The following is a 144,179-nucleotide window of genomic DNA, read 5'->3' as shown; positions in this document are numbered from 1 at the left end:
CAGAGCTCTGGAGACGGTGAGCTTCTGGGGGGAAAGTGAGGAAAGGAAGAATACCTCTGAGGAGTTGCAGCTGATAGTTTGACTTCTTAGAGATGTCAAAGATGTGAGGCGAGGGTAGAGTCAAAAATGACCAAGGTTCTTCACAGATAGGAGCAGGAAGAGAGCCCAGAGTGGGCGGCCAGAGAGAGAGGAAAGGAGGGAGATGGTGTTCTGATGAGCAGGATCTCAGTCTTATTGGCATTAAGGCAGAAATCATTGTCGGCACATCATTCCTGAATTGCAGCCAGACAGTCTGGAAGGAGAAGAGGCAGCCGAGGGGAGCCGGAAAGAGAGCTGGGTGTCATCCGCATAACACTGAAAGTTGGAGCAGAGAGCAGCGATGCGGTGGGCTCGTGCCTGGTGCCGGGTATTGGTTGAACAGCCAGGGAGAGAGGTTAGACCCCTGGAGAACACCACAGGTAGAGAACGAGATATAAAAGAGAGGAAAGACCCCAGTTGGACCAGTAAGAAAGGAGGTCAGCCAGGCCAGGGCCTGATCAATGATACCAAGGTTATCACTAAGGCAATTGAGCAGTTTGGCATGGTTGAATGTATCAAAAGCAGAAGCAAGATCAAGGAGAATGAGGACAGAAGGAAGGTTAGAATTAAGGTTAGAGAGCAGATCTTGATGAATGCTCAGGAGAGCAATTTCCGTGCTTCTGGCTGCTCTGAAGCCAGACTGGTTTTCGTGGAGACAACCAACAGATTCAGTGTACAGTGGAGATGGACAGCTTTTCCAAGAGTTTGCCCAGGAAAGGAGTGATGCAGAACGGATGATAGTTAGCCAGAGAGAAAGGATCGGCAGAGGGCCTCTTTAGGAGGAGGTGCACAAGGGAGTGCTTAAGTGGGAGGAGAAGGTTCCAGTGGCAAAAGTGCAGAAATCGGCCAAGGCTGGAGCAAAGGTGTCAAGGTCCTTGATGGTTCGGGCTGAACAGGGAAGAACCTGTTTTGACAAGACTTTCATAGATCTGACTGGTCTAGAAACATCATCTGGGGTGAACAAGGGAAAGGAAGAGAAGGGGGAGGAGAGGCGGCCACAGGCAGGCCAGGAGTAGAGGAGGAGGAAGAGAGGGTGGACAGGATGTCCTGCATTTTAGTGATGAAATTAGAAGCCAAAGCCGTACAGAGGGACCGGGAGGGAACAGGAGAGGTAGCGACTGCAGCAAGATTGGCCAGCTCCTTGCAGATTTTGAGGAGTTCGGCTGAGTTGTTAGATGCTGCAGAGATGCAGGCTTGGATGTGGGCTCTCTTCTTGGTGAAGACAGAGTCTGTATTGCCTTTGGAGCAGGCGGCAGGCCCGTTTGTCAGAGGGTGCACCTGATGCCCTGCACTTCCTCTTAGCCACACTGCACTTGCGTTTGTGGGTGACTAGGTTGGAGTCGTACCAAGAGTTGCATTTGGATTTGGGCTTCAAGCAGATTCCAATGAAAGGGGCAAGTACATCAAGAGTGTTTGAGATTGAAAGGGTCCGAGTCAGGATGTGAGTCAGCCAAATGTGCAGAAGGAGGAGAGAAAGTAGCGGCGAAAGCCTCAACTGACACACGCTTCATGGATCAGATGACTGAGAAGGTAGGTGGCAGTGCTAGAGTGCTGTGCTGTGCTGTTGCATCAGCAGCGAGAGAACGTCCTCCCAGCAAAGGATTCTTTGTGTTCCAATGTCAGTCTGCAGTTTTGGCGCCTTTTCACAGACTCCAAGAGCAAGCGTTTACAGCTTGGATAAATCTGCATCAATTATTCGGTACTGCACTATGGTGAGGGGACTTTGAGGAGAGGAATCTTGCCTCTGGTGGTCCGGCAGAAGTCCACCAAAGTTCTGGGAGCATTTGTTCACGGGAAGGCTATGCACTGCAATAGGGTCGGAGGTCCCAGGGTACGAGTGTATGCCTACAAATCTTAGATGGGCGGATGCAAGACCAGAAAGGGAGTATTTTCTTTTTATAGTCTGAGGGATTCCCTCCTATTAGAAAAACATTTTGATGCCAGTTTTCCAGAACTGAGAACACCTGGTGACTCGGAAACCTGACCCCAAGAAACTAGCACTAGTTGCTGACTTGGGGGAAGCAAGTATGGCTTCCCACAATGACTCTGGGGCTCCTCATACTGAGGAGGTGAGAAAGCATGTAATGTTGAAAGAAAACTTAGCTGAACTCCACTACACCAATGTCCACAAAGGTTTAGAGGGTAAAACTCCTGGGAACAAAGATAAGCCAAATGACTCCCATCTCCACGTCCCCTGTCAGGTCTGTTACCAGTAAGTATAGCAGTCCAGCTGTTGTCTTCAACTCAGCTGAGCGCCATTGTAAAAAGGACAGGGCTCCTAAACTAGAAGCCAGGGGGGCCTCCTTAGGGGACCGCTCCTCAAACTAAAGGCATAAACTGCCACTCTGAGCGGCACCTGGGTGTCAAACACATAGCTTCTAATAGGGACCAAGCACCTAGGCCCACAAAGCTAGAGATCACTCCTGTGACCCCACCATCAGCTGCTTCTGAGGTGACTAAACCCTCTGAAAATCCACATACTGTGAAGGTGGTTCAACCAGTTGACAAAAACCTAAGTATTCCTGTCAACCCCCTAATATGGTGTAATGCCATTGTTCAGGTCACTTCTGTGACCCCCACCTTCAGCTGAGGCGGAGGTGACTGAATCCCTGCAAAACCCACATACTGTGGAGGTGGTTCATAAAAACCTAAAAACAGGAACCTCCTGAAAACCCATACTGTGGCGGTGATCCAGATGGTTGACCAAAACTTCAGTGTTCTGGTTAAAACACCAGAAGGGTGAAATTCCCTTACCACAATATGATGCAAGAGCATTAACACAAGGGCAGAAATGAACTACTCTTTTAATGGTTCAGAGTGCTCAGAGGGGAACCTACAGGCCTCGAAAGCTGACCAAACGTAAAAGGAAGGTTATCCATAGCTCTCTAACTAGGCATTCTGTTAAAAAGCCTCAGACTCCACACCTGCTCCTACAGAGAGGTGGATAGTATTACTGCAAGAGCTAGAGTTTCTATATCTAGAGAGTACTCTGAAAACTGGCTTTATCTACAGAGGACCCGTTAGGAAGAATTCTCAGAAATGTGCCAATTCCCCAGCAACTTTGTTGGATTTTGAGCACTTGAATTTCTAACCTGGAGACAGCGAGACCCTTTTTCCCCTCTTTCTCTCTCTCTCTCTCTCATGTGTTTTAATGTGATTTTGAACTCTGTGTTTCTATTGGTTGTGGAGTCAAACTCCATAGGCATCATCGTTTTACATTGTCACACAGCACCTTCAGTGCAATGGCCCAGGGAAGTCTTTTAGATTTCCCAAGGTTTGAATACCTTCTCTTGGATAAACTACTGATTCCAAGAGCAGTGAAGTGAAATTGACTTTACTTACACGTGTAACTTTCTAGACCCAGGACACACGATCTTACAATAGGGTGGTGGAGGGGTTACTTAGAATCTATCCCCTTTGTCTAACTTCTCAAGTAACAATTTTATGTTACCCTTTCCTCGATGAATGGCTGGTGGCAGTGGTTTACTTTTAACTACTGTGTTGTGAATTTACCACGGGCTGCATTCGCAGCTGCAGTAAAGCACCCAAGGGTGCCATTTTGGTCCAAATGGCCCTGGTCTTTTTTTTGCCATTTCTTTGTGGAAAGGTCCTTCTTGAGATTTACTCTGCGCGCCAAAACAGGTTTGGTCCCTTTGTTCATTTTGCCATTGGCGGGATTCACGAGTGAAGCCCGCCTCTGGCTCCAGGGTGTCTGGCGGGGGCAGGAAGCGAGGGAGGTGCCCGAACCTCCCTATGCTTACTCTCCTAGGAGACAGGAATGCACTCTTTAGGTGATTGGCCGGCTGGCTGTCCGGCAAGGACAGCCACCCTGCTGGGGGACTGACACCTAGGTTGAAATTAATGGGAGAAACCTGCATAAAAGGCGAGGCTTTCTGGCTTGGAAGGCAGTCGACCACTGGACAAAGGAATCCGAAGAAGCACTTGGAAGAGGACGCCTGCTGAAACTCCTGGACCGTTGGTTTGCCCGGTGAAGCCTTGTTGGTGTGCTGAAGCCCCGAATTCGTATCGACAGAGAAGCCTCTGCAAGGATGAATTCTCCTTTTGAGTTGGTGGGACCAATCAACTCCAAAGTAAGCCACCTGGATATCCTCTTGGAGCTGGTTGAAATTCCACTGCAGTTGCTGTTGGAACTGAATGGCCAGGGAGAGGACCACCAGATCATGTGCGTTGCTTTTAAGCTGGCCAAGAGCTCCAGGAAGATCCTCTGGACTCCCAGGAAGCAGGACTGACTAAGCCTAAGCCACCTCAACAGAGTGCTGGACCCCAGATGCAAGGAAAGCCCATCTTGACAGCCAGAAACCACTGGTTTGCTATTTGCGGTAGACGCGAGGAGCTGAAACACCGACGTGCCACTTGTTAGAAGATTGCCGGTTGCTGTCGGTGACCGTTTGATTGCAGGGCAGGAGTCCCCAGAAGTCCTCCCTCTTGTCCCCACGAATGAGGCCCAGGATCTGCAGAGCTACACAGGAACAGAAGCCATCTGCTGCACTTTTCTTCAACCTAAAGGTACTGTACAGTCAGAGAACTCACCACTTGTTGTGTAACCTCACCTGTCCTCGTTGGAGACTTGTCTTAGTTGCTTCTGTAGAGTTGCCAACAGCTTCTTTACCTCACAAGACTATTCAGCTTGTGGGCCTACGTTGAATTCTTCTTATTCTACAAAGACTCCTAAAACATTGCGCAAGAATGACTTACTTGCAGGAAGTGCTTCAGTTCACCTTGACTTTTGCCAAGTTAATATTGGCTGGCCTGGCTCTCTGAATGGCTTTCTCTCCTCTGCTTAATTGTTGCGTCTTCCTTCCAGGAAGGGGTTAACTAACTTTGCATTGGGGTTTACAAAACGTATTTACCTGCTTCAGACTATTTGTGTGATCTCTTGTTTTGCTCTAATAACCTTTTCCTTTGACCAACTCCAAAAACGTTTCTAAATACAACAGTGATATATTAATTCCCCCTGCCACCTAACTATTGAAGTCACCTGAGGGAGTAGGTTGTGTCTGTGGGCCATCCCAAAAGGGTACTTACTAATTTAGAAACTTGAGTGAGTATTTTGAAGTATATTTGTGTGTTGTTTTATATTGCTCCCTTCTGAAGAAGGCTTACTCTAACTGATAAATACATTAATAATGGTTTAATCAAGAAACCTTGTATGCAAGAGTTTATTTGAATACTTGTCACTGTTAATCTCTGTGTAACTCCCCTACAGCTCACACTGACCTCTTCAGATAAGCCTGGCTACTCAACACGCTACCACCTGTGTAGTACAGACTTATACCAAAGGTTGGGTTCCTATTGCCAGGAGGTCAGGGTTGTTGTTGTGCACCCAAAGGGTACTGCATACAATCTTGCCTAACAGGACCCTACAAAACAGCCTAATGTTAGACGGACAACCTCTAACAAAGGCAAATCTAAAACTAGATCTATGAGGAAATGGGAGCCTAAACCACTACCATTACAACTCCAGAAATGAAGACTTGACCCAAACTGCTCCTACAGGAGAGGTGGATAGGAATCATGGAGACCCCTCTAGGTCACTGGGGCCTATTAGTTCCCCAATCTAGCGCAAGTCAAGGTTTGATTATTACTTTCGGATCCTATACAGGGGACCCAATTAAAATTCTTAATGTTAGGAGGGCAACCTCTAACAAAGGTAACACCAGATCTAGGAGGAAGTGGGAACATCCACCATGCTCTTCCACCGAAATAACAATGAGACCCGACACCGAGCCTGCTCCCGGTGGAGTGTTGGAAAGGAATCCTAAGAAACCCCTCTAGGTCCTTGGGAACTTTTAACCAAAGATACTATTAAAAACCCTATTTTAGGTTAATGAGCTGAAACACCTCCTGAGGGACTGTTCGGACAGACCCCTTCTTGTACATTTTAGTATTGCAACACACAGCACTTTCTTTGCTTTGTTGCTAGGGAGCCCCTTAGGCTTCCCTTTTCATTTTCTCTTGGGATTCTTGTGCTAACTACTGCTCCCAAGGGTAGAAGGATACTTTGTCATTTCTACAATCCCCATTGTGAGATCAGCACACCCCACCTTATGTGGAGTACTGAGGGGTTACATGGTATCCCCCTTCTCACTGTTCCTGTAATATTACTGTTACAGTGACAAGCATACCTTTATGGCTGGTCAAGTTAAATAAGAACTCCCAATGGCAGGATTTAAATGCTAAATCCTCTACCCTTGCCTCTGCGCTGTCCATTTTACTGATTGTAAAGACTGGTAGGGGTTGTCTGTACTTCCGCTCTCTATATGGTAGAGGAGAGGCACAGAGGACCCCAGCCAAGATTCTCTATTATTGGTACGTGGTCGAGCAATCGAGGCCTAGCTTCTCAGGAGGTGATGCAGGTTGGTTCTTAAGTACAGTGTAGTACCCGAACCCCCACAAAGGAATGTCCACGCACTTTATTACTGAAAACACAGTCTTTATATAATTAATATTCAAAGGTATTTACACGATCACAATAATGCACTTTGTACTCGGAAGTCAATAATGATAAATATATACAATTCTAAAGTGGTACCACTAATGTTATCGAATCACATTAAAGTGCATCAACTGTACGGTTAAAATGTCGCACAGATTAATAACGAGGAAACCAGCAATAGAGATAGGCAGGAACGTAAGATGGTTGAAACAATAGGCAGTATGCTGACCCCTATCCCCTAGGCACAGTTCTGTGTGGAGATCCCCCCCGCCCCCCCACCTGGGCAACCTGTAAAATAAAGATATATCGCACAAGCCCAGTCCATATGTTCAATAGTCTCACTTCTTCCTATTAAGGTTCTAACCCCCCCCCCCCCCACCCCCCCAATGTACCTGGTGGAGTAGAGTTCTCAGACGATGCGCCGACCGATCCTTCTTGAGTGCCTCCCTTTCAGGTGGGAGCTACGGATCGTCGAGAGGTGTCGGGGAACTTGGCGTTCGGTGTCAGGGAATCGACGGCCCTTCTCGAGTACCCTCCCTTTAAGGGGGGGGAGTCACGGGTCGAACGTCCGACGGTGAACAGGGTGAACTACGGCAGGGAAGTGACAGCTTCGGTCCTAGCGGTGCTCGTCGACGACAGAGCGTTGGCGTCCTGCAAGGAGGAGGCGTGCGGGGCACCTCAGTGACGATAGTTCTGGACCGCAAAGAGATGATGGACTGTGGCCCAGCAAGGGCGTCAAGTCGTCGGCGTCTCTGTGGTCTTTAGGTGGCGGGAAACCCACCGGTGGATGCTCCTCGGCGCGTCGACGGTCAGGCCTTCTCCAGCAGGAGACAAGCGGATGACGATGCAGGCGAGAGCGTCCGATGATCAATTGAAGTTCTCAGGCAAACGGGAGCACGGCGACGGCGGTCGTCGACAGTGGCGGACAACAGTCCGAGTGCTTCTCCTTGGAATTCCGCAGCAGTCCCCGTATAGGGTCGGAAGCCTGTCGAAGGTCTGTCTACCAAAGAGCGTTGGCAAAGGTCAGCTGTGCACGATGGTCCCTCATAGCTCGGGAAGAGGGCGCCTTACCAGGTCCTCTCTGGGTCAGTCCTTGAAAACACAGCAGCTTTCAGATTGTGAAGGAAAGCCACGGCACTTCTTCTCGTCGAGCAGGGTTTCAAGGTCGAGCGTCAGTTACTCCAGTTACTCGTCGTAGTGGACTTCAGCTTCTGTACACGATTCCTAGCAGTGAAAGATCCCCAGATATACTGTTGATCTCCCATTCATTCCGCTGGGTCACACTCAAGCATCCAATCAAGACTATGGGCATTCATGCAGGCAGGCAGCCAATCAGGCACACAAGGTATTCAGGCCATTCACTTGTCCCAATACACCTAACTTGTTGTGAGTGTCTGGAGAGAAGTACCGAGCCATTCAACACTCCGAGCTGCATTCATACCGGTTTCGGGCAGGGTTGTCTCAGTCATTGTGTCAACAACCAGATACTAGACACCCACAACACAGAATGCATATTCGTCACACACTCTTCACCCAGGTCCCACCCACAGGAGGTACCCACAACATACATCACTGGGAAGGTTCCAGCTAGTCTGGCCGGGCCTTCACAACAACACCATATATGGCATTTCCACCCAACAGTCAGTCAGGGGGAAGGGACAGAGCCAGGGCTTCCCAGGACTTTGGGAAAACAAGGTAATGGGTAATAGAAAGCAAGAGGCCACAGGGGCCATCTTGTTTTCCATCAGGAATCAACTGATCCCAATGGCAAGGCCGGGGTATCCCAAAATGGAGGATACTCCGCGCACCTGTCAACTTGAGCATGGAGCTGCCACCAGCCCATACCCTGCTCTGCGGGCCACCCACAGGTGCCCAAAAACATACACTAGGGGCACATGGTTGTACCCCCACCCATGGGTGCCATAAGGGTATCCCACGGGTCCGTTCACCAAACCAAAAGAAAGAGCTGCACTGCCAGGAGTCCCACATGAACTCCTGCACGGAAAACACGACAGAACACATGATAAAAAGCCGTAAAGGACAAGGATCCGGAGGCCCTGTCCCTCCGATGCATTTCCAGCATCACACTGATACTAGCTGTTGCCGGATGTGCCTTGTCCGGCGGACCATGGGGTAGCTCCAGTGCCATACTGAACATGGGGAGATCGGGAAAACAACTGACTTTGAAAGGAACGAGTGTTGGAACCTCCCTGCTCTTGAAGGCTTGGCTGTAATTTGGTTGAGCGATTTCAATTCTCATGTTCCTTTTAAGCCGTCTCTAAGGCATCGTCGACAGCTTTACCAAATAAATCCGACTCTTCTATGGGCTTATTTATCAGGGAGGCCTGAGACTCTGGCTTGAAGCCTGAACTTTTTAGTCAGGCGCGTCTCTTGAGGAGAATCCCTTGTGCCAGAGTGTGCCCCGCTGTTTCAGTAGTGTAATGTGTTTTTTTAAATGTTATGAGTCACATGTCTTCCCTCAGTGTTGACCGCCAGCAGGCATGATCTTGCAGGTTCAGGGACTTCTTGAAGGCCTTCTTGGTGCAGACTCCATTGTACATCGCTAACTAGCGAGAAGGGTTGTGTTATTCAGGATTCTGCTGGAATAGGCCGCGGATGTGGTAATTCGTTTGCCGAGGGCATAGAGTTGTATGCAGTCTTTATCCGGGGGAGCCTCCGTCGTGGACAGTGGTACCCCTGCCTTTTTCTGGTGGTTGCAACAACCAGAGAGTCTGGTGTGACATGACCTTGAATATACACGGGGTCTGATGGAGGAGCAAAACAGTTTCTCAACTCGCGGGTTGACAGCCCTTGTGAGCTAAGGAGACAATAAAGAAGGAGCAAGTCGTTTCTTTATGGAATTAAGCAGAGGAATAGCCCGACTAGTGGGAGGTTTTTCTTTTAGAAAGTCCTCAACAAAATCAGAGTCCTGGACAGCTTCTTGTGTAACAATCTGAAAGTGGTCTGCGGCCCTCTTGAGGATGGCATTGAATACCATCTGGTCATCTATTGGTGATGACTGGCTCTGTTGAGGTGAAGAAGGCAGGTCTAGACAAATAATGTCTGGGTCTGGGATATGAGTGGGTGAGAACCAAGGCCCCTGATCTGCTGCCTGATCTTGTTCCCAGTATGGGTCCTGGTCAGCAGTGTCCTGACCAAAGTGATTGTCCTCATATGTCTCCTCTGGTTCTGAATACGAAAAGCCTCTTCCTGATGGATTTGGGATTGAATAGGAAGTTTCTGCAGCTTTGGTGCAATGGGCCTCTTGTGAGTAATGGACTTCTCTGAAAAGTCTATGAATTGAGACATCTTATCCATATAATTCTCAAATCTGCCTAGTACACAGGGATGAAGCAGAGGGGTCTGGAGGAGGGAAAAGGCTCTTCAGGAGGGGGAGATTTACCTGATAATGCCCTAGAGAGGGGCTGGAGGCCTTCAGAGTACTCCTCTCGATGAGATGGGGTGCTCCTGGGCCGTTGTGCTGCCGAAACAATAGCTGCAAGACTCTCGCAAATTTCAGACTCGTCACAGTCGCAGACTCCGAAGCCTTAGGTGCGAGCACGCCCTTGGTCGGCGTGTCCGAAGCAGTGTGCTTTTTTATATGGACTCCCTTGTGAGAGGGAAGCCCAGTCACATGGCGAGAGAACGGTTGCGGGGAGGGTGTCGGACCACATGTTTCAGCAGACACCGTCAATGTTTTCGGTGGGTCTGTTGGCGTCTGCCGTTTCTTTGATGTGTCAGTTGAAGAGGCCTTAGGGGTTGTGTGTTTTTCCTTGGGTGCTGCGTGTGTGCCCCTGTCGCTGGGGTGTAAACTCCCCATAACACAACCGGTGGTGTGTCTGTCAGGGCCAGGCATCTGTGAACCGGAGGGTTCCGGCAAAAGTTCTATGGCCTCCAGGTAGGAGCCATGGCTGACGCTAGAATGCTCATCATGCGAGGCGATGGCGCCAACGGGGAACAACTTTCAGCCTGCATCACGTAGGCCGCCCACCGCTTTTTCTGCCTGTCTAATGTCTTGGGACAAAAGAGTTTGCAGGATTTACAGGAACGCTAGTCGTGGTCACGTGGTAAGCACCTATTGTATTTGCGATGGGTGTCTTGCGATGGGAATTTTCCAATGCACGACGGACACAATTTAAATGGTGTCATCTCCATAGCAGAGGTAGAAGGCGGCAGCCAGACCAAAGGGGGAAAGAGACGGGAAAAGGAAATGCATTCTCAAAAGGAATCAACACAGTAACTACTGCAAGGGCCTGGCCGGAGGGCTAAGGCCGCGCGGGCAACATCAATGTACCAGTCGCTGAACAGCAGTGTATGTCTTCGGCGTAGGAGTTCACAAAGTAGTCATCGAGAAGAAGTAGGAAGACTAGACTACCATCGGTCGTGACTGAAAGAAGTAGTAATGAGCAATATAAACTCTTCCGAGCTCCGCATAAGGCAACCAACTAGTTGGGCGGAAAAAAAAACAATATGAGGGACCTCAACGCGCGAGGGATTTTGAGTACACTACACGTCACGTTAGGGATAGTGTTAGTCATGCCCATGTCAACGTCCCCTTTAGATCTTCAAAAGAAAAGATTCTATACTCCACGATTACTAGATGTTGGACTATATGCACATCATGTGATTCTAAGCAGATTAACAAGCATCAGAAAGTTACTTAAAGGGAGGAAAATGGTCAGCTAGTGTATCATTAGCCTGGTTAAGGTTCTAGAGAGGGTTCCTTTGCACAGCATGTCTTTTAAGTCCAAAAACGCAACCCTAGCTAAAGGCAGTTTGCAAAAGGCACAAAGTCTTGACAAGCAGCAGAATACGAAGAGCTCCTGAGGATTTCTTCCAGAGTCTCTAGTGTTATAGAAGCAGCAAGATAGCGACTAACAAGGAAGACCTGTAAAAGGACTTCAAGGGACACAAGCAGCGGCTTGAGTCGGAGGTAAGACGGTGTGACCCTAGACATCTCTAGCTGCACTCCAATGCTCCAGAGCGACTTCTTGGAATCAGTTCCTTTTTTCCTCACAGTACCTTAGGTTAGAAGAAAATGTTTGTGCTGGATGCTCCGCGATGTTGCAGCTCTAGACCCGAACTCCGGATTTCTTGGTCTGATGACTGAAGCATGGACAATGGACAGGGTCTCTTCTCATCAGCAGTCTTGAGGGAGGACCTGGGGCACGACTTTCAGCAACTTCGAGGTTCACTCTGCTTTTGGCCCCTTTTTTACATCACCAACAAAGGACACTGATCGCCTAGTCAATCTTCTTCACTTCCTGCAGTCCCACACTCTGATGAGGGGGTCTTGAGTTGCATCGGATCTCTGGAGTGTCCTTACAGGTTCAGCAAAGATATGGACCCTGCACTCGAAATGGGCAGCAAGTTTCCTGCTATTGGGGTTTTGCAGCTCTGGAAACTCACAGGACCTCAGGAGATGGCTCAATTCAAAGTGTGTCTTGGGACTGGTCATTCCCACCAGCCAAAGGGAAGGAGTCATCCTCCTCGGTCACATAGAAAACGGGGTCAGGACAGCTGTGGTCGCTTCACGGTGTTGCAAAGGGTCTGCAGGCATCTCAAATAGTCTTCTTCGGTTACTTCAGCTTCCAGTGGTCGACTTACTTTTCACTGAAGAAGCCTTTTAATTTTATATAGTTCCAGCACACACGCCGCTGCAATATCTCTCAGCATTTTACAGAAAGGGGCGTTTGGCTGTCCAATCAGGACTGCCAGACTCCCTGTGGGAGCTGGTCCTATTCAGGCACTCTGGCAGACAAAGGACAGGGGGGTGAAAGACTCTGCCCCCACTACCTGCCTGCCCAGGAGACAGACAGACAGACAGACAGACAGACACACACACCCCCCCCCCGCTCTGCCAAAATGGTAGAACGGCTAACAAAGACCAACCACACTAGTAATGGCGAGAAAAGGAATGGAGGCTCAATGTTGGTACACAATAAAAACTACACAGTGTCACGTAGAACATGCCCACTCCCACCAGCCATAACTAGGAGATGGTCTTTGTGACTAAAAAGTCACAGGAGAGACAGGGGGGATACTAGGTATCCCTAGTTACTAGAGGATATACGAAAATAACCTTAAAGGAGGACCCAAAGGTCTACACTGCCCAAAAGGAGCTGTGGAGCAGGCGGATGCCATAGTACAGGTAAAATACAAAGAATAGAGTTCCAAAAGACAGAGCCCACAAGAATGAATGAGTGGAAAAAGGCTCCTCTCATTCAGGGTTGAAAGAAAAAGGTCCAGCAGTCCAGCACAAAGTGCTGGCGGTCTCACTAGGAGAGGGGATAAACAGGTGACTGCTTTGCCTACCTGGTGTCCTCCCCCCCCCACCAGTACCAGAAAAGCATAAAGAGATCACCAAGTTACCAAAAAAGCCAGCAGATAGATTAAATAAGAATTTCCCAGACAGGCAACTATACAGCAGTCCCATAGTGCTTCTACGGGCACCTGGCATCTGGATCCTTAACCAAGCTCACAAGGCCCAGGAATATTGCAGCCCTCAAGCCACAGAGCACCCTCTACCTCCCATATCATCGTGCATCAGAATCCAGACCCACAAAAAACCATCTACCTCCCGTCTCAGTGCGCCTCAGGGAGCAGGACACCCTCAGTCTCTTTTTTTCCTCGCATCTTAGAAAGAGATGGGAACGAAGCCGCAGGACGCCATCCATCTTATCTCCACACACCTCGGAGAGCATCACGGCTGAAACACTAAAGGGAAGCACCCTGCACAGTCAAGCCACGCTGCAGCCGCTTCCAACGGGAGTAATGGTAGTGCTAGGAAAGCTGGACACCAGTTCCGATCCAATGTCAGACCTAGAGGTTAAGAAAGTGGATGCACAAGGATACTGAATGGAATTCTTCTCCCCTCTGAAACCAAGAACGGCAAAGATTCCATGGCTAAGGGAACACCGAAACATCTAGGAGAGCAACGTCATCGGCATAGCCTAACGATTGCAATCGGGCCGTCCCAAGTTTGGGAGGATCTCTATTTTCAGAAGTGAGACTCACTTGTAGATCCGATAGATGGAAGTCAAACAAGAGGTGAAAGTATAGATTCTAGTTTTGACGAGGCATATGATCGAATGGGAGCAGTAAGCTGGCCAGAATGGGTAACCCTTCCTTTAATTGAAGTGTTCAAATATAGGGCTATGATAATTTTGGGCAATCCCCCAGCCAGCCAGTTTCTGCCACAAGAGGTCTCTTTTTACCGTATCAAACACAGAGCAATCTATAAACAGGATGCATATGGTCAGTGTCAGGTAGATCTTCATATTTTATGCACAATCTCCCCTCTACATGTGAGCCCCCCAGCACTTTCTTGCTGGACATAGGGATGTTTGGTCTGCTCCCCTGAGTGAGGTAGAACTTTTTTAAACACTCATTTATTTACCCTATTTTGGGGGATAGTTTGTAACTCTTTTTGTAACACTTTCTCTGAGAAATGCTTTCCTCCAAGTTTCAAGGCATCCGTCATTGACCTTTGATACACACAGCACGTTCTGGGCAGTGTGGCTGGGAGCCACTTGGCCTTCCGTTTGTATTTTCTGTTATTTCCCTTGTGAGAACTAATGTTCCCATGGTCAGGGGGGATATCTAGTATCCTTCCTAACTTATTTTGTGAGATCAGCACATCCCACCTTTTGTGGAGTGCTGAGGGGCTACATAGTAACCCCTTTCTCACTGCTCCTGTAACTTTTTGGTTACAGTGGCAAGCTAACCTGAACTGCTGGTGGCAGTGGTGTTAACCTACCTACTTATGTGCAGTTTTTACTTCCAGGCTGTACTCACAGCCACGGGTGTGCACAGAAGGATCCCCATTGACCCAAAATGGTGACTATTCTTTTTTCATTGCTTGTGTGCTTGTGCCATCTGCTGTGCTGGGTGAGGGAGGTCCTGGTTTGACTGTCTTCAGTTGGAATCCTTTGGGGAGCCTGCCAAGGTTCCAGTGTGTCATTGAGGACAGGAAACAGGGAGAGGATCCTAAAACTCTGCAGTTCTTTGTCTTCAAGTGTGCCTGCCCGGAACCAGTTCTAACTAGGGAGCTGCAGGGGTGGGGGGGCTGGCTGTTTTGAAAGGACAGCCACCACCCAGAGTGTGAAGGGTGCACGAGTGCTCATTGGCTGGGTTTCTGCATGTGCCTTTTCCCACAACACTTTCGATCAAGCAACCCAAATTATGGCTGCGGAATCTTAAACGTATCATGGCTGACAACACTGACCCACTGTCAAATAAACTTTTAAACTTTCAAACAGAAATGTCCTCCCAGGACATGGCTGTAATCTTGATAAACAACTTAACCTGCATATCAGATAAGCTGGCGTCGCTAAAGTTAAAAAAAAGATAAAAGATATTGAACATAAAAGCAAGGCATGGTTCTCTGCGGATCTCAGAACCAAAAAAAACATAGGTCAGCAAAGCTTTCTTTGCGTGGAAAAAGGAATGCAACCTAGTTCTCTTAGCAAGGTATAAAAATTTAGTATGTTAGTACAAAAAGCCCATTTTCGCAGAAAAAAAGAGACTTTCATAATGATCGCAGCAATACGGCAAAATCAAATACAAGGGAAATATTTAAGATACTTAAGGAACAGGAGACTACTCCCGCACCATTAGATTCCCAAGTTAAAAAGGATGAGAATTGGTGTCAACTTATACAAGAAGGCTTACACAATAAGCTACATAAAATTCAGACAACAATGTTGGAAAAAAAGTATTCCACTATTCCTTCTAGTAAGGACTCAAATAAAGGGTTCAGTTATGACCCTTCAGTTCCTCAGTTCAACTTTCATCCTATAACGGAACTGAACTAAAAGAAATCATTGAACAAATGAAACCCTCACAGTGTAGAGGAGATGCTTTCTCCTCTATGAAAGTACACACAGCTTCAATGAGACACGGAGGACATGTTTCAATGATCATAAACACCTCTCTGAAGGAAAGCAACATACCAGATGAGCTAAAATCTACGATGGTTACCCCAATTCTTAAGAAGACGGGTCTGGCAATGGATAACACTCAACTTTCGCCCCATTTCCAACACGCCCTTTTTACTTTTCGGATAGGGTGGCCTATAGTCAGTTGGCTGAGCATTTGGAGCTACGTCCTATTCCCCATCCTAACAAGTCAGGTTTCAGAAAAAAATATGGGACAGAAACCGCCCTTCTGGAGCTGAAAGCTAAACTTTTGGGAGAAATGGATAGAAGTGGTCTGTCCCGGATTATTTCATTAGATCAATCAGCGGCATTTGATTTAATTGAACACTCCATCCTTATTCCTAGATTACAGGAGGTAGCTAACCTCTCGGACTCGGATGCCCAGTGGGTTGCCTCATTTCTGGAGCACAGAAGTAGCAGAGTCTGCTCAGCCTCTGCTGAAGCCACTCCGTGATCAGTGCTGTACATGGTTCCACAAGGGGTAAGCATGTCACCCTGCCTCTATAATTTGTTTATGGCCCCTTTCTTCTTCATGTTAGAGGAAGAGGGGGTCATGTTCTCAAACTATGCAGATGACACCCAATGTGTCATCTCATTAACTGGACATCATGAGACAGATGAGCTGGAGGTTAATAGAATCTGCTCACTGATCGAAAGGTGGATGCTGGATAATTTCCTAGCCCTGAATCGAAGCAAGACAGAGCTGTTGATTGTAGGTAGTTCCAAGGCTTTAAATAATTTAAATCATAGCTCTTTCAAATTGGGAGATGACATCCTCTTTCCTCTACCGAAAACAAAAATTCTGGGGGTAACTCTGCATCCGACTGAGTATGAAGGCACATGTCTCAACAGTAGTGGCGGGTGTAGTAGATATTAAACTATTGGCTCACTTGAGGCCCATGATTTCTCAAGAAAGTGCTGAGACAATTGCCAGGGCAATAAATCTATTATTGCTGCAGTCCTTTGCTGGGCATTAGTCAGCAAGAATTGCATAGGCTGCAAGTAGCTCAGACCTGGGGGTTCAGAGTAGTTCTCAGACTTCCCAGGCACAGCCATGTAACAGAGGCCAGGCGATCTCTTCACTGGCTTCCCATTGAATCCCAGATCTCTTTTAGAGTGTTGGTTATTACATTCAAATGCAGGCTACAAGTAATGGCCGCTTATCTACAAAACCATAAAATGTAATCAAAGAACTCTCAGATCAGGAAATCAAAATCTGATAATACAGCCTACGTAAGACCTCTAAGGAAGAAAATGGGGAGTTTAATGTGAAGGCACCTTTCCTTTGGAATAAACTGCCTGTCAGACTAAGGAGCCACAACTCTTCAAGTTTTCAAGAAAGAATTGAAAACTCCTTTTTTTTCCTGAGGTCTTTTCGATCTGGTCTTACCAGGACTCAGGAATTACACCACTGTGACTCCTAGTTAGCCAGTTCTGATGCGATGTCCTGTTTTGCTCTCTTGCAGGGGACTCAGTGAATACCTCTTTGGGGGCTCTTTTTTTTTTGTCCTTCTGTGCTTTGTCTCCTATAGTATTGTCTTTTTTCTTTCTAGTCTGCACCTTTATGCATGAGTGCCAATGGTGCACTTAACAAATGCAATGTAATGTAATAAAAGGCATGAATCCTGAGGCTGAAGACAAGCGGACCTCTGGAACAGAAGAATCGACGAGGAAGGAGAGATGTTTGCCACTGCTTCCAAATGACAGATGTCTGCGGTGCAATCGCTGTCGCTCAACACCCTCCAAGCATCATGAGAACTGTGGAGAGGACGACTCTCTGCGACTGGTGGGACCTATCAATCTTGAGACAGCTTACATTTTGAGCCATCCCACGACGAGCTGCGACCTTCCTGGGCTGCAGACCGCCAATACCATGGGGCCTGTGACCGTCATGCAGTGCATAGTCTTCTGAAGATTGGATCTTCCCGAAACTTTGGTGGACTCCTTCCAGACCTCCAGAGGCAAGATTCAACTCCTTAAAGTCCTCTCATAGTGCTGGACCGAGAAAACTAGACAAATCAACCGGTTGACAAACGTTTATCTGGTATCCTGAAAAGTACATGAAAAACAGAGCCGCAAGAAGAATCATCCTTTGCTGGCAGCTGGCTCCGCGGCTTCAGCAAGATCCATTCCAGTGTCCCTTTTTTCATCTGCCTGACCAAGAATCCGGTGACCGTGTGGCTGCTGCTGCATCATTGTGCTGCAACTACTTCTTCACTCCTAAGGTACTGTTGAGACTCTTGGTAGAACTCACCTAGAGCTGAATTGCTGCTCCTTGCTGGTGTGCCGATTTGTGCGTTTGGGAGTTAGCCCATATATGTTCACCCAGGCCCAACGTCTGTGTGCCTTTAGGGAGGCAACTCTGAAGTCCCTGAAACCCTTCTCCAACAAAAGCTTGACTTACGTGCAACTGGACACTTCCCCTGGAGCTTCTGAACTTTCTACAGCTGTGCATTACCTGTTTTGTCCTCAAAACCGACTATGAGGCACTCATAACTAGTTCGGTATGGACTTGTAAAGTGTTAAGCCTCTGTTGGTTTTGTTTCATTTAGCTTACCTGAAACAGTCATTACAAACATATTTACTTACCTTTACTGTGAATAATGCATTGTTGTTTCTAAATTTACTTAATGAATGCTATACTACTTACCTTTTACCTTGGTGTATATATAACAAACCATTATTTTTATGTAACTTTTAGTCTGTCTGTGTTTCTTTGGCCTATATGTATTCTCTAATTTCCTTGTACCACATACAGCCCTGTTCTTTCTAAGATAAACCTGGCTGCTCAGCCATTGCTACCAACATACTTGTGTGGTTTAGGCCGATACTAAGAGTTGGAGCCTGTGTCACAAGTGAGTCTTCTAAAATATTACCTATGGTGGACTTTAGTAATACTCCCAACCCGTCTGTTTGGTCCGCCAAGCATTTTCAATGCAATGGGTAAAGGGAAGTATGTTATCGATGGTAGAGTACCCTTTATGAAAATCCGTTTGGTTGAATGGAATAATATGATTTTGCTCGGCCGAGGTGTTAAGTTCTGCCAGCAGAACCCAGGCAAAGAACTTGGCTGGTGTGTCCAGCATGGCAAGGATACGATCATTCTGGGGTGGGGGTCAGAATGAGGATCTTCCTTATATACTGGGACCGATGTACTCTGTCTAGCTCCTGGGTATACAGCCTGAAAAAATGATACCAGCAAAAAGCTATGTGAAGATGAAGGCCTCTAACGTCTTGTTCATTTTTAGAAGAGCATTACATATTCCATCCGACCTTAGGGCCACAGAGCTTTTTGTGGATTGTATAATTTTAATGGTGTCCATTACTCTTTGTGTACATGTCGGTGGTAATTTACAGGGTTATCCCCAATTGTGTTACAGTAAAGGTTTTCCAGTCACCCTGAAAAGCACCTTCTACAACACAGTTTTGTTTGTACCATAGATTTTTTACAAAATGCTTGTGCACCTTAGACCAGTAGCGTTATAAAGATTTCCTTTTTCTGATCGCAGCTGCCAATGATCTAGAATTAGTGATATGCGAGCGCAGTTTTCTGAGATCTCTCAGTGCCCTTTTAGTTGTTTGTACTTTGTGGTCGTACCCGTTCTCCCCAGACGAGGTTTCTAGACAAGTCCGATCTATGAAAGTCTCGTCAAAACAGGTCCACCCGTGTTCCTCCAAAACCATCAAGGACCACATTGACACCCTGGCTGACTTCTGCAATCACTCCTTCGCCACTGGAGTCTTCCCTTCCCCCCTGAAGCACTCCCTTGTGCACCCTCTTAAGAAACCCTCTGCCGACCCTCCCTGACCGGCTAACTTCCACCCAATCTCCATCACTCATTTCCTGGGCAATCCCTTGAAAAGCAGGCCATCTCCCAGCTTAATCTTCATACTGAATCTGTTGGTTGTCTCCATGACCATCAATCTGGCTTCAGAGCTGCCAGAAGCACAGAAACTGCTCTCCTGAAAATCCACAAAGACCTGCTCTCCAACCTCGATCCCAATACACCCTGTGTCCTCATCTTACATCTTACTCAAGCTCTCTTCTGCCTTTGACACGGTCAACCATGCCATCTTGCTCATCTTTCTCTGGTGATACCAAGGTTATCACAATCAGGCCCTGGCTTGGCTGACGACCCTCCCAGGTCCAACTGGGGTCCTTTCTCTCTTCCATTTCTACCTGTGGTGTTCCCCAGGGGTCTAACCTCTCTACCTGGCTGTTCAACCAATACCTTGCACTTCTTGCCCACTGCATTGCCGCTCTCTGCCCCAACTTTCAGTGCTATGTGGATGACAACTAATTTTCAGGCTCCCTTCCGTCACCTCACTCTCTGGTCGGCCTCTCTTGGCCCTCTTCCTGCTCCCAACTGTCAGGCCAAAAACCTCTGGGTCATCTTCGACTCCACATTCTCCTTCTATCCTCATATCTCCAATGTCTCTAAGCAGTCACACTACCAGCTGCACCTCCTCAGAGGTATTCTTCCTTTCCTCTCCTTCTCCAAGAAGCTCACTGTCTCTAGAGCTCCGGATCGCTCTAGGCTGGACTACTGCAACAGCCTCTTTATAAATCTGCCTGTCTCTACTCTCCGCCCTCTGCAACTCATCCAGAACAGGACTGCAAGACTTGTCCTCGGCCTCAAGCCCAGGGATTGCATCTCTCCAGGACTGAAATCTCTGCACTGACTCCCAGTGGCTGCAAGGATTAAGTTCAAAACCGTCTGCATTGTCCACAAGGCCTTCTGGGGCCTAAATACCTTCAACTCTCTCTTTGTAAATATCTTCCTTCTCTTCGCTCAACCGCCTCCAACTCCCTCAGGGTCAGCCACTTCTCCAAGCAACAAATTGGTGGTAGATCTTTCTTCGGCTGGGGCCTCCCTCTGGAACAGCCTCCCTGCCTCTCTGAAACTTGGAGAACCATCTCTGGTTCCGGAAGCACCTCAAGACCTTCCTCTTTGCTTCTCTCCTCCTCTCCCTTGCCTAGTTTGAAACTGAATCTGCACAGATTACCTGGCTACCCTCTGATATTGGGCCCAGGCCCCCCCCTGCCAGTTGCACAACTGCACTGCCCCCTTGGCAACCCTTGCACTCAGGGGCTGTTTCTGTATCCCTACAGCCCCCTGCCAGCACTTGACACCCGATGTCTGCACTTACCCTGGAACTTGCCACCAGCAGGCCGCACTTATTTATTCTTTACTGTTATCCTATGTACTGCACTGCCACCTTCTCCTTATCCCCGCCATTTCCCTTCCCACTCCCATGCACTTGTGCAATGTCACCTGGCCTAATAAGATCATTGTCTATCCTCCCTCTGTTCCCCCTCCCTTGCCTCATCACACCTTGAAACACTTGTGTATAGGCACGTTATAAATGCCATATCATATCACTGATATCTGTAGTGCAGTGTTTTTTTTTTTATTTCATACGTATGAACACACTAGTTTTTCCATAAGCAAAGATGACCTGAAATGTCTCTTTCAAGGCTGTGTGACCGTGCAAAGTTATAATTCAAATGAATTTTGTGGTGAAAAGTGATTGTGTGAGGGTAATGAGACAAGGTGTATCCAGTGTGAGTGTACAATGACGTGATGATATTTACATGGCATTTTTGCACAATTGTATAGCGACTGTTCGGCAAGATTGTATGCAGTACCCTTTGGGTGCACAACAATAACCTTGACCTCCTGGCAATAAGGACCCAACATTTGGTTTAAGTCTGAACTACACAGGTTGGTAGTGAGACTGAGCAGCCAGGCCTATCTCAAGAGGGGTCAATGTGAGCAGTAATGTGGTGACACATTTTCACAGTAGCAGTTATTCAAATTAACACTCAAGGTTTCTTGATAAAACAATTATTAATTTATTTTAGTCCGTTGTATACGCCTTCTTCAGAAGGAAGCAATATATATAACACTTGTAATACACTTCAAAACACACACCGTTTCTGTAAATCAGACGATACCTATTAGGGATGGCACACACTTCCTACACCCTCAGGTGACTTAAATAGCTAGCACACCGTGGACATTGATTCAGGGGTCTCCAACCTTTATGTTGGCGTGAGCTACTTTCAGTGAAGGGCCAACAGCGAGACCTACTTGCAGGCGATATCAGGGGTTGGTGATGTTCATAAACAGTGGAACTTGTACTCATTTCTTTAGCTGTAATGTTCCCTTTATAAATATAGGGACTAACATATCCCTTCTCGATTATGTTAAGTTCAAAAACCTTTTTATTGCATTCTTTTTTAGAGAAGCTGTCTCATAAAAAGACTTTCACAATGTAGGAAAATGATGGGACATTCAGTGTGAAGGTTGACACTGCATACCATCCACCAGTGCTCTGTAGTCTGGTGTATAACCGGATACAGCAACTCGAATGGAGTCACTCAGATGACCTGGGTCAAAGCTGGGGTGTCAGTGTTGACGATGTCATGGGCATTTTTTATGAGAAATGTCAAAGTGGTATGCACGTTTTCTGTGAGCGGTGTGAATGAGGCACATTATTTCTTTTAGGGGGGGGGGGGGGAGCATGGAAAGTGCCCATCAGTGGCAGAGCCAGAATGACACCAATGAACGTGGGTAGTTTTAAACCGGCTTCGCAAAGTGGAACATGGAATGGCACCGTTTAAAATAAAAATCAGGAGTACGGAGATGTGCCCTGGCATATTGCAATGAGCCATAGTGTGTTTAAGGAGCACATCGACAAGTTGGTACACTAAGCTTCCCATTACTGACAAAACCCTGATGCGCACACACATGATTTCTTGCAGAAGCATGTTTCTGTTTGCTATTTGCTACCTGGCACCCGAATTATTGTAATAGCTTCCTGTGATGGAGTCCATCTCACCTATTTTGTGCACGCATCCCCTCCCCAACTATGGGAAAGATCCATAGCCTAACCAAAGTGCCTGATCCTGGGCAAATCATTTCGTCTCACTGATTCAGTGCATAGTTTGTTATATTATTATGTTATTATAATAAGCCATTATAAAAAAAGAATTCCTACTCACTATTTAATGAGTATAGAATTACTTCATATCTAGTAATAGTGTAATTCATGTTTTTCACACCCCAAAGTTATTTGCCACTTAACGCAATAATTCCAACTTATTCCAAAGCCACTTCCCACGGTGCCTCGAAGTATCAAAGACTGATGCTGCTTCTTGCAGTGCCCTTTCTCTGACGTCACTTAAGTTGGTGTCAACACGTATGCAAGTTGGGATGTTTTATATTTTAGCCCACAAGGCCTAGACACAGCTCAGTTGAGGGTCCTGCATCTATAAATGGACCCAGTGTTTTTGTGCTGTGTGTGTGTTAAAATGCCATCTGCCACTAATTTACCCCAAAGTGGATGGGAGGGGTTGGAATGACACTATGGAACCACGCACACTGCAGGCCGCTTTCAATGGCTACCACTTCCAAAGTGTCCTGCAAAACCATTTAGTAAAGTTGGCCACCCTACAGGTAATGGCAGATAATTAGATAGGGGAGAGAACGAGCCCACTTGGGAAAGGAGCAGGCATGCTCAGACTGGCCTATAGGGCAATACCAAAAACACAAAATGCTGGTGTTCCGGAGAATTCTCAAAAATGTGCTAATTCCCTTCACCTTACAGACACCCAGCAACTTTGCTGGATTTTGAGAACTTGATTTTTTCCCCACTCTTATGTATTTTGATGTGCGTTTTACTCTTGTGTTCTTGAATTATGGAGTTTTAGACAACTCCATAGGCATCATCTTTTCATGTGTGTCGTCCCACAGCACCCTCACAGTGCAGTGGCACAGGGAATCATTTCAGGCTTTACCAAGGTTTAAATACTACTGTTTCCCAGAGAAAGTGAAGTGAAATTTACTTTACTAGTCTTTTGAAATTCCTAGACCCAGCACACCCGATCTTACAATAGAGTGCTGGAGGGGTTACCTAGTATCCCCCGTGTATAGATACTCATGTAGCAGTCAAATGCTACCGTTTCCTATCGAAATGGCTGGTGGCAGTGGTTTTCCAACGAAGTACCATTATTTTTCCCGACCGCGAACACCGGTAGCGTTAAATCGCGAGAGTCATTTTGGGAGCCATTTTTTTCAAGATGGCGTCTGAGCCCCCTTTGTTTAAATAGGTCCCAGTCTTTTCTTTTTTCCACCATGTGGAAAGGTCCTTCTAGAGTTTTGCTCTGCGTGCCAAACCAGGTTTGGTCTCTTCATTCGCCTTTGGCGGGCTTCAGGAATGAAGACCACCTCTGGCGCTCGAGTGTCTGGGGTGGGCAGGAAGTGAGGGAGGTGCCCGAAATTCCCTGTGCTTAGTCTCCTAGGAGACCCAAATGCACTCTGGCGTGATTTGCTGGCTGACTGTCCGGTAAGGACAGCCACCCTGCTGGGTGAGTGGGAGCTAGGCTGGAATGAATGGGAGGAAACTGGATAAAAGGCGAGTCTCTTGGCTTGGAAGGCAGAGTCGACCACTGGAACGAAAGAACCAAAGATTAGCTTGAAGAGGGCGGCTGCTGCAACTCCTGGATCGTTGGTTTGCTTGGTGAAGCCCTGCTGCCGGTCCGAATCGCCAAGTTCATCTCGACAGAGAAGCCCTGCAAGGATGACTTCTGCCTTTCAGTTGGTGGGACCAATCAACTTGTAAGCCACCTGGATACCATTCTCCGAGCTGGTTGTATTTTCCTCAGAGTGCTGCAGGAAACCGAATAACCAGGGAGCGGGACACCAGTTTGTGTGCTTGTCTACAGCTACCGGAATTGAAGATTTGCCAAGTGCCAGCTTTGACCAGTCCCAGTGCAGGAGTCCCCCCGACATCCTCCCTCTTGTCCCCACGACTGAGGCTCAGGAACAGCGAGATCTCCAGGAACTACAAGGAACAGAAGTCTTCAGCTGCATCTTTTTCTTCATTGTAAAGGTACTGTGAAAACTCGACCGAGATAACTTACCTCTCACTGCGAAAGTGGTTGAAACTTACTGCTTAAGTGCTTGAAACTTGGCAACTTGCAGGCCTAGTCAGCTTGGGATCTCCACCCAAGATGGCCGCCATTTAAAAAGCTATGGGGACCTAGCAACAGCGTTACCAATGCTTTTGCAGCCAGGCCCCCGCCAACTCCTCAGTGACTCAGCAATTTGAGGATAACCCGCTCACTCTAGCGGCAGACGGCGTGCAAGCACTGCAGCCGTACAGGTTTCTCCTGCGGGTGTTACGCTCACCTGGCTCCCACAGGGGCGTCGGTCGGACCCGGACGGCTGCGGTCTCCACCAACGTGATGCGTAGTGAAGAGATGACTGACTGGACTGGCCTTCCTAATCTTGTCTGCTTGACCCATAGAAGTATTCTCCTGCAAGTGGAGAGATGGATTTAGCCACCCGTGGATTCAAGTGATGGCACCCCCCACAGTCCTCCCACTAATCACCTCCGAAGTGCCCTCTCAGCAATCTCACCTTATACTTTTGAAAGATGAGTTCTCCATCCTGCATGGATTGCAGGGACGCGTTGATGCCAGTTACTTCACTGGTTTGAAGGCGTGGGAGAGTTCCGGAGAGTATTGACTCAGGTTCCTGGCGAGAACCAGTAAGTATCAAGTTCATAGAGTTCAATATGTCCGATGTTCACTCTTGTTCCCCCCCTTCCTTCCTTATCTTGCAGCTGAGTTCGTGAGAAGATGCTTGCGTGGTAGCTGGTGGCACTCAGGTAAGAGTCTATTACCCGAAGCTGTCCGGTAAATGTTGCACGTGTTTAACATGTTTTTCTCTCTCTTTGCAGGTGCAGCGCATGACGATGTGGAGAGTTATAGAATAATGCCTCCGGTGGTAAATCAGGTAAGTCTATGGTGATAAGAGTTATATTTGTTGGTTTTCTCGGCTCACCTTGTTGTTTTCTTTTGTCCCCCAGGTGCCGGAGTTCGGCGAAGAAATGATGGAGGCAGTGCCGAATCGAAAGATGCTGCGAGGACTGGTGAGTATGGCGCGGCAGCTGGAGATGCGACGCGTACAGAAATTATATTCTTTCCAGGTCCAGAGGCGAGATGGATCCGGAATCAGATGAGGAATTTGAAAATAGTTTGTTTTCTAACCTTGTCCTTTTCTTTACTCTTCGTTTTAGGAGCTCCAGATTCGAGGCGGGCGTGGCAGAAGACTGGATGATGACTGCAGGCATGGGGAGCGTTACGCTGCTGGATGCAGAAAGCGAAGCGTGTGCTGCTGTTCAGGCATGGTTTAAATAGCCTCCAAAGTAGTTCCAGGTAAGAAGTGCCCCAGAACACCCCCCCCCACCCCGAGGAAAAAAATAGTCCCTGTAATAAAATAGTCCCATCCAGGCCTCACGTTGGCTTGGACTCACTTGCAGCATGGTCTGCATCAGGTAAGTAAAGTCTATGAGCCTGGCTCCTATGGCGCCAGGACTGATTTCTATGATGAGCCCAAACAGCCCCCAGCCAGGGCTGTTGGGGTTTTAATACATATCTGGATGCCTGCTTCCGGAGCTGATGGGCTTGGTCCTGAAGCCCGGGGGTAGGCATCATGACAGTGTTCTAGGACCTACTCAACTGTAAATTTTGTTTCCTAGTCAGCTTGTGACACAACATGGGAATCTTTCTTATACAAATTACTTCTGAGAACTTTGGCAAAGACTTTTCCGTTTAACTACCAGAACTGCATTATCCTATACAAGACTTTAGCCCATTGACTTTGGCCTAATCTATTGCATTGAATCAGCTCATCTGGTGAACTCAAACTATTTGCACTGTCTAAGAGTAACTATCTTTTTATTAACTTATGCCTTTTTGCTCCTACTTCAAAGTACTCTGAATGCCATTTTGCTCCAAAGTAGTTTAAATGCCTCAGAAAATGTACACTGTAAAGTACTGAAGTATATTTGTGTGATATAGGTTGCCTCCTTCTATTGAATGTTTGATAACCGACTGTTGAATAAATTAAGTATTTAACCAAGAAATCTTGAGTAGAAGACTTAATTTGAATAATTGTGTGATTGTAGACCTCTATGTAACACCCTTACAGCTCACATTCCCGCGAGATAAGCCTGGCTGCTCAGCTCTGCTACAATAAAACTGTAGTACAGACTTATACCAAAGGTTGGTTTTGCTTACACCTGTGGTCATAATTGTGTGTAGTGGTCCCAAAGGGTACTGCATAAAAACTCTGCCTAACACTGGTGGCAAGCGGTGAGGATCAATTGTATAGTTGTTACATTGAGAGTTCTGCTTTACTTTTGTTCAAATAATAACTTTCACAGGGCTAAGCACCACTAGAAAAGCAATTTTATAATGCCTGATATGGATAACTTCAGACAGGAAGCCCTGATCATTCTAACATTAGATCAACTGAAAGATGTGCAAGGTCAGGAATCTCCCCGTTAAAGGAAAGAAAAATGAATTGGTTGAAAGATTGTTCAATTGTCAAAGTCTGAGAAGTGGGTCTGTTACACCTACTCCTTCAGCACATGTGGAAAATGATGAGGATTATAATGATTCAGAGTCTAACTCTAATGTTATTGATGAGCAGGAAGAGTTGGAAGTCTCTCAGGATGTGAGCCCCTTGCACCTCAACAATCTCTTGGGCCTCAACCTTTAGCAACAGGGACCCTACCAGGTCCAGTCCTGAGTCCAGAATGGGTCTCTTGAAAAAATTGAGTCTTGAGCTACAGTTCAAAAGGCTCCAAATGCAAACAAAGTAAACATCAAGAACTCAAACCAAGGGAAATGGAAATCAACATGCTCTTGAAATGAAGAGGTTGTCTCTTGAAAATGTTTCTATCCCAGAGTCTTCTAGGTCTTCCAGTCTTAAGAGACCTTGCATGCCTAAGGAAGCTGTGAGTATGTATGAGGTGAAACTTGATATTTTGGATTGGTTGGGTGCTTTTGAGTATAACTATGGGATTCAGGGTTTCACAGGGAATCAGTTGATTCCTTGGTTTTTGTCTAGGCTCCCCCAGGTTGCAACTTATGCTGTAATGGAGGTGGCAGAACTTGAAAGATTGGAGTATGACATTGGGAAGCCAGCTTTGATAGCTAGATTTGAGGAAACCCCTTATCAGTATCTTAAGAGGTTTAGGACCTTCAAAAAGAATGATGGTACCCCTTGGGCTACCTGGGTATGTGCCTGTTTGAGAAACTTCAATGGTTAGTTAAAGGGATACAGATTTAACACTTTTGAAGGAATGAGAAATCGGTTTATGTTATCTATTTTTGATGCCTGCACTCCTGATTTGAGACAGCACTTGGCTGACTCTAAAGAGCTTGATCCCAAGAAGCTAGCAGAGGCAACTGACTTATGGGTTGCCAACAGGGCTACTGACAAGGATTCTGGGGCAACTTAGAAACAGGGTGAAGGGAAGCAGAAAAAGAAGGATGGTAAAGAGAACTCTAATACCTCCAATCCAAAAGAAGCAGAAGCGCCCATTTGTCAAAACATTTGGAAAATGTTATGCTTGTGGGTCAACTGACCATGTGAAAGGGGATCCCAGATGCAAGGGTAAAACTGCAGGGATCCACACTGCCTCCTTAACCTTCTCCCAGAGGAAGTAGTACATATGGCTAGTGGAAACTTTCACTTATTGGCTGGAGACCCTATTGGAGTCTCTGCCAGGGTTTCTTTAGTGTCCCTGGGTCTGTGGGAATTTAGATATTCAATTCCAGACAACACAAAATAATATTACAAGGACAGTGTACTTGTAAATGGTCAGGAGACCCCTGCCTTTAGAGACACTGGGCCCAGCATTACAGTGGTGGATGAAAACTGTTTTCAAACCTGGAGGATGTTGCTAAGGCACCCAAAGGCCTCACTAAGCTTGCTGGAGGCCCTGTCCAAATGCTTCCTAGACTACCAGCTCTCATCGAGTGCAACAACATGACTGCCAGAATATCAGTTAGTGTACAAAGTGAGATGCCTGGGAGAGTCCTGTTAGGGAATGACTTAAAAACTCTTGGAGTTGTACAAGCACCTCCAGGCCTCCCAGTAAAAGGAAACAGGAGCAGAGAGATCACCCGAAATGGCTCAAGAGGTTGTTACAGGAGAACCTATAACACTCAGTCCACAGGTGCTACTAACTGCCATATCCAAGAAGAAAGAGACAAGGGGGAAACCCAAGGTCTCAGGAAAAAAAACACGATAGCACTCCTGTGCATCCAACTAGGACATCCGAGAGGACTGTCCAAAGTCACACCTGTGACTGCTCCACGAGCTGAGGCTGAGAGTGAGAAACAACCAGGAGAGGTTGAATCATCTGCTGAAGATTCAGAGCTGGAAGAAGACCTTCCCCCTGTTGGAGATCTGGATCCTAAAGACCATCCTGAGCTGCAGTCTTGAGCTGGCAGAAGGTGGCCCCTGTAGAGCAGACTTCAGCAGAGGTCAAAGTGAGTGTCCTACTCTTTAAGGACTTTGACAACAGTCAGCTTCCCAGCGGGACGGGCAAGAGCCAGGTAAGCACAGGTTGTACTGGGAAGATGGCCTCTTCTACAGTGAAACTACTGGGTCTATCCCAGGGGACTACAGAAGACTTGTAGTGCCGCAGGAGATAAGACATCAGTTCCTACAGTTAGCCCATGAGATTCCTTTGGCTGGTCACTTAAGCTTTAAGACGACCAAGGAAAGGCTTTCTCTGTATTTTTACTTGCCTAAGTTGGGGTCTGATGTAGATGAATTCTGTAGGAGCGGTCACACTTGTCAGACATCTGGCAAGAGTGGAGGAAAGAACGTGACACCTTTGGTGCCTCTCCCAGTGGTGGAAGGTCCTTTTAAGAGGGTAGGAATCAACATTGTTGGTCCCTTAGATCCTCCAACCTCTTCAGGCAATCGATTTATATTGGTTGTAGTAGACCATGCTCCTGAAGCTATACATATGAGGACTGTTACGGCTCAGGCTGTTGCTAAGGCCCTACTTGGTATTTTCTACCAGGGTAGGTTTTCCTAAGGAGGTTATGTCTGACAGGGGATCTTATTTTATGTCCCACTACATCCAGGCCATGTGGAAAAACTGTGGAGTAACTTACAAGTTCTCAACTGCCTACCATCCCCAGACAAATGAGTTGGTAGAGAGGTTTAACTGTACTATGAAGAGCATGATAGGTGTTTTAGAAGAACCCCTTAGATGTGGGACCTTCAACCAGGAGGGAGTTGGATTTAGTCCCTTTGAGCTTCTCTATGGTCATCCAGTTAGAGGTCCATTGGCACTATTTTTGTTTGCGTTTTATCAACATGTATTGATTTTTACAAAATGTGTTCTCTTCGTTGTCGTTGCTTTCCTGTTTATTTAGTGTTGAGTTTTCTTCCTTCAAGCGATCAGCCAAGGCCGCTTCCAAGATCTTTACAGCTGCTATAATCCAGTGAGTTTTCCTTCCACTTAGCAGACGGGGCCACCAGGAGTCTTCTTCTCTCAGTGCGAAAGGTTCGAAGAGAGGCTTTAGGTATGCTTTTCTTAGGGTGGCGGTTTCTGGCCACGTCATCAGGAGGTGTCTTACTGATCGATTTCGGAGGTGTTCTTGCATAGACAGCTGTTGGATGTGGATAGGCCTCCGAGAGCTCTGATTTCGTTGGTGTGCAGAAGGTTTAGCTTGGCCCTTAGGAAAGTTTGTCTCCTGCATTTGTCAGGGAAGCATATGAACACTTGGTCAAATTCCTTGAGTTTTTTTAATTGACTTGGGAGGTGGGCCAAGAGTTTGAGGCGGCCTTGTCTTGCGTTTCTATCCAGTCTAGTTCACTTAGCTTTTTCTTGACTCGCATTGGATTTTGGAGGAGGCCCTCCTCATTACAGCCAGATTGCTCCAGTTGGAATGTCTTCTCGAGTGCCCAGGTTGAGAGCATATTGCACTTTGCGGCGACTATTTCTTGTTTTATCAGTTTGTACTGCGGAGCTTTATCTGGCTTTATCACTTTTCTGTAAACTGCCATTTCGTTTCAGTCGACTGTTGCTTTTAACGAGAGCAGGCCTAGTTCCCTCCTTATTGATGGTAATGATGTTGACTTTGGCAGACGTAGCACTTCTAACCAAAAGTGGGCTTCGAGTTTGGCCCAAAGTGATGAGGGAATTGTCAGCATGCCTTCTCCATCAGTCAGGGACGGAATTACTTTTCCTTCGTAGTATTTTATCACCAGCATGAGAGAGAAGCGGCCAAATTTCCTATCCATTGCCTTTGCCTGGGAGTTGAGAATTCTGGGAGGTGAGTTTCTGAGTTTTTTCCCCAGAGGTTAGCCTGCATGCTTGACTCATTGCAAGAACTGTCGATCAGGACCCCGAGATACTTGAATTCTTTTACTTGTTCAATTTTGTAAGTTTTTGTAAGTTTTTCAAGCACCAAGATTTAGTTTTTTTCTTTGTTGATCTACAGGTTATTTTTCATTATGTAGGTTGCCGAGTTGGCGTTGTGAAGTCCAATCGGCATCTGGTAGATCAAGATGATGTCATCAGCGTATAGGAGCCTAGGGACTCCGGTCCCCCCTATTTTAGGTGGAAATTTTCGAAGGGCTTCGCAGGTCTCTTTACAGCATTTCTTTAAGACTACAAAGAGTGCGGGCGCCAAAGGGCAGCCCTGCTTCACTCCTCTGTTGGTCGGAATCTCTTCGGAGAGGGCGACTTTTTGGTTGAGCTTTACTCTTTGTTTTTGAATGTAAAGCGATGATGGGGTCCAAGATCTGGTCAGGGCAGTTCCATGCATCCAGTTTGGACCATAGAAGGTCGCGATCGATTTTGTCAAAGGCCTGAGTTAAATCGACAAAGGCCAGATCCCTTTTTCCCTTGTGCAATTGACATGCTTTTTATTATGCTCAGTAGCATGATATTTACTGTGGTCCCTACGTTCTTGGTGAAGCCCGCTTGAAAGGGATCATTGCACAGAGTGTTTAGCCCAGTGTTGAAAGCTTTCTAGGAGACATGAACCGTAGATTTTTCCTATTGTGTCTAGCAAGGCTATAGGGCGGTAGTTGGACGGGTCAGATCTGTCGCCCTTTTTGAAGATGGCGACAACTGTTGCCGAAGACCAAGAACTGGGGATTGTCTTTGAGAGACTCTCTTTGAAGACAATACTGATGAAGGATGCCCAGGTGCCTTGGTGGTTTTTCAGGTCAATGTTCGTTATCCTGTCGGGCCTGGAGCTCTCAATGGTTTTAGCTTCTGAATTGCTCTTGCAATGTCCGCTTTATTGGAGAAGTCTTCCCAGGGTGTTGTGCCCCGTGGGTGGTTAGACTGAGGCTGGTGGGATGGCCTCTGGAACAGGCTGTTGAAGTGGTTAGTCCATCTTTCCTCACTCACAGCGTTAGTTGTTGAGGGACTTGTTTCTACCTGTCCCTTTTTACGAGGTCCCAGAATTAAGAGAGTTTTTGCCGTCGACCTTCCTTAGCATCATCTCCGAGTCTTGTTGGTATAGAGTCGCTCAATAGAATTTGAGCCATCCTGTGTATCTCTTTGCCTCCTCTTGGAAGTGTTTCTTGATTTTTGGCGAGTTTGACTTGCTTGCTTGACCGTTTGAGTTTGCGGAGAGCGCAACGTTTATCAACCAAGAGTTTATCGTAATGATGCGTGCCTTGCTGTGATGTTCCATGTTTTTTTGAATGTCATCTTTGATGTCCTGGGTGTTAGGCTTAACAGTGCACGGTGGTGGCGCAAGTTATGGCTGCTTAGCTTACCATAACTGGTGAATTTCAGGGGGTTTTCGGTTTTACTTGGAACCATAACGTCCCTTTAACAAAGATTTTTTACTGAATTTCATAGGTTTTTAGTAGCGCAAGTTAACCATGAACTCCCTTTAACAAACTTTCATTAGCACGCAGACAATATACAAAGTTGGAGTGTAAAAAGCAATTTCTCAGGGATGGCTTTACATGTTGCAAAGTAAGAATTTATGCTCGTTCACAGTGAAGGTCAGCTGCTTCCATTTTTTGCTCGCGGGCCGGAGTGGCCCACGACTCGCACTATAAGGTTCTATTGTTTTTTTACCTTGACAGACAGGGATCGTGCCAAAAGACTTCTTTTGAAGGAGGGGTGCAAAAACGTAAGGGACGATAAGGATGAAATTTCTGAAACGAAACCGCTTTTATATACTATATCATTATGAGAAAGATCGTTGGCACAGACGGAGTCGTATTTAGGGACTGCATTACGCGTAGACAATGGAAAATGCCAATATAATGTAAGTAACCCTTTAGATTATTTTATACCGGAATATAATAACAATAGCGTGGTGTTAAAGCCCGGTTAAGTTGTACTTGTTCGTTCAATGTGGCATATTGTTTTGTACCGTGCACTATCACCGCCGAAGTGGTCCCCCGGCGGTCAGACAGCTCTGAAAAAGGCAGAGGAGAGAGAGTGGGTTAGTGGGAATAAGTTAACATACTCCGTTGCACTATCCTCGCTAGCAAATAGTTTCACGCCCTAATAAATAAAATTAATATTTTTAATGAAGATCGGCTTGTGAGACTAATTTTTGTTTTTAAAACAGGTACATCCTGCCGTACTGTCCATGCCACGATGTTCAGACCCCGGCCGACGGATTTTTTAACTTTCAGGTGCAGCTACTTCTAAACAACTTCATGACCCTCACCATTTTATGGGACAATCGCCAAGGACCAATATGCCCTTACGCGGTACTAGCGGCTAGAAGCAACATACCAACCATTATGATGGTCTAATGCCTCGTTGTTGGAACAGCCTTCCGATTATCAGTGCGACCATAGTGCTTCTTTTATCATAAACCAACACCCTGTGTACCGCAAAGGAACAGCTCGTGACTCAAGATGAACTTTTGCGGATCGACAGCAAAGACAAATGCAAATTGCTGAATATTCTCTAAACATTTCATGTCAAATAAAAGTACTTTACGAAATGTACAATCTTGCTGTTTGCTTTTAAATCACAGTTTCATATTCCGAATTGTGGCGCGCTGTGTTGTGAGATGATCTGTGTTTTCCGGGTTCTGTGTAAAGTCGCGTAGGACTGGAGACGACTGGGCGCGTTTGGCTACGCACCCTGTAACGTCACGGAGAGAGACGGGGAATATGAATGCTTTGATAATGTCAGGCTTAGGGGCGGGAGATATGATTTAGTGTTGCAAAAGCAGGTCAGCCAGGTCGAAGGGGCAAGTGATAGGATTATCACAATGTCGGCGCACAGCAGCCCGATTTATCGTTTGTTTAGTGGACAAAAAGTCAGATAAGGCCCATAGGAAATTGTAATGTCAACTGACATAAGGAGGGTTCTTAGAACACTTTCAACCTGACAACGAACAATACGAACAGCGGTCTCAGAACACCCCCATTTTGTCCAATTGCAAACATTACCTCCACTCTTCCTCGTCCCAGTACTTACTTCATGAGGCCCCTGCCTCCGACACAGGACCTTCTTCTATTTCTTTAAATTCCTATAACTCCTCCCCCACATCCACATCACAGTTTCATATTATCAAGCCGGAGCATGGGACCTTCCCCACAGGGAGGGTGAGGAGGGTCGTCAGTACTGTGACAAGGAAGAGTATGACTGGGAGCAATGAAGATTACCGGTAAGTAATCAGAGCATTTCAGGACACCGCGAGTGTTCTTACAAAAAATAAGCACTAGCTGCGTTTTTTTTTCTATGTTTTCCGGGCTGCAGCTTTAAAAACGTATTTATGTTTGCGGTCGCTTTTGTAAAAAAAATAAATAGCACTTACCGAGATTCAGCTGCAGCTTTCCTGCTCTGGTCTCCGGTCCCAGTCCTCCGCCTACAGCACCAATGAAGGGAAAGCCACCCAGCGGTAGCCTTTGTTTACTACAGCTGGCTGGCTTTTCCTTCATTAGTGCCGCAAAAGCAAAAGCCAGCACAGGAGGGCCTCCATTTCACAAAATGGCTGCGCCCATGTGCTTGCTTTTGCGAATTTTGAGCTTGAATAGCTCAAAATTTGACATAGGAAGTTTTAAAACTGAGAATGCTAGTATTTTTTTTTATGTTGCCTATCTATTTTTTAAATAAAATTTTTTACTAGACCACCCCTTTAAGGACACTGCGAGTGTTAGCTCAATTTTAGCTTGCTTGCAAACAAAACGGACACGTGTTGTCCGCAGACAAATCGAACACAACAAAAGTGTCTAGCATACTCCCCACCCTCCCCAAACACTCTTACACACCAACACCACTAAATACAATTTTTAATCCAAGTTTCACCGCGCTGTCCGCGCTCGTTGGCGAATGAAAACCAGATAATCATTAGAGTTATCAGCACTATTTTTATTGGTATACCTTCCCTGTAGATGCTCATATTTGTATACATTGTACTCACACTCCTTTCCTTAGGGTTCACTGGCATCATTTGATACACATACATACAGTAAGTAGCACCTTTGAAACAGAGCAATCATTTCTCTGCATAAAGATAATCAATTATGTTATGAACTCTTTCTGCTACTACTTCTGCTTTTTTGCTTACTTCTCTGTCCCTGTATATACTCATTTTTGTATGTGGTGTTCTCTGTTTTGTCCGTATTAAGTGTAATTATGTATTAAGTGGGTTTTATTAGCTACTTATTACGTTAGATTATGAATATTGCACCTTCATCATGTATACTGCACACACTCCCTACGTTTCTGCACAAGTTGCTTAGTATAATGGATATAACTTCATAATAGAATGCTATTTATATCAATGCATTGCTTAATGCACTAATTAGCTCATGATATTTATTCAAATGATCCTTCACACTTTTTGGTCAACATTATAAGAATCCCTCCTACAGAGCTTTCATGAAAAGTAAATGCACGTGATGTCATCAGTGATGTCATCAATGACATTTGTGATGTCATCTTTGATGTCCTGGGTGTTAGTAGTGCACGGTGGCGCGAGTTATGGTTGCTTATCTTACCATAACTACTGAATTTCAGGGGTTTTTCGGTTTTACTTTGAACCATAACGTCCCTTTAACAAAGTTTTTTTAATGAATTTGATAGGTTTTTAGTAGCGCAACTTAACCATAATATCCCTGACTTTATATACATGTAACATAGAACATACATACTGAACCCCTAGCTAGTGATTTCGATGTCCGCGGACTACCGCCATGTCCGCGGACATATCGAAAATCTGAGCGTGGTGAATATAAATTCAAATAGTGTGCCCCATTTCCCCTTTGAGGTTGGCTCTGAAAAGAGCCTTTTTTTTGTTTTTTTTTGCAGATGCTTGACAGACACCTGTTATTTTGTATTTTTTCTTCTTACTTTACTCCTAAAATCTTCACATAACCTTCTCCAAAGCAACCCTTACATACCAAAACAGAATGGCATTTCCCATAAAAGATAAGGAAATGCCATCTTCTTTAAAATAAACAGCATTACTGGAATCAATATTCTCATTATTACAGAAGAACATACCAGTTCTAAGCATGAAGGCACACATGCCTCAGTTGATTACACACCTAGCATTGTTATGCTGAGGACAAAACTGAACTATTGTCCCATATTGCCCTAGGTACTAATCCAGAAAAAATTACTTTGGCATTAAGAAGGATGTTCATTACTGCTTGAACCAAGTGTTCCAAATCTGCCAACAAAGTAGGGGCACTGACATATCCCAAATGGAAAGCACCATAGTGCAAAACTACCACATGGGGACTGTTGATCCTGCCCATATCTTCACAAACTTATACAATTCCCTCCACATTGCAATTGCAATCAGGCACAGTGCTCCACACCACCTCCACCCCTTTAACATCAAAATTCTTTGCAACATGCTTGCATTGAGCATACTGTTGTAAACCATGCACAAACATATCTCCAAGCACCAACACCCTGACTTTCTCCACTTCTGCCATCTTCACTACACAGTCTCTTTGAACACAAATCCACAACCTCAACATCTGATTGGCTGATCCCTACAGTCTTCTTTCCATGCTGGATTTGCTGGAAAACTCCAGATGTAGCACGCCCTGTCCGCAGACCGCATAACTCTTAGACAGCCCTTCTACCATTTCCACTTCATTCTCTGTGCCATTCCCTCATTGGATACAGCTAAGCAGGCACACAATAAGGAGAACGTCCTCAGAACACCCCCAGTTTATTTTCGAACATTTCAGGACACCGCAAGTGTTCTTAGAACACTTTCAGCTTGACAACGAACAATACAGACGTCGTCTTCAGGACACCCCCTGCGAACATTCCAGGACCCCACAAGTCTTCTTAGAACACTTTCACCGAATCCATTCTGTTTATTTACGAACATTTCAGAACAGCCGTGTTGCCCGCAGAAAAATCGAACACAACAAAAAAAAAACAGAACATTGCACAAAAAAAACAGAACATTGAACCTATTTCATACTCCCCCCACCCTCCCCAAACACTCTTACACACCAACACACTCCACTAAATACAATTTTTAATCCAAGTTTCACTGCGCTGTCCGCGAATGCAAGATGGCGGGCGCCACAGAAAATCTGACGCGCTTCAAGCACCACGCCATCCAATCAGCGAACACGTCGCATGTCCGCTGACATCGTGCAAGCCGCTCGGCCAATTAGGGCACTGTCCGCGGAGCGAACCGGGAAGTCCGTCCGCGAAGCGAACGGAGATATCACATTTGTTTGCCTTACATTTTGGTCATTTTAAAAATAACTACTGGACGGATTTACACCAAATTTGCAAAAGCACGCTTTCGGGACCAAGCCCCCACTCCTGCTGCAAATTTGGTGTAAATCCGTCCAGCGGTTTGGGCTGTAGGCGTGCATTAAGTTTTTTCCCCATTATGTCTATGGGGAAAAACAAAGGTTTTGGGGACCCCCCCCCTATAACTTTGCCCCCCCCGGACCAAACCTCTCCAAACAAATTCAGAGTGGGCCATATGTTTTTTTTTTGCAAAGTTTGGTGAGGATTCGTCCAGAGGGAGCGAAGTTATAAGCCGCCCAAAAAATGCTCTTCCTATGGAAACACCAACTTAACCATATATAAAAAAATAAATAATTATGACCATTTCAAAGTGGCAACACTGCTGAAATTGAATGGGTCAAAAGCAGCAATAATGGGTCCTGAAGAATGATACACGCAAGACATCATTGAAACCAGTCGACCAGACATAGATGTCACCTCATTTAGAGTGACACAAGTGGACTTATGCATTTTTAGACAAAAATTGTTTGAATTATTGTTACAGAATTTGTTTTCTTTTATAGATGCGTCATGTATTCTCGCACAGGAGAATGGTCTATGCACCCCCCAAAAAAAAGAGCTCAGTATTGAGTGCATGTTGTGACGAGAACTTGTGCGACACTTATACACCTTGAAAAAAGTTTTAGAAATGACTCCTGGATCAACCAGACACACCTCACGGAGGGCAATTAAATTGTCAGATTCTCTGACGCCGAGTCCCACGTGACCTGCCCGTTTCATCCAAGGATGCAGTCGGGAAATGGTTTTCCCGCAACTGCTTTGGTTTTAACTGTTTGGGCTAACTACCCATTGCTGTATGAAATTTGTATGTATAAAATTTATTGTGGAATGTTATTGTGGACATTTTTCCATTGTTTGATATAGGGCGAGAACAGTCCCCATGTATTCCCTGGCTGCAGTCGGCGCATCAGCGCTTCCTAGGGTCAGAAACATCATGCAGGGTTAGAATAGTGTGCCCCATGTAGGTAAAGAGTTAGGGTTGCATTAATAGCACAATAAAATAAACAGCTTCGGTGAAGCTTTTGTTCCTTACTCCGTTTTCTGTGTTATACAATACACAAGATGGCAGAGCGAATTAAATATACAGAATGTACAGTGAAGTAGCCAGTTAGCGAGTAGGAGATGACTGAGGCCATGGCATCCTGTTCACAAAGCCACCGTTTAGTTTGATTTTTGAAGGAATGGAGGGATGGGACATTCCTAAGATGGTTGGGTAGGGAGTTCCAAAGCTTAGCCGCAAGGACTGGGAAGCTGGAGCCTCTGGCTGTCTGAAGCTTGAACTGGGAATGATTAGTGTGCGCGCCTGTGCGGATCTCAAGGGTCTGGATGCTGTATGTTGAGTAAGCGCGTGGACAAGTAGGCAGGTGCAGCATTGTTCTGTGCCTTATGGGTAAGGACAAGTGCTTTGAGGGAGATGCGCTGTGTAATGGGAAGCCAATGTAGGTTGCACCTGGTAGAAGAGATGTGGGCACGCCTAGGTATGTTGAGAGCAGCCCTGATGGCATTATTCTGGGTGACCTGAAGTTTATCAATGTTTCTTTGACTCGTCCCTAGGTAAAGGGTGTTGCAATAGTCAATTTTGGACAGGAGTGTTCTGGCGAGGATCAGGCAGTTGTCCATTGTCAAGAAGGGGCGACAGGCTGTGATGAGTTAACACATATATGAGGATGCTGAGATTACTGAATTAGTTTGTCGGGAGAGGGACTAAGTAAATTCCAAGAGTTTTGGTGACTTTGATAACAGTACCATCATTGATGAAGGAATCGTATTTGGGGTCCAGTTTTGTGAGTTTAGACTGAGAGCCTAGGATGAGTAACTCAGTTTTCTCGTCATTAAGACAGAGCCCGTGGTGTGCCATCCAGGTGTCATGATGCCTACCCCCGGGCATCTGGACCAAGCCCATCTGCCCCGGAAGCAGGCATCCAGACATTTAGTAAAACCTCAGAAGCCTCGGCTAGGGGCTATCTGGGTTCAGTCCTGGCGCCTTAGGCGCCAGGCTCATAGTAGGAATCAGTCAGTAGGCGCTAGGCTCATAGTCACCACTTACCTCAGGCAGACCATGCTGCACATGCATCCAGGCCAACGTGAGGCCTGGAAGGACTATTTTTCTGCAAGGACTATTTTTTACTCGGGTATGGTTCTAGGGACTTCTTACCTGGGACTACTTTTGAGGCTATTTAAACCACACCCGAACTACAACACACGCTTTGCGTTATTCTGCAGTGTAACGGCTCACCGTGCCTGCGAACCTGCATCCAGTCTTCTGCCACGCCCGCCTCGCATCCGGAGCTCCTAGAAGAAAGGGGAAAATAGGAGAAGAGGTTAGGTTACGGACATTAATCTAATTCCTTACCTGATTCCGGATCTTGCACCATTCCGAGCCTGAAGGGACATTACTCCGACACGCGTCGCTTCGCAGCTGCAGCGCCGCTCCATTCTCACCAGTCCACAGCATCTTCGACTCGGCGCTGCCTCCATCATTTTCTTCGGCGATCTTCAACACCTGGGGAAAAAGACAAAGGAATAGCGAGGTGAGCCTAGAGAGACTACCAAGACAATCATTTTACCACAAGGCTTACCTGATTTACCACCGCAGGCATTATCCTTCAATACGCTGCATCTTCTTACGCCGCATCTATGAAGGGAGGTAAAAACAACAAGTTAAACTCGCACAACTTTACCGGATAGTGTTGGGTAATACAGACTCTTACCTGAACGCCACCTGCAACCTCCAGACAGTATTTGTTGCCGCAAAATCACCAAGGGGTGCAAGAGAACATTGGACATATTGAACTCTTTAAACTTGGTACACTCCAGAGTCAATAATTTTCCAGAACTCCAATACCCCAAACCAGTGAAGTAACTGGTATCTACGCGCCCCTGCAAGCCACGCAGGATGGAGAGCTCATCCATTAAAAACATAAGGTGAGGACACCAAGTGGGAATATCGGAGGTGGCCAGCGGGGAGAGCGGGAGCAGTGGGGAGGGGTCAGCACTCAAATCCACGGGACTAAATCCCTTTCTCCATCTACAGGAGAATATTCCTACGAGTCAAGCACACAAGACTAGGTGGGTCCGTTCAGACAGCCATCTTTGCCCTACGATTCACGTTGGTGGAGGCCGCTGCTGTCCGGGTTCGATCGATGCCCCTGTGGGAACCAGGTGAGCGTAACACCAGGCCTGGATGACAGTGCAGACTGCATTGAGTGCTTTAACATCGGTTACATAATCGCCAGTGATAGGGATGAGTATCTGGGTGTCATCTGCATACTTAATGTAGGTGACACCCAGATGGTCAAGAATATCAAAGAGCGGTTTAGTGAACACATTGTAGAGCGTGGGTGACACACATGAGCCTTGTAGGACTCCGCATGGGACATGTACTGGGTCAGCGGAGGCTAAGGGAGAGAAGACCCTCATGGATCTATTTGCCAGAAAGGAGCGGATCCAAGAAGTAGCTGCGTCAGAGAAGTGAGCAGCAATCTTGAGGTGCTGGCAAATGATTTGGTGGTCGACCAAATCGAATGCAGCAGAGAGGTCGAGGAGTAAGAGCGCTTGTTTGCCCTCATCTTTCAGGTCCTCGATTTTGGTTTTTAAAAATCAATCAGGGCGGTCTCTGTGCCGTGTCTTGACGGAAGCCCGATTGTCTAAGCCCTAATAGGTTGTTGGTGTCAAGGTAATCTTGGATTTGGAGATAAGCTGCATGATCCAGTATTTTGAGTAGGTAAGGCACCGTGGTGATGGGCCTGTAGTTGGAAGGATTGCTAGGGTCGAAATTAGGTTTTTTAATTAGAGGGATGACCCACGCATCCTTGAGTTTATCTGGTACTGTGCCCGATTTGAATGAGGAATTGATAAAGGAGATGATGAAAGGGGCGAGATCATGCGCTGCTTCCTTTACAACCGGAGCAGGGCAGGCGTCCCCTTGACAATTGGAAGGCTTTAGCTTCATGATGATGTTTTCAACTTCCTTAATGGTAAGAGGAGAGAAGCTGAAAGGTTTGAAGGAATGCTTAGGAGAGGGGGTATTGTAGGACTGGGGGTTGCCCGCTGAGTCCAAGAGATGGCTTTTTTTTCATGTTAATTTTGGCTTGGAGCAAGGCAATTTTGTTTAATAGTGCTTTTTGTATATTGGAGCACCATTCAGCGTCAGGGGTGCACGTGACAAGAGGGGCAACAGGGGACTCTAGTTCCTTGAGGATCTAAGGAGTTCCTTAGTATTGGATTGTGCTTGTATGATCCTAATGTTGTACACTTCTTTTTTGGCCACTAGGATAGCTTCTTTGTAGGTGAGGGAGGCAGTTGTAAGTTCATTCTATTAACTGGTAAAGGTGAATTTTTCCAAAGTGACTCAGCTTTTCTTTTTTCCTTGCGGAGTTCGCATAAGTGTGGGGTAAACCACGAATTAAGGTGGTTGCAAGGTTTTAGTTTACACAGTTTGAGTGGGGCAATGGTGTTGAGAGCTTTTAACATGACGCGGTTATAAGTATCAACTAGGACAATGGGATCTGAACAGGTGGAAGAGGCCATGTTCAGTAGTGGGAGGATAAGTGGCAATAGTTTCTCAGCTGTAATGTCCTTCTTGTTACGTGTATAGGTGGGTGGAGCCATGTTAGGTTTGTCTATGGGAGGGCTAGCGTTGATGGTGAATGTTATTTTGTGCTGATCAGACCACGCACATGGTGACACAGAGATTACATTTAGTGCACAGTTCAAGTCTGAAACCCAGTCGAGGGTACGGCCCTTGATAAGGGTTGGTTCACTGACATGTTGGGTGAAGCCAAAGTCGGCCAGTACACTGGCTATGTCACTGGCTTTGGCATCATTCATATCCTGATATCCTAGGTTGAGGTCCCCAAGTAGGATGATTTGAGATTTAGGCTTAGTGCTGGAGGCTAGAATGGATGAGTTGTCCTCCACAAATGTGGAAGAGGGGCCAGGAGGCCTGTAAATGAGATGCACTGAAGCAGTGCAGTTGGGTGTTATAGGTAGTTTAATATAGAGTAATTCAGCTGAAGGCAGCTGTAGGGTGTTGGCAACTCAGCTCTTAAATATGAAGGCTAATCCACCTGTCTTGGTTTGATTAGTGTCCCTGTCGCACTGGATGATGGAATAGCTATCGGGGATGGCTAGTCAGGGCGGGACCTGAGGAAGCCTGCAACTACGTTTCTGTGATAGCCAGAAAGTCAAGGGTTTCTGTCACGAAAAAATCTGCAATGTCTCAAGCGTGAGCAGGGACAAAGCGTGCGTTTATAAGTGCACCTTTAAGTTTGGTGGAGGGGTTGGAGTTATTGGCTAAGGGGTCCTTGTCAATTGCCGGGACCGTGGGGGCAGTGGCGTTTTTCTTGTTGGGGTTGGAATCAGTTTTTTGTATACTCAGGCTGTTCATGTGGTAGGACCAGTGTTGAAATCTGGCTGCTAGTCTTTGGTTTCTGACTACGGTGTCACAAGGGTGGCTTGGTAAATTAGGATATGACCAACTGGTCAGGAGGTGCAGTGTGGGTTTATTCGCAGTGGGATTCAGTATGCCTGAGGCAGGCATAGTGCGGCAACGGGTGTCTGTGTTGGGAGGGGTATTGTAAGTGCCTGGTAGGTGGTACAGGCAAGAACCAAGCCTAGCATTCCTGGTGCGAGTAGGGCATGGTTGGTTAGGGGTAGGTTTGGAAGTGAAATGTTGTAACCAGAGGGCTGGCGCATTTAGATATGGGTTGAGCGCTGTCATAGTGCATGATGGAGGTGGTGTGCATGGAGAATTAGTGCACATTGTAGTGGCCAGTGTGTGGTGTTGGGCCATGGAGGGGTCGAGCTGTGGTGCGGATAAGGCTGAAGTGGTGAGCAGTGCGTAAAGGGCAAGGTGTAAGGTAGGCAAATGTGTACTTTGAGGTGCTAGGGTCTGAGGCTGCGTAGTGTGAGTGTGTACTGGGGGAACAATACATTTTTGGTAAATAATGCAGTCTATGCACTTCAATGTACTAGTCAGAGAGAGGTGCAACAGACAATTGACAGTATTGGACATATGATGACATGTGAGGCACGGTGTGTACAGTTGTGACTATACGTATCAGGCATGTATTGGCATAGGAGGCACAGGAGTCAACACAAGTCTAGCAATGACCATAAATATATAATGACCATAAGTATATAATGACATAGAAGGTACAATGAGTGCAGATGCCTACCTAGCAAGGACCAACAGTAACAGACATGTAATGACATAGGAGGCACAGTGACTAAGAGTACTTAGCAATGAACATATGTAGCGGACATGGAATGATCTAGGCTGTACAAAGAATGGGCAGTGCAATACAAGAGACTTGCATGAAAGGGGGTGGGGTGGCGACCTGGGTATGTGCGGTAAGTGGGCGGTTCGGGTCTGAACGAAAGGATGGGAGCTGCCGCACCGTGTGCAGGAGGCACGAACAGAATACTGAAGTTACAGTCTGCCACGGGTTAGTTTGACACATAGTACATAATGACTAAGAATCTGTGCATTACACACAAAGGCTACAAGTCAGTTCTACCGGCTGTACAGAAATCAATGAATTCATTTTACATGCAGTACAAACAGTGCTGTGAGGCCAAAACATAGGAACAAAATGCGTTAAATGTAAAGAGCAGCAAGTGGGAAGGGGAATATAAAAATCACTCACCAAGTGCTAACAATGGGTTTTTTGGGGCGAACTGCTGTGAAATAGTACACAATACGGAGAACCTGCATGTAGGATCGAAGGCACAGCGGTGCACGTCACGTGTCAAGGCGGGTGCTTACAGAATGTCTTAGTGACTGATGTCCTAGTCTTAATGTCTGAGTGACTCTTGTTTTAATACATTATATGATTGGCAGAGGTAAACATGGCTATAGGACGGGAAAACTGGTTATATATGAAGAGGAAACATTGAAAACAGTAAGATGTTTATTTTCCATTTTTAAAAAAAACAAATCAGAATTCCACCCATTGCCCCAAATTACAAATGTTTAATAGTAACATAACAAGTACTTTAATGCAGTATAGCAATGAACATTCTGCACCACAGGATACCAGTTTCTTCCAGTCTCATTCAAATCCACTGGAAGGAGACAGAAAAAAGAAAAGGTCATTTGATTAGAGCTAGAAGATGAGAGACAAGAACACGCTGCCTTACAAGTTAATTCACTTACAATAGTTCCATCAATTGTTCGGAGGTTACTTGCACAACTCTTGCATGCCACTTTCTGGAGATCATACAAAGGACAATATAGCAAGTTGCAACCTGTTTCACTGGGCACCATTTGCATATTACTCTTTCCACCCCAAATGTACAAAAGGTTCAGGGGTTATTTTAAAATCACTCAAACTCCTTTATAACAAAATGTTTTTAAAATGTCAAAATGTGCCCATTATCTTTATAGTCTGTGCAGAAACAGTTCGGCTTGGTGGGTGTGCAGAAAATAGGAATCTTTCTAACCTTTTCAAATTATTCGACGTGCCATTTCCGGGTTAAAATTCCGCGATATCGTGCAGATTTGTTTCATTGCACAATGCAACATTTTATTACTTACAGACCTAGTAACATTAATGAATTAATCAACAAATGGGCCTGTGAATTAATAGCTTAGCCCGTGAACAGTTGTGAAGTAACAAGAACAATTTGAATTGCCAGGTCTCAGGCTCATTATGGAATACATGGAAGATCTCTTCAGTTTACAAACGGGAGAAGGGCGGGAGGTTTAAGAGCCATGCATTTCAGCTTGCTTTGTAACTTGCATGTCAACATTTTCTCCTTGGTAGAGGAGCAGACGTGTATTCACTGATACTCTGCCCACCCTCACCCCACCCTCACCTCAGTCATACTGTAACATCAGTAGAAGAGCCGTATGTGCGACACCAGGTATTGTCCCAATACTGCATCGAGTGTATGAGAGAAGATATGCACTCAGACAGTCACATAGCCACTGAAAGGGTGAAAGGATGTTTGCACACACCTTTGGACATCCAAGAGCTATACGTGAAATCGGATGAGAGCAGAGCGATGTATTGAAGGAAAGACACAAAGACGCACTGAAACGATATGCACTTAATGAACGAAGATGTAACAAAAATAACAAGAGAAACATGTGACCAAATATAAAGAAATCATGTGCACCAAATAAATAAATGAGTGGAGGCAAAGTGAATGTACATACGTAGAAAACACAAGGTAGATGAGACATATAGAAGCTTGCTGCAGAAGAAAATGTAATGTGACTAAAGCGGCCATGAGAAAAAGATGGATGCCGGACTCGTGTTGAAAACAAGCGAGCTACCTGCGAGACAAGGCCAGGGCTGCAGTCTCCGGAGACGCTGGAAAAACAGCTTTATGTGAGGAATAAAGAGGAAGTCTATTGGCCTGGGATCAAGTATGCCACATCAAGGAATAATTGCAAGGCACAAAGGGACTCAAGAGGATAAGCCATATTTCTCTTAGATTAAGCAGAGAAGAAAACATTTAGAAGTGCCAAGTAATGCACAGCAGAAAGCTTATGTGAGGTGGAGCAACCACGCCCTCCAGAGGCCAAGAGGAGAAATGACACCCAGACTAAATGAATTAAATAGCACATAAATAAAAGGTCGAAATGGACAAAAGTGTGGTCTACTCACACGTGATTCAGAAGTCGAAGACAAAGGCTATTCATTAAGCTCGATACGAAGATAATGGTGTATATACACTCCATATCAGAGAACAGACTGCAAAGTAAACTATAAAGAAGCAGCCTTGGCTTGTAGCCTGACTTATTAGAGATCGACTAATTGGGCAAGTGGGTAGTAGTCTGATATTGTTCTCTGCACCAGAGTCGTTTAGCTTATGTGCTGCTAACAAGCCGAAGGTCCAAGGTTGGGAGAGAATGCCAACCAATCAGAGGGTTTATTTAGCAACATACTTTACAATGTTGCACAGGCCAACCCGCTGCTGTTATTCTGCTATAATCTTTATTATACGTATTAAGAGGTGGTTCAAGGGGTGCCTACTAGATAAGGATCATTCAGTGATATTACTAATATGATTTATAGGTATATATGTTCCCTTAACCAATCCCTCCCTTCAATAGGTTTTACAGTTTGCCACGTAAGATGACATCACAGATCATGCTGTTTGAGGTATAAAGCTTTTGTATGATCAAAATTGAAGGGCAAGGACTACATTCCTTGTTCACCAGATTGCCCTACTTTGTTGAGCTGATAATAAAGTAGTACTTGCCATATTCTTGGAGTCTGTCTGGTTATTTGGATCTGAGCAGCTTGTTGGCAATCCCATCGAGCACAAGATGCTCCAAGGCGCTAATGCACATTTTGGTAGCAGTGCAGGTGGTTCTGTTCCAGTCGACCTGGGCCCAGATCTGGACTCTCGGACTTATCAAGGACTTTAACCATTAGCCAGAAGATCATGCCCCTTAGAAGAAATTCATTTCTGGTCCCCGCAGGTGCCCCACGGACTGAAGGCGAACTGGTCAATTGGGGAAGAGTCAATGCAGAGGGACTCGAGCTGAGCCACAGATGTAAGTAGAGCATAAGTGGCAAATATGAGGTGAGGGACCAAAGACAGAGAGAAGGCTCTGTGTTGGGGAGAATTCTCAGAATCTGCTTACTCCCTCTACCTTAAGAGGCCCCCAGCAACCTTGCTGGATTTTTGTCAAAATGGCCCTAGTCTTTTTTTTCCCATTGTTGTCCTTCTTGAAATTTACTCTGCGCGCCAAACCAGGTTTGGTGCCTTTGTTTGCTTTGTCTTTGGCGGGCTTCAAGAGTGAAACCCGCCTCTGGCACCAGGGTGTCTGGCGGTGGCGCCCGAAACTCCCTGTGCTGAGTCTCCTAGGAGCCAAATGCACTCTGTGGTGATTGGCCAGCTGACGGTCCGGCAAGGACAGCCACTCTGCTGGGTGACCGACAGCTAGGCTGGAATGAATGGGAGCAAGCTGCATAAAAGGTGAGACGTTTTGGCTTGGAAGGCAGAATCGACCACTGGATGAAGGAATCTGAAGAAGAACTTGAAGAGGGCGCCTGCTGCAACTCTTGGACCATTGGGTTTACCCGGTGAAGCCCTGCTGCTGTGCTGAAACACCAAGTTCGTATTGACAGAGAAGCTCCCGCAAGGAAGACTTCTCCCTTTGAGATGGTGACACCAATCAACTCCAAAGTTAGCCACCTGGACATCCTCTCAACGCTGGTGGAGTATCCACTGCAGTCGCTGCTGGAACCGGATTGCCAGGGAGAGGAACACCAGTTTGTGTGCGTTGCTTTTAAGCTGGCCAAGAAATCCAGGATGATCCTCCGGGCTCCCAGGAAGCAAGACTGACCGAGCCTGAGCCCCCTCAACAGAGTGCGGGACCCCAGAAGCAAGGAAAGCCCATCTCGACAGCCAGGACCCGCAGTGTTGCTATTTGCGGTAGACGCGAGGAGCTGAAACACCCAACAGCCACTTGTTTGAAGTTTGCCAGTTGCGAGCGGTGACCGTCCCATTGCAGTGCAGGTATCCCCAGAAGTCCTCCCTCTTGTCCCGACGACTGAGGCCCAGGAACAGCAAGATCTGCAGGGCTGCACAGAAAAAGAAGTCATCTGCTGCACTTTTTCTTCAACCTAAAAGGTACTGCAAAGTCTAAAGAACGTACCTCTTGTTGTGTAACCACTTGTCCTCGTTGGAGACTTGCTTGGTTGCATGTGTAGAGTTGCTGCCAGCTTCTTTACTTCACAAGCCTAATCAGCTTGTGGCCCTACTTTGATTTTCTTCTATTCTACAAAGACTTTAGACATTGGAAAATACTTTCTACTTACCTGCAAGAAGTGCTTCAGCTCACTTTGACTTTTGCTAACTTAACATTGGCTGGCCTAGGCACCCTGAATGACTCTTCTCTTCTGCTTATGTGTTTTGCCTTCCTTCCAGGAAAGGATTAACTGACTTTGCATTGGGGGCTGTATTGAAAGTACATACCTGCTTGACAATATCTTTGTGAATACTTGTTTCATTCTGAACTCTCTTCTCTTTAACAGTACTCCTAAGAATAGTCTAAATGCAACAGTGATTTTATGTCAACAGCACCCTAGCTATTGAAGTCACCTGAGGGTGTAGGTAGTGCCTGTGTGTAATCCTAAATGGGTATTTCCTGATTTAGATAGATAACTAAGAGCGTATTTTGGAAGTATATTTGTGTGGTGTTTTATATTGCCCCCTTCTGAAGAAGGCTTATTCTAACTGACAGAGACATGTATAATTGTTTTTATCAAGAAACCTTGTGTGTAAGAGTTTATTTGAATACTTGTCACTGTGAATCTCTGTAGCTCCCCAGCTCACATCGACTCCTCTTGAGATAAGCCTGGCTGCTCCACACGCTACCAACCTGTGTACCAAAGGATGGTTTTCTATTGCCAGGTGGTCAGGGTTGTTGTACTGCACCCAAAGGGTACTGCATACAATCTTGCCTAACACTCAGAGAGAGGGAAATGCAACACAAGTATGTGAAAAAGATGTCAATTGATTCCGCTTCCTTCACATGGTCCTCTTGGTCTACTAGTCCCAAGTGACCTCGCTTACCAAAAGAGGCTGCAAGTATGTAGGATCCTAAACTTGTTGTGTTGGATTGGTTGAGTACATTTGAATTCACTTATGATTTGCAGAATATTTGAGGGAATGATTTAGGTGCATGGATCAGGTCTAGGTTCCCCCAGAATGGTTTTGATAATATTATGGAATTGAGTGCTACAGACAGGAAAGATTATGAACTCGTCAAAACAGGCCCTTGTTGCTAGATTTGGGAAGACTCCTTCTCAATACCTGAAAAGGTTTGGTGACTTTTAAACAAGATTGTATGTAGTAACCCTGTGGGAGACTACACCAGCCTTGTCCTCTTGGCAATAGGTAACCCCAACCTTTGGTATAGGCCTGCACTACACAAGTTGTTAGTGTGACTGAGCAGCCAGGCATATCTCAAAAGGGGCCAATGTGAGCTGTAGGTTTGCGACAGAGAGTCACAGTGACATGTATTTAAATAACACTTATACTCAAGGTTTCTTGATTAAAATAATTATTAATTTAACATTGTTTTAAAATAAACCTTCTTTAGAAGGGAGCAATATGCAACACTTAAATACACTCCTTCAGTTTCAATAAAGTAGATACCCTTTTGGGATGGCACACAGATACTTCCTACACCCTTTATTAATAGACCACTTTTCACACTTAGATTGTAATACTGAAGTTATGGCAAATAAGGAAAAGGTTAGGGGAAGGAAACAATGGTTAACACGTTTCTCACACAGGCAAGCACTTTAGAATCCCCCATTGCAATGTAGGTTAACCCTTTCCCAGCTATACAAGTAAGGTATGTATGGCTTTTTGGAGGGACAGTTAAACACAAAGTCAGAGGGTAAGAAGAGTCTTCAGGGAGCCAGGACAGCCAATGTCAGTGGAGCAAAGTCTAGGGGAGCTGAGCCACTTCTTGAATATTAGCACAAAGGTCTTGCACAATGTTAAAGAGAGTTAAGTTGTAAAGGAAATCACTGTTGGGCCACAAGCTGGGAGACTTGTGAATGGCAAAGCTGCTCGCAACTCTGCAAAGGGGAGCCAATGCAAGTCTCCAGTGAGAGCAGACAACCTACACACAACAAGAGATAAGTACCCCTTAGTTCACAGTACCTTGAGTCTGAAGAAAAGGTTCCAGCTGGCTTCTGTTCCTGTTGTAGTTCTACAGATCCTGTTGCTCCTGGGCCTCAGTCGTGCGGACAAGAGGGAAGACTCCTGGTGACTCCTGCACTACAGTTTGAAGGTCGGCAGCAGCAATGTGCAAAATTCAGATCAGCAGCACTTTGCGTTTTCAGCTACTCGCAAATCGCACTACCGCGGCTCTTTGACACTTTGTGGACTTTCCTTGCTTCTGGGGTCCAGCACTGTGGCTCAGGCCTGGTCAGTACTGCTTCGAGGGAGTCCGGAGGATCTTACTGGAGCTTGGGTCCGGCTTAATGGCGATGCACTGGATTCTGGTGTTCCTGTCCCCTGGCACTTGGTTCCTGCAGCAGCAATGAAGTACAGCCAGCAGAGAGTGTGTTTCCAATCAAGTTAGTCTTGGGGCCGATTGGTCCCACCAACCCAGGGAGAAGTCATCCTGGCAGGGCTTCTCTAGTCGATTAGAAATTCAGAGCTTCAGCCATGCAGCAGGGCTGCACCGGGCAAACCAACGGCCCAGGAGGTTACAGAAAGCAGCTTCTTCGGTTCCTTCATCCAGCGGTCGACTGCCTTCCTTGCAAAATACCTCGCCTTTTATGCATGTCGTCTCCATTCATTCGCAGCCTACCTGTCACTCATACAGCAGGGTGGCTGTCCTGCAATCACCTTTGGGTGAATTCCTGTAACCAAGGAGACTAAGCAAAGGGAGTTTCGGGAACCTCCCTCGCTTACTGCCCTGCCAGACACGCTGGAGCCAGAGGCGGGCTTGACAGTGAATCCAGCCAAAGACAAAACAAACAAAGGGACCAAACCTGGTTTGGCGCGCAGAGTAAATCTCAAGAAGGACCTTTCCAACAAGAAATGGTGAAAAAAGAAGACCGGGACCATTTTGACAAAATGGGCACCCATTGGTACTACACTGCAGCTGCGAACGCAGCCCACAGTAAAAACACACAATGGTAGGAAAAAGTAAACTACTGCCACCAGCCATTAATTGTAGAAAGGGTAACATTAAAATGTAACTTGAGAAGGTAGACAAAGGGGATACTAAGTAACCCCTACAGCACTCTATGGAAGCTGTGCTAGGTCTACAAACAGAAAAGTGTAAGTAAAGTCGATTTGACTTTACTACTCTTGGAAACAGTAGTTCTCCAAGAGAAAGTATTTAAACCTTAGCAGAAATCCAAAGGGTTTATCTGTGACACTGCACTGAGTGTGATGTGTGTCAATGTAAAAAGAGGATGCCTATGGAGTTTGTCAGACTCCAAAACCAAAAGAAACAGAGTTCAACTCAAATAAAAAACACGAGTGGGAAAAAGGTCTCACTCTCTCCATGATGAAAATTAAAAGTTCTTAAATCCAGCAAAAGAGCTAGGGGTCTGTCTCTAAGGTAGAAAGGCATTAGTATATTTTCATTTCTGTGAATCTCCCCAACAGAGACCATAACAACCTGGGTTTGTGAGGGCCTGAAAAACTTGATGGTTGGGTTTAGGGTTACAAAGTAAACTCCTTTGAAGGAATGCGGAATTTGTTTTTATTAAAATAACATTTTGATGCCTGCTCTCATGAACCGAGACAGCGCCTGACTGACTCTAAGGAACTTGATCTCAAGAGACTAGCTCAAGCTGCCGACTTATGGGTAGCCAACAGTCCCACTCATAAGGGCGACTCAGAAAAAGGATGAAGGGGGGTGGGGCACAAGTAAGATAGTAAAGAAATCTAACCCTCCACCACCTAAAGAGGGCCACAAAAACCACAAGGGTAAATTTCATGGAAAACATAGGGCTAGTGAAACATCTGGAGCTAAACCAGAGGGAGGTCACCGGAGACCCCCATTCCAGCAAAGCTTTGATAAATGTGTGGTTTGTGGGTCTGGCGACTACGTGAAAGGGGATCCCAGACGTAAGGGTAAACCTTCAGGGGTCCACACTGTCTCCTTAGCTTTCACTCTAGAGGAGGAAGCTCCAATGACAGGTGCTCACTTTCATTTACTAGCTGATGACCTCATTGGAGTTTAAGCTAGTGTTTCTTTAGTGTCCTTGGGTCTGTGGGAACAACAGAATATATATAACACCATACCCGACAACACAGAACAATCTAAGGACAATGTAGTTGTAAATGGCCAGGAGACTCCTGCCATCAGAGACACTGGGGCCAGCATTACAGTGGTTGATGAAAGCTTCTTCAAACCTGATGTAGCCAAGGCAACGAAAGGGCCCACTAAACTTGCTGGAGGCCCTATCCACATGGTTCTTATTTTGCCAGCCCTCATCCAGTGCAATAACATGGCTGTAAACATTCCTGTTAAAATACAATCTGAAGTACCTGGGAGAGTTTTGTTGGGGAATGACTTGAAAACTCTTGGAGTAGTCTCCAGTACCCCCAGCCCTCCCAGCAAAAGGAAACAGGAGCTGAAAAGATTGGCCAGAGAGGCAACTTTAAGAGACTCTCAGTTTGAGGTAAGGGAGGAATCTAGTACCTCAAACCAGCAGACAGGCCAACCTTCCACTTCTAGAAAGTGGAGAGACCAAGGAGAAATCCAGAGCCTATAGAAGGAAAAAGGGTTTGCAAACCCAATCCTGCTCTGAAGAAAAGGACTTCCCAGAGAGGACAGTCCGAGGTCACCCCAGGGAACCCATCCCCAGTTGAAACTGAGGGGGTGGACGAACCAACCCCTGAAAACCCAGCTAATGGTGAAACAGAACTGGAGGAGATCCTTCCCTGCTTGGAAGATCTGGATCCTAGAGACCATCCCGAGCTGCAGACTTTGCTTGCAGAAGATGGGCCCTCTAGGGCTTCAGCAGAGGACAGAGTGTGTTCCTCTATAGAAGGCCTGAGACAACAGCTTCCCAGCTGGACGGGCAAGAGCCAGTGAAGCAGACTCTCCTGGGAGGATGGACTCCTCTAGTGAGCCTACAGAATCTACCCCAGGGGACTTAAGGAGACTGGTAGTACCCCAGGAGGTGAGATCTAAGCTACTACAACTAGCAAAGGAGACACCTCGGGTTGGTCACTTGAGCTTGAAGAAGACCAAAGAGGCTTTATCTGTACTTTTACTAGCCCAAGATTGGTGCAGGTGTTGCCAAACATTGTAGGAGCTGCCACACATGCCAGACCTCTGGCAAAAGTGGATCCAAGAATGCGACACCTTTAGTGGTGGGAGTTCCTTTTGAGAGGGTGGGGATTGACATTGTTGGTCCCCCTAGATCCTCCTATTTCCTCAGAGAATCGATTTATATTGGTTGTGGAGACCATGCAATCAGGGACTATGAGGCTATACCTAGGAGGACTGTTCCCCGCTCAAGCAGTGTCTAAGGCCCTCCTTGGTATTTTTACCAGCGTTTGGTTTCCTAAGGAGGTTATCTCAGACAGGGGATCCAATTGTATGTCCCACTACATGCAGACCATGTCGAAGAACTGTGCAGTAACTTACACGTTCTCAACTGCCGACTACCCTCAAACAAATGGGTTGGTAGAGAGGTTTAACAGAACAATGAAGAGCACGATAGGTGCCTTAGAAGAACCCCGGAGAAGAAAATGAGACATTCTAATGCCTTGTATTTGCTTACAGAGAGGTGACTCAAGCTGGAGTGGGCTTCATCCCCTTTGAGCTCCTCTACGGTCCCCCAGTCAAAGGCCCCTTGGCCTTGATTAAAGAGGGTTTGGAGAGTCCTCCATCCCTGAAGCCAGTCTGTGTCACCGACTATGTGCTAGGCCACAGGAGGAGGATGGTACTTCGATGACGGAAGCAACGGAAAACCTAAAAGCTGGTCAGGCTCTGGTCAAACATTGGCATGACCAGAAGGCCAACATGGTGGTGTTTACTCCAGACCAGTTAGTATTGGTTATGGTTCCTACAAGGCAGAGGGCCTTACAGGACAAATCGATAGGACCCTTCAAGTTGTAGTCAAACTTCGAAAGGTTAATTATTTAGTGAACTTGGGCAACCCCAAGGAGGCCCCGTACGGTCTTTCTCACCAACCGTCTGAAGGCCTATGTCTCTAGCCAAGAACTGGGAGCTTTGCTTCTAGCCTCTGATCAAGAAGAGGTGAGTGAGCCTCTCCCTGATCACCTCAGGAGGCACCCTTCAGATTAGAGAACCAAAGTAGTCAAAACTATCTCCAGATCCGACTCTGCAGTAGGAGGCGGCGTACAAAGCTCAGTTAAGTCAGTTTGCCTCCCTGTTTTCTTTGACACCAGATTTGACCCCATGGGGCCAGCATGATATCCTCACTAGTGACAATCTCCCTGTTAAAAGCAGGGGCTACAGAATGTCTGATTATGTAGAACTCATAAAGGAGGAGGTTAACAAGATGCTTGACCTCTGGGTTATAGAGCCATCTAACAGTCCATGGGCTAGTCCAGTTGTACTAGTTTCAAAAGCAGGAACCAATGAATTGAGATTCTGTGTTGACTATAGAGCTCTAAATGCAATCACGTAGACAGATGCCCATGCTTTACCAAGGACAGATGAGCTGGTAGAGAAACTGATGTTCCTCGGCACATTTGACTTAAACCTCAGGCTATTAGCAAATAGGACTGACACACCAGGTCAAGGGGAAAACTGCATTTTCCACTCCAGGAAGTTTATACCAGGTTGGGGTTATGCCTTTTGGACTAAAGAATGCACCTTCTACATTCCAAAGGATGGTGAACCAAGTTCTGAATGGGTTGGAGGACTTCTGGTGGCATACTTGGATGACATAGCAGTGTTCAGCACCGATTGAGAAGGCCATCTTCATCATTTGGATATGTATTGCAGGCTCTTGAACAGGCCCATCTGCTCATAAAAGCAAGTAAATGCCAAATTGGTCAGACCAAAGTGGTCTACCTTGGACATGAGGTAGAAGTGGTGAGATTAGGTCCTTGCCCAGCAAGGTACCAGCTGTACAGGACTGGGCCACCCCCACTACTCGACCCCAAGTGAAAGACGTTCTAGGTTTCACTGGGTACAACAGAAATATCATTGAGAACTATGGGACCATAGCTTCTCCCCTGAATGTCATTTCCTCAGAAGGTCAGATGGAATGAGGAGTGTGCCAAGACATTCACAGGGCTAAAACAAGCCCTCTGCAAAGCTCCAGTCTTAAGAGTTCCTGATTATAACCAATCCTTTATAGTACAAACAGATGCTTCTAACACAGGGATAGGTGCAGTCTTAAGTCAACTGGATGAGCAAGGCAGAGAACATGCCATTTGCTTCATCAGTTGGAAACTGAAGGACCGTCAAACAAGGTGGGCAACTATAGAGCATGAGTGTTGTCTTTCAAGAAGTATAGGCCATACTTGTATGGTTCTACTTTCCTTATTCAAACTGATCACCAACCCTTGAGATGGTTAAGGAAGAGGCAAAATCCAAAATGATTTAGATGGTAGATCTAAATGGTAGATGGAGGGCTTGATTTTACCATTGAGCATAGGTTAGGATGCAATCACCAAACTGCTGATGGTCGATCCAGAAAGTATGAACGACTGGAACAAGAGATTCATCCAGGAGTGGATTAAATCCTCCCGTCCCTTAGTTGGGGGGCGGGGCAGAGAAACGAGTGTTGGGGAGAATTCTCATCTCTGTGCTAATTCTCTTTGACCTTAGAGAACCCAAGCTCTTTTGCTGGACTTCTTTAGGACTTTTTAATTGTAACCCTGGAGCGAGCAAGACCTTTCTCTCACTCCCTCATGTGTTTTGACCCGATTTGGATTGTGTGTTGCCTCTATTTTTGGAGTCTGACAAACTCCATAGGCATCTACCTTTTGTATGGTGACACAACACCTTCTGTGCAGTGCCACTGAGATGTCCCTTGGACTTAATGTTTAACTACATTTTCTTGGGTGAACTACTGTTCCCAAGAATAGTAAGATGACCCCTGTCTTACTTATCTTTACTTTATGGGTCCAGCACACACACCCCTATGTGGAGTGCTGGGGGTTACATATTAATGTATTTATTGTCATAGTTTTTTTAGTTCATAACAAACTTTTACAACTTAAGTTTCTTTAAATAAACTTTTCATATAAAAAAAAACTATTCATCAATCATACATTTACATACAATATAATATAAAGAGTTCTAATCAATGAGTGGGATCAATTCAGAAAGCAAAATGGAGCAGCACATGACTAATTCATACAGTAGAATCCTAAGTGGATTCTGCAGCAGACCATACTTTGTACATAGCAATGTGTAGGGATTCTTGTGGGGAATTTAGGCATAAGTGCCAGAAATGTACCATAGCAATAAAATTTAGCGGATGAACATATTATCCATACATAGTCACATACAATGGTTGGAGAAGACATGCAGTTAGAATATGACTAACAGTCTCCAAATTTGCACTGTTTTTGCAAGTTCGACAATAGCGTTGGTCAGGTGGTAGTCGCCACTGTGTGCCACATGTGGCTCTCACGGGTAGTTGGTTTGTTCTTAAAGGAGGCGAAACCTGCATACCAACGGACTAGGACAACGTATCAGATACCTCTGTGGTTTAAGGAAGGTATAGACTATGCCTTCCAGGTGGATGTAATTGTGTAGCTTACTCGCATGATTAAAGTGGTCTACCCAATCTCTTCTCTGGAGGGATTTCTTAAATGCAGACTTAACAGCATTATATCTACCGCAGCATGCACGGTTTACTGACCAATTAAGCTTGTGGTATAAACCCCAACACATCATACTTGGTCAGGGCTTTATCTTTGTGTATCTTAATGATGTTAGTTCCCAAGATCTTTAGCATCGCACTCGCTGGATGACAATATGCTTTCAGTGGGAGGAGATCACATCGTTGCAAAATAATGGCTTTGAGGGATGTAAGGCAAAATTCCACACAAAGTGTTGGATTGGACATGTAGGAGGTAGGCCCAGTACAGTTCGCTAAAAGTGGCTTTCAGCTTTATCCAACCAAGTAAGATTTTCAATAGTCAAAGCTTCCAATCCATATGCTACCACTGGAATAAACCACTGTGTATACAGTATCACAATGCCCCTTAGTGAATAACCAGCATAATACAACACAAAGCTGTGCACCAACATCGCAATTTGTTTGGCCCGCTGTATCTTACTCTTAGGCAGAATTGCATGCAGTACCCTCTGGGCCACCATATACAATTAAGACTACAGGTGTAAGCAAAACCAACCTTTGGTGTAAGTCTGTACTACACGGTTTGTGGTAGCGAGCTGAGCAGCCAGGCTTATCTCAAGAGGGAACGTGAGCAGTACAAGGATGTTACGCAGAGGTCTTACAATCACAGTGGTTCAAGTAGACACTTGCACTCAAGGTTTCTTGGCAAAACACTTATTCATTACACAATCATTTAGAAAACATTCACTAGAAGGAAGCAAATTATACACAAACACTTCAATATCAAACCCATAAGTTTCTGAACAAATTAGGCTCCCATGAAATAGTAACAAAATGGCATTTCAGTTACTTTCAATGGGAGTAAAAAGGCACACGTTGGCAGAATAGATCACAAATACTTTTAGGCAGTGCAAATAGTTTTAGTTCACTAGAGGACTCGATTCAGTTCAATAGGCCTAGGCCAAAGCCAATGGGGACGAGTGTCTTGGATAGGAAAGAGAAGTTCTTGTAGTAAACAGTAAAGTCTTTGCCGAAGTTCTCAGAAGTAGTGTGTACGAAAAAGAATATGTTGGGTCACAAGCCGATTAGGCCTGCAAGTTGGGAAAGTTCTGCGAACTTTCACTGCGAAAGAAGTTCTCTCAATCGGGTTAGCACAGTACCTTAATATGAAGAACAAGATTCAGCAAAAGGCATTGGTTCCTAGCAGTTCCTGCATATCTCACGGTTCCTGAGCCTCAGTCGTGGGGACAAGAAGGACGACGTCGGGGGGACTCCTGCACTGCACGGGATTGTCGAAAAACGCAGACAAAAATGGAGTCCCTTCAGTTCCAGTAGCTGTAATTCAAGCGCACAAGATGGTGTCCTTCCTCCTGGTTAATCCTAACCAGCTCCGAGAATGGTATCTAAGTGGCTTACGAGTTTTGATCGGTCCCACCAACTCAAAAGGAAAAATGTGTCATTGAAGGGGCTTCTCCGTCGAGAAGAACTTGGCAATTCGGACCTGCAGCAGGGCTTCACCGGGCAAACCAACGGTCCAGGAGTTGCAGCAGCCGTCCTTTTCCAGCTCGTCTTCAGTTCTTTCGTTCCAGTGGTCGACTCTGCTTTCCAGCCCTAGAGACTCGCCTTTTAAACAGTTTTCTCCCATTCATTCCAGGCTAGATGCCACTCACCCAGCAGGTTGGCTGTCCTTGCCGGACAGTCAGCCAGCCAATCAGGCCAGAGTGCATTTGGGTCTTCTAGGAGACTAAGCACAGGGAGTTTCGGACACCTCCCTCACTTCCTGCCCACCCCAGACACTCAGAATCCAGAGGCGGTCTTCAGTCCTGAAGCCCGCCAAAGGCATAGAAACAAAGGGACCAAACTGAGTTTGGCACGCAGACAAAAACACTAGAAGGACCTTTCCAAAAAGAAATGGCGAAAAATGAAGACCAGGAGCTGTTTAAGCAAAGGGGCTTAAGGCGCCATCTTGAACAAAAGTGCGATTTTAGCTACCGGTGTTCGCGGTTGCGAAAAATCATGGTAGCTGATCAAGCACAATGGCGGCATAAACTATATTGGTGAAATCAAGAAGTGATGGTATACAATAATTCTCGGGCATGGTTCTAGATCCCGCTTTATGGACAGGGATAAGAATGGATGTTAACCAAGACACTGGAATTTGTTTTTCAGAGCATACCTTCTTAAATAATACAAATCATTTTATCCCACCTGACAGGGTCATATTTTATTACCATTGAGGCAAGGCCATTGGGGCCCTTGAATTCCTAGGCTTGGAAATAATTTTTATGAGGTCCCATCTAGTGAACGTCAAAGGCCATTCATTAGACCTAGGGCCAAGAATGGTATCTGGAGAGTCTTGATACATGGTGGTTGTGAGGAATGCTACGCAGTTGTCTTCGCCGCTATCATTCAGCGTTTGGGGAAGAGTATTACCTCGAACCTTGTTTAACATATTCCACACAGACTTTGAATCGCCCCCTTTCAACACACATCATATTTTGCCATTTCTTATTGAGCGTCTCAAATTTTCTCTGTTTGCCTCGCCCTCTATACATATTAATCCGTTTTCTCCTTAGCATAGTATAGATATTCGTAGGCAGGTGTCTTTCTAAACGGCAGAGTTCTCTGCAGTGTAAACGTCTAATTGCAAGAAGTTCACAGTCGTATGCAATGTTACACTTCTTGCCATTAGCCACCACTAGAGAACCACTAAACAGAGGCAACACTCACTAGTGGTTTTCTATGAGATTTTCAATTTCATTGCAGTTCATATTCTCGATAACAATTTCAAGATGGTCAATCATATGACAGATTCTTTTTAACATTTTCTTTGCTTTAGACACATTACACTTGATTCTAGTACCACCATTAGATACACCTATGTTCAAGGGACCCTTTTCACCAAGATGTTGAAGGGGAATTGCCAAACTGGTATGAATTAAATCATGATCACTATTTGGCATTTCTGTAACTTCAAAGTCACATATGTAATCAAAAGCGGGTGTATTGCCACAGATATAGTAAAGAGTGGCAGTTTTATTGCCGCTAATCCATGTGCATTTGCCTGGTGTATCACTAATGGTGCGGCCATTCAGTGCCCACATGTTCCAATCTTTCAAAAAGTTGGACCATTTTACACCCCTGCTATTCCGATTTTACTTTAACGTTGGCCGGACAGAGGTTTTCAAAATTGGCTTTCATTGTATTGACCCCACATTGGGCTTTTAAAAATCACACCCCCAAGATAACCACGTCGTTCCCCACACGAGTGAGCGATTCAGAAAGAATTAGGTCGAGGGCATCATGGATTTCATTCAGGCAGTCACGACCAGGGGTGTTGTATACATTAATTTTCAAAATATTGGGAGCATTGGGTGCGTTTTTATCTGGATGGCCAGCACGTTGTCAAATGCTAGATGGGAGGGAATCTCAATAGTATTAAATCGGTGACTAATACCCACAATTAAGCCCCCCCTAGGGTCTCCCTCTAACGCCTTTTTTGGCGTGTCGCTGAAAGATCCTATGGATATCAATGTGGAAACCGCTTAAAAGCCATGTTTCCTGTAATAGAATTATAGGCAAGTTCACAAGAAAGTCCAGGGAGACACCTAGATTAATTAAATGAACAGGACCACACATATTCCAGACTACAATAGATGTTTTTCATTGTTGCAATGTTTCCATCTGGCTGACTAATTGCTTTAGCCACTTCCAACCAGCTTGATTTTCACTCGTTAGGGCTGTCGATTTAGGTTTAGCATTCGATGTGGTGAATTTAGGTGGACAACAATGCTCACATTGTTGTTTAACCGCCGGTTCCGGAGTAGGGGCATCTAATTCAAATCCAAGGAAGTCCAAGGACTCTTCCTGTGACCGTATAAGGGTAGCAGTAGCTGGAAGGACACAGTGTATAAAAGTAAATGCTCCAAATGACTGTCTCAATGGTTGAATTAACTCTATATCAGATGATTGATTGCGCTGGAATTTTAGAGCAGATGGCAAGGAATGCAGATCGGTTTATACATTTTTTAGATTGGCCATCGGCTCCTTCACAAGTAGCGACCACTATTATTTAGTGTGGTCTTGCAGCCATTTTGGAGAATATCCCGATATGTGTTCTCTTGCGTGGTTCATTTTCTTGGTACCTTTGACTGGAACCAAAGCATGGGAAAATTCCATGTTTTTGGATTCCTGAACAGATTGGTCAATTAATGATACATTCGTCACTTCAGACTGCCCACCACTGGATTTGCTTTCCTGCAGTGCACAACTGGTCAAAGTTTCCATTTTCTGGGACTGACTTTTCTTTCTACGATTTTTACATTTTCTTGCCCGTCTAGATTTCTCTTTTAAAACATTTAGTGAAGTTGGTGTAGAATTCAATGGCTGACTATGAATTTCCTCAGCGTCTTCGGTACTAGCCAGTTCGGTAGTGTTTTTTTAGGTTGTTTGTTTTTTTGTTCGCAATCATTTTTGTTTGCAAGCCGGGTAAATTATAGGGGACTCCATGATGTTGTAAGAATTACGGGTGATCTCATTATTCGAAATAAGCAGTGGACTTTTATCAGATTTAATGGAAATGTGCTGTACATTCGGTACATCAGGAACATTTGATTTGTGGCAATCGGTGTGGTGACTCAGAAGTGATACCAAAATCTGTGCTTTTGGGATTGTAAATATATTTCGTCACAAAGCTTTATTAAGATCTTAAGTGCAAAATGCATTAGACTCACAGATGGTATTGCATTATGTTCTGCATTATGTTCTCCCGGACAGTATACGTTAACAGGTATCACACATGGCTTAGTAATAGGAGTGCGCTGTTCTTCCGCATGCTCAGCTTCTGCTGAAAACAAGGTGGTGCCAGATTGCTGTTGAGTTGGTGCAAACAGCGGCAGAAGAGAAGGTGTACTAGATAACCGGCATGGTGGGCTGTTAGACTAATGTTCCAATTCCAAAGTTTCGGGGGCTTTTTCAGCGTGTTGTACTGCGCTGCACGCTGCGGCGGCTTCCAGGGTCGCTCTATTTGCACCGCATAGGCGATAACACAAGTCTAGAAGCGAATTATCGTCTATTGCTTCCATCGATGCATTAGATGGTAAACTGAAATTGACGTTGAACTTGGGTGATGAATAACAGCAGATACCTTTTACGATAATGGGGCTGGCGAGTGCTGTTCTGACTAGTTACCTGGTTTAAAGAAATCTGATTTGGCCAGGTAGTTTTGAGCAATGGGTTTTGCAATTTTAGGGGCATTTCTCTTAGACAGTGCATTAGAGTCATTACAATTTGCGACTCCAGATGCTTTGCGTTCTTCTGAGGTATCCCGATGATTTGCCATATGTTTAGTTTTTCCTAAGGTTGTAATGTCTGATTTGCTTAACGTTTTTCCAGGCATGTTTGGTAGCTTGCTGCAAACGCCTACCCTCCGACTGCAGAACACCACGAGTCAGACGACTGGACTGGGGCGCGTTGCTGATTGTAGATATTTGCTGTAGCAATACTCATTTCAAAACAGTAGACCTTTAGATGACAATCAAATAAGTACAAGAGTAATTCAGGTTAGCAAATCATACATTAACCAACATTCACAGAGTTATCAGCACTTGTAAGTTAACAACTCTAGGAAAGCCTCCCCTTTAGAAGTCCAAACCAATCTGGGGAAAGTGTCTCAAAAAGCCAGATGGGGCACTGGGGAACCAGTGACCCTTGGGTGGCAACACAAAGTAAGGCAGACCCTTGTCAAATAGAAGAGGTTTTTTCGTAAAAAAAATGTAAGTAATGGAATTGGACTCAAAGGATTCAGGGGGGCCAAGAAGGTCACCAAAAGGATTTCAGGTCTTAGCTCCTCCTGAGCTTGTTGGGTCACTTTGGGGTGCTATCAGCAACACAATAACGGCCCAGGTAAGTATCCAGGGGTAAGACAGCACCTTCTATGCTGAAGAAAAACAATGTCACTGGCAGGTCCCCACGGGAATAACAGCTCTGGTTCTGCCTTGGCGGCTGGAGGGAGAACATTTGGCAGGGACAGTCAGATCCATCACAGGGACACCCAGAAGATGATCTTCGTGGCACTTGGTTGTGGAGGCTCGACAGTGGTCACCCAGCAGACTGTCTTCCTCCTCTCGGTCCGCAACTCTTCTGAAGGGACGTCTACGATCAGGATGGAGTCTCTGTAGGCTCAGGAAGATGCCCACAAGTTTGCAGGCTGAACATGGCTCGACGAGGCGACGCACCGCAGCAGTGCCAGAGGTCCGAGGGTATTTGGATTCTGCAGGCCTGGAAGATCGTAGCACTTTGTGGGATGGCTCAAACTGCAAATAGTCTCAAAACTGTTTAGGCCCATCAGTGCGAACATTTTCAGGTCTGGATCTTCCTGGTCACGCAGAAAATAGGGATGGAGTAGCATCGGTCACTCAGTCAGCTTTGGCGGTCACTGGAGGTAGCTGCAGATGTCCTCTTTCTTCTTCTTTGGAATGGATCTTCTAGTGGTGGACTCCGTCTTCAGCATCAAGACCCTCGCCTTGTATGCAGTATCCCAGCCAATCAGCATTCAAACTGAGCGGTGGCTGTGCCAAGGGGACAGCCAGGCTTCAGTTTAGAACTGGATCCAAGCAGACAGACGGAGGACAAATACCTGAGGGGTTTCAGTATACCCCCAGCTTCCTGTCCTCCCAGACATGCTGGTGCCTCCGGGCAGGATGCCCAATGGGATCCTAGCGAAGACAAAAGAGTGAGCAAAACAACACCCACCCAGGTTAACAGAGGAAAGCTCAAGAAAAGGCAAGCCACTGTAAGGTGGTGAAAAAAAAAGAAGACTGGCATAATTGGTCAATGGTGACCCACGTGGCCTTTACCGCAGCTGCGACAAAAATCCCAAAAGCCAGTAGAAAATACCCACTGCTACCAGCCATTCAGACTTGCCACTGTAACTAGAAAGTTACACGAGAAAGGTGAAAAGGGATAACATGTGTCCCCTCAACCCTCCACATAAGGCTAATCTTACCCCGATAAATAAATAAATAAAATAAATAAAAGCAGGTAGGATAATAGGATAAAAAGTATCCCCCTATCCTGGTAACATTAAGTTGGCACAGGAAAATAAAATAAAACCAAAGGAGCTCCAAGCAACACTGAACAGAAGGTGCTGTGCGCAACAGTGAAATACAGATGCCACTGAAAAAGACAGAGGAAAGCAGACTCCATCAAAGTTAACTCCAAGATGCACAGAAAAAGGAGTGAGGAAAAAGGTTCCACCTCACTCAGGAGAAGCTGAAGAACAAAGATACAATAGTCCAGCAAAAAGTGCTTAGGGGACTTAAAAAGTGAGGAGAATTACATACAAGTTGGAAATTCTTCTTAACAAATAAGACTCCTGCAGCAATTTCTTAAGACCAGAATTGGTGCCAAGACTTCCTTCTAGACGAACAGCCCACTGACAATCTGAAGACTACTCATGAAGAGGCTTGGCATCACTTCCCGTGTCTGGCCCCTAGGCCTGGCCAGCAAAACCCTGCTGGACTACCTGATCGCCGAAGAATGGGAGCAGTGCTTCAGCCCTCGGACTAGTGGGACCAACTAGTCTCAATGCCTTCAAGGATACAGCCGTTCTGAGCTTTCGCATCTGTCCCTGGACTACCCAGTGGACTATCCAGCTCTCTCGTGGGCTACCTTGCCAGAAGCGTCACCTTTCCGCAGTCACACCCAGAACTTCGATGGTGGCCAGCCTGTGGTATAAATCACCTTCCCTGTGTATTTCAGCATCCCAGCCTCCAGGGATCCTGCCCTGGAGAAGCTTCTCCAACCGCAACTGGTAGAACGCCCGCTGTCGTCTGTGTGCGATGGCCATTGCTGAAACTCTACTTCGCCCCGTTCTGTGAAGTGTTCTGAAGAGGCCTGCAATGGTGAATCTTGCATTTCTCCACCACCAGGGGTTACATCTTGCATCTGGACCGGACCAGACTAATCCTCGCACCTGCAGCTCCTAGGCACCTCTCACCGCAGGAAATCCAACCTCGAGTCAACAGATCAAGTCATCTGGGAAAATCAGAGTCAAGAGGGGCAAGTAAACAAAGCATTTGTCCTTCCCTGTCCCCCATAGGATAACATGGGAACCACCCCTTTTATATGCCAATATTCCATTCCACTGCCTTTTGGTCTTCGAGCGTGTGAAGTATTCTGAAAGATCAGAACACTATTTACTTACCTAGTAACCTTTTTGAATATCTTCTTTGAACAATCACCAACACAAGTAAAATTAGAACTTACCTATAGAGACCACATTCTGAGAAGCATTGTGGATCCTGTGACTTTTTGGGAACAAGGCCCCATTCTTCTTAGGTATTGGACTGTTGAAGGAGAATTAACTTGTGACTTGGTAGCATCCTTACTGCATTCATTTAATTACCGCTTATGTTGATTAAGTCATTTTGGGAACCTATGGTGAATGTATAGATGTTTGAGTATTGTGCAATAGGATCACCTGCTAGTTTCATTTTCAACTGTGTAAAGGCCTAGAATAAGTGTTTTTATACATTCCTGTCTAAATTGAATTATTGTGTGCTTCAATGTGTGAACTCATTATGGACCCCGGACCCCACTCGCACTCTCCCGAGAATAGCTATGACTGCTAACCTCTCAAGAGTTTCCTCTTCGCTAGAACTAGGATGGCTTCTCCACCAGCCCAAATTCTAGGAATCCATCTTAACACATGCAGCCTGTGAACCGTCAGCAACGAAATCTATGGGGAGCCTAGCTGCCAATTCTCTGCACTGGATAGTTGGTTTTGCAAGTCGGATTCTGGGAGCTGTGATAGCCCACATCTCTTTAAGTGCCCTTCCCCATTGACTTGCATTGGGAATAAAGTCCTACCTTACAAAAAGGTGCTACTTCACCATGCCATACATGGTGAAGATCAGATCAGTACACCCCTTTATGGTTGCCTGGGGCCTTGCAGTCTACACTCTACATATCTAGACAACCGGGTGGGAACTTGCCAGAGTAAAAACCTACAAACCTACTTGATACGGCCATCTGGCTAGAACAGACAGAACTCTGGAAATTACTTCCAAATAATTCTCCTTGCATATTAGAATATACAAGGTAGTTTGTAAATTAACTTCATACCTATGTCCAACAGTGATAAGCAGACGGAGTTACCAGACGGAGGATGTCCATATGCTGAATAGTGATTTTACTTAACTAGTAGTGTGCTGTACTTAAAGCTTTGTAGTAATGTTCTGAACTTTATACTTTGTTTAACAAATCAAATCTTTTTATACCCACATGTGCAAACCTGTTCCTAAGAGTTTTCTTGTTCACTGTACTTCACATAATGCCTACCTCGTCCTGAGTCCAAGTCCAACTGCTCAGTTGCTCTAGCACTGAGACTGGTCCAAGACTAAGTGTAATCTGGCTGTGCCTTTAAGCTTGCTTTTCTGAACCACTCCGTGTAGGATCAAACAAAATATGGTAAAGCATTTCAGGTAGCTATCAGTACAAGACCACAAATGTTTGAACTAGGTAGCAAGTTTAGCAATTTTAAACATATCAGACTTATGTATGCACATGACACTAATCTTTTTTAACACGCTTAATACCGGAGATCCGTCTCTAAGCGCAGGACCCAGATTCGAACCCACGGTGCTATGCAAAGTCTTGCTTCCAAGATTAACTATTTGCCCCTGAGCGATCCTCCCGACTCACCAGGCAGAGGTTTCGCTCGCTGGACTTTTGCATAGATTCAAAATATTGGCTCTAGAAATTGATGAGCCTGTACTTATTTGCTGAATTTAACAGCATGCGGTCCAGATAATGTTCACATTTATTGCGCATTTCTAAAAGATTGTGGCATAGTTGATTCATTAAATCCTGCAGTGTTTTACCTTTTAGCATGACCCAAATGCCAGTGCCGGTAACAGTCGCACATTATACACTAGTGCCCTGCCTGAAGAAGACGTGGGCAGGCTTTCGTCCGAGTTTCTTTGCCATGTGACATCAGTCAGGAGCAACATAATCTAACCTATATACTAGGACCCGTGAGTCAAGCTCCACTTTGTACGTTGAAACATGTGTAGGCTAATTAAGTGGCATAAGTCTGATTAGGTCACCTAGGCCCTTCAGATTGTCTAATTTAGGCGAGAATTCAATGTGACTGGTCTGGATGAATGGTTGAGGTACAGATTAACAGAAAGAACCTGACATCAAGATATAGTTGAATTCCGAACCTGTGTTTTGGTAATGTCATGTATATACTGAATGTATAATGTTCGTACTTAATGTACAAATGTGCAACTCCGACCTCAGAATAAGACATTTTCAAATTTGTGTCACAATTAAAAGGAATTTGTCTTTTGCATGAAAACTGCTTATCGATGAAGACAGAGATGAAACAAGTTGTAAATTGTTATACGAGCGGTGACCTACCGCATCGGTTGGTTCTTTTCTTTTTCAATAGTCCCTCCTTTTGCCATTTGCTGATGAAAGAAAAAAAAAACCCTACTTTACCTGACTAGATGAGCGATATCCCAGTTGGTTTCTGTAGAAAGCGGCCCCTCTATCTCTACGCCACTTTCGGTCACAGTTGAAATTTCATACTAGGAAGAAGAAAAAAAAAAAAAAAAAAAAGGTCAGTCATGGTTTGCATTTAATCTGGACGCTTTACCTGCAACATAATTTTTTTTTATATATAAGGAATGAGAAACACAGTCTAGTTAGGCATTACATGGTGCACAATGAAAACCCTTGGTATGTATACTAACCTGCCATAATGCCAGTCACTGAAAACTAGCAGCAAACCAGTTGAGCAAACAATACACTGCAATAATGAATTAAGGAAACCTAAGATGGCAGTCAGTCAATATAATAGTAGTACCTCCCATCAAACTGAAAATCCTTGTTACGGGAAATATGAATAGAGGTGTTAAGCTCAATCATACGCTTAATTTAGTGAACGGGCAGGCTCTACCAGCTTAATGCGCAGAATTATTCAAAACGTGCATTAACATTTTCACAAAATCATCCAATGGAAACAAGCTCCCATAATTACACCTAAAAACTATCACAACACAGCAAGTCGGATGATGCGATGGGGGAATAAATAGAACCACCTGTAAAGAGTGGGTGGAAGGATTTTATAGCATAGCAATGGATATTGTTAGGGGGGGTTTGAAAAGTCCAGCTTGGGTAGGACTTCACACTTGGGACACAGGGCTGAACCACACATGGGAAGGGCTTTAGGCAGTACAAAGAACTGGCCAAAGAAATACGTGCACACTAAAAGCTACACACAAATAATGGTTTATTTTATATTTACTTAGAACTAATGCAATATTCACCGTTAAGTAAATCACTTTGAATTGCATACTGCCATTCTACAAGTATTACTAAAGTTAAGTAAAACACTAACTTTCAGAATATCGGTTTCATGTAAAAATGATTGAAACAAGTCCAACATAAAGCAGGTAAATACTTGTAATTATTTCACAGAGGTTGTAGTAGTCAATATCTATCTAGTTACGAGTGTCTAACGGTCGGATTAGAGGGTCAAACAAGCAAGGCACAAGCTGTAGAAAGTCCAAAGTTACAGAGGAAGTGTTTTGTTGGGGAAAAGGTCCCTCAAGGCAAAGGTGTTAGGCCTGGGCCAACGTGTACGGGCGAACTCCCAAACTTACAAGTCCGCACTCCAGCAACACAGGAACAGCAAAGCAACTTGAGGTAAGTTCTTCCAAGAGTCAGTGTCCTTAGTCTTGAAGAACGGAATGCAGCATGATGCAGCAACAGACCGCGGTCACCAGATTTTGGGTCAGGCAGATGAAAAAAGGGACACTAGAATGGATCTTGCAGCAGCAGAGTGAAGAGGCTCCAGGCAAAGTATTCATCATGGTTATGCGATTTTGGAGCCTTTTTCAAAGCACCAGTGAAGAACTATTACCGCCCGGTCGATTAGTCTCACTTTCTCAGTCCAGCACTCTGGTGAAGCGACTTCAAGGAGTGGGATCTTGCCTGTGGCGGTCCCGGAAGGATGCACTACAAAACAAAGGTCCCATGGCATTGGCTGTTTGCAGCCAGTAAAGGTCACAGCTCATCGTGGGATAGCTCGAAATGCAGGACGTCTTCAGACCAATTGGAACCACCCGTGTAAGAGAGAGAGTCCTTCTCTGGGCCCTCCTGGCGCTTGGAAGAAGGGGGGGGGGGGGAATTAAGGGGTTCATACAGCAGCGATAACTCGGAAGGCATCTCCATTTGTCTTTAAGTGGCTGTGGGCGTCTCTCCTTCTCCATGTCATTTCTTCAGTTCCAGTGGTCAGCTTGTCCTCAGCCTCCATGCCCCTTATGCAGAAACCCAACCAATCAGCACCCCATGCAGCCTCCCAGTTCGAACTGTTTTCAGGCTGGCACAGCTGGACAAAGAACAGCAGAGTTTCGGAGTCCTTTCCCATTTCCTGTCCTCAGACACACTGGCGCCTTTGCGGGCTTTCCCGTTTAAGACAAAAGTCAAACAAAGGCACGGCAGAAGGACCAAGAAAGGACAAGCCACCTTCAATTGGCAAAAAAAGAACACCATTTTGTGTCAACGGTGACCCTTCTGTGCACTACCACGGCTGTGAGTACAGCTCGTACAAAAGTAGGTAGGATAAAACCCTTGCTAGTAACATTCAATCAAAGTTAGTATTCAGTTTTTCAAAGACAATAAAAGTTGGTAAAGACTTTTCTTATGCTAACACACGTTCCAGCACACGGAGTGACTTCAGCAAATGACAGTATTGCAATTTGGTTACCAATTCAGTCGAGTTGTAAAGGAAAGAAAGGTTAGAATAAGATTTAGAACATACTTTCAACAGTTTGTAAAACAATTACAATCTCCCAAAGGGAGGCATGTAGACTTTTATCCCAGCAATAATAGTGCCAACAATTATAACCTATGAGGGAACAAGTAATGCCAAAGCCAATAGGTTGAGAAGGATGCCTTTAGGGAGCCAGTACAGCCAAAGTAAATGGACAAAGTGAATAGTTCTGATGAACTTCTTCTTAAAGTCTTGACAAAGTTAGTAAATTCAGAAGAAATCAACTCAAGTGAGCTACTTTATAGAGGGCACAAGGTGTTAAGCCAGTGCAGGCGAGTTGGGATCAACTCCAAAGTGTAACAAAAGCACTACCCAAGATAGGAAGCACAACTATGGCTAAACGGTGAATACCCCTAGCCACATGGTACCTTAGATTTGAAGAAAACGGTTCTAGCTGGATTCCTCCTTGCTACAGCTTAGCAGACCCTTGTTCCTGGACCTTGGTCGTGCTGACAAAAGAGGACATCTGGCAGCTCCCGCTGCAGTACTCGGGAGAGGGGATCCCCAGCAATGCATTTCCTTTGTTTCAGTGGCACGTCAGCATTTGGCACCTTTTTCTCAGTACCAATGAAGAATGAAAAACACTGGTTGGAAGTGGCTTGCTTCGTCGGTCCAGGACTCTGGTGGGGGGACTCTGGAGCAAGATTTCCTGCTTCGGTAGGGTCCTCTGGATGCCCACGAAGATTGACTTCGCAAGACGATGTACACATCAATGGTCACAGGACCCCTGGCATTTGGCTTCTGTAGCTCTGGTGAGGCACAGCAAGTCGGGGGTTGTGCCAAATGGAAGCTTGTCTTGAGGCTAGTTGGTCCCACCAGCTCAAGGGAGGAAGTCGTCCCATTCAGGTTTTCCCAGTCGATTTGAAAATGGGGTCAACACACCTGCAGAGCTTCACCAGGCACTTCACGGTCCAGGAGGGTGCTGCTGGCGTCGCTTCACGTCTTCAGATTCGGTTGTTCCTCTTCAGTGGTCGACTGCCTCTAGTCCCAAAAACCTCGTTTTTTATGCGATTTCTCATTCATTCACAGTATAGGCTGTCAATCACACAGCAGGGTGGCTGTCCTTTCAGGACAGCAAGCTGGCTAATCTGAACTGGTTTCACTCAGGCACACCTAGAGACAAAGGCGTTTCGGGACCCTGCCTCACTTCCTGCCCTTCCAGACATACTGGAGCAGGCTTCAGGGATGAAGCCCACAAAGGCAAAACACACAAAGGACTCAAATCTGTATCAACTAAGAGTAAAAGCCAAGAAGGAACTAAAACAGAAAATGGCAAAAAAAAGAAGACGGGGCTATTTTGGGAGAAAAGGTCACCCATGGGTGCTGTACTGCAGCTGAGGGCTCAGCCCAACGAAGATTTCCCTGCCTATCAAACTAAAAATATGTCCCTCACACTTTTACATAAAATAAACTTACCAAGGTGATACATGGCAATTCAAATATAACAAAATAACAGTTATATTCAAATATTCTAAACATAACTGTTTTCCCTTGCAACCTGGTTGAGTTCCCCCTTCCCTGAATTTAAACAGGATTTCAACCAACAGTTTAAAAATAATAAGGAAATTCTGTGTTCTAATAAAGTTCTTCTTCTTCCAGTAAGTCTCACTTGGACTTGACCAACAGTTCAAAATATATAACAAGTCTTATCGCTCCACTTGTGGCAGAGAGTTCAATAAGGATACTTTCACAGTTCATCAGTATCAACGAAAATGTCTGGCAGGATTCTGCAACATATCCCAAAATACTTTCCTCAGCAATATTAATTTGTTAGGATGCTTCCACAACTGTTCACAATATATGTTAGTAATCTTGCCACTTCTGCTTCAAAACGTTTAACCACAACACAGTACTTCAATAACTGCTACCTGGTCCACTTTCCTGCCAGGTCTACCACTACAAGGTCCTTGCCCTGCTGTACTCACATGCCAGGACTAATGAAACTAACACTACAAGACCTTTGGTGGTACAGCCTACTTCAAACATCTTGTAATAGTTTCTTGACTTTCCACATCAGTTTGGACTACTACTTCTGGGAAAACATGAAACACATTGGTGCCGTTTGTTCCACCCTTGCGATTGCCATATGCAACGCAGGTCATGCCCCTCTCCTCCTGAATACTTTGACAGAAGGGTAGCTCTCCTGCCACTCTTGTTTTAACCAAGTGCTGATAATGGCTCCCTTTCATTCTTGTTCTTCTTTGGCTTAGACAATGCTTGTTTAGGTCAATTTGCACTATTGCTTCTCTCACTCTGGCAATAAGGTCTACACACTAGTTTCTCAGTTGTCCTCTTTTGGCTTTGGCAATGCTGGTTCTAATCAACTTGTGTTATGGCTTTCTTCTGAAAATAGTTTGTATTCACTTCTGGTAATATTGCCCTCTCTTGACTTGTGTGGTTACTCTAAGCAAAGTGATAGCTCTCCTGCTTGTGTTCACAGTTCTTATTGTGCCACTTTATCGTTTGCGTACCAGCTTGGGATTCACAATAATGATTATTCCTCCACTGCCCTTCGTTTCTATCAGTTCGCGATTCAACATAATGAAACTTGGCCAGCGGGTGATCATGGAGCCTACCCGGGGTATTAAATGCAGAAGAGGAAGGGATTCTGCATGGATAGCCACTCCACATGGCGATTGTATGCAGAGGTAGGAGAACATTTAGCCTATATAGGGCGAGTGTAGGGGAAATTCATATGTTGTTGAGGGCAGCGGCTCAGAATTAGGCTACAGCAGCTTTCAGGTTAGCTAAGGTCTAAGGGAGGTGAGATAGGAGCGTTTGCAGAGTTAATGAGATTAGGCAAATGTAGACATTGAGAAGGTTGATCCTGACCACAGTACAAAAAGGAGGACCCTGAGGTGCAAGCCTTGGGAGATGGAGCGAGTCAGCCAGGAGGAAAGGATTTGGCACCACCTCCCTCTCCACATGTGGTGTTCCCAAGGCCTCTAACCTGTCACCCTGGCTCTTCAATGTCTACTTGGCCCCTTTGGCCTACCTTATTCTACGTTCTCCGGTAACTTTCAGTGTTATGCGGATGAACTCTGCTCTTCTTCAGGCTCCCCTCAGCCTCCCCTTGTGCGCATTCCTGACCTATCCACGACTGAGGAGTGGTGCGGCTCCAACGATCTCTGCCGTAATGCCAGTAAGACGGAGATCCTTCTCATTGGGACCCCTGCTTCCGCTTTCCCCCTCTCAATCTGGCAGCCTTCCTTGGCCTTCCTGGGAGGCTACAAACCTTGTGTCATCTTCGACTCCACTCTCTCCTCACATCACAGACCTTGCCAAGAAGGCCCACTTCCAGCTGCACCTCCTCAGAGGTATTCTTCCTTTTCTCCCTTTCCCCCAGAAGCTCACTGTCTCCAGAACCCTGTTTCTCTCTAGGCTGGACTACTACTACAGCCTCTTTCTCAATCTGCCTTCCTCTACTCTCCACCCTCTGTAACTAATAGGACTGCGAGACTTGTCCTTGGCCTCAAGCACAGGGACCGTATCTCTCCAGATGTGAAATCTCTTCACTGACTCCCGGTGGTTGTAACGATCAAGGTCAAGACCCTCTGCATTGTCCACAAGGCTTTCTGGGGCCGGGGCCCACATTACATCCAACTCGCTCTTCCTAAACTCTTTCTCAAGCCCTTTGCTCAGCCACCTACAACTCTAAGGGCAAGATGCTTCGCCAGGCAGTGAGTGGGGGGTAGATCTCTCTCCTCTGCAGGTGCCTCCATCTGGAATGGCCTCCCTGCCCCTCTCAAACTTGAGCTGGACCACCTGAAGTTCCAAAAGCTGTCCAAGACCTTCCTTTTCGCTTCTGCTTTCTCCCCTGCTGACTGACCGGTTTGCTGCGCTGACTGGCTACCCTCAGAGTCTCACTGGTACCAGGCTCCCCACAACCAGTAGCCCCTGCACTACCTCCGGGCCAACAGTGTACTAAGGGGCTCTATCTGGAAGCCTACAGTCCCCTGTCTCCCTGCACTTACCCAGAGCTGCGCTTCCCTGGCTGCACTACCCCCTCCCCACGGCACATCCCCTCTACCCCACTCTGCACACCACGTATCACACAAGGACTAGTAAGTTGACTTGTTTTGTCCTCCCTCCGTCTTCCCTCCCCTGTCTTGTCCCGCCTAGAAACACTGGTGTACAGGCGCGTTATGAAGGACTTCTCATATCAAGAGTGTGTGAGGTTGGCTTTGGAAGCCTGGAGAAAGAGGACTCCACCTTGGAGCAGTTGACCATCCGGCACAATACTGCCACTGAAAATGACAGAAGCAGGTGAAGATGCATTCAGAGAGGTAGAAAAGGTTTGCCCAAGTCCTTATATGCTGTTCTAGTGTATTCAATGGAAGCACTTATTTGAACTTTGCGCGACTTATGTGCAACCATATAATAAAGTGTACAACATGTTCAATATATCTGTGTGGTGCCCTCTTTTGTGTCATCTATTGGGGTAACTGAACCTGTCCAACATCCTTCTGCCCTCCCTTGAGTAAGGAATAACTGCTCTACCATTTCTCCACAAAGGGTTTGGTCCATCTTTTGGTTTGAACCCAGTCTTGAGGGCAGATGGTTTTACTCCCCTCGCCAGAGGGCTGTGGGAAAATCTCTCCCCAACAGTATACTTGCCATTTTAGGTCATGAGTAACAGCAATTTTTCATACCAGTAACGTGTTGAAATTGATCTTTTGTGTTTAAATAGTATATTTTGTTACCAACCTCCTCTCTGTTCCTAATTGTACTTCACACCACGCCTAACTCCTCCCGAGTCTATGCCGGACTGCTCAACCAATCTACCTTTGAAAATGTGGTCAGTAGACTTAAGTGCAATCTAGTTGCAGCTTTGTTGGCTTCTTAGAACTCCTCGGTGTAGGTACCGAAAAACCCTCTTAGCTACTTGAAATGATTTACAATATTTAGCAGTAGAAGACCTCAAATGTTTGAGCTAGCTAGCAGATTTGTCAATGTTGATTATAAACAGACTAATGTACGCACATAACCCTAGCCAATTCCTGAACCCCCCACTCCCCTTAACAGCAAGAGAGTCAGAATAAAACATACAGAGGTAGTCAAGGTCTCAGTGCCCGACTTGTCCGGGTTTGGCGTACTGGGCCATCAACCATGGAATATACATGTTATTCTACAAAGGAAACGAGAGTTGGGAGAAGATGGGAAGGAGGATGCAGATGCCACAGAAGTAGGGAGAGTGATGTAGAAGAATAGCTTGGGTGCCTGTAGAGCTACTAAGTGGACCATAGATCGGGATTGCGAAAGGAAGACATGTTCTACAACGTATGGAATCAGACTTTCTATGGGAGGCATGTCAAAGAGCAATAGGCAGTTAATAACAATGTTTGGTGTGTGTTGGGCCAGAGATGTGCTCTTGCCACCCGAATTGTGGTGGAATTTTGGCCTGGTATTACCATTGCATTATTTCAATAGGACAAAAGTCCACAATAGTAATTCAGTGACTGACAAGCCTAGAGGCCATGTGTGGCCCAGTCAAGAGTACACTTTGAGGAAGGGTGATGTATAGCTCACAAGATGATAAGAGTGGCCGATATGGATAGGTTAACATAAAAAGGTAAGAAGGTTATGCATGCTGACCAGAGTGGTCAGAGAGTCCCAGCTGTTGTAGATCTCGCATGTTGGCGAGGGGATGGTCTCCCACATTTTGGCAGTGACATCAGCCAGGAGTATTACAATTAATAGGTCAGGGACAGCAAAGAAAAGATGGGGGGGGTACAGGGTTGGTGATAAATGAGTAGCATATCAAGTGGTAGGAATCAAAGAAGCATAAGTAAAGTTGGGGCAGGGGACAATGGTAGGTCCTCAATCTGTGTGGGTGAGTGGGGACAGCTTATGAAGGCCAGTCATTCTAATAGTATATCTTTTATATTAGTTCTGTGTGGGGTGCAGCCCACTGTCAAGTGCCACCGTGTCGGGCACCATACGTTTATGCAGAGAAAAGGAGACCAAGGATTACGAGCCTTCGGTGTGGGCCGCACACCCTAGTACCTGCGAAGGGTTCATCTTCAAAATATTTGTGCCGTCTTTGCTGGTGTGATGATTTAGGGTTAAGAAATACGGTCAGACAAAATTAAACAGAATCATTCATATTTAATCCAATAGAATGAACCAAATAATGGTTCTAAAGTTCATAGCAAAGAACGAGAATAAGCCTATGCATTTCGGACCATTGGTCCTTCGTCCTAGCTTATCAACAAAAATCCTTGTGTAACAAAATTAGGAAAGTCGATCTATCAATAACATCATATGTTGGAAACCAATTATAGCATTGATCGTATAATTATTCCATAATTATTTGCAATTCCATGTTAAAACCATCATATGCAAGAAACCAAATGTAGCATTCATCGTATCATTATTTCATAATTGTTAGCAATTGCATATTCATAGTGCATTGACTGGGCCCCCACAACATGGTACAAGACATATAACGAACATTAATGACAAGAGATAGTGAAAGAACTCATTTAGGCATACATCATCACGTGTTAATCACAAGTTCCATTATTGGTTCTGAATCACAATACTTCAGCTTGTAGAGGATTGCCAACTTGGCCAGATTTTACAATGGAAAGATAACCCATGTAGCATGCAGTATTAAAACTGGTGCTCATGCTGGAAGAAGACTGTGCAGATGAACGCGTTTCCTCTACCCGTATTTCATGGTAGTGCTATAGGTATTATTTCCTTTAGTGAAGCGTTCGCCCATGTGCATTAGTAACGATCTAAATGAAAGATCTTACAAGTAGAGGCATAATAGTTAATACCGGAATGATCTGAGGTGGCGTGTATAGATATGCGTGATATCCTGATTAGGTAAAATCAGGAACCTTTACAAGACAGAACTGTCCGTGATGTGTTGCTGTGTGCGGTGTAATCTGTAAAGAAACATCACTTTGAGTTTCAATGTCTATTGCAGTTAGATGCTATGTCTAACACACAAAAAAAAAAAAAAAAAAAAAAAAACTTACCGCAGTTACCGATTGGGAGGACACTGAGCGCGACAGTATCAGAAACCCGAGCGGTATTGGCCGTCCTTACTTAGGCGACTATGTTGCCATGGGCATGGTAACGATGGTGTGCCTGACAAGATGGCTGAGCCGCTTTGACGGCGGCGGCCATCTTTGGTAGGTGCAATGTTGTAAAGCATACAACGTGTGCCCTTGCTGTGAAGGCCTGGACCCTGACCCTTGCCCTACCTTCCATGTTCTCCTCCACCTGTACAGGAGAACAGCCCAGGTCCATAATCAATGACTCCTTCACTTCTGGCTCCTTCCCAGACCCCCTTCAAAGTAGCACACGTCAAACCCCTTCTGAAAAAGGCAGGTCTCCACCACCTCCAACCATCCAATTACAGGCCCATCTCCAATTCCAGATTCCTGGCGAAACTCGACCGTTCTGCCTACTCTCAACTCAACCTTTTCGCTGAATCCAACAACATACTAGACACTGCTCGGTCTGGATTCCGGCACCGCCATGAAACTGAAACCGCACCGATATTGATCTGGGACGACCTCAAAGTCACGGCAGACAAAGGTTGCGCCGCTCTGGTTCTCCTTGATATCTCAGCCGCCTTTGACACCACCAGCTCCACTCCCTCGGAATCCGAGACTTGGCACGCAGCTGGATTGCGCCTCTGCTTAAACAGGAAACAAATCACTATCTCCATCCCCCACCCCGCCCCAAGCTTGGGCAGTGAACATCAGCGTACCCCAGGTCGTTTGCATTTATACGCTCCTTTTCTACCTCTACATGACCCCGCTAACAGGGATCATCCGCTGGCACAACCTCACCTGCGACACCCAAATTATCCAGAGAATCCCCAAGATGAGCTCTGATCATCCCCGACAAAGCAGCCTGCCTCAGTGATATAGACAAATGGATGACCAGAAACAACCACCTCCTCAACCCAGGGAAATCTGAGATCATGGTATGTGGAAACACAGCTCTACTCCCGCAACCACTCCCATGGCCTCCCTTGGCACTCCACCCCCACCTCCAAAACAGTCAAAAATTGGACTCGGATCTAACCCGGTCCCACCAGATCAATAATGTATCCAAATCATGTCACTACCACCTCAGGCTGCAGAGACGCATTTTCCCTTATCTCACCTTCCCCCAACAGATTGACTTCTATTATGTCAATTGTCATGTCCAGACTGGACTAAGCAAACTCCATGTACCTGGGTGCTCCCACATACCAAATCAGACTCCCAAGAGTACACAACGCAGCTGCTGAACTCCTCCTTGCACTGGGACTAAGGGACCACATCTCGCCAGCTCTCTGCACACTCCACTGGCAATCGATTGCACAAAGGGACACTTTCGAAATCCTGTGCATCACCTACCGAGCAGTGCACAAGGCTGTCCCGACATACCTCCAAGAGAAGACTATGCGCTACCGCCCAGCATGCACCCTAAGGTCAAGCATGGCCCTCCTACTAATGATCCCAACATCCACCTCAGCCAGACTTGGAGGATCAACCTACTCTACCCTGGCACCAACACTATAGAATTCACTACCGCCACATTCGATAAAACCAGGACTATATGGCCTTCCGGAAAGCAGTAAAAACGTGGCTTTTTACAAATCCATGAAATGGTCCATCTAAGGCCATAAACCCATCCCACAATGGCCCAAGTTCTATGACAATCTGCACTAACCTAAACACAAAAGAGCATCCATGGAAGATGGCCGACCATTTAATTACTGTGCCACGGAACAACCAGGGCACGGAAGTCAGCCAATAGACCAAGGACTTCCGTATATGCAGCTGCAGGCTGCACAAACCTAGCTCAACTGCCACAGCATAACTGTTGTTATACGATCAATAGAGGCGACCCCCTGCCTGCCTAGTAATAAGAACCTAGAAGCCCAACACCTGATGCACAGAAGCAACTATGCTTGGCTAAACTCTCTGGTGAATCATGCAATAACCCAAGAAGCACCCAACATAAAACTGCTCTAGGGACCCAAAAAATAAATAAATGGGCCCTCCGAGTCCCACCATAGAGCGCCTGAAAAGGACTGCCCTGACTGAGACAACACAACATATCTTCATCGGCCAGTTTACCTCTCAGGAATCAAATACCACGAACCACCAGGGCAGACACGGCCAGTGCACCGAGCTCCGAAAGCATCCAAATAAGGGGCTACCCACCGATAACCACAGACACTCATTCCTACCAATATGCTCACTCTCCACTTTACATCAACAAACAATGGAACGCAGCTACACCCGTCTACCAATTCAGCCTAGCTGCACACATACCTACATCACTCATAGAACACCTCAAAAGTCTGGTATAACACAGCTATATCCTACAAGAAGGAAAAAAAAAGAAAAAAACTAAAAAAAAGATTTCGGCCTAGCACCACACAAATCTTACACATGCACCAGCAGCCACAATGCAGACTCGGAAGCCACCCTCCTCCTTCGGGGTTCGCTATTGAGATTTTTTGCGAGCTAAAACCAGCTCTGTATGAACCATTGCACTTAAATGTGTTAGAATTATTCTTTATTAACATTCTCAAATACTCAAAGTGAATGCCACATTTACATGTTTGGAAGGCACCAGTTGGCTCTGAGAGGCAAAAGTAGCTTCTGGTAGCTGTTGGTTTCAAGCTGACCAGGTTCTACTATGCTAGAAGCAGGAGCTAAATAGCTTCCAGCTCCCCTCAATTTCGAACCCTGCTCCTTGCTGCACACATTACATTGATCTCTCACATCCACTGCACTGCACTGCACTTAGCATTAGTATGCAGCCAACCACACAAACCACTCTGGCTGCTCACATACCAAGTGCACACAAGCACTATATACTGCACTACTCTCTCAATTGATACAGACCACGGTCCCCGAGGGCATTCAACCAACAGCACTTTGAGATCATATCAATGGTACATAAGGCGCAGTACAAATGCACTAACATAACATGATTTTCTGCAGCAATGCAGTTTCAAAGGTCAAAAGAAATGTACTTATGCAGCAGAGATACATTCCTATCATTGCCATGTAACCCATAATTAGAAGCATCTATTTAAGATGGCAAAACTGACACTCTAACGGTGGAAAAATGAATGAAATGGGCATTAGTACATTTTGATAGGTGATTGATGAAGCTATGCACAACTCGTAGTAGTAAGCCCAATTTGAAACTGAGATCCACCACACATTTTGAAATCCAGGAGCTTAAATCCTGCACTCTGCTTTAAATTGGAGCCGTGTTGCTTCAGAAAAACAGCATTTATAAATTCAAGTAGGAAAATCCCAAAGGGAAAAATGAAGCCTTACCAGAAAAGTCATAGCACAGATGCAAAATAAACAGCCAACACACCCAATTGGCGCATCTGCCTACCCACACACTTACTCTGTTGTAGGAACGTGCATCTCTGTAGTACAGAACTTTCATACAGCGCTCTATCAGATGCCGGGCCTCGTCTTTCGTTAAAAGGGGGTTCTTTTCCACTACTTCCCTCATCAGTGGCTGCAAGAAAGAAAAAAGAAAATTTCAAAATGAAAGTTACATACATGCATACTATGCTGCTAAACTGCATGCATCGAACATATCTAGCACTATGCTGAGATCTACATAATTTGCACATTATTGCTCTTTGATTAGATATAACATTGCTAGGAATCATGAGTAACGTGGGGAAACTAAAATCAAAACTAACGTTTGTTTACAATATCTACTTTTGTCAACAGTATCACTGGCATAAATGGGATGATTAAGCACGAAGCACTGTATTTCATTGCTCATTTGCACATAACAGATCGCATCTAACATCAGTGTATAACTAGACATGATGCTTTGTTTGACGTATCTTTCTGTACTTTGTGTATTTGAACTTGCTATGCATTCTATATTTTTTTTAATTCTTTTTTATTGTTGAATTTTTGAATCAAAAAATTGATTTTTTACATCTTCAGTTTTTGTTTCCTTTGTAGTCGTTTTGTCACTATTTGGAGTCTTGCACTTCAAAGGATTTTTGATGTTTGGGTAAAAGAAGAAGAAAAGGAAGAGGGCAATAAAGGGAAAAGTCTCAGTTGGTTTCGTTTCAAATCAAGTTTTTGCACTAGTTGAAGGATCTTGAATGTTGCTAGTGTGTGTATATATATATATAGTACGAGGTTGCACTCAGCAATGTAGACAGTTGGTGACGTTCTTTGCCGTTTTCTAGTTGGGTTAAACAAAATGTGTCTTCGTTCCGATCATACAGACGGATTTCATATAACTGATCTTTCATTAGTATACGATCGGTTTTAAATCCATCAGAACCGACTGAGGCAGCTCACGGCCTTATTCCCATTTGGCAAGAACGCGGTTTTCTAGCAATGTATATTACACGTGTCTAGTAACACTTACAGATGCACTTTTTTTTTACGTTGTTACGTATGCAGTCTCCAATTGTAGAAATACGGCATTGTTTCCCATTTAACAGCTTATTTTGTGTGCAAGGTTATCAGATGATCATTATTATTGGTTATATCTACTTAGTAATTACAAAATGTCTGACCTTTGGGACTGAATTGAGTATTCACCTTTAAGGCTGTGTTAATCTTTAACTCGCAACCATAGATGTGGTGCACTATTTATAAGTCCTTTGTTTGTGTTTTTACCCTTCAATGTGATCAAGCGGTTTGCCAACCGCGAAACGCGTCGTTGCTTGCCATTTCCCTTTCCACTGCACGAATAATAAAGGACATTTTTGTTGCTGTGGATCTTGTGGTGCCTTCCTTTTGCAACTCCGATTCTCACAGAGTTGCTGCTCTTTGGAGTACTGTCCGTTTCTCGTACTCATGTACAGGGAATGCTTCAGAAAGAGGGAAAGCATGCCAATTAGGAGTCAGGACAGGGCTTGATGAAACCATTGTAATGGTACTAGAACAGGATAATGTCATCTGCCAACTCAATCTTAAGGTACACGAAAAGGCCCATATGGTCACATTAACAAGGCCCTGCAACTGAGCAGGCAATACAATGTGATATGGTAGCTCTTGTGAGATCTACTACTTTCTCCAAAGTGAACTAGAGATTTCAAAATGCCAAGTCTTTCCCCTTTCTTGGAAAACAAGTGTTTCTTTCAGAGGGAGACACAATCCCCCTCACTGCGCCCACTAGCATCTGGTTTAATTAATACATGTTTAAAGGTCTGTCAGAGTTTCTGCTCACTGGTCGCCAATGCAACACATTTTATGAAGAGAATATAAAAGCTGACAAACTGGCATCACAACACCGGACTCACATCTTGGTCGAAGACAGACAGAGATCAACAGCATCACATGCTAAGAAGAGTGGTTAGGACTATTCCATATACCTAGCTGTTGCACAGCCCTTTGTACTAGTAGATATGGTACAAGGCATCATGTCCATTACCACACATGAAATCATCTAACTGGAACCTAGAATAAAAATGTATCTTTGCACTCACCTGAGCCAGGTAGGAGCCAAATCCTGTTGCAATAGTAGGGGATTCATATGCAACACCCAATTTGTCAACATAGCCAAGGAAGCTGAATATAAAAACAATATGTGTTAAAACGTAGCTGACCCAATGCACACAGGACTCTCCTCTGTTATCCAACATATCAAGTTATTTACGCACATGAACCTAAGCACACTGGCATGTTGATATTTTATTAGCAAATACTAACATGCTAAAGACAATGAATCGTTGGAGCTATGCCCCACGGTAAGAGGAGAAGACGTTAACCTGACAAACATTGCTGTTGTGGGATGTGAATAGTTGAATTCATAGAAGGACAATTGTCAAAAAAACAGACTAACCTCTCGCCGTTGCAAAAGCCACCAATGACAATTGTGTTCCAGAGAGGGTTCATTCGACTCCTGCGGTTGTACATGACTCGAGTCAAATAGGAGTGAATTGCTTTTGGACTGTAGTTGTGACCATCACCAACTAATTCCTCATCAATTCTGTCAAAAGAAATAGGACTTCTTGAACAAAGACAGACAGGCTCTCACTATTGCTCTTACTACAAAGGGTCTGACACCTATGGCTCACCAGATGTTTTTGACAGCTCCCATCAGCCCTAGGCATCATCATTAATTGCAAGGAATCATGAAAGACTTGGTACAAAAGATCTGTAGAACTGCAGGTTGCAGACCTACACCTTATAGTATTTCAATAACAGGTAGACTACTCCTTGAAAATAAGTCAGCATTAGTGGGTCCAGCCCAAATACTTACACCATCTGATCTATGACACGTTTCAGGTACTGGTAATCTGCATAGTCGCCAGAAGCCCCGAGCATGGTGTTGTCATTTACTTTCATAATCCTGGAGATGTTGCGAAATCTGGCAAGAGAGCCATAAGATCCCAGCATATCTGATGCAATGATCACCCCGCCATCAAACTTCACCCCGAGGACAGAGGTGCCCGTTACCATTGGATTTCTGTAGGAAGCAAGAGTAGAATATATGTGTCACAGAAGTTTGAAGGGTTGCTTTCTTCAAAAACACAGCATGCTGCTTTTTCTTCTCTGCACTTCACAATTCTTCTAACTATCTAAAATGCCACCAATAAGACCACAAAACATCAATTAAAGTTTGTTGATACCTACCCCCATCATGAACAGTACTGTTCTACTGGTGCGGCAGGGGGGTGGGGGGGTTAGGGGCTTTATTTGAACTAAAAGGCCTTTTTTAAGTTCCCTTTATTATTTTATATGCATAGAACCATTGACAGCAGACCGACAAAGCCCAGGAAAAAGATTGCAGTAGTACAACACGTAAGCATTACATGAACTCATAAGAGCATGTTGGATACATTATTCGACAATGCGGAAGGATTTTGCACCTTCGACAGCAGGTCATTCTTGTACGGGCCCCAGGTGTCTGTCCTTGGGTCTCGCACTATCCGTTACCATATTCCTGTAGTCGGACTCCATATCTTGACAATACGCAATATCTTTCAACCATCTTCCGCTGGTGGACCCTTATACCTTACCATGGCCACCCGTTGTTTGGCAAGTGCTAGCAATAAACCCAGAAGGTTTCTAACATGGCTCGGCAGCTCCTTCGTGTATCCCAGCAGCGCTATCAAGGGTGATAACTGCACCCGCTCCCGAACGATCTCACCTATTTTATCAAATACCTACACCCAAAAGGTCTTGACCTGAGGACACTGCCAGGCCAGATGCAGAAAGGTGGCCGGAGTATGATCGCACCTTGCACACTCCGCCAAACCGTTCCGGAAAAGAGGGTGTGTAGTAAGTTTGGTGCAGGTTTTTAAAATGCAACAGTTTAGACCTGCTGTTGAGGGCCATCCAATCGCTTAAATCAGAGGTCTTCAATCTGTGGGGCGCGCCCCCCTTGGTGGACGCGTCACCATGCCTGGGGGGGGGGGGCACGTGATGCCTTGCAGAAGAAAAAAGAGTAACGCTTTTTTTTTTCCTGCTGCACTGAGCTGAGCATGTGCAATGGGAAGCCACTGGCTCCCATGCACATGCTCAGCCAGTGCGATGTGGTGAGGACGTGGCCATGAAACAGGAAATAAACGCAGCCTGGACGCGCGCTTTCCTGCATTTGGATCGCGCGTCCAGGCTGCGTTGCGGTGTCCTGTGTTCCCTGTTGCTGCTGCCGCCGACGCCTGTGAGAGGTAAGTCACCCCTTCCCCTTTATTTTTAACGCGGCTCCCCCATGGCAATCTGCCCCGGGGGAGCCGTGTTATTAATGCAGCACAGGTCCACCCTGCGCCCCCCACATTAGGGGGCATGCAGGAGAGGCGGCGAGCGGGGGACCGAAACTGCTCTGCCAGTGTTTTTTTACAACACGGCTCCCCCATGGCAGATTGCTGGAGCCCAGCAATCTGCCATGGGGGAGCTGCGTTATTAATGCAGCACCGGTCCCCCCTGCGCCCCTCTCCCTCTGCAACCCCCACATTAGGGGGCATGGAGGAGAGCAGGCGAGCGGGGGACCGAAACCGCTCTGCCGGTGCTGTATTAATAACGCAGCTCCCCCATGGCAGATTGCTGGGCTCCAGCAATCTACCATGGGGGAGCTGCGTTATTAATACAGCACCGGTCCTCCCTGCGCCCCTCTCCCTCTGCGACCCCCACATTAGGGGGCATGGAGGAGAGGAGGCAAGTAGTGGAGTACCTTTGCTGAAAATGTTGGGGGGGGGGGGGGGGGGGGGAACACGACATCTGATGAAGTTTCCCCAGCTAAATGAATGGGGATAAAATGGTGTGCCTGCGGTTGGCTATTGCAAAAATTGAACCCAATATTGACAGGCTGGCTGGTGAAAGGCAGGCCCACCCTTCACACTAGTTCCCCAGTATGCCACTGTCCAACTTCAAGTGACAGCATTGACAGTACTTTGTTGTACTTGAGAAACAAATTGTTACAGCACTTGCATAGTAAATGTTACTACAGGACAGCAATATTGGGTGTTTTCGTTTGTGTGAAATAAATATCCAACACTATTTTTAGTCAAGTCCTCTGTATTATAGCAAAATAATCAGAATGCTTTGTTCACAAATATTTTTCCTCGAATCCGATTTGAATCATTGCAAGCAATGATTTTGAAACAACGTGGTGTTTGGCATTCACTCCTTCGTTGGGGGCACCATTCTACTCCAGCGCGCGATAACCGTTCGCAACCGAGTACAATTTTGGAGTCCATGTGTATAGGGGGGGCCTGGGCCGGAGAAATTTTTCTTAGGGGGGCTCGGGGTTAAAAAGTTTGAAGACCACTGGCTTAAATAGACAATTTCTAAATGTCCATAACTTTAAGGAAGCACTTAGAAACCTTCAGTGACACTACCTAAACTTGCTAAATGTGCCATAAATTACCACATGCTCCTTTTAGTTTCTACATCACAATTACTGAATTGTGCTAGATCACTGAAGTGTTTTGTGACGTTAATAGAGGGTGTGCTTAGGAAGGGAAAGCCAGTGTTGATGTCTCAGTATGCTTTTTGGAAATCCAGATGATCTGTTCAGTTTTTAATTGGAAGTCATGAACCATGCCCATTAAGAACCCTTTTCCCACACCAAGAAAAACACAGCTAGGAACCCATCAAACCACACAGCACAGAGATTACTCTGCATGTTTTCAGCCAACACGTCATGCTTCTCAGAGCCCGGAGACAAGGGGTCATTAAGCAAAATGTACAATCTCCTGTGTAGGACTTCAACAACGATGGATGAAGGACAAGGGTAAACATGTGTGGTACAAAGCAACTGGCAACTAGGAAGAACGCAAACACGAGTTTCAGCCGATTCTAGAGCCAATGGCAATTAGTCTATAAGAGACCTCCAGTCTCCTGCAGCCCCCACTGTTTGACTTCAGCAACAATGACATTAAATGTGTACAATGTGGCTGAGATATCTTCATAACTATTTTCTCACCACCACAGAGGTGGATCAAAGACTGAAGCAGTTAATGTTAATGTTTCTATGTGTTTTTACATTGCAGTTTCGCTGCAGATTTTGTACTGTTTCTTTGCCACAAAAATGCACAGGGCTGGGGGTGACGTCCCCGCACCACCGCTTATAGCACCAACCGAATATTGCCTTACCCAACTCCCCTCCAGCATTTTGTGGCAAAAAAAAAATTGAGTTTATATCAAAATACATTTAAAAAAACTGTTACAAATATGCAGTTAAGAGACAGATTACAAATGTTATTATACTTGTTAAGCAAAGACTTGCATTAGTTTTGTCTATTGCTACTAATCATCGAAGAAAAGTATTACAAAGCCAGCCACAGGCCCCACTGATTGGCTAGGCGATCAGGTGACGAGATGTGTGACGTCACGTCTTAACTCCCTATGGGCGTCCATCCCGGGGTGTCCCACTAAACGGGCGAAACAGTAAATGTTTAAGACCAGCCTCTTTGCCTACAAGTCTTTTCCCTTTCTACCAGATGCACATGCTAGTACCCCTAGCTTACTAATTACTGTGCTGTCTCTGTGCACTGCAATACTCACCTATAATGGTTTCGCTACAGCTGATCCTCAACTCTCCCTACGATGTCTCCAATCAAGCTGCAACTTTCTCCTTCCCTATCCCCATCATAAAACTCACCATCTCCAAACTCCCACTACTCAATCTGACAGGGGGCAAAAATTCAAGTCGCAAGCTACTAGTCAGCCATAGAAAAGGCACTCATCACCACAATTCTCCACATAGACAAAGCACACCATTTCTTACTCACCAAGAGTCAAATTATACTAGCCATGGCTAGTGGCAAGTGTACATTTTGCGCCCTGCATCTCTCTCCCTCACCTACTTCCAACAAACAAAGCAGACAAGTAAACCATTACCCCCCCCCTAACAACTATTTACCTTGCTCACTCAAGACTCATCTTCTCCAGGGTTCGAAATTAAGGGGAGTTGGGGGCTATTTAGGTCCTGCTTCTAGCAAGGTAGAGTCTTGTTAGCTTGAAACCAACCGTTAAGAGGGGCTACTTTTGGCTCCTAGGGTTAACTGGTGCCTTCTAAACATGTAAATGTGATTAACTTTGAATATTTGAGAATGTTAATAAAGAAGAATTAGACACACTTTATACATTTAGACACTATTGTTCATGCAAAATTGACTCAAAAGGAGCATCTCTGGTAGCTACTGGTTCCCCTGCGCTAGCTCCTGCCTACAAGGTGATGCCCGACAGCCAGGAGCTGGTTTTAGCTCCTGCTCATCGAATCTCAATTTCGAACGCTGTTCTCTGCTGTTCTCTACTCTTCCTTACTGCATCAACTGAACATTTCACTCTGGAATGCTCAGTCAGTATGCAACAAAATGTCCTTCGTCACTGACTTCTTTTGACGCCAGCTCTCCAACCTACGATCTCCTTGTTATCACTGAAATCTGTATTTCTCCATCTGACACTGCCACCCTGGTGGCCATAAATGACTCCAAACTATCCTTCGTTCACTCTCTTTGTTCGAGTGGCTGAGGTGGAGGCCTTGGACAGCAACTCTCTTCCTGCCCCACAAATCTCAAGTGCCACATCCTCTCCTACCTCTTTTGAATTCACCATCTCTACTAATCGCTCCACCTCCCTCAGTTCACACCATCTCCATCTATCGCCTTCCTGGTCCCACTGGGCTAGTCTTTGATTAACTTGAGCAACCCCTTTTTTCTCTTTCCACTAAACATCGCTGCATTCTCTTAGGTGACTTTAACCTTCCCTCTCCAACCGTTCTCAGAAATCTGAACTTCAGTCTTTTCTTAATGACCATGCTCGCCACAATACAACAACCTTAACTCTTTGGAACTCTTATTCTCTGTCATGAATACTACTGTCACACCATACCTAGATGATCACTCCATTGTTTCCACCATCATCATCATCATCTCCTTTGCACTCTCTAACCTCCCTCTCCACTTGCTTCACCTTCTGCCCTGCCTCCCCTTCGCTCTGAACTACAGTTCCCTCTCCTCTTTCACTAACACTGCCTTCTCCAGCTTCAAATCCCTACTACATGACCCCTTTGCCTCTCACTTGCCACAGCTAACGTTCAACCCCAGGACTCAGCGTCCTTAACCTTGGGTCACCCCATTCATACGCTCTATCTGCACAGACTTGAGTCGACTGCTGTGCGAATGGAGGCGTACCCACTCGCGTTGGGGCCTGCAACTACCTCTCTACCCAGAACTTTCTGAAGTACTCTCTTGATGAGAGGAAAGGGAATTCTTCCTCACCCTCAATGACTGTCACTGCAACCATCCTTGTGGGCTACAGGGCACCCTTAACTCACTCCTCCGAAGCCGCCTCTTAAACCTATGACTATCAACTACACTCTCACAGCCAACATCCTAGCTGAATACTTTGCTACAAAAATTTCTAAAATTAAAGACTCTCCCCGGGCCTTCCTCACACTCCCCCCTCCTACATTCTACGTTCTGCCTAGTCTACCACCATCCTCTGTCTCCATCTCCAACTTTAGTCACAGTAATACTACAGAAGTCCTACCTCTATTGATAAAGGCTAACCTCCGTTATGCCCCATCAGACCCTTTTTCTCCTCAGCTACTTAAGCCCAATGCCCTTTACCTCACTGAATTCTTCAACCTGTCCTTTGACTCTGCTCGCAAACAGCCACAGACACTGATCTCCTAAAAAAGCAAGAGGCTGACCCAAACTTACCAGCTAGTTTTCGACCTGCGTTTCTCCTTCTGCACTACTCTAGAGTACTTAAAGGGTTACAAAGACACCTACAACCTTTGAGACGCCCTACAAGCAGGTTTCCGCTACCGTCACTTCACAGAAACTGCTCTCATGAAGGGCCCCAATTTCATCGCCTCTGCTAGGCTCTCCAACCTATCCTCTATCCTAATTCCCCTTGATACGTCTGCTGCCTTTGACATGATCGATCACTGATCTCCTTAATAATCTCTCTCTCTTCTTCGGATTTGTGTTCAAGCCCTTGCCTGGATTGAATCCTACCTCGCCAATCCTCTATCTCCCGGAACACCAACACTTCTCAACTCCCTTCTCTAACTGCTGGTGCTCTACAAGAATGTCTTGGGTCCTCTCCTCTTTACAATCTACACCTCTTCTCTTGGGGCACATCTCCTCCTTTGGATTCTCGTACCAACTCTTTGCGGACAACACCCAAATCTTTTTTCCTGACCTCTCCTCTGATTTCTATCAAAATGTCAAACTGTTCCTCTGCCATGAAATATCAGATGGCTTCTCACTCCATGATGTTAAACTCTACCAAAACTGAGACAGTCTTCTTCCCGGTCAAATACACTATCGCAACTCTTCCCCTGCCTATCCAGTTCCCACCAGCCACTCTCCCAATCTACTCTTCAGCTAGAAACCTCAGAGTCATCGATGACCCTTCTCACACCTTCTCTACTTTAATCTCCAAAACTGCAATGGCGGCTCACCTCAACCGGCTAAATATTAGGAAAATCGGACACCTCCCTTCCTTTCAACACTGCTAAGCATCTCTTAACCACACGTCTCTAAATTGGACTACTGTGCCAGCATCCTCTTTGGTCTCCCCAACTACACTTTCTGTCCTTATTAACTTCGCAAGCAGGCCTCTCTTTGAACCACCTCACTTCATACCTACTTCCCCTTACCGCCAACCAGCTGGATGGTTGACGATGCAAAACAGGGCCAGATTTAAATTTCTTCTCCTGGTTCACTCATCTATACATGGTAAGGCACTGCCCTATCATCTACAAGCCTTCTCATAACCTCAGCTTTGCCTCATCAACTACCCGTGTCGCACCTCCCTGTGCTACCCGTCTTTTTAGCTCTATCTTCTTGCACCACTTGAATGGAATTCTCTTCCCCCGGACATCTGAGAAACATTCTGCTGTGATTTGTTCAAAACCACAATAAAAGCATACCATCTTGACTCAATTACCCTCTTAACCTATCTCTCATCTGCCTTCAAGCTAACATTCTCCCTCGCCTCTAACCTACCTCTATCGCACACTATCTTTGCCTCCACTCTAGCACTTCACCCGTCACGGTCACATCCCCAACAGCAGGCCATACCACCTACCTTCACTTAAGAATGTCTAATGTTGATTGTCCCTAATCTACAGTCCACCCATGCATTGTGTCTGGTGACTGTTCCATTTACTCCCCTCCACGACCTGGTGAAAATTTCACTCAAACTCACCCCATTAAAAGTAGCTCACTGCTTCCCATCAAATCTGATATCTTATCTATGGTATGTGCTTTTGTGATCAAATGAACATTGTTCTTCCCTGTATATATAAAAAAAAAAAAATTCAAACTACACTGAGCAGACGCTCCAAGGCTGTGAATTTGCGACCACTTAGATGTTAAGACATTCCTGCACTACCCCATACCAGACTCAAGGCAATAGCAACATCTGGAGACCTGTGAGAGTTCAGAACATGATAATCTGCATATCACGTGAGATGCGCTGAGGATTTGAGCTTGAATTCAACTGATCTCTGAGAACTATTAAACTGCACTCATTCACAGCATTGCAAAACGCTAGATGGCCACCCGTGCGGGATAACAACCTCACTAGTGAATGTAATGTGGATCAGGCTGACACTTCCGAAAAAAAGAGGACCCTAACAAGAGTGAACATTTAAGGATAACCTACAACCCAAGAGAACCTCTTGCCATCATTTCCAAGACTGAAGTACTGAGACCCTAGGTGGTGAACCGAGACATTGAATATCAGGCAACTGAGCTATGCCTAAGGGTTGTGTGTGAAGCTGATCACACATCCCCCACCCACAATGTGACCGATTGCAGTGTGATCCTTACCTTCACTGCATGGACAGGCTGCAATGGTGTCGTCACAACCTTTTGGAGACTATTATGCGAGGGTCCAATTACTTTCTCTGGGAGTAGGGTGGCTTCCGGCATACTTATCTACCCGTGAAGCCTCAAAGGAAGGCGACGCCATATATTTTTGCCATGAGTTTCATTTTAAGGCAATCGAAATAAACATTTTAATGGTTTTTGATTGTTTGCTGTGAGGGCGTTTCCAATGAAATCTATGGAGAGCATGGGGCTGGTCCAGGGAGGACGACACCTTACAAACAAGGATAAGTTCAGCAGCATTCTATAGGCCGATCCTAATAGGGAAAAACGGTTGTAGGGCATTTTAGGTCGGCATCTCGCACCAGGGGTGGGAGGCATTTCAGCCTATATTACATAAAGTGTACACTCCGGGCGACCGTCCCACGGAGCGGGCATCTTGTGATCTACACCTCTTCCGCCAGATGAAGGTGGGTGGTGGGGTTATAATTATGTACGGTTAGCAGAGAATTGCATATACCAGGCTTTCATTCCTCCGTCATTTGACCTTTTAGAGTTCTACTCTTTAATCGAACGAAATGGTGTAAAGTAAAAGCAAATCCCCAGACTGGTATAGGGTATTGCCGTAAGATGTGTTCTACTATAAAGCCCTCACAATGATAACAATATTTCTGAGGATATGGGCGTGATAAAAACCTTTCCCGGTGGTGGTAAAGGGGGTTGCTTCGTCGCACATCCCTTCGTAAGACGTTTGACACTTTTAACAAGATCTGTTGAGGGAGATGAGGGTATCACGGCTGAGATTTCCTACTTATCCTTCCATGATGACTCAGCAAGCACTCCCCGTCTCTGTCCTCCCCTCAATTTGCGCACTTACAGGGTATGTGTGAGCGGTCCGCAAACCTCCTTCCTTCCAGGGAGGCTGTACAGCTCGCCTGGCGCTGGACCCCCAGCCCAGAATTTCAGTCCCCCGCTTCCTTCCATCATGTTCAGCCGGGTATGAACAGTACAGGAAATGAACCTAGCGGTGCGACGGACACCGGAAGAGTTTGGGGAAACTGGTGTTACAAAAAATGCAGTTCCCCGTACAGCGCTTACGCCACTATACGTTTACCACGCATGCGCAGATCATTGGCCCGTGTTGCTACTGGGCTAGTGATTCGTTTCACCCGTCATAAATTCTTGCCTTTAACGTTTAACATGAGAAGGTTGTTAGTTAAGAATTGGGGCAGTCACACTGTTTGAGACCACACAAGTCTTGGTATTTTTATGTATGGCGTTAGTTAACCCGCCTTTTGGTAACATTGCCTTAAGTGGCACTACAAAATGATCGGGGCTCATCAAGGCGGCAGGGCCTACCGACAGGGTTCCTGCTGGCCCGTTAGGCCACGCCCTCCCCCCCTCACCTCCCAGCCGGCTCAATGGGCTACTGGCACCCCTAGGCAGCCTTTTGTAGAGATCAGCACTGCATTTATTTTCTATAGCATAGCTCTCAACCATTTGTGCTGCAAAGGCGGGTGAAATCACCCGATTTTGTTTTTGGCAGGTGAGAGGCCCATTGGAATGAATGGGCGTGCAGGAGGTTTGGCGGGTGATTCAGCCCTTTACAAGGCGGGTGACACCAGCAAAAAGCGTGTGAGTTGAGAGCTATGCTGTAGGCTTGCCTGGCAGGGGAAAGTACCTCACCTATTTAGCCTTAATGGTGGCGCTGGCCCTCGCCAGCTGGGGCAGGGGCAGTGCCACCATTAAGGCTGAAAGAGGGAGGCTGCTGGACACAAAGGCCTTTTTCTGAAAGACTGAAACTCCTGCGAATGCGCGGGAGCTTCAGAATTTAGAAAATAAGGCCCCTGCTTCCGGCAGCCTCACGTTTTCTCCATAATGGTGGCGCCGCCCACGGGCCTCTCTTGCTTGAAGGGATGTTTCGCAGGTGCCGTGCCACCATTATGGCTGAAAGGTATTTTTTTCTGAAGCCAGAAGCTCTCGCACACGAGCGAGAGCGGCAGGCTATAGAAAAAAAGCTTTTTCGTTTAGTGGCCAGGGTAGCCAGGGGAGAGTAGTGGGCCCTGGCAGGGCCCGCCTCAAAACGAGCCCCGGCAGGCCCCGGCCCACTTAATACCTGCCCACATTTGGAATACAAAAACCAGTGGATGAGGTCATTGCATCCCACCCCTTTTTCCCGAGTCCCCGCCCACCTTTTTGCAAGTTGGAGACTGGTAATCTAGTTTTTTAATAAATCAGGCAGAATCGGCAAGGTTGATTGAAATGATTGTGAAGTTAATGTTATGTCCTGGTCTGGGGCACCCAGACCAGGCGGACCAAGGCTGGGGGCACCCAGCCGACATGCTAGCGGCACCCAGCAGACCTCGGGCTGCGATCACGCAGCACACTTGTAGGAAGGGGTCACCCTGCATACATCAGGGGGCTCGACATGACATCTAGGCTGGGGGCACCCAGCACACAGCTCCAGACTGGGGGCACCCAGTCAGCCTGTGAGCACACAGGCTATTCCACGGCCTGGGGGCACCCAGGCTGACGACAGCAACCAACGCCGGTGTTGTCCAGCAGGGGCACCAACCTGTATGGGGTAGAGTTGCCCAGCAGGGGCACTGTCATGGTGGAGGGCAGGTCCTCACTTAACTACGCAGCACTGGCATGGTGCTGCACAATAAACACACAGCACTTCAGTTGCATACTCCAAGCCTGAATGAGTGGGAGACAGCCCATTCCTTTTTATTCAGTATCATCACGTGGCTACTGCCACGAGCTCCTGGGAGATACCATGCTCCCAGGAGTGGTGACCCATTAGACTCCTCCTTTTCCATGGGGAACAAACAAAATGACAAACATGCGGGTCATCAATGTCCCTTACGTTGATGCTATGACAGGTACACACCAACTTGGGTGACAAGGTTAGTGGCACGTTTGGGGGCTTCAAAACATTATACAAGGACCCTTTATTAGCCTGGGTGTGTGATGTCTAATGTCACTGAACGGCACCAATGAGAGTTCCTGGCACCACATAAAGCATTCCACACATACAGATGTTGGCATCTTTACATTGCCCACTGACTGGGCCATTTTAAGCAAGTCCATGTTTGCAGGCTCCCATCCTTCATGGTGATGTCTACGGTGTCCATCTTGCGCACTAGTGGAGTTGCAGGAGACCAGTTCATGCTTTTCACCAATAACAGTTCCGGACAGTCACGCCACAGTTCAAGTGCCGGCAAAGCCACACCTGAGGAGGCCCAGGAGCCACATCGGCCAAGTCCACAGTCTTGGGAGGGCACCAGTGGTGGGGTACTGGTGACAGGGCAGCAGGTCACTTGTTCCACTTCACTTTCCACCTGGGGGTGGCTGGCAGGGTGACCCTGGTGGGTGGGTGTCTAGGCGGCAGGCCTAGGAGGGCGCACAAGCACTCGTGAGAGCGGCAACCCTTCCTCTCTCCATTCTTCCTTCCCTTTTTTTTCTTTAAAGACCCCACCATTGGGCCCGGGGGTTTCCACAGGCCAATATGCTGCTCGCCCACCTAGATTACTTCCTTTACGTGTGGTTTTTTCCTTTCCCTCTCCATATCGCTTGCACACACTGTGAAACAGGGGCAGAGCCGCCATGTTTTTTTTTCTTTTCCTTTCACCCACTGAGGCCACGCGTCTTCAGGGAGGGCGCACGTATGCACTATCATATTTATTTCTTTGTCGTTTCATCGGCGTGCGGCCATTTATTATTTCTGTTCGGCCAGCTTCCATGTTGGAAGGCTCTATGTTGCCCCTTTTTTTTCATACACCCTTCAAGAGTCACCGCCGGGCCCGGGGATTGCACTGGGGGCTCTGATGGTACGGCAGCCAGCCCGTTACGTTGACAGGAGCACTCACCAGTCAGGGCAGGAACCACGGTGTGTGTGGCCTTCGCACACCCCCCTTCTGGTTCGTCTCTTCGCTCCGGATCGGAGGGGGGCGGGCACTCACCTCTCTCTTACCCCTGGCGAGCGGTGCCTCTTCTGGGGGGGAAACCCAACTCATCTTCGTTGCGGCCATGATTTTGGCGGGCATGCGTGGGGGAGGGGCAGCTCGCCTCTCCCACAGATTCAGAGGCTCCATATTCCACAGCCGACTCCCGGAGCGCCACAGCACAGCTGACCGCTCCGGTGCCCATAACGCGGTTCCAGTTTCTATAACGCGGCATGGCCGCACAGTGCATTCCTTCCCCGTGGGGTGGGAGGATTCCCTATCCTCTCTTCAACGGTGACTGCCGCCACTCCTCATTGAGCCTGACACAGACCCCAGCAGGGCCCAGCAAACAACGCCGGACAGCCACGGCGTCGGGCCGGCTCCTTCTCCTTCTGAAGGTGGCCAATGCACCATTCCACACAGCGGGGCACGGGGGCCCTGACTCCCTCATCGCCAATGTTATGTCCTGGTCACCCAGACCAGGCGGACCAAGGCTGGGGGCACCCAGCCGACATGCTGGGGGCACCCAGCACAGTTGTAGGCAGGGGTCACCCTGCATACGTCAGGGGGCCCGATGTGACATCTAGGCTGAGGGCACCCAGCACACAGCTCCAGACTGGGGGCACCCAGTCAGCCTGTGAGCACACAGGCTCTTCCATGGCCTGGGGGCACCCAGGCCGACGACAGCAACCAACGCTGGTGTTGTCCAGCAGGGGCACCGGCCTGTATAGGGTAGAGGTGCCCAGCAGGGGCTCTACCAGCCTGGCAGGCAGTCAGGATAGAAGGCGTTGGCCTGCAGGGGCACCGTCATGGTGGAGGGCAGGCCCTCACTTAACTACGCAGCACCGGCATGGTGCTGCGCAATAAACGCACAGCACTTCAGTTGCATACTACAAGCCTGAATGAGCGGGAGCCTTTTTATTCAGTATCGTCACGTGGCTACTGCCACGAGCTCCTGGGAGATACCATGCTCCTAGGAGGAGTGACCCATTACAGTTAAGACTAAGCAATTGAGGCAATATTGTTTTTTGTAAATAAAATAGCTGCAGTTTTCTTTTGAGTTGTTTGGCCTTTATTATACTGCAGAGCTGTTCTCCCATTTGCCGTTCTCACCTTCATTAACACCCTTTTGAGAGCCTAAACATTCCATTAGGGAGCCGGCCCCACCCTGAGAGCTGGGGATGTCTTCATTAGTTTTTGCAATTAGAGTGTCATCTGGCTGAATATTGGATAATGGCTCAGGTACTTGCCAGAGCAGTGTGGCCGCTGCGCTGCCCCTTGAGGTGTAGGAGTAGAAGGTGCTCTATTGTTATTGATAATGTTCGGCAGAGTGGGGGAGTGACTAATAACAATGCGCCCCATTAGCAAGTCTGGAAATGGATCAGAAACCTGATCTGCAGCTTTCCTTTCCATCAGCACAGAAGTGCCTTGCGTTGGGCCATCTGTAGTCGCCCTAAAAACCCTGAGACCCGGAGAAGAGCGTAAAAACCCTGAGTCTCCGGGTTAAACCCGGAGACGAGGCAGGTATGACCAAGAGGGGTAAATATGAGCTGTAGCAATGACATCCACCAATACAAGTATACAAATAACACTTACACTCAAGGTTTCTAGTTAAAATAATTATTTATTTAACGGTTGTTTTTAAATAAGCATTCTTTAAAAAGGCAATTCATTGTAACAATTCAAATACACTTAAAAATTACTTTTTCAAATAAAGCTAATGGATAATCTGTGGATGTGCTTCATACACTACTCCTACACCCTGAGGTGACTTCAATCACAAGGATAGTATTTGCATTTATATATCACACCAATACACTTTTCTAGCCTCGAGTTGCAGAAATGAAAGGGTTAGGGAAGTAAAAATATTAGAACAATTTCTCAGCAATTGTGAGGACAACTGAATCCTCCAATGAAGTCTAGATAAGCCTTTCCCAGCAGTACCAGTATACAACAAGCTACTACCTATGAGCGGCAAACAGTATCAAAGTCAGTGGATTTAGAAGAGTGCCTTTAGGGAGACAGGACAGCCAAAGTCATTTGGACACAGTCTATGGATCTGATGCACATCTTGGACACAAAGTCTTGCACAAAGTTAGAGAGTTCAGAAAATTCACTTGTAGGGTCACAAGCTGTTAAGCCTGTGAGAAGGGAGTTGTAATCAACTCGAAAAGGGTAAACCAATTCATTGCCAAGTGAGAAAAGCGCGGCTAAAGGCAATAAGGTAATTACCCCAAGCCTAAACAGTACCTCTGCTTAGAAGAAGTGTGGTCCAGCTGGATTTGGTCTTGCTACAGCGATGCAGGCCCTGGTTCGTGAGCCTCAGTCGTGGGGGCAAGAGGGAGGCCATCTGGAGGGCTCCTGTGGCAGTACTTGAAAAGGTCGTCGGCAGCTACAGACTCTTTTCGGTTCAGCAGCACTTAGCGGTTTCAGCGCTTAGCAGATAGCATGATGCGAAACAACAGACACAGGTTGGGCGTTCCTTGCTCCGTCGGTCCTGCACTGTGGTGAGGGGACTCTGGATCTGGAGGTCCTGTTTCTGGAAGGTCCTTAGAGGCTCCTAGAGCTTTTCGCCGGATTCGTTCCACGGCAGACGTTGCACTCGACTATGGAAACACGACCCCTTGTATCAAGCTTCTGCAGCAACTGAGAGGCACAGCAAGTCGAGGAATGTGTACAAGAGGAGTTCATCTCGGGGTTAGTTGGTCCCACTCACCCAAGGGGAGAAGTCGTTCCAGAGGAGCTTCTCTGTCGAGGTGAAAAAGGAGGTCAGCACAGCAGCAGGGCTTCACCGTTCAATTCAAAGGTCCAGGAAGTTGCAGCGAGCTTCGTTCACAGCTTCCTCGTCATATGTTTCTCCCAGTGGTCGACTCTGTCTGTAGTTCCTAAACCCTCGCCTTTCTTTTTTAAATTAAGTTTTCGATTATACAACACAAAAAAAATCAGAATAAATAAATCACCACCCATTTCTCTATTCCCCTCTAACTCCCAGCCCACCCCTGCTCTCCTACCCCCAAAACCCCCATGTACACTGAATTCTAACATTACATAAGAAATAGAAATCAAAGGATATATAGTATTTGCAGGTTCTGCGGGCAGTGTTGTTCCTTGAAGTCTCCATGCAGAAAGTTCAAAATCGGCGCCCATTCCGCTGAGAATGTAGCTTGGTCCCCTTGAATTGTATATGCAATCCACTCCACCGACACGAAGTTCCATAGTTTATAGTACCAATCTTTTATATATGGAGGATCTGACGACTTCCATTTTGAGCTATAACCAATAATCCAGCCAAATTAAGAAGATAAAATGCTTTCCTCTGATATTTGGGCCATTGTACATTGTCCTGTTGTGCCACACCCAAAAGGATTTCTACAAGAGGTCTTCCCGTCCCAACCCCAAAAATTACCTTCATGTTTCCTTGCACCTCTTCCCAAAACATTGACAGTTTAGGACATGACCACCAAAGATGCGCCCAGTCCCCTCTCTTGCCACATCCCCTCCAACACAATTCCAAAACCGTTGGGGCAATCTTAAGTAGCCTTTCTGGGGTGTAATGCCACCGGTACATAACTTTAACCCAAAATTCCCTGATCTGTATAGCTCTCGTCAATTTCAAGATGTCTAACCATAAGCAGGACCAAGTTTCTTCCAATGGCATACACCCCATGGTCTTTGCCCAAGCGAAATGAAATGTGGGGACTTTTAGTGAAGGTTAATCGTTTAGAAGCTTATATAATCTTGAAATCATGTGCCTCTCTCCGGGGCTAGAGGATACAAACAAGTCAAAAGATGTAAATGGTCTTAGTGCTGCCGACTTATTGGGCGGGACCAACAGCCAGTGGCGGTCTTGAAAATATTGGAAGCAATGCTTCTCGTGAAGAGCCAACTCCTCTTTACACAACCTAAAAGACGTAATCTGCTGATCTAAGAACATGTCCCGAAACTTTATGCATCCCACCCTTTCCCATTCAGGAAATTAACTAGCATGTAATCCCGGGGTAAAAGACGGGTAAATGGGGAGGGAAATTAAGCCATTCCATGTTGACGGATGGCTTTCTCCCACGAGTCCTCCACTACCCCTGTGATTATACTATGGTGTATATTTCTGGGTCTGTTCGATCAAAGTAACCATAATTTCTCCCCCATTCTGGGACCCACTATTGCTCTTTCCATCTGCATCCACCTTTTTCTTGTGTCTTCTTCAAACCAATCCTTAATAACCTGCAGCTGAGCTGCACGATAATACACTCTAAAATTAGGAAGACCCACCCCACCTCTATGCGGAGGGAGCATTAATGTGCTCAATGCTATCCTCGGGGGTTTATTATTCCATATATATTTTGAAATTGTCTTATGTAGCGTTCGGAAAAAGGAGGCTGGGATCTGGTTCGGGAGAGCTTGAAACAGATATAGCACATTGGGTAAAATCACCATTTTGATCGAGTTAATCCGCCCTAGCCACAACACTGTTAAGGGGCTCCTGGCCTGGAGCAGCCCCTGAATATTGTCTAGTAGGGCAGAAAGTTTGCAGAATATATATTGTCCAATGAACGAGGTATGTTCACTCCCAAAACCCGAATACTGTGATACATCCATCAAAGCTGTGTCTCCCTCATTGCTTTAGTTAGTTTTCCTTGTTTAAGACATAGGTTCAAGATTTCAGACATTGTAACATTAATTTTAAGACCCATGACTCTACCAAACTTTTCCAGATGAGCTAGTGCCACCGGTAACAAGCTACTCAGATTACTGATTGTTAAAAGCATGTCATCTGCATATGCCATCATCTTATGCATCTCTCCCCCAAAAGCTATACCTTCTACCAGCTCGGAATGTCTAGGTTGCACCAACATGGGGTTCTAGATACAGTGCATATAAAAGAGGTGACAGAGGGCAACCCTGTCTCGTACCACGGGATAAAGAGACCCTAGAGGAAAGTTTACCTTTTAATGAGCAATCTAGCCGAGGGATGCACATAGTTAGCCATGACCATCGTTAAATATTTAGATCTAAACCCCATGGTATGTAAAGTGTTAAAAAGAAAGGACCATTCTACCCGGTCGAGTTCCTTTTTGGCTTATCTTATCTTATCTTATCTTAACAGATTTTGTAAAGCGTGACATAAGCCAGAGGGCATCTTGGCGCTAACAAGAGGCAGGAATAAGAATGCAGAATTAGAACAAAAAGGTTTTATGGGCACGATGAAAAGCAATGTGACACTCGGTGCTGCGCAACAAGAACAGAAGTTGATTCCATGCTTTAGCAGCAGCCACTGAAAAAGCACAGCCACCAGTATGGGAAAGCCTGAACCTAGGAAGTTGTAAGGTCCGAAGCGGTCGAGCCGGGGTGTACAGTACAAATTTATTCTGAAGGAATTCTGCACCCAGACCATGAATGGCCCTATGCACAATGCAGAGTGCCTTAAACCTAAACTGCTTGGCAGGAAGCCAATTAAGTTGTCGCAGCAGCAGGGACATATGTGCTCCCCATGGAGGATGGAGAATGGCCCTAGCAGCCGAATTCTGCAAAAGCTGAAGACGGCGCAGAAGATATTCAGGGAGAGCCAAATAGAGGGCATTGCAGTAATCAATATTACTAATGAATGAGGCACATACAACTGGTGCATGGAACTTGGCCGGGATAAGCAGGAGAACCTTACGCAGAGTGCAAATTTAAAATAAATGGGCCTTTTGGCATACAGAGGAGACTTGATCAGCCATGGATAGGGAAGCAGAAAGCCTAACACCTAGATCCTTGACTGATGAAACCAGTTGGGGCAAGGGACCAAGACTCACTGGCCAGAACTCCAGGGTCCAGTGCAAGGATGGCATAGCAGATCCCATCACCAACACCTCGGTTTTTCCACTGTTGAGTTTAAGCCAATTTCCTGTCATCCACTCACCAATAGCTAACAGGCATTTCTTCAATTGGACAACCAATTCTGAATTGGAGATATTCAGTCGAACAATGATCTGGGTATCGTCGGTGTAAGAATAATAGAGCAAACCAAAAGTGTGAATTATAGCTAGAAGAGGGCAGATATAAAGATTAAACAAAATAAGAGAGAGGGAGGAGACCTGGGGGACGCCACAGAACAAAGATATAGCTCAGGAACAGAAAGGGGGCATAGAAACAGACTGAGTATGACCAGATCAGAAAGAGGAGAACCAAGCCAGAACATTGCCGGAGATACCTGCAGCGGAGAGCCGGGAGACCAGGGTGGGGTGTTCGATGGTATCAAATGCTGCTGATAAATCAAGTAGAATCAGAACACCAACCCCACCCTGGTCCACCAGGCGGGTCAAATCATACAGCACAGAACCCAGAACTGACTCGGTACCTCTACCAGGCCGAAATCTGGATTGATATGGGTCAAAGAAGTTAGAGGATTCAAGAAAGGTGCTAAGAAGAAGGGACACCAGTGATTCCATAAGCTTCATCAAGCGCGGAAGCTAGGAAATAGGCCGGAAATTGGACAAGACCATAGCTCTCAACTCACACGCTTTTGGCGGGTGTCACCCGCCTTTTAAAGGGCTGACTCACCCGCCAAGCCTCCTGCACGCCCATGCATTCCAATGGGCGTCTCACCCGCCAAAAACAAAATCGGGTGGTTTCACCCGCCTTTGCAACACAAATGGTTGAGAGCTATGCAAGACCGTAGGGTCAAGCCCCGGTTTCTTCAATAATGGAATGACCAAGGCATGCTTCAGGTTATCAGGGATGATACCTGAAACAAAGGAGTCGTTGACTGCATCTGTGAGATGGGTGACTATATCCCTGGAAATATTTCTGAGGACAGAAAGAGGAATCGAGTCTTCAGGGGACGCCGATTTAAGGCGCTCAAGTGCACTGAGCACTCTGTCCTACATAGCCAGGGGAAAAGATGACCACTGGGAAATCGGAGGAACAGAATCTACAGTCCCTGTACTCACAGGAAGATGCAATGCAGCGGGAGAATCAGAGGGAGCAATACCATCTTGTATAGTAACTATTTTCTCCTTAAAAAAGGTGGACAGTGAATTGCATAGATCCTGAGACACAGGGGCATCTGACTGCGGAGTTGCCTGTACCGCGAGAGACTTGACAATCTCGAATAAGGCCTTAGGCTGATTTATGGCCTGTTCAATGCTATTGCTAAAATAGAGCTGTTTTGCAGCTCTAATAGCTTTATGATATTGAAGAGTTGCATGCCGATAAAAGAGACTATGTTCAACTAGATACGCATGCCTCCATCTCCTTTCAGGTTGTCTCTTGCTAAGTTTAAGAGCTTTTAGCTCTGCGCAGAACCAAGGCTTGGAGCGCCGAGACCTGATAGGACAATGTTTACCAGGTACCATTCTATAAGCTACGGAAGTCAAGGTCTGCGAAAGAGTGGCCAAACTGAAATTAGTAGCAGTGGCCAACTCCATAAGAATAGCAGATGAGAGTTCTGGGAGGGAAACTTTGTGCCAGCCACGTTTGAGTGCAGACCGACGGAGACCAGACCCAGAGTGGGTCATTATCGGTACAGAGAAAGGTACCACCATATGGTCAGATCAGATAATGGGTAGTGCCGGAGCAACAGAAAGAGACGCAGGAGTCGCAAAGATAAAATCAAGAGTGTTTCCAAGACGGTGTGTGGGATAATCAACCAGTTGGGTGAGACCCAGATCTTCCATGGATAGCAGATATTGCTTAGCCAACGAGCCACCAGATTCACTAATAGGGAGATTAAAATCGGCCATAACAGCCAAGTTTGAATATTTGAAGCAGGGCAATCAGCCCAGGGAACTCCTCGCAAAACCTTCTGTCATAGCCAGGGAGGCGATACATCAAGAGTAAATATAAGGTACTAGAAGCAGATATGGACAGACCGACTAAGATCGCATCCATATATAAGTTATGCACCAATGGTAAAGCACAAGGTTTAAACTTGGATTTCGAGATCACAGCAACACCTCCACCTATCCGGGGGGTTCACGATTGCATCTAAGTATGGCATAATCAGGAGGAAGGAGGCTTCTAACGACACAAGTAACGCCAAATCCCCTTTCTTGTCCACCTTCTCAATTAAATGACTGATTAGTCATATATTATCGTGGGTTTGTCGCCCTTTAATAAATCCCGTCTGAACAGGATGTATAAGACTAGGCATCAGATCATTAAGCCGATTTACAAGGATTTCTGTTTATATTTTTGCATCAATATTCATGAGCGCAATCGGACGATACGAGCCACATATGGGTAAATCCTTCCCTGGCTTTGGGATTATAATTATTTGTGCCTCTTCCATTGATGCTGTAATTTTTCCGCTTCTATCAAAGGAGTTATAAAGTTCCGTTAGCCGGGGGGGGCCAAAGTAACACAGAACGTTTTATAAAAGGAGGCAGTATACCTGTCTGGATCCACGCTTTATCTGTTGGGAGATTAGATATAACTGACAAAACTTCTTCTTGAGTGATATCATTGTCTAAACTCACTCTATCTTCTTCTGAGATTCTTTCTAGTCAGGTCGCATCCAGGTAATTTTTTTGTGCAGACTGATTTGGAAAAACTGATTCATACAGCCGAGAATAGAATACTTGAAATTGAGCTATTATATATTCCGTCACCGTTACTTTCTTTCCCCTTGAGTCTTCCACCCCTTGAATTGTCTGAGATGCTAACTTCTGTTTTAGTTGTCTCGCCAACATTCTGTCCTGCTTTATTTGCTTCAACATAAAACCTCTGCTTTAGATATAATAAGCTTTTTTCTGCCTGTTTAGTATGTATTAGATCTAGTTTAACCTTTGCTGTTCGGTAAAAAGAATCGGGGGTGTGTCAGATTCCATTTGTTTTAGAGTTCCCTTACCTCAGCTTCCAACTCTATTTCCATGTTTCTTCTAAGCTTCCCCCTATATGCTTGTATCGCTATCAGCTCCCCTGCATGGTCGTCTTAAACGCGTCCCAGTCCATATCTATATCCAATTCCCCATTCAATTGGATTCCAAGTATTTCACAATTTTCCCCCTCTATATCTGTACATATGATCGGATCAGAGACCAACTCCTTCAGGATTTTCCAGCTCCAGAGCGTGGGTCTTATTACAGTAAAGTTAAAACCCATAGTCAGAGGGGCATGATCTGAGATGGTGATTGGATGTGTGTTAATCTGTGTCGCCTTCCCTATCAAACCTGTTGTAGCCCAAAAGTAGTCTATCCTGAAAAAGGACCTGTGAACGTGGGAAAAGAATGTATATGCCTGTCAATCTCCCTTCAAAGTAGGCCACATGTCCCTAAGCGTCAGCAGCTCAAATCTCTGTCTAAGAGCCAATGAAGGCGAGGGACGTACATGTGTAGCGTTAGAGCTTCTATCCCTAGAAGGGTCCCATACGATATTCAAATTTCCCATCACAATCATTTCTCCCTGACCAAACTATTCCAAATTAAACAAAGCTGACTTCAGGGACCCCTCTTGGCCTGTATTTGGAGCATACAAATATGCCAAGGTTAGAGTCATCAAGCACATCTGTACTACGATATATAAAAACGGACCCTCTTTATCATCCAAAACCTTCCTGATGGAGACCTGTGAGTTTGTCTTGAAAGCAATCAAAACCCCTGCAGTTTTCCCCTGTGCGTTAACCTGTCTAATTAATGGGTATTGCTTTATTTTTATCTTATGTCAGTCATGAAATCTAATACGCGTCTCCTGTAAGACTATAAAATCAGGCTGATGTATGCCCAACAATTGTTCCACTTTCCTCCTCTTTATAGGAGTATTCAGCCCTCTTATATTAAGTGTCTAGCAACTAAGGATAAAATCTTATCAGCACAACCTCCTGCTTAATGTGCTGCTCCCTCCAATTTTTTCTTTCCCCTAGATAATTGTTCAGCGTACAGCCCCCCCACTCCGCTCACAACTTCCCTCTCCACCCTCCAAACATTACTCTCCCACCCCCCCCCCCCAATAATTCCCCAACTTGTTCCCCATCTCCCTGGTGTACACCACCTTTACTATTCGTTCTTTGGACACCGTCCAAGGGGATGGTCTGTCACTTAAACCAGGGATGTGTGCAGGGTATCCTAAAACCCTTGTTTTTATCTTTATTGAGTACCAAGATGAGCAGTTAGCGTGCCCCTCCCCTTTCCACAAAACAAACCTAATCTGTGAAAAACATACCTTATATCACCTTAACCACAACAATCACATTGAGCTCTGCCCTTTAGTGTTCCGGAGGCTTCTCTGGTACTGAAGGCCCTTTCTGTTTTCTTGTCCGGGTCCACTGAACCGGCATCCATTCCTAGTGCCTAGGTCCCCATGGGGGCGTGCGCTTGCATCCCAGAGTTAGGAACTTGTTGATTTTCCAAGTCCAATCGCAAGATCTGGGCCCCTTCCTCTTTTGTTTTAATTCAGATTTGTTTGCCTTCCCAGGTAAAAAGAAGGCCAAAGGGGAAAGTCCATCTATATGGTATCTTGTGAGTTTGCAAATATTGCAGGATCCCCCTCATATCTCTTCTCCTTTGTAGCGTTCTTGGAGAGCGATCCTGATACAGTTGAATATCACTCCAATTAAGTGTGATTTGTGTCGCTTTCCTGGCTTCCCTGAGAATAAGCTCCTTCTGCAAATAATTTGTCAAGGCCACTAACGTGTCTCTAGGCTGAGCCCCCGGGTCTTGACGCTTCGGACCGACTGGGTGAATTCTGTCCATGGGAATAGCTGTTTCCTCTTCAGTATTTAGCGAATCCTTAAGGACCCCAGTGACCTCCTCTCTTCCTCTCTCAAAGCTTAGTCCGAGACTGATTCTGAAATATTCCATGTGCAAATATTGAAACGCCTGGGTCTGTTTTCCAAATCCTTACATTGCTGCTCCACATTATACGTTTTCTATGCTAATTGTTCCAGGAGCAACTCCGACTTCGAAGATTCCTGTGCCAGGTCTTGTAATGCCTGCTCGTTTGTATCTATTCTTTCCTCCAGAGATGCAATATCTTTTCTAATGTCTGCCACAGCAGATTTAAATTACGTGGTAAAATTGTCAAATTGTGTTTGCAATGAAGCCACCACCTTGTCCTGAAAAACCTACAAGCAGCACTCCATATCTTCTTTTGAGGCCGCCATCTCTGCGTCTAAGATGCGCTTTGTCCAGTTCGACCTTATGTTCCGATTTCTTCACAGGTCCACCCGACCTCAGCCAACAGCTGCTAATCGGATTAACAGTAGAAGTGGGAGTAGTGGGGATGTGCATGCTTTTCTTCAAACCTTAGGTTCTGACATTGACCCTCTGCATACTCAAGATTACCCCGTTAATAATAATGTCAACTCTGGGATTCCAAGATGGCTGCCGTCCTCTGAATACCATGTCCCTGGAGCTCCTGCCCGATACACTGGCCGAAATGACTGAATGTGAATAATTTGCCCTCCCTGGCGTTCACATATCAGCGCTACTGGTGGGGAGTCGTGCCCAGGATCAAGAGGGTGTGCACCGGCAGAACGAAGGACCGCGAAGCGGCAGAGAGAATTGGGCTTGCGGCTGGATTTTGGCTCCCGGAGGGATGACCGGCGGGGTTGGAGGAGACCCCGGGTGACTGCCGCCGCCTGTTTTGGAGGACCCTGGTGCAATCTCACTGCTGCGGTCCACCTGTCCTGCGGATCGGAGAGCGCGGAGTGCGATTCTGACCGACCGGCGCACTTGGAGGAGGTCTGAGGGCCGGATCGAGGGGTCCCCCGCACCCCTTTCTCTGCGACGGAGGAGGATCCTGCCATCGTGGGTGCAGCTAGCGGCCCACCCGCTCGCTTTGGAGGCTGCTGCCCCCCTGCGCGGGCTTAGACGACCCGACGTGTAGCCTCCCTGTCTGGGTTTGCACTGCTCCGGAGGCCGGGAGTGGTTGGAGGGACGTTTCGGCTTGGGAGGAGGACGAGAGCCTCGGAGCGGTGGTGCAGAGAGGGAGGTTGGGCCGTGGTGAGTTGGAGGCTCCAGCGCTGGCCCTGGCCGCTCTCCTCCAGCGCTGGATTGAGGCAGTCGGTGGGTCCCGCTGGGGGCATCCAACGCTAATCCTGAGATTGAGGGGTCCTCGCAATGTCGGCGAGTCTGCATTACTCCTTGGCTGAGTGGCGGATGCGGAGCGGAGAGGGCGCCCCAGGAGCAGTGTTGACGGACGGGTGCAGGGGGTCGCTACCCGAGGGGGTTTGTGGCTTGGTGGAACCGGGCTGGGGCGAGCCCTTGGGCCATTGGAACTACATTCTCCACCTGTTGGACTGTGAATTGATGCTGGTGAGGATTTGGAGAGGGTGAGCGGGTGCTCTGTGAACTGGCAAAGAGGCGCGGCACCCTCTGGGTGGGGGGGCACCTGCGCCCGCTCAGGAGACGTAGCACAGGTTAAGCATGCGTGGAGGACGGTCCACAGAGCCCCCCAGCCCTTCAGAACCTGTGGGGTGGAGAGGTTCCCGTATCCTCTGAGGTGAAGGTTTGAGCCGGTAGCCCGCCATGTCCAGGAATAGGCCCCGCGACCTCCCCTCAATCTCCAAGAGCACGGCGAGGAACCGCGAGACCCCCTTGGCCAAACTCTGGGCCAAGGACCAGGATCAGGAAACCCACCATCGGAGTGAGCTCTCGGCGAAGGACGGCGAGGACAGGCACAGCGAGGGCTCTACCTCCGATCGTCAAGAAGGGCATGTCACCTATTCGGCTCTTAGGCAGCTACTTGGCGAAATGGTGGATAAAATCACGTTAGCGAGCCAACAGCAAATGGACACTTTAAGGGAAGACCTGGCCGAGGGCCTGAAAGATATAAAGCGGGATGTCCGTAAGGTTAAAGAGCGCGTAGACACCACGGAACGGGCGGTTCAAGAGCTAACAGAGGATGCTCGCAAAGCTGAGAACCTGCTGGAAGCCACCCAGAACCTGGAGAATCAGTCCAGAACCAAGATTTGCTGCACACTCTACAGACAGTTTTCAGAGATCTCCTCGAAGGGAATATGTCTGCAGACTTTCAGTTCGACAGGATCCACCGGGTGGGCCCTCCTCGCTCGGAGCCGGAGGCTAGGCCGAGGGATGTTTTAGTGGCCTTCCACAATTTTGCGGAAAAAGAAAAGGTTCTTGGAAAAGCAAGGGAAGCTGGGCATGTATTTTACAACGGTGGTGAGATTTTTCTATTCCAGGACCTGTCCCAAATCACCCTCAACAAAAGGAGGCGGACGCGACTGATCTTGAACCTCTTGCGGGAGAAGCAAATCAGGTACAGGTGGCTCCATCCCTTTGCGCTGGTCTTTGAGTGGGATGGCCAGCAGCGTAAAATCACAACATGTGACCAAGGCATGGAAATGCTGGGTATTGAAGATCGCTCACTGGCGGACCAGGGGGGCCCTCCTGCTCGCAACGGACCGGGCAAACCTTGGGAGTGGGCTACGGTCAAGCGGAAACGGTCCAGGAAGCGCTCCGCCCGGAGGGGGGGTCGTGACTCACCGGAGGGGCGTCGCCCGCACAACCGGTCTCCCTCTGCTGATACCCCAGGTGGAACTGGGGTTTTGAACTCATAAATGTCTGGCAAAGGAAGTACAGGGAGGGCACCTTCAGCATTCCTTTGGTTATGGTCATTGGCTGACAAATGCATTTGCAATGTTCTAGACGGGCGGGGTGGGGGAGGGCCTCTTGGGATGGGATTGGGATATCCTGCTTTGGGAAAGACTGGGTTCATTTTGGGGCTCAGCTCTCGTCTCTGGAAGAGGAGGGGGGCATGTTGCTAGCTGAGTCAGCCCAGGGGGTGGTTGGGTTGTTGGGGAACGGGATGGGGCGAGGTTCTCAGGAGCGTTGAGGAAGACCGAGCAGGCTGCCCTGCAAACCCGGTATGAAAGACTGGGCACCACGCAGTGTAAGAAGCATGGCGCTAGTGACAATGTCTGTTTGTTGAGCATCACCTTTATTTAACATGGATCAGTTGAAATTAGTTTCATTAAATGTAAATGGGCTTAATTCTCCCATTAAAAGGAGAAAGTTGGTACTCTACATACGGAGGGAGAACCCGCCTATAGTAGCTCTGCAAGAAACCCACATCCAGACACTGGATCAATGGAGGGTTAGGCTCTGGGGTTATGGACCACTCCACCAGGCCACACAGTCATGCAAGAAGGGTGGGGAGATTCTCGCCCTGAAAGATGGGCTCGACCTGTCGATCAAGTCTATACAAAGGGATGGTCAGGGCATGCATTTGGCACTTCTGATGGAGGGCAGGGGAGAATTCTATACTGTTACTACGCTATATGCTCCCAACACTGGTCAGGATGCATTTCTCCAGAGATCTCTGGTCTGGTTGAAGGGCTTTGCCAGGGGGCGTGTAATCTTAACTGGAGACTTTAACATGGCTTGGGATCCGACCAGGGATAGAAGCAGGGACACATGGGGTTCGGCAGGAGGGCCCTCGGGAGACCTTAAAAAGAAAATCCAAGATTTGGCCTTAGTGGATGCTTGGAGGGAAACGCAGGGGGAGGATAGTGGTTATACGTTTTATTCCGATGTTCATAGATCTCACTCCCGTATTGATTACATCTGGATCTTGGCCTCGATTCCGGGGCTTATCGTGGAGCTCTCTCTTGGCCCCAAAGCGTTATCGGACCACGCCCCTATGACATTGCTTATTCGAACATCTGGGGGCCCTATAGGGTTGTGGAGATGGCGATATCCTTCGGCACTGTTTAAGGATCAGATCTTAGTTAGGGAAGTAGATAAAGAACTGGAGGACTGCGTGGAAAGGAATGCTTGGGAGGATACTTATCCACAGATATGGTGGGATGCTCTTAGGGCAATGATAAGGGGGAACATTTTGGCAATTAAAGCCCGGAGAGAGAGGGAGCTGAGGAGAGAGGAGGAGATGGTGGGCGAGAAACTCAAGGAAGCAATGGCAAGGTTAGCAGTTAAGCATACGCCGACCACTGCCAAGGAAGTTCGTATAGTGAGAGGGCAGTTGAACCTTATTCAAACAAGAGCGGCCGAACGCAGCCTACTACGTCTGCGGCAGGTACACTACATGAAGGCTAATAAGGCTGATAGGCTGCTGGCGCGTATGCTGCGGAAGAATGAACAGCGTTGGACGATCCTAGCTATAAAGGGGGGGGTAGGCCAAAGACTTACAGATGCTGCAGCGATGGAGAGAGAGTTCTGTCAATTCTACTCCGCCCTATATAAATCCAGTGATCCTGACCCCGTACTGCAGCAGGCTTACCTGGACGGAGTTGACCTCCAGGCCCTCTTGAGGAATGAGAGTGATCAGCCGGAGGGAGAAATAACTACGGATGAGGTCAGGAAAGCGATCTCTGAACTTGCTCCAAATAAAGCCCCAGGGCCCGACGGCTTTATGGCCGAGTTCTTTAAGAATCACAAAGAGACTCTAATCCCACATCTAACTAGGCTCTTCAATTATCTCGGTGGGTGCGGTGTTTTACCGACCTCCATGGATGAGGCCAGGGTGATGCTCATATATAAACAGGGTAAAGACCCAGAGGAGTGTGGATCCTATCGACCGATCGCACTCATGAATGTTGATGCAAAGATCTATACGAAGATTCTGGCCTCCCGATTAGGGTCCCCCATGCCCAAAATGATACATAACGATCAGACAGGCTTTGTAAAGGGGCGTCAGAAGGCTGATAATGTACGGAGAGTGATTCACTTGACTGAGAAGTCTCAGATCAAGGGGACTCCCGGCCTTCCGTTGGCAGTTGACTCGGAAAATTCTTTTGACCGGGTCGAGTGGAGCTTTCTCTATGCCACTATGGTTAAGATGGGGGTTGGGTCTAAATTTCTGCTTAGGGTAAAAGCGGGCTATCGTAGTCCATCCCTCCGGTTAACGATCAATGGGCGGGTCTCGGCTTCAGTGCAAATCGGAAGGGGCACAAAGCAGGGCTGCCCCCTGTCCCCGTTGCTTTACGCGCTCCACTTACAGCCTTTTTTGGAGGCGATTAGGGAGAATGAAAAGATAAAGGGCATGATATTTGGTGGACAAATCCATAAGGTAGCCGCTTTTGCAGACGATATCTTGCTCACATTGACTGACCCTATAACCTCAGTAGCAGCGCTGCAAGAGGCAATAGATAGCTTTGGGCGGGTAGCAGGGTTGAAAGTGAACACCAATAAATCAGAGGTTTTGGGCCTAAATCTATCACCTACGACAGAACAGAGTCTCAAGCGGGGCCACGCCTTCAGGTGGGTGCGTGGAGGACTTAGATACCTAGGGATCCTCCTTACCGAAACAGTAGACGAGCTCTATCGAGCGAACTATCTCCCACTGTTAGAGAGGATCAAGTCTAAGCTGATCGACTGGGGCCCTGTGTGTGTCTCGTGGTTGGGTAGTATTAACGTCCTTAAAATGTCAGTGCTGCCGCGGTTGCTATATTTCTTTGCTGTTCTCCCGGTGGCGGTCCCTGACTCCTTTTTTAGAACTTTGCATGCTCTTACTAACACCTTTCTTTGGAATCGCAAAAGACCCAGGGTGGCCGCGACTCTTATGAGGACTCTCGTCTGTCGGGCGGGCCTGGGGGTACCAGATTTTAGAGTATATTATCTAGTGGCCCAGATGAGGGTTCTTCGAGATTGGCAGAAGGACGACCGGGACAAGCTGTGGAGGCCTATGGATAGGGCGGTAGTTGCCGGAATTCTGGAGGGGACATTCTGGCTCCCGAAAACAGATAGACCCGCTCAGATGTATAGGAGCCAAATCACCTCGACGGTAGGCCGAGCTTGGGATGCAGCGGTCGGGAGGGCACATATAACTACTTTCCCCTCCCCTTAGACACCTCTCTATGATAACCCGCGATTCTCGCCAGGCTATAAAACCTTAGCATTCGAAGATTGGCACCGGGGGGGATGCCGGATGATTCGAGATATGTTTGAGGGGGATAAGCTGAAAGACTTCCAGCAGTGTAAGAAGTACCGGCAAGTACTGTTTGCTGTGGTTTGCTCCACGTCTGTCTCCTGCTGCTGGATTTTCCCTAAAGCGCTTGCTGTCATCCCGCGCTATGCTTGCTTTTTTCTGTTGATGCAGCCTGGAGGATCTGTAAACCAATTGTCCGGCTGGAGGACGTCTTAGTGTGAAACACACTTTCTGCCTGTCCTGCTCGTCAGAATCTGGAGGTGATTTTTCGACCCATTGAACTGATCATTGAACTGGCACTCCCCCTGGCACTCCCCCTTTCTGGACCCCCCTTCGTTTAGTTAATTTAACCCAGTGTTGCCTCACAGGAGCCTCGGCTAATACCCCTTTTTTTCTCTCCTTTTCCTTAAGGTTTCCCTTGCGCGGGAGGCTCAGCACCCCCGCGCTCTGTGACGCCCGCCCTGCCTCTACAACTACCAACGCCGCCGCGCACCCGCACCGCGCGCCAGCAAAGTACCGACAAGTACTGTTTGCTGTTTGCGGTTCGCGGGGAGCCCTGCGTTGGTCTGTAGAGTGTGCGTAGTACTATACCAATGTGCTTTTTGTTTTGCTTGTCTACTGTGGGTAGTTTTTTGCTGTGTGCTTAGAAAAGGCACCATAGCCTTTGCTCATATCATTTCCACCTGGCAAGTTATTTTCTATTTCAGGGGGTATTGTCATAAGTCGGGTACCCACTGGTTCTTGGTGGCCCGATTTTTCACCTTTTGGCTGTCCGTGCCCACAGGAGACTGCAGGCTTCATTGCCTTTGATCTTGCGGGCTTGGTGCGGCCATTTAGGTGATTCAATGTGCTCAGTCTACATCATAAGTGGTTTATGACGGCAGTAATTCTTATGTCTTTATCAGTTATTTGGGGGGAATGATTTTGGCTACATTTACAGCAGGTCTCATTGCATGTTCATTTGTTGGGTTGCTGTTTATTTTGTTTATCTAGTTGGAGGTTTCCAAAGTGCCTAGCAACTTCCTCAAACGCATTATATCCACTTACTTCATTCTTTAATGTTGGCACTTAAACCGTTCCTTTAGCCCTAGCCGACGCAAAGCGTGGCCAAGAAGGAGGAGGAGGTCACTTAGTTTTCCCCCTTAAGCTGTTGTGGCAGGCTATGTTCTTCTTCTTTTGCTCTTGACTCATTTAAATACAAGAGCCCTCCTTTGACATTCTTATTGGAGGTGTCTACAGCAGTTGAGCATGAGCCCAACTTTAAGAAGTGGCGGTAAAACAGGTCCCTTACTGAAATCTAAGAAGCCACACGCTGGGAATAAAATTCTTAACCCTACTCTCCCTCTGCTACCTACAGATAAAAAGTCATTTTTATCTATGTCTAACCTCTCGGAGGAGATGGCTGGTGACCAGGTTCATGAGGGATGTCTTGAGAGTTCTCAAACAGTAGCTCCATCCTCTGTTAAAGTTAGCCCCCCGCCTGGTTCTTCTCCTGCCTCACCTTCGCCAACTTTTTCCATTCAGGAAGCTAATGAAAATCATGGGGAGGTGGGTGGTTCTGTCGGGCATGCAAATGATATAAATTGCTCCCCTTTGCATGATCTTGAAGGCCTTCCCGCTATCTCTGATACTTCAATGTTGGCACCCACAATTGTGAGTGAATTAGGTAAAAGAGTGCAGCTTTCTTTGGGTCCCTCTTCTCTAGCTGCATGTTCCTTTCCCTTTCGGGAACAAGTGCACTTCCACCTGCCATTAGGAAAGGGCAGCAAAAAATGTTGCGATCTTGCAAGTGTCCCCTCAGTTACTCCGTTAAGGGGGCTGGAAGGTGGTCCAGCCACTGGTTACTCCAATTTTCAGGTTGACGAGGGACTGCCCTTTCGAAATTCTCTGCCTTCAGGACTAGATGTCTTCTCCCTAGGTAATGACGAAGCAGACATGTCGGCCCCAAAGGGGGGTGAAAGATCAGCCTCCACCCCGGTTGATTCTTCTGCCACCATCCAGCCATCTGATCCCTTGAGTTTCCCGGTATTTTCACGGATTCTTAACTTGTTGGACAAGGGACATGAGCTTACTCATTGTTCTATAAGGGAAATGCAGGGCTCTCTTGCATTCATGAAAGACAAGATGGCTCGAATGGAGGGTTTTATCTTTGCAGAAGAACAATCGAAGCCCTTTTATCTGGCCCAATTTGAAAAAATGTTGGTGAGTGTGAGGTCCGCTTTACAACCTCCTCTGACCTGCACCTCCACTCATTCACAAGGCTCTCAAACTGACTCTGGGATCCTGCCTCTTCCCCCGCCTCAAAGATCCTACTCACAGGTAGTGCAAGGTGATAAATTGGTTGGATTGGGGCTTGGTGATGCTGAGGCTATCGATCTATTGGTAGTAGCCAAACTCCAACACGATCGTATTCTGCAGGTGGAACAACTTCTCCATAAGCTGGTTGTGACCCATAATTTAGATCCGTTGGTCTGCCTAGGTGAGCAAACCAAAACTATGGAGAGGATTACCGCTCCTCCAGATAGTCCCTCTATATTGACAGATATTATCGATGACCAGTTCTCTTGTCCCCCCGTGGTTCCTATTTTGCCACCGGAATCTGACGAGGGCCCTGTTGTGCATGAAGGGAGACACTTTGTCTCTCGTAAGGCAAGGAAGTCTTTCCTAAGAGCCCAAAAACGACTAAATCAAACAAAGGCCATGCAGAAGAAAATGGCAACTAAGGCACCCTCTGTCCCTCGAATGCCGGTGCCAATAGACGCAGGGGTACTTGTATTTCCTACAAACATAAATAATCAAGATTATGTGGGATTGGACCTGTGTGACTTAAACGAGGAAAGCAAAAAACATCTACAGATTACAGCCCTGAAAAGTGGCAATGTCCAAATTGCATCCCGTTCCATGCCTATGACTTCAAATGCAAAGACACAACCTCAGCTTCACACCTTTTTTCCTAATATCGAATCTAAAAAGGTGCTTGTTCGGCTCCCTGTAAAATCAAAAGAAGTTCCCGTTCGAAATTCAGCGATCGTCTCTTTGCCCTTGGCACCGTTTGTTGGTGGTCAGGCAGTTGAGTCCCCTACATCGGCAACTCTCGCAGTCGAAAGTGAGGAACAGGGGGTGAATACCCCACAACCCCAGGTTGTCAAGGTTTCTTTGATTCCGGCGTGCCCTCTCCCCATTGAGGAGGTGTCATGTCCACAATCACCTTTTGTAGAAGCCATAAATGACACATTGTCCTTTTCGCAAATTCCTAGGGACATGAAACTTATTCTTGGCTGGACTAGCGACCCTGAGGTCATCGGCCCTGCTCGTATTAATGGGTCATTTTTGATGAATTCATTCTTTCAGATTCCAGCTTTAAGAAATCTTTCATCAAAGGACCTTGATTGGGTAAAACTAGAGGCCCATAATAACCACAGAGTGTTGTGTAGAGTGCAATCGCAAATTATATCTAAAATGTTTTTGGAGTTCTCAGATGACTTTCACTCTATTGGGCTTGTGCCGTGTTGGTTTGCAGGCATGGAGAGTGCCTGGGCCTTTCTCGATTGGGTACCTGCTCCCCAAAAAGAAGGCTCAGAAGTTTCAGCTCAAATTCCTTTTGAGTCGCATGCTAACCAACTGTCTCTTCAATTGGCCTCGCTTACGCAAGCGCTTAGCGGTTTATCTTGGTTGGAGCCCTTGATAAAAGTGGCGGTAGCCATGAAGAATCCTTCTCCTGACTCATAATTGGGTCGTATTACCGTTGCCTCTTGGAATTGCTGTGGTATAAGCAACCTCGGGGCATGGCACAGACGTGTCGGGCTTGAGCTAAAACCTGATCTTCTATTTTTACAGGAAACAATGGCTCTAGGCGATGTAGTGTTAGACGGATATATTTATTTTTCTGTCCCAGCTCATCGTGTCCAAACAGGTCGCCCTTCTGGTGGCATCGCTATCCTTATCAACAATGGGTTGAAGGTGGTGTCTTCATTATTGGATTACTCTGACTCATGCTTATTGGTGAAACTGTCGTTTGAGCATAGTAATGTTCCGTCCTTGTTATTGCTGTCCATATATTAGAACCCGCACGCGGTGAAGTTGCGCTTGGTTTTAGAGGAACTGGATCGAATTTTAGGCCATGCACTCGTTTCCTGTCCAAATCATGAAATTGTGATAGGAGGCGACTTGAACTCATATCTAGAACTCTGTAACGCTGCACGGCCTTCCTGTAATTCCTCACCATATGTCCAACAAGCGTTTTATAGAGGCAAAGAATGGAAACGTTTTTTTGAAGCATGGGGTATTTATCCAATTCAATTTGCGCAACATTCCATCAAAATTTCTTGGAAGCGTGGAACAGCCACTTCTCTCATTGATTACTTATTGGCGTCAAGGGTGTGTACTGGTCTGCTCGACCCAATTTCCATTCTGGATCTGGGACTGAGCGATCACTACCTGCTGTTTTTGAGTCTTCATTTAAGGATTGATGCATATGAAGCCTCGGCCCCTGCTATATTGGTGGCAAACGACAGGCATACTATCTCTGTCAAATGGAATTCATCAGTCTGTAGGAAATTGGTCTTTTTGGTGCACAGGGACCTCCTAGTGTGCCATGAGGACTACCTGTCGGTTGGTAATGAGGAAACAATCAATAAGATAAACTTATTGATGATCCACATGCACTTGCTTAGCCTAGTGAAAGACTCACAGGCTATGGTTTACCCGCAGGATGTCCACCCTAATTTGGCTATGGTTGCAGATTTAAAAAAGCAAAAAAATAGGGACCTTTATAAGTTAAGAACTACGTCCTATAACTTGCCGAATTATGTGAGAGAATTTTTTTTTATTGCAGTTCGCTTTAAACAGCAATTAAAGACTCTTCGACAGGCTGCGTACAACGTAGCCAATCAACATATGATTGAGCTGTTATGCAAAAAGAAATCCAGAGATTTGTGCTCTATTCTAAGAAATCTGACAGGTAAGGTAGATCAACGAATGGTTGCTACCATCTCTGGTGCTGAATGGGAGCAGTTTTTTTGTCAAAAATATGCATTGCCGGAAATTCACTCCAAGTCTGAATCAATTGACATGCAGTTGTCTTGCCCAAGGGTTTGTCCCTGGGATGTCAAAGACATAATATGGGCAATTTTGCAACTGAAATTTTCGAAGGCGGCTGGTCCAGATGGGCTTCCCACATGTGTCTTCAAGGATGATCCCAATTTTTGGGCTAAGTGCCTGCTTGCCCGCTGTGGGATGTAATTACCCATGCATCCGAGCCCTACCTCAAAACTGTGCAGTACTGACCTGGAAAACATCATGATGGCCAGAGCTTCCCAGAAAATGCACAGGGAAATGCATGAAGAATAGGCTGCCACTCATTTTTGCCGATGTTATGGGCACAGAAGGACACTGCCTAAAACCACCATTGGACTACCCATACAGTAGTCTGAAACCATTGGGAATGGCAATGCTGATTGCCAAAAGCAAACCCATAACTGTTGGGAATTCATTTCTTAAATCCCAAAAATGGGTGCAGTACCAGTACTCACCACTATCCAAAAGCCGGCGTTTTAAAACAACACCAGATTTTACTTTTTGTAAAACTGAATAAATGAACCCAAAACAGGCCAAAGAAAGACTTACTGAGAGGTGGATCCAATGTAAAGTTATATTCTGAAGTGACTTGAAGGTTTATAACAAGACTGGCTGAGCTGTGGATTTCAGCAGTTTAAGTAAATTTGGACTGAAAGACACTAAAAAAATCTAAATGTTTAAAAGAAATGAGTGACCTACTTTTGAGTGTCACATAGGCTGCAATTGTTTAAATGTCATAGTTTTAAACTTAGAATCAGCATTCTAGCTGCATATGTAAAAATGTTCAGTTTTATTTGAATGCAGAAGACTGGGGAACAGAAATGACATGTAGCTAAAAACTGGCTTAAAGAGATTCCAATTTTGCCTGGCAACTACCCCCCATCAGGACTGAAACTTGAGTCACAGCTGTGTTCCCAGGCCTATCTGCCTTTTGCTAGCCACACTAAGGATATGCCATCTCTCTGATAATTGAATTAAGGGGAGCCCCCACAGAATACAGGAGCTCTGAACAAAGCCCTGTCCTGACCCAGGCAGATGGTTTATTGCAGATGTCGTAAAAGTAGCTTCCTCCTGAAGCAAAGGGGAGGGGCACTGCCTGTGAGAGCAAGCTGGCTTGGCAGCACTGGAAAAACCAGAAATTCAACCTTGTGCTGGAGGAAAACCACACCCCTTTGGGGCCAGAACATAACTCTAAAAAGATGAATAACTCATAGAGCGGACATGTGAAAATTTTATAAATGACACCATAATTCTTGTGATTTTTCTGCCCACATTTTAAGAGGTTTTTAGAACCGGTGGCATGTTCAGGGGGGTTTTAGCGGAAAAGAGGATATTACTCAAAATGTGTGCATGTGAAAAATCTGACACTTCATCAACTAATGTCCATACTCCTTGCGCACATGTGTGTAAATTTGGGGTAATGTCCGGTATTGCAAACCAGTTAAAAAGTGCAAAATATTGCCATTTCTGAATGCAAGCTCCCAGGAAGAGCAGAGTTTGAACAGGGTATACCTCCTGTAATGCATGATGGGTGCATGTAATTTTAAACAATATGTACCTCTGCAAATATGTATTTGGTTCAAATCTAGATTTGTGTGCAAGTTGACAGGAGGAGTGGACTTTCTGCAGGCTGTAAAATGACATCACTCTGACACAACTTAGCTCCCCCAATCAGGGGAGAAATGAAAGCTTGGCCAATGATAAGTGGAGAGGGGTAGGGTCTAGTGATGCTGCACACACACCCAAAACACATAAAAGCACAGAGACAGGACAGATAGGGACCTTCAAATCCATTTGCAGCTGGAAGCTCTGCCGGAAAATCCATACTTTACCTCCCTCAACCTTCAGAGAGCAGACATAGAGACTTCAAATCTATCAAATTTCCAGAACCAGAGAGAGAGCAGAGCTGACCTAGACCGCTGTTAGCAGAACCAGAGAGAGCTGACCCAGATCACTGTGAAGTGCAGAGACCAGAGTCCAGTCCAAAACCTGACCAGATCCGTGGCAAGGCATATTTCTAAATATATTGTGAGTACATAGCAAGACTGTGCAGAACCAATCTCTTAGTTAAAATAATATAATTCAATCCTATTTTAATCTAAGTAGAACTGTCTCCTAACTGTCACCTGTCATTTGTAAAGCTGTCACTTGTCATTTTCTAGTTGCAAGCTGCACTTGTCTTTTTGAACTTTAAAATTTCGAATCTGAAAAACGACCTTTATTTAATCGCTCATATCTCCGTGACCGTTTGTGCTAGAGACTTGCAGTAACTTTCCTCTGAAAGCTGGGAATCGTGGCTTTTCTAGGAACCTAGTACCCCATTCCTACCCCCTATAGTTTTGCCGCAATCGTGAAAAACGCACTCGCGAATTTACCGCGATTTGCCAATCTCTCCACGTGTAAAAATCTGCTGCTGCTTGCCTTCCATTTGCCAGAAATTCGTTTAACCTACCAATTACTCCTAGATCCTTGCTAAAGAGAGCCTGGACTCATATTAACTTGATTTCACTCACACTGAACCTCCTAATTAAAAGCATTTTAGCATATTTTTCACTCCATTGCCAGCACATATCAAAGCATTTTGCCTGTGTTTTAAACTTCTGTAGTCTAAGTTGCTGGGTGAACTGAATCACATTTGATTGCATTTCTGAGAACTGTGTGCTTTCCTTCCATTTCCTTGCATTGCATAAAAGGGGGGGGGGTGAATTGTACAAGATAGTGATTACATTGTTTTTGCTGAAATCCTATCAAGTTATTTTCTGTACTGCATTTCATTCCACATTGCATCCATTGGAAACCATAAAAGTATTGTTGCTATCTTATCCATTTCATGTCAACTCCTTAGTGATTATCAAGAAGTGTGCTAGTGCCAGATTCTCCGTTGTTAATCTTTATCATACCAGATTAAGTGTGATATCCAATTATTAATTTATTATAAAGCGTGATATAATATATATTGTTTAAATTATCAAATAAACCTTTAAACTTGCAAAACAGAACTACTTCTTGGCTCAGTGGGGTCAGGGGGATTCCAAGGGAGGGGTGTTATATAGGGGTAGTCATCCAGAACGCATGAACTGGACATAAAGATATATCAATAAGGGTTTTCATTCAGTATTCTAGACTAGGCGTTGACTTGGCTGTAGTGCTGAATTGAATCCTCTTACAAATTGGGGGCTCGTAGCCGGGATTCTGGGTTAGAATACCACTTGTGCAGCTTAATACAGTGTGCTAACTGACGGGATACATACATCCAGTCGGATCACCACGCTGCATTACGCTGTGAAGCATTCCTCAAAAGGGACACTCCAAGAAAAGTTCTGTTCTGCAAAAAAATAAAATACTAACTTCTGTAAGTCAGGACAGAGACCAATCTCTAGAATGACGACCTTGGTAGATATGAAAATAGCCAGAGAGCACTTCTTACATAAACTATTTGTGAGAGGTGAATGGGCTGAGCAGGGCCAGGATGCCTGGTTGCAGGCCATCACGCGACAGGCCACTGAAACAGGGTCAGACTTATGGAGAGATCAGGGTCCATTACATGTGGCCCTGAGTGAACTATATATGGCTCCTAAGGCCAAAGATGAACACGACAAGATTGTTAGGATAGCGGCATATTTATATTTATATATGGGAGCCATACAGAATAAATGTGCTGAAGGCCATGATCTGGCAAAAATGCAACAGATGGCGTTAGGGAAGGCTCAATCTGATCTGGACTCTTCTGAGCAAAGGCTGCACAGAAGCCAGGAGTCAGAAAATGAGACCAGACAGTACATCACTAAAATAAAGGAGGATATGGATGTGCTGCAAAAGGAAAAGTCAGAACAGGATACCAGATTTCTGGCCTTGCAGAAGGAACACCAAGAAGGTTTGGACTCCCTACTGCAAAGCCAGAAAAAGCTGGAGCAACAACTGGACTTCAACAGGGTATGTGCTGAGCAGGTAGTCACCCTGCAAGGCCACCTAGATAGGGAAAAGGCAGAAAGCAATAAACTGATTCTGAAAGACCTGGATACCCAGGCAGAGTTTGATGAAGAGCGCCGGAAAGCTGGTGCCCTTCAAAGGCAGAGGGATGACCTGGCGGCACAGATGCAGGCTCTTAGTCAGGAAAGGGACACCTTAGGCCAGGAAGTCTGCCAGTTAAAAAGAAAAACGGAAGAAAATCACTTGGCCCTCCAGGGGCTGGGTGATCTCCAAAAAGAGCATGCAAACTTGTTAGAGCACACCAGAAGGGTGGAAGATGCTCTGGCAAGAAAGGAGCAGGCCAGTAGGGATGGGAATCAGGAGGTAACCCTCCTGCAGCAAAGACTGGCCCAGTGCTCCAGGACCAATCAGGAAGCACAGAGGGAAAATGAGGCCCTCTGTCAACACAATGATAGGCTCCAACAACAGGTAGCGATGCAGGAGAGACTGATAGAGGGCCTCATTACGACCCAGGCGGTAAGTTACCGCCTGGGCCGTGACTTTACCACCATGGCATAAACTACGTTTACGCCATGGTGGTTGGCGGACTTACCGCCCCATTCCGACCTTGGCGGGGCGGTAAGTCCCCAATCCCCATTTACCCTTCCCCATTCCCATTTTTGCCCCATAGGGCATAATGGGAGTGGGGAAGGCGTTAATTACGCCACCGTAAATTACGGTGGCGTAATTAACTCCATGGTCCCTTAGCGCCATGGATTTTAACACCTGCTAAAAGCAGGTGTTAAAAGCGCCATGGCGCTAAGGGACCTCGTACTCAGGCGGTAAGGGTCGGCGCTGTTAACGCTGCCGTAAACCCCTTACCGCCTGGGTCGTAATGAGCCCCAGAGTCTAGTAAGGCCTTAACTGAGGAACTGAAGGCACAAATGCAGGCTCTTGCATTGCAACAGGGAGCAGGGGCGGATAGAGATGAGGTTCGCTGGGAAATGGAAACTCCGGAGCATAACCTCAGGAGCCCTAGTAGCAGAGGCCCTCATACCTTTCAGTCCCTGGACTCTGCCACCCCCATGTCCCCTGGCGCACATGAGCACAGGGCCACAGGGATGGCAGATTACTATCCAGCCAGAAGCATGGGGCTCATAGGCCAGTACCACCCAGGAATGGAGGGGCGGGCATCCGGTTATGGGCACCCAAGCACAGTGCAATTTAATGGGGAACCCCAGGAGAGTAGGCCCATTAAGGGCATCCTGAAAACCTCTGCCCAGTTAGGTCAGTGGAGGGGTTACCCATCAAATCCTGGCAGCAAGGAGGAATCTGAAGACTCCTCTGAACTGTGCAGGTCACAGGAGACCAGGTCCCCACATTCTGCCAGCCATTCCCAGGCTCGCAGAATCCGGGAAAAACTGGAAGAGCAGACAGGAACCTATGGGAGCAGTGCCTCTGAGTCAGAGGATGAATGGACAAGGGTTACCCGAACCAAAAAGGCCAATAAGGCAAAAAGGGCCTTACTTAAGGACCCCTTAAAGCAGATTAAGGCGATCAGGAGCGTCATCACGCCTTACCATAAGAACGCTAAGTATTCTGTTTGGGAGCACTTAGAGTTGTTTGAGCAAATGATGGAGACTTTCCATTTGAAGGACAGCCAAAGCTGTATTCAATATGTAAAGTGGACCTTCTCCCCGGAATACTCCAGTTTCTTTGCGGGGCTGGAGGACCAAAATCATTTAAGATGGTCCACCTATAAGGCGGCCATCTTGAAACATTTTTCTGTTCACAGAAATCCTCAAGAGGCTCGCAAGGCAGCCTACAATTTACAATGTGGGGAGGATCAGGCCCCACAAGAATTTGTGCAGGAGTTAAAGCGTGCTTTTGCACAGACCACAAGAAGGGTGCGCACGGATAGCAGAGAATTTATTAATACGTTTTTCCATGCCTTGCCCAAATACATAATGACCCAGCTTGTGAGGGATTTTCACGAGAAAAGATCTTTAGACTGGGTCATTGAACAGGCTACCCGGATCTATGAGGTGCAGAAACCGGTAGATAGCAAACGTAATGCCCAGAAAAACCCCAAAGCCAACAGCACCCCTGCTGCTGCCAAGGTGGCAGAGGTAAAGGTCACCCCCGTTTTGGATTTGGAGATGGGGGGGCCTAAAAACCTACCTGCACCTAATAACGCTAGGCCCAGAAGGTCCTCGGGCCAGGCACAGACAGGGAGCCAGGGAGGCAGCCCCACAAATGGGGTCCCTCGCTCTCCTGATTATGTAAGTCCCCGTTACAAGGGAAATCGACCCATCCTGGGTTATGTGTGGACTCCTCCAGCCCAAGGGGGGGATCCAGCCAAGCACCTAACCCAGGGATCTTCCCTCCTAACTTCCCACCGGAGGGCAGAAATTCTCCAAATCCTGGGCAGAACTTTTTCCCCAGGTATCCACCCAATTTCCAACCCCAAAATCATCCATCCTTCTTTCCCCAATTCCCTGAGCCTAGACAACCTAATCCGGGAGAGGGGAGGCCAAGGGTGGAGGGGTACCCAAATCTTCCCAACACGGGGTACTACCAAAGAAGGGACAGCTACCCTTCCCGGGATCAGCCCAGGGGAGAAAACAGGGCCCCGTATCAGCCGGAGCGGGTTTCCCAGTTAGAGCGCCAGGTTCAAAACATGGCGCGGGATTTGGGTCACATACTGAGGGCTCAGCAGAACCCTCAGATGGGCGTGCCGGCGCAGAACGCACCCAACTCTGGACCTGGTGCTCCAGAACAATGCCGGGGGCAGCACCCCGATAACACACCGGTTCCCAGGGAGGAGGCACAAAGGGAAGGGGGGTGTAAAGCCTTGGAGGAAGCTTCCTTCCTCACTTGTAAACAGCCCCTGGAAACCCAGGAACCGGAAACAAAATCTCTTGCCCCTGAAAGTCTGCCTCCTAAGGAGCAGAGGGGAGGTAGGAGAAACAAAAGACCCAAACAGACTCAGTTTGAGGAGGAGGTACAGATCTTCCAATTTGAGGGAGAGGGATCCTCAGAGGATCCTGGGAAAAGGATCTTCTCCTTCAGAGAGGGGGGAACTCCTCCCAAAGAAAAATGGGTCCCTAGGGATGCAAATCCAGACTGGGGAGATGTGGAGACTGACCTACCGCCGCCCACCATCTCATCCCAGAACCAACCGCAAGAAAATCCCCCGTTTCAAACCCATCCTGGTGACGGCCTCCAAAAAGGGGGGGGCGGCCCGGAACCGGAGCCAGGGGAACCCACAATGGCTCTGATCTCCAGTTGCCAAATTTTTCTTTCAGATTCCCAAGGCTCTCCACAGAATTCCGCCCAAATCTCTTCTCTCGCCATGTCCAAAACCAGAAAATTAGCCCACAAGTTGTCCAAAAATGTGCATTATCTGTGCCCCCTTGAGGAGAAGGAGGGAAGATATTATGCCCCGGTACAAGTACAGGGGCAGGGTACAATTCTGGCACTGGTGGACACGGGATCTCAAGCTACCCTTCTGTCCAGAAGGGCCTTTGATGAACTGAATGCAGGAAGGGGAGGGAATTACCAAATTCCTCTCACCTCACTTCCTGGACAACTCCAGAACTTTGACGGGAAGGAAATTGCCGTCGAGGGGACGGCAGATTTGGACATTAAGATCGGGCGACACAAGGTGAAACACCCGGTCATAGTAGTGACCCCAGAGGGCACCCCTTGTTTACTAGGGAATGACCTCCTGAGAAGGTTGTCACCCCTAATAGATTGCGTAAACAAGGTCCTCTGGACCCAGACTAGCCGACCAATAAAATTAAAACAGAGTGTCAACCATGTTAGTTTAAACGGCACCTGCCACCTGGTTGAACAAAAATCTGACCAAGTAGAATTTCACTTCCAGAACAACCAAATTCCAGACGTGACAGTAATAGCAGTAGGACAACAGACTGGCGATGGAGGGTCCTCTCTATTTCTGAAAATCAACCTTCCTTCAAGTCTAAAGTGGTACTCCACGCTGGAAGGAAACACTCTGAGATTCTTTACTAATCCACAATCAGAAACTCCCACTCCTATAGTCCAGAAAGATGTGAAATCATCTCAGAGCCTGGCTGATATTCAGCAAATTGGAGAGCAGTTGTTCATCCCTGTCCAGTTAAATGATGGGAAGGACTCTGTTCTCGCTCGAGTGTGTGTGAACAACGGTAAGAGCTTCATCAGCGAAGCCATGTTCCGCCAACTCCCAAAAGATCCAGCCATTCCCACCTTCAAACTGATAGACAAATGGGAAATGGACCTGGAAGCACCTAATTCCAAACATCTCCTGCCAAGCAGGTGTATGCTCAAAATCTCCATTGGCAACAAGAGCATAGTCCACAATTGTTGGGTCGTGCGAGACGTCCCTGCCGCCTTTTACTTAGGCAGTGACATTCTCAATCGCTTTGCCATTAGTTTGGACCTAATAAACTTCAGAGCTTGGTCCCGGTTAGCGGATAATCCCATGGGCTTTGATGATCCAGAAAAAGCATTTAGGTCAGCCCAATTGCTACCTTATGCAGTTGAAATTCAGATTAAAGAGGAAGTCACCATCCCAGAAAGGACCCGACAATTCTCCCTGGAAGTGAAAGTTAAAAGGGGACAAGAGTTGAAAAACCCTGATGCTTACATACATCTAAATGCTTCTCTCCAACAGCAAGGGTTGGGGGTAAACCCAACACCATTAGTCAACATAGAACATGACACCATTCTAATAGAGGTGGATAACAGCGACTTAAAGAGTATTACTCTAGCCGCAGGCACCATTATTGGAATGGCGGTTGATGACCGACATTTTTCCATCGACTTAGTAAATGAACTGTTAGGACCAATCCCCAAGGACTGTTTTGACAGTGACAGTGAGGACAATACAACACCAGACAGGATTTTTACCCGGCATGGGGGGAACTTCCTGGCGTACACTTCTTGCCCCTATGGTAAGGAACATATGACTTGTGACTTCAGGAGGGATGAGGTGATTTTCCAGGTCCATGAGGGCTGCCTTTCCCACCTGAAGCCTCCAGTCCAAATCAGCACTCTGACCAGGTACTTCTCCACCCAGCTGGAGGAGGCCGCTGAAATAGCCAAACCAGAAGTCTTTCCAGGCTTCAGGCAGATGGTGGAAGAGAGAGTCAACCTAGCTGATGCCTGTGTGACTTTGGAACAAAAGCAAAAGTTGAAACAAGTTTTCTTGGATTTCCAAGATCTCTTTGCGGTAGACTCATATGACTGTGGCCGCACTGACATCCACACAACAACAATCCCCACGGACCCTGGCATGACTCCAGTGTTTGTGAAGCAATATCGCTTGCCTCTCGCATCCATGGAGTCCCTTACTGAAATAATTAAGAACCTTGAGTCCCGGGGAATAATCCGTCCAGTCCACAGCACCTTCAATAACCCGGTGCTGGGAATATTGAAGCCAAACGGCCAGTGGAGACTCTGTGCTGACCTCAGGGAGCTCAACAAACGGGTCCATACTTCCCGATGGCCTTTGCCCTACATTGACCAAGGGCTGGCCCAGATCCAGGGGTCACAGGTATTCACAGCAATAGACCTGACCAATGGATACTGGACCGTGCCTGTCAGTAGGGAGGACCAATACAAGCTGGCTTTTACCTTTGGGGGCCAGCAGTATACATGGACCCGGACTCCCTTCGGATACCTCAACTCCGGCAATGAATTCAACATTTTCCTACATAAGGCCATGCCCGACCTGGGTGCGAGGGGTAACCTGGCTTATGTAGATGATGTCCTCATCAAAAGTTCATCTGTGGAGGAACACATAGCGGAGATCCGTTATGTTCTGACACAGTTGAGGGCCGCCGGAGCAAAACTTTCCTTTCAGAAAACACAGTGGTGTAGAACCCGTGTTAATTTCTTGGGGCATGAGATTACTCCTCAGGGTCTCTGTCCCCAGGAAAAGAAAGTGGAAGCACTTCAGAAACTGAAAGACCCCACAACTCTGCGGGAACTAAGGAGCCTCCTTGGACTGACTAATTACAGCAGAAAGTTCATTGAGGGCTACGCAGAGATCCCCAGACCCCTGATTCATCTCCTGAAGGGGGGGGTCAAGTGGGAATGGGGTCCAGAACAAGCCGAGGCAGTAAGACAACTCAAGAGAAGCCTCTCACAAGCGCCTTGCCTAGCTTACCCTGTCAGAAACAAGGAGTTCTTCCTGGAGACGGGGTTCTCTAATACGTGCTTGACGGCAATATTATACCAAAAGCATGACAAGGTCAATAAAGTAATCTCCTATGCGAGCAAAACTTTATCCTCTGTGGAGGAAAAATTCAACGATTGTGAGAAGGCACTCCTGGCGACGGTGTGGGCATTGAAGAATTACCGCCCGTTTATCCAGGGGGAACACATCATAGTGGAGACTCCACACCAGCCTCTGCAATATCTCCAAAGTGACAGAATCCGGGCCGGAAATGTGAGTAATTCCCGAATTACTTCCTGGATTCTGTCAATGCAAGGCTTTCCTGTGGAGGTCAGATATGGCCAAAACAAGAAGAGTCCCCTCGCGCAAGGTCTGGCTGACTTGCATGATTGTGCCAGAGAAAACTGTCTCGAGGACGAAAGTCTAAAAATCAAGGACAACACGGAGGCATACCTTAATTCCCCACACAAAGTCTTTGAAGAGGACAAGTGTGAGGGAATGCCCACTGTCTATGTGGATGGATGCTCTTACCATGTTGACAACGACGGGGAGAAAGAACCGGTGGCTGGCGTAGGGAATGCATGGGTGAATGAGTCCCCAGAACCCTCCGCTGGATACAAAATTGGTCCCCGAAGTAGTCAGGTGGCAGAATTGATGGCTGTGCATCAGGCCATCCTCACTGCTGTCCAGCATCAACTCCACGAACTGGTCATAATCACAGATTCGGATTATGTACGGAACGGGTTCGTGGAGCACCTGGTTAATTGGAAAACCAGAGGCATGTTATGTGCTAACAACAAACCCTTGAAACATGGGAAGTTGATCCAAAACATTGATGATCTGGTCACCTCGAATGAGATGACCATCTATTGGAAAAATATCAAGGGTCATTCCAAAGTAGAGGGACCAGACAAAACTGGAAATGACTTAGCTGATCAGCTGGCCAAAACCGGGGCCATCCAAGGGGATCTAATTGAGATTGAGTCCCTGTTGGGGGAAATCCAGGTCACTGCTATCACTAGGTCCCAGACAAATGCTCACAACGACCTTTCAATTGCACAATGGAGTAAGGAGACCCCTGATGCTGATTTGATTACAGCTCAGAAGGGGGATCCAATAATTGGTAAATTTTACCAGCACATTGAGGACCCTGAGAACTTTCCCCTGACGGATACCGATTACATTGGGAAAGAGGACCTAAGAGTGTTGATGAAATGTCCAAATATGTTCCGAATCCAAGACGGTTTGCTGGTAAGGAAATCCAAAGCTGGCCACGATCAGTGGGTGGTTCCTACCTCATTCCGAAGCTTGATGTTAAGTCACGCCCATGATGCGGCCACCGCCGGTCATAGGGGGTTTCACACAACATTGGAAATCTTAAGAGAGGTTGCATACTGGCCACACATGGGGCAGGACCTCGACCAATACTTGAAGGGGTGTCTTGTGTGTGCACAATTTCAGCCATCATCCCTCACGCACCGTGCGCCTTTACAAAAGCGGGGGATGACACTGCCATGGTCAGATTTACAAATCGACTTTGTAGGCCCCGTGATTCGCTCTGCTAGGGGGAATAAGTACATGTTGACCGTCACATGCTTGTTTAACAAGTGGGTGGAATGTCTCCCAGCCCCAAATTGCAAGGCAGAAACGGCAGCTGCCTTGATGATTAACCACATCTTTTCTCGTTTTGGTCTACCTCAAAGGATTGAGTCAGACAGGGGTAGCCACTTCACCAGTGAAGTAATGACAAAGATGTGGGAGATACTGGGGGTCAAGAGAAAGCTGCATATTGCTTATAGACCAGCTTCTTCTGGGGCAGTAGAGAGATATAACCGAACCATTGTGAGCATATTAAAGAAGTTTGTGGCAGATTCTGGGCTAAGTTGGGATATCCGATTACCTCTGGTCCTAATGGCCATCAGATCTACCCCTTCATCTGCAACCAAAATGTCACCATTTGAGTTGATGACCGGGCGCAAGATGGTGCTTCCGCAGCATTTGCTCTATAGGACCCAAGAGCAGACACTGATAAATGCCTCCACTACTCATGAGTATGTGGAGAATTTAAGGAAACACCTCCAACATGCTTTTGCTTACGCTCAGCGGAATCTAGAAAGATCAGCTGATAGCATGAAGACCCACTATGACCTGAAAACTTCCAGGCAGGAATATCAGGTGGGGGACCGGGTCTATCTATACAACTTCCAAAGAAACCAGGTAAAACAGCGGAAATTTTTGCCTACGTGGAAGGGACCCTTTGAGATCATCGACAATATCTCCCCTGTGGCCTACAAAATCCACATCCCCAAAGGTCCTTTGGCAGCGGGGGAAGACAAGTGGGTCCACATAAACCAGTTGAAGTGTTGCCATCCCAGGCACGCTCTGCAACAACTGGAGGAATCCTCTGGAATCCTAGCGGGTACTGTCTCAGACTAATTCAGTTCCAATCATAAAACATACCACATCTAGTCTCTAAAATATTGTGATTTGCATGAAACTGTCTCTTAGTTATACTGTTTTTTTTTCAAAATAAGAATGTAATGTTTCGTTATGATGAAATGCATATGCTGCCCCACTATCTCAACAGTGGTGGAAAAATGTCTATGAATAGGTATTGCCGCTCTTCCTTTGTCGTCCTAGGAGAAAGAAAACCGGGAGACGGGCCAAGGACGACGATCCGGAGACCGGGAGCAGAGACGCAATGGGCCCGGGGTACCGCCCAATATTCCCATCAGGACCGGCGAGGAGAACCGATCGATCAGTACCGGATGGAGGAAAAGATGCTGAACTGTGCCATCTACCGGAAGAAGATGAGAACTACATCCCAGATCTTGCGGGTCCCACCAGTGAAGGATCAGATGGCCACCGCAAGAAGGGGGGCTTGTGGGATGTAATTACCCATGCATCCGAGCCCTACCTCAAAACTGTGCAGTACTGACCTGGAAAACATCATGATGGCCAGAGCTTCCCAGAAAATGCACAGGGAAATGCATGAAGAATAGGCTGCCACTCATTTTTGCCGATGTTATGGGCACAGAAGGACACTGCCTAAAACCACCATTGGACTACCCATACAGTAGTCTGAAACCATTGGGAATGGCAATGCTGATTGCCAAAAGCAAACCCATAACTGTTGGGAATTCATTTCTTAAATCCCAAAAATGGGTGCAGTACCAGTACTCACCACTATCCAAAAGCCGGCGTTTTAAAACAACACCAGATTTTACTTTTTGTAAAACTGAATAAATGAACCCAAAACAGGCCAAAGAAAGACTTACTGAGAGGTGGATCCAATGTAAAGTTATATTCTGAAGTGACTTGAAGGTTTATAACAAGACTGGCTGAGCTGTGGATTTCAGCAGTTTAAGTAAATTTGGACTGAAAGACACTAAAAAAATCTAAATGTTTAAAATAAATGAGTGACCTACTTTTGAGTGTCACATAGGCTGCAATTGTTTAAATGTCATAGTTTTAAACTTAGAATCAGCATTCTAGCTGCATATGTAAAAATGTTCAGTTTTATTTGAATGCAGAAGACTGGGGAACAGAAATGACATGTAGCTAAAAACTGGCTTAAAGAGATTCCAATTTTGCCTGGCAACTACCCCCCATCAGGACTGAAACTTGAGTCACAGCTGTGTTCCCAGGCCTATCTGCCTTTTGCTGGCCACACTAAGGATATGCCATCTCTCTGATAATTGAATTAAGGGGAGCCCCCACAGAATACAGGAGCTCTGAACAAAGCCCTGTCCTGACCCAGGCAGATGGTTTATTGCAGATGTCGTAAAAGTAGCTTCCTCCTGAAGCAAAGGGGAGGGGCACTGCCTGTGAGAGCAAGCTGGCTTGGCAGCACTGGAAAAACCAGAAATTCAACCTTGTGCTGGAGGAAAACCACACCCCTTTGGGGCCAGAACATAACTCTAAAAAGATGAATAACTCATAGAGGCGACATGTGAAAATTTTATAAATGACACCATAATTCTTGTGATTTTTCTACCCACATTTTAAGAGGTTTTTAGAACCGGTGGCATATTCAGGGGGGTTTTAGCGGAAAAGAGGATATTACTCAAAATGTGTGCATGTGAAAAATCTGACACTTCATCAACTAATGTCCATACTCCTTGCGCACATGTGTGTAAATTTGGGGTAATGTCCGGTATTGCAAACCAGTTAAAAAGTGCAAAATATTGCCATTTCTGAATGCAAGCTCCCAGGAAGAGCAGAGTTTGAACAGGGTATACCTCCTGTAATGCATGATGGGTGCATGTAATTTTAAACAATATGTACCTCTGCAAATATGTATTTGGTTCAAATCTAGATTTGTGTGCAAGTTGACAGGAGGAGTGGACTTTCTGCAGGCTGTAAAATGACATCACTCTGACACAACTTAGCTCCCCCAATCAGGGGAGAAATGAAAGCTTGGCCAATGATAAGTGGAGAGGGGTAGGGTCTAGTGATGCTGCACACACACCCAAAACACATAAAAGCAGAGAGACAGGACAGATAGGGACCTTCAAATCCATTTGCAGCTGGAAGCTCTGCCGGAAAATCCATACTTTACCTCCCTCAACCTTCAGATAGCAGACATAGAGACTTCAAATCTATCAAATTTCCAGAACCAGAGAGAGAGCAGAGCTGACCTAGACCGCTGTTAGCAGAACCAGAGAGAGCTGACCCAGATCACTGTGAAGTGCAGAGACCAGAGTCCAGTCCAAAACCTGACCAGATCCGTGGCAAGGCATATTTCTAAATATATTGTGAGTACATAGCAAGACTGTGCAGAACCAATCTCTTAGTTAAAATAATATAATTCAATCCTATTTTAATCTAAGTAGAACTGTCTCCTAACTGTCACCTGTCATTTGTAAAGCTGTCACTTGTCATTTTCTAGTTGCAAGCTGCACTTGTCTTTTTGAACTTTAAAATTTCGAATCTGAAAAACGACCTTTATTTAATCGCTCATATCTCCGTGACCGTTTGTGCTAGAGACTTTCAGTAACTTTCCTCTGAAAGCTGGGAATCGTGGCTTTTCTAGGAACCTATAGTTTTGCCGCAATCGTGAAAAACGCACTCGCGAATTTACCGCAATTTGCCAATCTCTCCACGTGTAAAAATCTGCTGCTGCTTGCCTTCCATTTGCCAGAAATTCGTTTAACCTACCAATTACTCCTAGATCCTTGCTAAAGTGAGCCTGGACTCATATTAACTTGATTTCACTCACCCTGAACCTCCTAATTAAAAGCATTTTAGCATATTTTTCACTCCATTGCCAGCACATATCAAAGCATTTTGCCTGTGTTTTAAACTTCTGTAGTCTAAGTTGCTGGGTGAACTGAATCACATTTGATTGCATTTCTGAGAACTGTGTGCTTTCCTTCCATTTCCTTGCATTGCATAAAAGGGGGGGGGTGAATTGTACAAGATAGTGATTACATTGTTTTTGCTGAAATCCTATCAAGTTATTTTCTGTACTGCATTTCATTCCACATTGCATCCATTGGAAACCATAAAAGTATTGTTGCTATCTTATCCATTTCATGTCAACTCCTTAGTGATTATCAAGAAGTGTGCTAGTGCCAGATTCTCCGTTGTTAATCTTTATCATACCAGATTAAGTGTGATATCCAATTATTAATTTATTATAAAGCGTGATATAATATATATTGTTTAAATTATCAAATAAACCTTTAAACTTGCAAAACAGAACTACTTCTTGGCTCAGTGGGGTCAGGGGGATTCCAAGGGAGGGGTGTTATATAGGGGTAGTCATCCAGAACGCATGAACTGGACATAAAGATATATCAATAAGGGTTTTCATTCAGTATTCTAGACTAGGCGTTGACTTGGCTGTAGTGCTGAATTGAATCCTCTTACAAATTGGGGGCTCGTAGCCGGGATTCTGGGTTAGAATACCACTTGTGCAGCTTAATACAGTGTGCTAACTGACGGGATACATACATCCAGTCGGATCACCACGCTGCATTACGCTGTGAAGCATTCCTCAAAAGGGACACTCCAAGAAAAGTTCTGTTCTGCAAAAAAATAAAATACTAACTTCTGTAAGTCAGGACAGAGACCAATCTCTAGAATGACGACCTTGGTAGATATGAAAATAGCCAGAGAGCACTTCTTACATAAACTATTTGTGAGAGGTGAATGGGCTGAGCAGGGCCAGGATGCCTGGTTGCAGGCCATCACGCGACAGGCCACTGAAACAGGGTCAGACTTATGGAGAGATCAGGGTCCATTACATGTGGCCCTGAGTGAACTATATATGGCTCCTAAGGCCAAAGATGAACACGACAAGATTGTTAGGATAGCGGCATATTTATATTTTTATATGGGAGCCATACAGAATAAATGTGCTGAAGGCCATGATCTGGCAAAAATGCAACAGATGGCGTTAGAGAAGGCTCAATCTGATCTGGACTCTTCTGAGCAAAGGCTGCACAGAAGCCAGGAGTCAGAAAATGAGACCAGACAGTACATCACTAAAATAAAGGAGGATATGGATGTGCTGCAAAAGGAAAAGTCAGAACAGGATACCAGATTTCTGGCCTTGCAGAAGGAACACCAAGAAGGTTTGGACTCCCTACTGCAAAGCCAGAAAAAGCTGGAGCAACAACTGGACTTCAACAGGGTATGTGCTGAGCAGGTAGTCACCCTGCAAGGCCACCTAGATAGGGAAAAGGCAGAAAGCAATAAACTGATTCTGAAAGACCTGGATACCCAGGCAGAGTTTGATGAAGAGCGCCGGAAAGCTGGTGCCCTTCAAAGGCAGAGGGATGACCTGGCGGCACAGATGCAGGCTCTTAGTCAGGAAAGGGACACCTTAGGCCAGGAAGTCTGCCAGTTAAAAAGAAAAACGGAAGAAAATCACTTGGCCCTCCAGGGGCTGGGTGATCTCCAAAAAGAGCATGCAAACTTGTTAGAGCACACCAGAAGGGTGGAAGATGCTCTGGCAAGAAAGGAGCAGGCCAGTAGGGATGGGAATCAGGAGGTAACCCTCCTGCAGCAAAGACTGGCCCAGTGCTCCAGGACCAATCAGGAAGCACAGAGGGAAAATGAGGCCCTCTGTCAACACAATGATAGGCTCCAACAACAGGTAGCGATGCAGAAGAGACTGATAGAGGGCCTCATTACGACCCAGGCGGTAAGTTACCGCCTGGGCCGTGACTTTACCACCATGGCGTAAACTACGTTTACGCCATGGTGGTTGGCGGACTTACCGCCCCATTCCGACCTTGGCGGGGCGGTAAGTCCCCAATCCCCATTTACCCTTCCCCATTCCCATTTTTGCCCCATAGGGCATAATGGGAGTGGGGAAGGCGTTAATTACGCCACCGTAAATTACGGTGGCGTAATTAACTCCATGGTCCCTTAGCGCCATGGATATTAACACCTGCTAAAAGCAGGTGTTAAAAGCGCCATGGCGCTAAGGGACCTCGTACTCAGGCGGTAAGGGTCGGCGCTGTTAACGCTGCCGTAAACCCCTTACCGCCTGGGTCGTAATGAGGCCCAGAGTCTAGTAAGGCCTTAACTGAGGAACTGAAGGCACAAATGCAGGCTCTTGCATTGCAACAGGGAGCAGGGGCGGATAGAGATGAGGTTCGCTGGGAAATGGAAACTCCGGAGCATAACCTCAGGAGCCCTAGTAGCAGAGGCCCTCATACCTTTCAGTCCCTGGACTCTGCCACCCCCATGTCCCCTGGCGCACATGAGCACAGGGCCACAGGGATGGCAGATTACTATCCAGCCAGAAGCATGGGGCTCATAGGCCAGTACCACCCAGGAATGGAGGGGCGGGCATCCGGGTATGGGCACCCAAGCACAGTGCAATTTAATGGGGAACCCCAGGAGAGTAGGCCCATTAAGGGCATCCTGAAAACCTCTGCCCAGTTAGGTCAGTGGAGGGGGTACCCATCAAATCCTGGCAGCAAGGAGGAATCTGAAGACTCCTCTGAACTGCGCAGGACACAGGAGACCAGGACCCCACATTCTGCCAGCCATTCCCAGGCTCGCAGAATCCGGGAAAAACTGGAAGAGCAGACAGGAACCTATGGGAGCAGTGCCTCTGAGTCAGAGGATGAATGGACAAGGGTTACCCGAACCAAAAAGGCCAATAAGGCAAAAAGGGCCTTACTTAAGGACCCCTTAAAGCAGATTAAGGCGATCAGGAGCGTCATCACGCCTTACCATAAGAACGCTAAGTATTCTGTTTGGGAGCACTTAGAGTTGTTTGAGCAAATGATGGAGACTTTCCATTTGAAGGACAGCCAAAGCTGTATTCAATATGTAAAGTGGACCTTCTCCCCGGAATACTCCAGTTTCTTTGCGGGGCTGGAGGACCAAAATCATTTAAGATGGTCCACCTATAAGGCGGCCATCTTGAAACATTTTTCTGTTCACAGAAATCCTCAAGAGGCTCGCAAGGCAGCCAACAATTTACAATGTGGGGAGGATCAGGCCCCACAAGAATTTGTGCAGGAGTTAAAGCGTGCTTTTGCACAGACCACAAGAAGGGTGCGCACGGATAGCAGAGAATTTATTAATACGTTTTTCCATGCCTTGCCCAAATACATAATGACCCAGCTCGTGAGGGGTTTTCACGAGAAAAGATCTTTAGACTGGGTCATTGAACAGGCTACCCGGATCTATGAGGTGCAGAAACCGGTAGATAGCAAAAGTAATGCCCAGAAAACCCCAAAGCCAACAGCACCCCTGCTGCTGCCAAGGTGGCAGAGGTAAAGGTCACCCCCGTTTTGGATTTGGAGATGGGGGGGCCTAAAAACCTACCTGCACCTAATAACGCTAGGCCCAGAAGGTCCTCGGGCCAGGCACAGACAGGGAGCCAGGGAGGCAGCCCCACAAATGGGGTCCCTCGCTCTCCTGATTATGTAAGTCCCCGTTACAAGGGAAATCGACCCATCCTGGGTTATGTGTGGACTCCTCCAGCCCAAGGGGGGGGATCCAGCCAAGCACCTAACCCAGGGATCTTCCCTCCTAACTTCCCACCGGAGGGCAGAAATTCTCCAAATCCTGGGCAGAACTTTTTCCCCAGGTATCCACCCAATTTCCAACCCCAAAATCATCCATCCTTCTTTCCCCAATTCCCTGAGCCCAGACAACCTAATCCGGGAGAGGGGAGGCCAAGGGTGGAGGGGTACCCAAATCTTCCCAACACGGGGTACTACCAAAGAAGGGACAGCTACCCTTCCCGGGATCAGCCCAGGGGAGAAAACAGGGCCCCGTATCAGCCGGAGCGGGTTTCCCAGTTAGAGCGCCAGGTTCAAAACATGGCGCGGGATTTGGGTCACATACTGAGGGCTCAGCAGAACCCTCAGATGGGCGTGCCGGCGCAGAACGCACCCAACTCTGGACCTGGTGCTCCAGAACAATGACGGGGGCAGCACCCCGATAACACACCGGTTCCCAGGGAGGAGGCACAAAGGGAAGGGGGGTGTAAAGCCTTAGAGGAAGCTTCCTTCCTCACTTGTAAACAGCCCCTGGAAACCCAGGAACCGGAAACAAAATCTCTTGCCCCTGAAAGTCTGCCTCCTAAGGAGCAGAGGGGAGGTAGGAGAAACAAAAGACCCAAACAGACTCAGTTTGAGGAGGAGGTACAGATCTTCCAATTTGAGGGAGAGGGATCCTCAGAGGATCCTGGGAAAAGGATCTTCTCCTTCAGAGAGGGGGGAACTCCTCCCAAAGAAAAATGGGTCCCTAGGGATGCAAATCCAGACTGGGGAGATGTGGAGACTGAGCTACCGCCGCCCACCATCTCATCCCAGAACCAACCGCAAGAAAATCCCCCGTTTCAAACCCATCCTGGTGACGGCCTCCAAAAAGGGGGGGGCGGCCCGGAACCGGAGCCAGGGGAACCCACAATGGCTCTGATCTCCAGTTGCCAAATTTTTCTTTCAGATTCCCAAGGCTCTCCACAGAATTCCGCCCAAATCTCTTCTCTCGCCATGTCCAAAACCAGAAAATTAGCCCACCAGTTGTCCAAAAATGTGCATTATCTGTGCCCCCTTGAGGAGAAGGAGGGAAGATATTATGCCCCGGTACAAGTACAGGGGCAGGGTACAATTCTGGCACTGGTGGACACGGGATCCCAAGCTACCCTTCTGTCCAGAAGGGCCTTTGATGAACTGAATGCAGGAAGGGGAGGGAATTACCAAATTCCTCTCACCTCACTTCCTGGACAACTCCAGAACTTTGACGGGAAGGAAATTCCCGTCGAGGGGACGGCAGATTTGGACATTAAGATCGGGCGACACAAGGTGAAACACCCGGTCATAGTAGTGACCCCAGAGGGCACCCCTTGTTTACTAGGGAATGACCTCCTGAGAAGGTTGTCACCCCTAATAGATTGCGTAAACAAGGTCCTCTGGACCCAGACTAGCCGACCAATAAAATTAAAACAGAGTGTCAACCATGTTAATTTAAATGGCACCTGCCACCTGGTTGAACAAAAATCTGACCAAGTAGAATTTCACTTCCAGAACAACCAAATTCCAGACGTGACAGTAATAGCAGTAGGACAACAGACTGGGGATGGAGGGTCCTCTCTATTTCTGAAAATCAACCTTCCTTCAAGTCTAAAGTGGTACTCCACGCTGGAAGGAAACACTCTGAGATTCTTTACTAATCCACAATCAGAAACTCCCACTCCTATAGTCCAGAAAGATGTGAAATCATCTCAGAGCCTGGCTGATATTCAGCAAATTGGAGAGCAGTTGTTCATCCCTGTCCAGTTAAATGATGGGAAGGACTCTGTTCTCGCTCGAGTGTGTGTGAACAACGGTAAGAGCTTCATCAGCGAAGCCATGTTCCGCCAACTCCCAAAAGATCCAGCCATTCCCACCTTCAAACTGATAGACAAATGGGAAATGGACCTGGAAGCACCTAATTCCAAACATCTCCTGCCAAGCAGGTGTATGCTCAAAATCTCCATTGGCAACAAGAGCATAGTCCACAATTGTTGGGTCGTGCGAGACGTCCCTGCCGCCTTTTACTTAGGCAGTGACATTCTCAATCGCTTTGCCATTAGTTTGGACCTAATAAACTTCAGAGCTTGGTCCCGGTTAGCGGATAATCCCATGGGCTTTGATGATCCAGAAAAAGCATTTAGGTCAGCCCAATTGCTACCTTATGCAGTTGAAATTCAGATTAAAGAGGAAGTCACCATCCCAGAAAGGACCCGACAATTCTCCCTGGAAGTGAAAGTTAAAAGGGGACAAGAGTTGAAAAACCCTGATGCTTACATACATCTAAATGCTTCTCTCCAACAGCAAGGGTTGGGGGTAAACCCAACACCATTAGTCAACATAGAACATGACACCATTCTAATAGAGGTGGATAACAGCGACTTAAAGAGTATTACTCTAGCCGCAGGCACCATTATTGGAATGGCGGTTGATGACCGACATTTTTCCATCGACTTAGTAAATGAACTGTTAGGACCAATCCCCAAGGACTGTTTTGACAGTGACAGTGAGGACAATACAACACCAGACAAGGATTTTTACCCGGCATGGGGGGAACTTCCTGGCGTACACTTCTTGCCCCTATGGTAAGGAAGATGTGACTTGTGACTTCAGGAGGGATGAGGTGATTTTCCAGGTCCATGAGGGCTGCCTTTCCCACCTGAAGCCTCCAGTCCAAATCAGCACTCTGACCAGGGACTTCTCCACCCAGCTGGAGGAGGCTGCTGAAATAGCCAAACCAGAAGTCTTTCCAGGCTTCAGGCAGATGGTGGAAGAGAGAGTCAACCTAGCTGATGCCTGTGTGACTTTGGAACAAAAGCAAAAGTTGAAACAAGTTTTCTTGGATTTCCAAGATCTCTTTGCGGTAGACTCATATGACTGTGGCCGCACTGACATCCACACAACAACAATCCCCACGGACCCTGGCATGACTCCAGTGTTTGTGAAGCAATATCGCTTGCCTCTCGCATCCATGGAGTCCCTTACTGAAATAATTAAGAACCTTGAGTCCCGGGGAATAATCCGTCCAGTCCACAGCACCTTCAATAACCCGGTGCTGGGAATATTGAAGCCAAACGGCCAGTGGAGACTCTGTGCTGACCTCAGGGAGCTCAACAAACGGGTCCATACTTCCCGATGGCCTCTGCCCTACATTGACCAAGGGCTGGCCCAGATCCAGGGGTCACAGGTATTCACAGCAATAGATCTGACCAATGGATACTGGACCGTGCCTGTCAGTAGGGAGGACCAATACAAGCTGGCTTTTACCTTTGGGGGCCAGCAGTATACATGGACCCGGACTCCCTTCGGATACCTCAACTCCGGCAATGAATTCAACATTTTCCTACATAAGGCCATGCCCGACCTGGGTGCGAGGGGTAACCTGGTTTATGTAGATGATGTCCTCATCAAAAGTTCATCTGTGGAGGAACACATAGCGGAGATCCGTTATGTTCTGACACAGTTGAGGGCCGCCGGAGCAAAACTTTCCTTTCAGAAAACACAGTGGTGTAGAACCCGTGTTAATTTCTTGGGGCATGAGATTACTCCTCAGGGTCTCTGTCCCCAGGAAAAGAAAGTGGAAGCACTTCAGAAACTGAAAGACCCCACAACTCTGCGGGAACTAAGGAGCCTCCTTGGACTGACTAATTACAGCAGAAAGTTCATTGAGGGCTACGTAGAGATCACCAGACCCCTGATTCTCAACTCAAGAGAAGCCTCTCACAAGCGCCTTGCCTAGCTTACCCTGTCAGAAACAAGGAGTTCTTCCTGGAGACGGGGTTCTCTAATACGTGCTTGACGGCAATATTATACCAAAAGCATGACAAGGTCAATAAAGTAATCTCCTATGCGAGCAAAACTTTATCCTCTGTGGAGGAAAAATTCAACGATTGTGAGAAGGCACTCCTGGCGACGGTGTGGGCATTGAAGAATTACCGCCAGTTTATCCAGGGGGAACACATCATAGTGGAGACTCCACACCAGCCTCTGCAATATCTCCAAAGTGACAGAATCCGGGCCGGAAATGTGAGTAATTCCCGAATTACTTCCTGGATTCTGTCAATGCAAGGCTTTCCTGTGGAGGTCAGATATGGCCAAAACAAGAAGAGTCCCCTCGCGCAAGGTCTGGCTGACTTGCATGATTGTGCCAGAGAAAACTGTCTCGAGGACGAAAGTCTAAAAATCAAGGACAACACGGAGGCATACCTTAATTCCCCACACAAAGTCTTTGAAGAGGACAAGTGTGAGGGAATGCCCACTGTCTATGTGGATGGATGCTCTTACCATGTTGACAACGACGGGGAGAAAGAACCGGTGGCTGGCGTAGGGAATGCATGGGTGAATGAGTCCCCAGAACCCTCCGCTGGATACAAAATTGGTCCCCGAAGTAGTCAGGTGGCAGAATTGATGGCTGTGCATCAGGCCATCCTCACTGCTGTCCAGCATCAACTCCACGAACTGGTCATAATCACAGATTTGGATTATGTACGGAACGGGTTCGTGGAGCACCTGGTTAATTGGAAAACCAGAGGCATGTTATGTGCTAACAACAAACCCTTGAAACATGGGAAGTTGATCCAAAACATTGATGATCTGGTCACCTCGAATGAGATGACCATCTATTGGAAAAATATCAAGGGTCATTCCAAAGTAGAGGGACCAGACAAAACTGGAAATGACTTAGCTGATCAGCTGGCCAAAACCGGGGCCATCCAAGGGGATCTAATTGAGATTGAGTCCCTGTTGGGGGAAATCCAGGTCACTGCTATCACTAGGTCCCAGACAAATGCTCACAACGACCTTTCAATTGCACAATGGAGTAAGGAGACCCCTGATGCTGATTTGATTACAGCTCAGAAGGGGGATCCAATAATTGGTAAATTTTACCAGCACATTGAGGACCCTGAGAACTTTCCCCTGACGGATACCGATTACATTGGGAAAGAGGACCTAAGAGTGTTGATGAAATGTCCAAATATGTTCCGAATCCAAGACGGTTTGCTGGTAAGGAAATCCAAAGCTGGCCACGATCAGTGGGTGGTTCCTACCTCATTCCGAAGCTTGATGTTAAGTCACGCCCATGATGCGGCCACCGCCGGTCATAGGGGGTTTCACACAACATTGGAAATCTTAAGAGAGGTTGCATACTGGCCACACATGGGGCAGGACCTCGACCAATACTTGAAGGGGTGTCTTGTGTGTGCACAATTTCAGCCATCATCCCTCACGCACCGTGCGCCTTTACAAAAGCGGGGGATGACACTGCCATGGTCAGATTTACAAATCGACTTTGTAGGCCCCGTGATTCGCTCTGCTAGGGGGAATAAGTACATGTTGACCGTCACATGCTTGTTTACCAAGTGGGTGGAATGTCTCCCAGCCCCAAATTGCAAGGCAGAAACGGCAGCTGCCTTGATGATTAACCACATCTTTTCTCGTTTTGGTCTACCTCAAAGGATTGAGTCAGACAGGGGTAGCCACTTCACCAGTGAAGTAATGACAAAGATGTGGGAGATACTGGGGGTCAAGAGAAAGCTGCATATTGCTTATAGACCAGCTTCTTCTGGGGCAGTAGAGAGATATAACCGAACCATTGTGAGCATATTAAAGAAGTTTGTGGCAGATTCTGGGCCAAGTTGGGATATCCGATTACCTCTGGTCCTAATGGCCATCAGATCTACCCCTTCATCTGCAACCAAAATGTCACCATTTGAGTTGATGACCGGGCGCAAGATGGTGCTTCCGCAGCATTTGCTCTATAGGACCCAAGAGCAGACACTGATAAATGCCTCCACTACTCATGAGTATGTGGAGAATTTAAGGAAACACCTCCAACATGCTTTTGCTTACGCTCAGCGGAATCTAGAAAGATCAGCTGATAGCATGAAGACCCACTATGACCTGAAAACTTCCAGGCAGGAATATCAGGTGGGGGACCGGGTCTATCTATACAACTTCCAAAGAAACCAGGCAAAACAGCGGAAATTTTTGCCTACGTGGAAGGGACCCTTTGAGATCATCGACAAGATCTCCCCTGTGGCCTACAAAATCCACATCCCCAAAGGTCCTTTGGCAGCGGGGGAAGACAAGTGGGTCCACATAAACCAGTTGAAGTGTTGCCATCCCAGGCACGCTCTGCAACAACTGGAGGAATCCTCTGGAATCCTAGCGGGTACTGTCTCAGACTAATTCAGTTCCAATCATAAAACATACCACATCTAGTCTCTAAAATATTGTGATTTGCATGAAACTGTCTCTTAGTTATACTGTTTTTTTTTCAAAATAAGAATGTAATGTTTCGTTATGATGAAATGCATATGCTGCCCCACTATCTCAACAGTGGTGGAAAAATGTCTATGAATAGGTATTGCCGCTCTTCCTTTGTCATCCTAGGAGAAAGAAAACCGGGAGACGGGCCAAGGACGACGATCCGGAGACCGGGAGCAGAGACGCAATGGGCCCGGGGTACCGCCCAATATTCCCATCAGGACCAGCGAGGAGAACCGATCGATCAGTACCGGATGGAGGAAAAGATGCTGAACTGTGCCATCTACCGGAAGAAGATGAGAACTACATCCCAGATCTTGCGGGTCCCACCAGTGAAGGATCAGATGGCCACCGCAAGAAGGGGGGCTTGTGGGATGTAATTACCCATGCATCCGAGCCCTACCTCAAAACTGTGCAGTACTGACCTGGAAAACATCATGATGGCCAGAGCTTCCCAGAAAATGCACAGGGAAATGCATGAAGAATAGGCTGCCACTCATTTTTGCCGATGTTATGGGCACAGAAGGACACTGCCTAAAACCACCATTGGACTACCCATACAGTAGTCTGAAACCATTGGGAATGGCAATGCTGATTGCCAAAAGCAAACCCATAACTGTTGGGAATTCATTTCTTAAATCCCAAAAATGGGTGCAGTACCAGTACTCACCACTATCCAAAAGCCGGCGTTTTAAAACAACACCAGATTTTACTTTTTGTAAAACTGAATAAATGAACCCAAAACAGGCCAAAGACAGACTTACTGAGAGGTGGATCCAATGTAAAGTTATATTCTGAAGTGACTTGAAGGTTTATAACAAGACTGGCTGAGCTGTGGATTTCAGCAGTTTAAGTAAATTTGGACTGAAAGACACTAAAAAAATCTAAATGTTTAAAAGAAATGAGTGACCTACTTTTGAGTGTCACATAGGCTGCAATTGTTTAAATGTCATAGTTTTAAACTTAGAATCAGCATTCTAGCTGCATATGTAAAAATGTTCAGTTTTATTTGAATGCAGAAGACTGGGGAACAGAAATGACATGTAGCTAAAAACTGGCTTAAAGAGATTCCAATTTTGCCTGGCAACTACCCCCCATCAGGACTGAAACTTGAGTCACAGCTGTGTTCCCAGGCCTATCTGCCTTTTGCTGGCCACACTAAGGATATGCCATCTCTCTGATAATTGAATTAAGGGGAGCCCCCACAGAATACAGGAGCTCTGAACAAAGCCCTGTCCTGACCCAGGCAGATGGTTTATTGCAGATGTCGTAAAAGTAGCTTCCTCCTGAAGCAAAGGGGAGGGGCACTGCCTGTGAGAGCAAGCTGGCTTGGCAGCACTGGAAAAACCAGAAATTCAACCTTGTGCTGGAGGAAAACCACACCCCTTTGGGGCCAGAACATAACTCTAAAAAGATGAATAACTCATAGAGGCGACATGTGAAAATTTTATAAATGACACCATAATTCTTGTGATTTTTCTACCCACATTTTAAGAGGTTTTTAGAACCGGTGGCATATTCAGGGGGGTTTTAGCGGAAAAGAGGATATTACTCAAAATGTGTGCATGTGAAAAATCTGACACTTCATCAACTAATGTCCATACTCCTTGCGCACATGTGTGTAAATTTGGGGTAATGTCCGGTATTGCAAACCAGTTAAAAAGTGCAAAATATTGCCATTTCTGAATGCAAGCTCCCAGGAAGAGCAGAGTTTGAACAGGGTATACCTCCTGTAATGCATGATGGGTGCATGTAATTTTAAACAATATGTACCTCTGCAAATATGTATTTGGTTCAAATCTAGATTTGTGTGCAAGTTGACAGGAGGAGTGGACTTTCTGCAGGCTGTAAAATGACATCACTCTGACACAACTTAGCTCCCCCAATCAGGGGAGAAATGAAAGCTTGGCCAATGATAAGTGGAGAGGGGTAGGGTCTAGTGATGCTGCACACACACCCAAAACACATAAAAGCAGAGAGACAGGACAGATAGGGACCTTCAAATCCATTTGCAGCTGGAAGCTCTGCCGGAAAATCCATACTTTACCTCCCTCAACCTTCAGAGAGCAGACATAGAGACTTCAAATCTATCAAATTTCCAGAACCAGAGAGAGAGCAGAGCTGACCTAGACCGCTGTTAGCAGAACCAGAGAGAGCTGACCCAGATCACTGTGAAGTGCAGAGACCAGAGTCCAGTCCAAAACCTGACCAGATCCGTGGCAAGGCATATTTCTAAATATATTGTGAGTACATAGCAAGACTGTGCAGAACCAATCTCTTAGTTAAAATAATATAATTCAATCCTATTTTAATCTAAGTAGAACTGTCTCCTAACTGTCACCTGTCATTTGTAAAGCTGTCACTTGTCATTTTCTAGTTGCAAGCTGCACTTGTCTTTTTGAACTTTAAAATTTCGAATCTGAAAAACGACCTTTATTTAATCGCTCATATCTCCGTGACCGTTTGTGCTAGAGACTTTCAGTAACTTTCCTCTGAAAGCTGGGAATCGTGGCTTTTCTAGGAACCTATAGTTTTGCCGCAAT

General features: G+C 46.5%; 1 protein-coding gene across 1 annotated transcript; it reads right to left on the bottom strand.

Moving 5' to 3' along the window:
- Positions 1–43,988: 43,988 nt before the first annotated feature.
- Positions 43,989–91,514, bottom strand: PSMB4 (proteasome 20S subunit beta 4). Its single transcript, XM_069650402.1, has 7 exons — positions 91,317–91,514; positions 82,411–82,617; positions 81,991–82,137; positions 81,635–81,716; positions 79,570–79,686; positions 66,843–66,931; positions 43,989–44,160 (listed from the first exon to the last, which is right to left on the bottom strand). The coding sequence occupies exons 1-7, from the start codon at positions 91,424–91,426 to the stop codon at positions 44,148–44,150; spliced, it is 765 nt and encodes a 254-aa protein (XP_069506503.1). The 5' UTR covers positions 91,427–91,514; the 3' UTR covers positions 43,989–44,147.
- Between the last annotated feature and the right edge of the window lie 52,665 nt (positions 91,515–144,179).

This window comes from Ambystoma mexicanum, chromosome 1p (genome assembly GCF_040938575.1).
Source record: "Ambystoma mexicanum isolate Mex_15411 chromosome 1p, UKY_AmexF1_1, whole genome shotgun sequence".
NCBI classification, from domain to species: Eukaryota; Metazoa; Chordata; class Amphibia; order Caudata; family Ambystomatidae; genus Ambystoma; species Ambystoma mexicanum.
The sequence above is the reverse complement of the archived record's forward strand: the minus strand, read 5'-3'. Positions and strand labels throughout refer to the sequence as shown.

What these genes read in the sequence shown, in the direction of transcription:
- PSMB4 (XM_069650402.1), bottom strand. Translation starts at nt 91,426, where the DNA reads ATGATGGAAGGAAGCGGGGGACTGAAATTCTGGGCTGGGGGTCCAGCG. An exon ending in GGACCGCTCACACATACCCT is followed by an intron (nt 82,618 to 91,316) that starts GTAAGTGCGCAA and finishes TGCTTCCTACAG; the next exon opens with AAATCCAATGGTAACGGGCA. An exon ending in GGCTTTTGCAACGGCGAGAG is followed by an intron (nt 81,717 to 81,990) that starts GTTAGTCTGTTT and finishes TTTTATATTCAG; the next exon opens with CTTCCTTGGCTATGTTGACA.